Source organism: Lonchura striata, chromosome 1, assembly GCF_050655825.1.
Source record: "Lonchura striata isolate lonStrDom1 chromosome 1, ASM5065582v1, whole genome shotgun sequence".
Taxonomy (NCBI): domain Eukaryota; kingdom Metazoa; phylum Chordata; class Aves; order Passeriformes; family Estrildidae; genus Lonchura; species Lonchura striata.
The window spans coordinates 25,648,579-25,769,119 of record NC_140703.1 but is presented as its reverse complement, the minus strand read 5'-3'; the positions used below and the strand labels follow the sequence as shown (position 1 = coordinate 25,769,119).

General features: G+C 44.5%; 3 protein-coding genes across 8 annotated transcripts; 1 reads left to right on the top strand and 2 right to left on the bottom strand.

The window, feature by feature from the left end:
* Positions 1-817: 817 nt before the first annotated feature.
* On the bottom strand, positions 818-18,553 carry ILDR1 (immunoglobulin like domain containing receptor 1). Its single transcript, XM_021549086.2, has 8 exons — positions 18,414-18,553; positions 15,351-15,521; positions 13,219-13,368; positions 12,481-12,600; positions 12,189-12,335; positions 7,771-7,902; positions 5,988-6,793; positions 818-4,854 (listed from the first exon to the last, which is right to left on the bottom strand). The coding sequence occupies exons 1-8, from the start codon at positions 18,466-18,468 to the stop codon at positions 4,813-4,815; spliced, it is 1,623 nt and encodes a 540-aa protein (XP_021404761.2). The 5' UTR covers positions 18,469-18,553; the 3' UTR covers positions 818-4,812.
* A 700-nt stretch (positions 18,554-19,253) lies between these two features.
* Positions 19,254-81,719, top strand: CFAP44 (cilia and flagella associated protein 44). Of its 5 annotated transcripts, none has more exons than XM_085591079.1 (35): positions 19,254-19,339; positions 24,144-24,211; positions 25,889-26,066; positions 27,053-27,215; positions 28,215-28,317; positions 28,633-28,849; positions 30,100-30,214; positions 30,729-30,893; positions 31,981-32,136; positions 32,745-32,792; positions 33,572-33,671; positions 35,518-35,612; positions 37,264-37,470; positions 38,402-38,512; positions 40,178-40,330; positions 42,082-42,300; positions 42,757-42,899; positions 43,762-44,032; positions 45,933-45,988; positions 46,410-46,572; positions 46,898-47,028; positions 47,953-48,170; positions 48,555-48,720; positions 49,989-50,166; positions 51,235-51,720; positions 53,133-53,336; positions 53,788-53,980; positions 54,974-55,084; positions 56,544-56,674; positions 57,785-57,901; positions 59,259-59,460; positions 60,148-60,308; positions 61,065-61,199; positions 61,716-61,877; positions 76,136-81,719. In XM_085591079.1, the coding sequence occupies exons 2-34, from the start codon at positions 24,169-24,171 to the stop codon at positions 61,848-61,850; spliced, it is 5,274 nt and encodes a 1,757-aa protein (XP_085447205.1). In that variant the 5' UTR covers positions 19,254-19,339; positions 24,144-24,168; the 3' UTR covers positions 61,851-61,877; positions 76,136-81,719. The 5 variants fall into 5 exon arrangements, with proteins under 5 accessions (XP_085447205.1, XP_085447204.1, XP_085447207.1 ...); XM_085591078.1 differs by having other exon boundaries at positions 68,657-81,719; XM_085591081.1 differs by lacking the exon at positions 76,136-81,719 and having other exon boundaries at positions 53,133-53,273; positions 61,716-62,122.
* On the bottom strand, positions 58,107-117,792 carry BOC (BOC cell adhesion associated, oncogene regulated). 2 transcript variants are annotated; one of them, XM_031505622.3, is made up of 19 exons: positions 117,086-117,792; positions 86,137-86,304; positions 85,490-85,768; positions 77,661-77,807; positions 77,223-77,366; positions 76,514-76,807; positions 75,431-75,703; positions 74,578-74,879; positions 71,746-71,908; positions 71,059-71,169; positions 69,684-69,890; positions 68,682-68,863; positions 67,470-67,575; positions 67,163-67,285; positions 66,295-66,516; positions 65,681-65,907; positions 65,016-65,095; positions 64,185-64,378; positions 58,107-63,861 (listed from the first exon to the last, which is right to left on the bottom strand). In XM_031505622.3, the coding sequence occupies exons 2-19, from the start codon at positions 86,219-86,221 to the stop codon at positions 63,677-63,679; spliced, it is 3,324 nt and encodes a 1,107-aa protein (XP_031361482.2). In that variant the 5' UTR covers positions 86,222-86,304; positions 117,086-117,792; the 3' UTR covers positions 58,107-63,676. The 2 variants fall into 2 exon arrangements, with proteins under 2 accessions (XP_031361482.2, XP_085447220.1); XM_085591094.1 differs by having other exon boundaries at positions 71,746-71,905; positions 117,086-117,746.
* Positions 117,793-120,541: the final 2,749 nt, after the last annotated feature.

The following is a 120,541-nucleotide window of genomic DNA, read 5'->3' as shown; positions in this document are numbered from 1 at the left end:
ATTCCTGCCTAAGGCAAGGGCAGGCATCTCTTACAAGAGATGATCTTGTAAGGTCCCTTCCAACACAAACCATTCTTAAGATTCTCTGGTAACATCTCCCAAGGCTCCCCAGTCCCAGTCAAAAAGTGGCTGCACTGTTGCTGTGGGGAATGTTTTCCCGTAACTCATGTTCCAAGTGCCTCTTGGGTCGCCAGTACGTCCTGTCACTTGTGTTTGGCACAGGGGCAAGAGATAGAAAGGCTGCAACATTGAACTACAAAGGGCATCAGCTGGGGGAATGGGAGGACAGAAATTAAGCCCACTGTGTGAGACCCAACAGATTTCCATTCTTATGTTGAACACTTATTTATTAGGTGACTCTCACATGTGGGAAATGTGAAAAGCTCAACCAGTATCTTAATTTTATCTTTCTAGAGGACTTTTCCTCTCATGGTGCACCAAGTGCTTTAGAACCAAACAGTAAGCGCTCTCTCATTCTCTCATACAGACACGGCAGACATGGCAGCCAAGCTACAATGAGTCACATCATTGAAGAGGGCTGTGAGTGGTTCCAGACGTTTTCCCACTCTAGGTATTTATCCAAATGATCTTTTTTCTTAAAAAACAAATTTTAAAAAGTCTCCCAAAAGAAGGAAAAAAAATCCCACATACAAGCAAACCATTTTGAATTTTTGTCCAAAAAAAAATAACAACAGAAGACTCTTACTGATGTGTAAAAACATTAACTCAAGAAATAAGAACAGACACTTTTCAGTTCCACTTCTGGTGCAAACACTAAAAAGCAATTTATGTCAGAGAAAGAACACACTAGAGCAACTGGTTGAAAGTCTGCTTATATTTCAATTATACATTTTACAATCATTGAACAGAATCTACACATTTATAATCTTTTACAGCTGGATTAACATTCAGAAGACCAGCACAAAGCACATCATAGGCATTACACTTAGCAGAAACAGGAATGAACAGTCATTACTTGAAGGGGTTAATTTAAGATAACCTCATTTTATTTCTTATGTCAGGTCAACAAATGGGAAGCTCTGAGTGGGTGTTTTAAACTGATGTACTGCAGGAGGTAGTAATAGAAGGGACTTAGCTGCCCTGTGTGGTAATTCAAGCTGCTGAAGAGCTTTGCATTGTGGCTGCTACCACCCATGGCAAGTTCCCTGGCCCTGAAGTCAGCCTAACTTTAGGCAGTGCTATCACAAATACAATCCCAGAGATAGCAACTGGGTGTTTCAGCACTTTCTAGTGCCAAATGGGCACTTGCCAAGACCAGATCAATGATTGCACAGAAGCAGCCCTTGCCCCCATTCCTGGAATGGCATTCCAAAATGGCAGGGCGCTCTGCAAATAAGCAAGAAAGCCAGATATTGCAAGTATTTTCTTAATCAAAGAAAAATTACATGACTCTTTATCTCTCTTATGCATCTCTTGTCTGAGATAGAAAGCAGCTGACTGTGGCATGAGTGACCTTATCTGGCTGTGTGTGGCATGGTCACTTACTTATTACATTATTTTAAATTAGGGTAACACTGGTGGCTATGAAGGCACTTTATCTGAGACAGAAGATTCATTCTTTGGGGGTAAGGTATATTCCTTGTTCTTTCAACAGGAATGGAAGAACAAAAGTTTAGAATAGAAGTAACTCCCATATGTGAAATAGTCAACTTTTTCCATTACGAATGAGGTGACATATGAACATCAGCTCTCTGGAATGGCTAAAAAATGAACCATGAATCAATTGCAATGTAGAAAGAATGAGGCTAGGATATTTCCTACTGTTATTTCTTTCAGTGTGCTGTATTGCAGCTGCTCAGTTCTCTCTCTCTTAAAAAGTCAAAGACCCCGTGATCTTATAGAAAAGGGTCCATGTTGTATTGTGCAATGCTGCCACAATGGGTTTCATTTATAGCCAATTAAAATCATAAATAAGCATCTTAGCACCTTAGCTGATATTTCCTTCCCATTTTTCTGTCCGCTTGTAGCTGTAAAGCATGCAAAGAGAATTTCCTTTGTCGTTATTTCACAGCGCACCAACTGGTGCTTTATGAACCACAGTGGTCTGCAGACCAGTAAGCCTGGTATCATTTCTGCTTCTCTGCTGGATCACCCAATCTGCTTCAGTCACCATTTAAGAAATTACAGAATTAACACAGAGCTACAATAAATTTTCCCTGAAGAGTTTTGTTTAATGTTTCTATAAACATGAACAAAGTAACTGAAGAGGAAATTAAGTATGATATAGATAAAACCCCTCAGATTTCACAATTTGTGACCTGTGTTCACAAGCTACAATTAGTCACCCTAGCTCAATTATGGGGACTGGACGAACAAATAAAAATGGAGGGCTCCTTCATAGGTGTAGATCAGAAAGCACCACCTCTGCTGTTAGCGTGCTCTTACTCCAGCAGCTGCAGCAGCTGCTCCTGTTACAGAGAGAGTCATCTTGCTTTTCTTGCAGTGTGAGTGGCTTTTTGCTCTTGGGAAAACTTGCTGGATATGTGTTGGCTTGTACACATTTGAATGCAAACGAAAGTGAACTCCTTCCATGCAACTATCTTGGGATCTCACCACAGGCCTCTACTAGTTGATGGAGAAAGGGGCAGCCCTTTCCTGAAAACTGGACATTTGGCCTAGGAGAGGAAGTTCTCTTGCATGATGTATGAACCTATTGGAGGCACAAGGAGAGAATGAAATTCCAAGTTACCAATTCAGCCTCCAAGGGTAGAATCTGCAGGACGCTGGCTATCTGCTAAAAGTCAGCAGAGGGTAAAGCTAATGTAAACCGTTGCTAGTTTTGAAAGAAGCAGCCCCATATAATTTTCTGTCATTGCAATCATCATAAATGCCTCCTAACTAATAAAAATATCAGTCCATCATACAAAAAGGTAGTTCATAAAATCCTAAGCACACCATAAAATTAGAAAAAAATTATCCACAGATAGTGGATGATAGATTCAAGAGTGATCCTAGCTTTGCAAGTTCTGCAAACACAATTCCCTATATTTCAAATGTGACTCATGGGTCAATTCACATTGTTCAGTCTGGACCTAATGCAGACAAGTGCTACGCTAACTACAATCCTCCTTTCTTGAATTAAAATATTAGAGTTACTCTTTTAGCTCTTTTAAAATTTTTTTTGTGATATCCATCAGCTGTGGGCAAAGAGACCTTCTGTATTCAAAAAGAAGGCCTCCAGTGCTGAAACAAAGTCAACCAGAGAAGCTCTTTGGTCCTCCTGTTTTATCTCCATAGGCAGGAATTACAAATAAGCATGTTCAGCCAAGGAACTGCAGGAAGATGAGCACCCTGGGATAGCCCTGAGTTGACCACCAACTGCACTGGATATCCAACTAGGACCATTTATTCCAAGTGTGATGTTTCCCATCATTGTCCAAAGAAAAGAAAAAAAATGAGGTGGACAATGTGAAAGTCTCTCCAAATTTTCCAGGGAAAAGCATAAGCACATCAGTAATGAGGACATTAAAAACAAACAGTAGCAGGGGTCCCATGTGGCACCAGCTGGGAAATAAGCTAAACAAGATAGTAATTGGTACTGGCCAATCTCCAGTGCCTCTGGGTTACAAAATAATTCACAAGATTCTCCAAAATCTCCTTGCCAACCTGGAGTCTCTTTAACCCAAGACGTGCCTCTGGCAAGACAGTTTCCCATGGAAGCAGCCAGCATCCACAGAGCTTCTCTTTCTCCAACACATTTCAAATTAAAATAGTGGATTAATTTCACCAAGGAGAAATGACAACTTCTCCTTCACAACTGGTCTCAAAGCATAGAGAAATTCTGTATTCTAGTGTCAGGGTGAGAACTGAGGAAACCCTACAATCCAGCTGCAGATCAGATGCACCACACATGCAGGGTTGCTGTGTCAGAGTAAAGATCAAGGATAGTAGTAAAAAAGGTGACTATAAGACTTCTTCAGAGTCCTTTATCCAGCCCCATGTATATGATACATGGCATGGAGAGGAAAGGGAGAATATAAAATATATGGAAAAGAGTACATGGCTTAGGCAAGATATATTCACCAAAACCATGCTTCCTTGAGCTGAGGGAAATTCTGGTCCATAGTGTAAAGGAGAGTAGTCCTACTTTGCTCAGTCCCTGTAGGGAAGAACAAATCTTGGTAAATTTAGCCCTTTAAGTTTACAAATAAATTCAAGTCTGGATGAAAGGCTAGAACAAGTATCTTTTAAGGCACTAAGGTCTAAGCTCAAAGTAGAAAAGGTTCTTTCAGTAAGTAAAGAGCAGATAAGCTAACAATTTGCAGACATGCCCATGAGACCTTATTACACCACAAGCCTCCTTTTTGGGAGAGAGGCTTAGTGGGGACAAAAGAAAGCCACTGTCCCAGTGATGCTGAGCAGCCAGGCAGAAGCAGCAAACATTCCACATTCTGAAGCACAACAAAGGGCCTTAGAAAGATGTTGTGCCTCCCCCCACAAAGCTCCCAGGGGACTGGATCAGATGACCTCCAGTGGCCTCTTCCAATCAAAATTATTCTACTGTCTTGTGACTTTACAACTCCGTGAATATTGGAACCTGCACCAGCCTTCTACAGATTGGGCTCCTAGCAGTGTCACTGCACTTAATCAGGAGAACTGGTATCTCTCCTTAAAGACTGGGCATACACTCTTTACTTTAGAAATCCACTGTTTCTACTAGAAGGTTTTCAGTGAACCTCAGCCCAATGCTTTATTACTGTTTATCTGCTCAGTCAAAAGCAGCCATGCCAACCTAAATAATAGAAAAACTAGGAGGAGTCCAGTGGGAGTCCAGTTCTTCCAGTACTGACATTAAATGACTATGCTTCTTCCACTGTGGGAACTTCCTCTGTCCTGCAAGAGAAAATAAAAGATTCAGGAACAAGGAATGATGAAAGAAAATCCTATGTCTTCCTACCTGCTCTGAGCACCATATAAAAACCATTTATACATAAACACATTCCAGCTGGAACTAGAATTGCACTTCCTTCCACAACACACAAGAGAAAATGGTAATGTGCAACATACAACCCCTCAAAATACTCCCACCTGGTAAAATTCTGCATATGTGTGATAAGGGACACTTAACATTTTTTTATTTAAAACATTATCTTATTTTTTTTCAGGGGGAATACACTGTCCGATTTAGAGATTAGCTATTGGATATGAAGCTTATCACACTTAGGTTGCTGCCTGAAGTCTAATCCCAGTGCAAACTGTCAAGAAGATATGTGAACAGTAGCTGTTGACTGCCCACATAATGTATGTTCAGTTCTCAGGAGTCCCAACAAGGGAGTCATCCTCTTCTACCTGGCCTAGAGAGTGACAGATTTTTCATCCATGATACCTATGACCTGAAAACCTATTTCATGTAGCTTTATGGATGTTTTCCCATATGTGCCATCTTAAAAATATTATGCACATTGTAAAATAAATCAGAAGTAAACCTACACCAGAGATGGTTACAGAGGGATAGATGCTGCTGCCTAGTCTGGAAGTGCTTTCTCCCCAGTCAGTACCAGAATCGCTATTTTAACACCAATATATACACAGAATCCCAAAAGCCTCTGAATGGGGACAGTAATAAAACATGACACCCTGTAGGGGACTTAATTTCTTTCAGAATCACAGAATCATAGCATGGTTTGGGTTGGAAGGGACCTTAAAGATCACCTGGCCCAAATCCTCTACCCTGGGCAGGGACACCTTCCACTCGACCAGGTTGCTCAGGGCCCCATCCAGCTTGGCATTGAACACTTCCACGGATTTGACTTTTTATTTTGCCTCTGAGCACACTACATGCAGGCAATTCCTGTCAAAAGGCTGGTACTCAGTGGCCTTTTCATAACCATGCTGTGCAGAGCACTCCTTGCTCCTTGGCCTCTGTTTCAAAGACAATAGGCTACAGAAAGCAGAAAACTTTCCCTCTGGCTCCCTAAACCCCACCTTTTCCTTTAGATGGGAAAGCACAAAGGCAGGTGACTCACCGAGCGAGTCCCTGCGCTACCTTTGTGCTTCTTGTCCTGAGCGGGGATGATCTCTAAGGAGCGGTAACTGGGGGGTTTCTCTTCTGGCCACTCCCGGGACCTGCGGTTCCTCCGCCTGCGGTTTGACACCGGCACACGGACTTGCTCTTCTGAGGAGCTCCAGGAGCCCCTGTGAGAAGAGGGAGGGGAGTAGCTGTGCCGCCTCTGGCCAGAGTAGTTGCTCCTCCCAGCATGGTGCTCATATTCTCGCCTTCCCCCAGGCTCCTGCCTCCCACCGCGATGGTGGCTGGAGCGCTCCTTGGTCTCCTCCAGATAGAAATTGCTGCTGCCCTTGCCCCTCTCAGCTTTGCGTGGGGGTGACACATCCTGTCTGGAGTGCTGGGGCCTGCCATTGTAGCCACCTGTCCTCTGCCTCTGAGGATGATCCTCTTGCTGCCTGTCCCAGGGCTCCTGACTGTAGCTGGAATGAGAATCCCCACTGGAAGGCAAGGGCCACCTCTGGTTTTCCCTTCTGTCCTCTACTGCAGAGTCCCAGAGCCTGGGGGTGCGGGCAGCTCTTTGTGGCCGTGAGGAGTTGCTGCTCCCATGGATGGAGGAGATGTGGTCAGCAAGAGGAGGTGGCACGATGTCGGAGCCCAGCGAGGACAGCAAGCTGGGCTGCACTGCCTGCCGCTGGTGGGAGGGCGGCCGCAGCTGGGACATGTTCAGGTTTTGGATTTCAGACTCCAGATAGTCCAGAACACCATTGTTATGGGAAAGCTGGGCTTGTGGCTGCACCAGTGGAAGACTGTTCTGCAGAGATACATCTAAGGATAAAAGCACAGGAGAAAACAGAAAGTCAAGAGGAAACACTGAAGAGAAGGCCCTTCTGCACTCATGATTCTGGTGAGTTGCTTCTCTTCTGCTGCTCCACCACACTGCAAGAGCTGTACAAGTCTCAGGCACCACAACCAGTACATCCAGACCAATTGAGGTATGGTGCAAAGAGTAATAACTAATAAGCTGCAGTATGATCTAACATGTTTTAGGCAGTACAGAGGTAAGAAGTCCAGCATACCTGGAAATAGTCTGTGTATTTAGAGCACTGATACCATATTTTATTTACAAAAAATCAGAAAAAGACCATAGTGTTTCCTTTTGCACTTCATTGAACTGGAAGAAATACTGCAAAAGAAAATGAAAATAAGAACATTTTTATATGTATGCACACACACACACACATGTACAGATATAAGCAACAAATGGAGAAGAAAATTCTTCCTGGCTCATTAAAGAGTCCTTCATTTTTTGCTGCATTAGATCGGGTTAGATCTGTTGCACAGAATGCAGTTTGCCCTCAATCATTTGAAGACTAGACATTTGATAAGAATTCAAACAAATTGCACCTCACTTGTCATGTCAGTTTTGGCTATAAGGAGTTGACCGTGACCAGCACAGCAGAACAAAGAGACAGTACCCTCCTCGGCCACACAAAGCAAGATAAGCTGGGTATATTTACCCTGCAGTCACTGGGGTGTAGCACTGATACACCTTAGTTAGTGTTAAACTGCTTCACCCAGCACTGAGCCCAGCAAGACACTTAAGGTAACAGGCTATTTTTAAGTACCCAGAGAAGTCCATGGTGCGCTGCAGATGTGGCAGAGCTGTCATTCTAGGACATGCAGTCATGCTAGGAACATCTTTCTTTTCTGGTAGAGAGGCTAAAGCTTCAATGCTGAACTTCTCAAAGAAGTTACCTGTTTCTCATCCTGATTTCCCTCTGAAATGATGCCCATGGTCTCACCTTGTTGCAGCAGGGGATTCAGCTGGTAAGAGGAAAGTTTTGAGTTCCTGTCGCCAGCTCCGTAGAACATGTTGGGTGATAACCAAGGTGCAAGTGCCTGAGCCCGCTTCATGAACTGGTGCCGTTCTAGCACTGTAAAATAAAAAGAAAGCTTACAGCACCTGCCCAGAGGGCACAGCTTGCAGATCACACACCATTTTGCTTCACAGGCTGTAGCCTTTGGATACAGGAAATTCACAAAATTAAAATCTCTCTCCACCGCATGACAAAGGTAAAACAGTGCAGGGAATTCCAATGCAAAGTTGTACATATTCAAAAGAGTACATAAAACAGAAGAAAAGCTTTAGTGCCCAACATTCTGATTCCAGTCCCAGCATCTAGGAAACAACACTATGATTAAGTATGCAGCACATAGCTAAGACTTCTATTTGCCCTGTCATTATAGAGCTGCAGAGAGATGGGAAATAATGTTTTGTACATCAAGACATGCAACAGTTTTCTGTCTCTCAAAATTCTTTCAGCTTATCCTGGTCCTTCCCCTTTTGGCTTTGATTTCCCACTAAATGAGATATTTCCTTACCACCATTATGTGGGCTCTGTCCAGATCATATTTTCCACTTTATACTCCATCATTTTCTCTGTTTCACAACGAGGGCACTCAGAGGTGCACTGCCCAGCTTTTCCCTTTCTAGTCTTTTGACCACTCTTCTTGTCACTCCATAATTTACCTCAGAATTACTGCTAAAATTAAATCATTTAAGACAGTGTGGTCAAAGCAATCAAGAAACAAAATTTCCTGTTCTCAACAGCAATGTCCATGTTGCCAAAAGAGCAAAAAAGTGGAAATTTTTCTCTTTCACAGGGTTTTCACCACTGCTAACTCCAGATCCCAATTCATGGGGTCAGACTCCAAATTCCCTTCTCTTTTTTCAGCATTTCTATCTCACCTCCTCAACACAGACAAATTCACTTGCCTTCAAACCATACCTCATTGCTGCTTCTTTTGGGAGAATACCTATAACATCTTACAAAAACTTATTTCTTCTATCACAAACGATCAAAACTTAAGTTTACAAACAAGTAAATTCTGCAAGTCCCTGATCTTACAAAGCCTGGTTTGTCTGTTATTACAGGCGGAAACTTTTCAGCAACAGTGTTTTTAAAAACTTCTCTTTTGTGGCTTTCCTGGAGTTTCAAAAGTGACAGTTTTTCCTGCAGCCTCTTGTCTGGTCAGGCATGAACAAAACATTACAGTTCAAGAAACAGATAGGAACATAATTGCCTTTGAGACTTTTAACCCTCTCATCAATCTGGCTGAAACTGACTGATGAAATTAAAAGCTATTGGAGGGAAAGAGACAAGGGATACACAGACAAGTTGCTTGCATAAGATTTGCTTCTTTAAGAAACCAGGCTACAGCTAAGCTCCAGTTAATTCTGTCCCCTGGGTTCACTGCAGTAGGCAGCATTTAGACTGCACACTCTTTGGGACTAAACTCTCCACTTTAGGTAGCACTCCAGTTATTAAACATGTCCTCCTTTAGCTGTTTCACTGGATTTATCTAGAGCACCACTTGCAGCAAAAGAAGGACTGACCATGCCCCTCAACACATGCTTCCTTTTCTCCACAGTTCATGCAGCGACACTTAATTCTCCACTGCAAACTCCCTCGCTCTCTCCAGTCTGGCTTCAACCAGAGGGAACTACAAAGCTGGAAGCTACAGGGGTTTAAATCCTAATAATCTGGTATCCTCAAAGCTGTGTGGTCTTAGGTAGCAGCTTCCAAGAACTTTATGTCAAACTTAATTATTTTTTTGGTTTTTGTCCTAAGGGATATCCTTCCATTTACATTTCAAATTTAGAGGATGAGAGAAAGAATAGAAAGGATAAATAGAAGGGGAAGGCCTTATCTCTCCCTCTCTCATTCCTCCAGTTATTACCTTGAAAATGTCCTACATCCTGTTGAGTATATGTCCTGGGGTTTTGACCTTGGACTTTGCCTGAGGAGTAAGAGATCAGCACCTGTGGGCACACCTGCTTAGCATTCTCCCTCTTAAGGTAGGAAGGCTGTCACTAGGACCAAAGTCATCCTCTCCCTGTCATTTCCTAATTCCTCCCTACAGCTGAACAAATCCAGATTTAGCCCTGGTCTTCCTTCATTACCATCAGCCCTTCTTCCTTCCCCAGATACTTTGCCTTACAATTTGAATACAATGTATATTCTGATTTCCCATCTGCAAAACAGAAGTTACAGATCTTTTTAAGGTGAACGTATTTAGCTGAGGAAAGTCAGATTCACCCTAATTCCAAAACTCCTACCCTGCTTTGCCAGAAAGTGTTGCTCCCTCCACTTACTCTCTGTTGGAAAAATCTGTTCTTCACCTTTGACAGACTTTACAAGCTGCTTGGGCCAATTATAAAAATAAAATATTTTGCAACGTAGTGATACCCAGGTGCAAGTATATCCTATTTTCTCCCTGATTCATTACTGGAAGAAGTCCACTGCAGAAAAGGAGCAGATAGGAATAGAAGGAGGTCGTACGTATATTTACTCTGATGGGCTTTTCTCAGAGCTTTCCACAGTGAATGTAACTGGCTTGCTCCTGGGGCATGTCTAATATTTCTGTACATCAATCCTGAATTACTCAAACAATGCACTCCATTTATTGCTCCGTTCAAACCCATTCTCGTTAACAGCATGATTCACAGCACCCAGGATTATCCTGCCTCACTGGTACCTGTGACTTTTCAGCAGATCCACGCTGTCCTCTAGTGGCCAGCGACGGGGAAGGAAGCACCCACGCTCACCCTGTTATCCTACACAGGTGAAGATTTCTGCCTTCTCTTCAGCCATGTGGAATGTTATTCCTCAGCACTGTTTTTAAGATGTCCCCTGAATCTATCTTCTTGTGTTTTTTAAGGCCTCAGTTCATTTCTTGGAGTGGAAAAAATAGTAAGTCAGAGGCAGGAAGAAGTAAAGAGAAGCAGTTTGGCAGTATTATCAGAGAGGAGAAGCCACATGGATCCTTTGCAAAGTGGATACAAAGCGCAGGCAGCTTGGATGGAAAATACAGACAGAATCCAGCATCCAGTCAAGGAGGCTGGACTTGTCCGTACCCTGTCTCATGAACATGGAGAGGTTTAGAAAACCCTGCAAGAATTCTTCCTCTTTAACAGGAGGAAATAGAAGCAGCAGTCTGGAGTGAACTGTAACCTGCAGCACAGAAAAACAGAAAGGAGCTCACACAAGCTCTGAATCTCTTTTTTGCTGAGAACTAGGAATTCTGGAGGTGTGAGTCTCCCATCTCCATCACCTCTCTCCCCTTTCACAGAATTTTTCTGCCAGATTTCCGTAGCCTCCTCAACACTATACATTTTACATGACAACCTGTAAGACCTCCAATGTTTAGTTTTGGTTTTAGCAATAAAAGGGATGTTCTGCTAATTCTTTGCAAGAGCTAAGCGAATTAAGCTTAAATCTAAAACTCTCAAAGTTTACTAACACCCAAGCTATAATAAATAGCTGTTTTGAAGGTAAAGGTAAACCTGAAACAGAGATCCTTGTTCACAAATCCTCTCCTTGTAGCATCTGGGGAAGAACCTGGGGATTTCAATGATAAATAAACTTACTTGTTGTATTTTGTGACTGTCAGACTGTATAAGCTTCAGAGGGACTACTCTACTTGTTACTAACCAAGCTTCAGTTACAGGAATATAAAGGTTACATGAAATTAAAAGCCAAAATTCAAACAGTAGCCTTATTAAAAGAACTGGGTCAGGCTGCAGAAACTTTATTACTGATAAAAGCAAAGAAAACAAAGTTTCTTTTGACCCTCACAACTTCAGAATGAACTTGCAAGGCTGACCATCAAGAGAAACCATCTTTCTCCACTTTCTTCTCACTTCCTTCCCCAAAGAAAAACAAACCAGACCTTTTTCTAGTAGAAGGAACAGCTCTGAAAAAAACATGCAGATAAAAAATTTCCAGTTTTTATGTAATTCTTCTCAGAGCAATATACTTGAAAGTAAGACTAGTTTGGGGACTAGTACCAAGGCACTTCTTTGCCTTTCTCACATGCACAGGCATATGAACCACAAAACAGGAAGGAAAGTCCTGAGCTACTCAGACAAGGGAACTGATTGTGCTCTGGATGGTGTGAGAGAAACTGGTAACAAGGTGTGAGTGAGGAGAAACTTCTGACAGTTGGACACAGAAGAAAGAGCAGGACAGATTCCATGTATCCGAGATCCCCTTCTCTAATTTCAGATTAGCTGGTCTCAGAGGTCATATTGGCCAAAGAAATGTCTCAGTTTATATGGATGCTAAGCAAAAGGGAGAAAGTGGAGCTCAGCAAGCTCCCAGCCAAGCTTTTGTCTTGACAGAAGCCATAAATGGATGCACATTTGCTTGAACCTCACCTTTCTGATTACAGCAGCACCGTGTTGGACAGCAGCCACACTGGATGTAGCAGCAGCAATACTGGGGGCAGCACTGGCACCAGCATATCCCGATCAGCAGAAGCAGGAGGAGGCCACCAAGAATGATGAGGAGTACTGTGAGCCAGTCTGTGGGAAAAAAGGAGGGAGAAAAAGGACTTATCCTGATGCATCTGGCCATGGTAGCTTACTGAGCGCCTCTCCACTGCTGGAGATGTCTTGGGGTGAAGGAGAACAGGAGGCAATATCTTGGCAACAAAGCACAGGCACTTACGGAGAACAATCAGCTTAACCTCTTTGTCCGCATCACCTGAGGTATCTCCTGGTGCTTCCACAGTGCAGTAGTACATGCCATGGTCCCACCACATGACCTCACTGATGACAAGGTCTGCTCCTGTGGGAGAGGGACTGAGAGGTCAGTGGGCTCTTTGCGATTGACAGACACTACTTTCAGGCTCCACCTGAAAAGAGCCTTCTGCCTGCAGGAAACAGAGAGTACTGCCTCTCCCCTCTTCCCAAGCATAGCCATCACCTTCAAACAATCTCATTTGAGTCCTACAAACAGTATTCAATGCCAGCTCATGTTTTCTGTATTGCTGGAAGCCAACTCTACTGATTTTTGAATACAGATCACTGTCCCTCTTAGGTCAGCAATCCCAATGGCTCTTCTGGCAGGTGTAATATCTATTGGTCCATGGACAGCAGGGACCATACAGCACACCTGGACAATTATGCAGCACTTGGAAGAATGAACTGTCTTCTAGCCTCTGAGCTCCTCAGCTGTTGTGCTCTTCAGCAAAATGCTACGGTGTCCTCAGCTCAGCCTTAGGTTGTAGTGCCTCCAACACCCTCAGGCCAGCTGGGGACAGGACTTTTAACTGCTCTTATTCCCATTACCATGTGCAGTATATAAGCTACAGATGACATTAGCCATGTTTATGCTTCTCTTCACTTAGTAGACCCAGATATTGGATAATTCCTGAGCTGACTGCCTGCCTGGGAGGTCACTCACGGTTCTGAATGGTGATCTTTCGCTGCTGGTAGTCGATGCCCAGCACAGGGTCCTTCTGCCCATATTTCTGGATGACAATGCGCACCTTCCGCTGGCTGTCATTGCAGTCGTTAGAGGGGTCCTGGCCAAGGGCTAAACCAGCCTGGTATGCTGCAAACACACATCATCAGAGACAGCAAAAGTTATTTCAAAAGACCAATTTCTATTCTCTTGTGAGCAGTAGAGAAATTATTGAGTACATTGTGTGCAGTTGCTTTGATTTAGCAATACAAACCATGGCCTCAAACCAGTAAGTTGCTTTGGAGTACTCAAAAACAGAGGTAGAGCCACAGGAATGGCAGATTTTGAGAATGTGGGAGCTGCAGAGGAGATGCCTCCTGTACTCACAACTGAAAGAACAACAGTAGAAAGAAGCTAATGGTGGTAGGCTGGAAGGCAGTTCTTAGTATGAAGCTGAAAGCAAAAAAGTCATAAACCACCCAGAAGTACTAGAACTAAAACAAAAGTGTGTTTATCTATCAAGCAAAATCTCCAGACAAACATTAACTGTTCTATGGATTGTCTCCCTTTCCCTCGTGTATCCCATTACATGTTGTGGAGTCCATAAAGACAGAAAACAATCCATCAGCTGATTCCAGCTAAGGATTAAATGTAAAGACACACAAGAGAATTAATGGAGGACTAGAGGTAATTTCTGTACAATACCCTTCTGATAGACTCACACCATAAACCAACATTGAATTTCCAAGTATTTAGGAGCTGAGATCTGGGGAAATGACTGATTCAGTCAGCATTTTCTGTAAAGAGCTCGCAGTGAAGAGAGATGAGGGCAAAGCTTGTCAAAGGTTCAGTTCCATACCTAAAATGGAGCATGAAGTCCCTTTTGGGGACTATTAGCTTGAGCCTGGGCTAAAAGCACTCACATTCTTCTGGGAGCAGCTGAGCCAGGGACCCATCTGCTTGGGAACTAGGCTGTAGAGTGCTCAGTAACATGCCTACCCAACCCATCCAGACTGCATAAAGGAGAGTTTGGGCACAAAGTACCCACTGTGAGCTCAGTTTTAAGTTTACAGTTTTGCTATGGCTGACTACCTAAACATTCTGCAGGGTTTACAAACAATAGAGCAGAGAAGAATAGTTCAGTTGGCAGGGAAGTACAAAGGTTAGCTAGTCCAGTGTCTGATCATTTTAGGATTGACTAAAATATAAAGTAGTATACTACTGATGTAGTATTGAGCCATTCCCACACATCCTATCACTGGATACTAGGAAGAGGAGAACAGCACCTCCCTCTTCACTTCCCCTTCTCAAGAAGCTGTAGAGAGCAGTGAGGTAACCCCTCAGTCTCCTTTTTCCTGAACTAGGCAAGCCCAAAGTTCTTAGCTGCTCCTCACAGGATGTGTCTTCCAGGCCTTTTATCAGCTTTCTTGTCCTCCTCTGGATGCATTCAAGTACCTTAATATCCTCAAATCCTGGGACCCAGAATTGCATACAATACTCCAGCTGAGGCCACACCAACACGAAACATAGAGGAATCATCACCTTTTTGGACCAAGCAGTTATCCTGGGATGCAGTTTGTGTACCATATTAAATCCCCTTGAATTAAGGCTGCCTGCACCAGAATGTCTGCATAAGAATGCTCCCACCACTACTAAATGCTATTACTTAGCATGCCCTTCAAAATGCATGTGTTCCTTCTATTTCCTAAAATCACAAAATCTGATCACAGGTACTTCCATATGTGGTCACAGGTATCCACCTCCAAGCACAGGTCCCCCATGGAAATCCTAAAGCCCACTTGTTGCATGGCCCTTGCTTTCAAACATCTGAAGCATAAGATGGGGCTGCCAAGATTGACCTGTGTCAACCACAGCTGAACTGTCCTGTATTCTGAGTCGATGACAAGGAGGACAAAAGAGCTGCTTTGGATGGGATTTCTATGATCTCATAAGGCCTTGATATTTCAAAGCAAATCACAGACATGACCTGCATTTCCTTGGAGTTCAGGGAAATGCCACCACCTGGTTTTTGCATAGGAAGGGGTCAAAAGCCTGTACTACCCCAGCGACTCTACCTTCCCCTTTCTTCCCACTTGAAGGGAGATTCCTTGGAAGCTGAGCCTGACACTTACAGGCTGAGTAGTAGTCAAAGATGGGGTCCTTGCAGAAGGATTTGAAACGCCAGGTCACCACCACGTCTTGCAGCTGCGCTGAGGTGCTGTAGTCACACTTGAGGATGACAGTAGCAAATAAGGTGGTGTAACGCTCGACATCCTGCACTGTCACCAGGAGAGAGAGGCAACCTGGAAACAAGAACACAGGAAGCCGTCAGCCCACAGACTCCTAAGGCCGCCCATCACACCATCTGCACCAGAGCAATGACCCAAGGACATCTCCTTGGGCCCCATCCAGGACCTGCACCTACAGACCTCCCAGGCCCTCTGATGAAGTCATCCAGGGTTACAAGCCCTGGTTAGAACAGGAGCTACATCTTTCTCTGACAGAAGAAAGCTTTGTTGGCCCACTTTACAGACTGAATTATTTTCTCCAAAGCATGACTAGCCATTATGCAGCACATCATTCTGTGTTCTCCTTGTACATAAGGAAAACTGTCCCAGAAGCACATGGGATGGGACTCCCTTGGCTTTTAATCCTAACAAGAAAAGTTCTACTGTTACTCATGTTTGTATAAACACCAAATGAATTTTATCAAGGTCTTGTTCAGACACTCATCAAATGTTATCTATTGGTGACCAGGATTAAAACAATACAACTTTCAGGCTGTAGCACTGCAGTTAATTGTTTGTAACCACTTCAGAAGAGCACACATCAATTACCCCCTTTTTTCCTTTTAAATTAAGCTATCATTATGTATTTGTTATGTATTAATTCTAACAAACTCCACAGCACTTTCCATACAAGCAGCTGAACACACTCAAGGAGGTTTTACACAGCTTCTCATAAGCTATACTGTAGTTCAGCTATACTCCAGAAACTTCTCTATCTTATTTAAACTTTGATAGTACAGTAAGTTGTGCTTGTCATTAACAATAGCGAAGTTATCACCAGTTGCCTTTGATAAGGGAATACCAACAGTGCAGGGCAAGTGTGGGATGCCCTGTTTGGAATACAAGCCAGAGAACCAGGCAGGGATTGCAGTGCTGAACTAGTTGCTTCTTAACTGTGGAGCACAACAGCGGGATAGGCAGGAAGGAAAGTGGAATGCTTGAAGGTACCAACTGTACAGGTCTCCATGAACCAACACTCCATTTTTATCATACATTAAAAGATTTTCCCTCTAGTCCCCATTTTCAGGATGAGAGCAAGAGAACAAGTTGCTACTACTATGTAGTAACATCTGGACCACAACTGCAAACATCATTCTTTGTTGAGCATCTTTCAGTGTCTTCTTAGGCTGCCACCTCCACACTACATTCCAGGCAAATACAAGCTCACACAGTTTCCACACTGTGGAAAAGATGCTGCAGAGGTGCACGCTGCCTCAAACAGTCATTCTGTAGTAGGGTATTGTCAATGCAGTACTTGCTCAGTTTCTGGTTTGAAATGGGACTCCTCGTCAGCCAACTGAAAGCACAAGCAGAGCAAACTCATTTGCCTTAAGAATACCACATAAACACAGGGAGAGTCAGGGAAACCCCTGAATCCAAGGCTTTTCTGAAAAATAAGATATACACACACATGCTCTTAAACACAGAAAGACCAGGAGCTGTAACCTCTAGATAAACCAAGTTTTTACAATACTATAGCACAGCAAGGTCCAGACCACAGACAGGTAGTTACAGTTGCTCTTACTCAAAAGCACTGTAGTTCAACACATCTTGTTCCAGCTTTCACTGTGAAAATAGCTGACTCTGGGATCTTAATGCAGAAAATAATAAGAAACCAATTCAAACTCTCAAGATTGGCAAAACTGTGATCTCAGTGTCAATTAAATAAAAACCCTATGAATTCTGACATGGGAACAGAACATTTTCCATGACTTTCCTAAAACAGCATCTCTCTGGCAAGAATAAAACATTCAAAAACACTGTGTGCTTTTTACTAACAAAACCCGCATCTCTTTATGGAAGGGGTGCTTTCTCATGACCTCTGTTTTGCAAAACAGCCAGAATTGAAAGGTAAGTTCCTTATTTTCTAAAGAGGTTGAAAACCTAGTGTTCCTCCCTGGTGAACAGTTAGATGTTGCTGCATGTCCAATGATTCTCATAACCCTTCACCATGAAAATGAAAAAGATGCAAACTTAAAGCTGGTTCCTAAACATGTACTGCATTACTGCAGGGTGCTTTCTTATCCTGGTTGGAAAGAACAAATATGGACACCACCAATCTAGTAAGTTTCAGCTACATCTATGGCTTTGCAGTGAAGACACGAAGCTCTGGAGCCAGTGTAGCGAAATTTTGGCTACAGCATTTCCCAGGAAAACAGCTGTCAAGCAAGACAATAAGCAAGCATACCCTCTATACTTTTTTGCTCCCTTCACTGATTCTCTGTGAAAAACCGAACTTTAAAGCCATATCATCAGCCAAGACCCAGGCATCCAAGAAACGAAATGCCCGCTTTCTTCCCAAGAGGAGGTTGGAAGCTGTCAGGCAACCCACAAAGCTTGGCAGAGTGAACGCTGCTGGCTGAAGGCCGCCCCTGGGCAGGGAGGTGAGCTCCTGCTCCCCACACCAGCAGGTGCCCAGCAGACGCAGCAGCACTGCAGCTACCCCAGAAACCCCCAAGAGGCTGCGGCTGCTGATCCAGCAGCAAAAGCTCGGCTGGGCGTTTGCCAGAGGCCAAAGGGGATCCCCTCGTGTCCGTGCCCAGCGCCCAGGTCCCAGCCGCACGCCACCGATACTGGAGGCTGCCAGGAAGCGGGAGGCCACTTCCTCCTAGGAGAGAGGTCAGCCGCACCTGTGGGGAGCGAAACTCGTCTCCGCACGGCTTCGCACCGAGCCCGGGAGAGCCCCGCGGGCAGGAAAGGGCACCGCGGGGGAAGAGCGACCGGCCGGCCGGGGCCGCCCCTTCCCCTCACCGCGGGGCCGCCGCCGCTCCCCCGACCCCGCGCCACCGTAACCCCGGGCGAAACCCGAGGGCAGCTCCCGAGTCCCGGCCCCTGCGCCGCGCCGGTGTCCCGGGGCAGGGCGGGCCGCGGTTCCGGAGGGGGCCGTGAGCCCCGGGCCGCACTCACCGGCCGGCAGCCAGGCCAGCAGCAGCGCCCACCGGCAGCGCCCGCGCGGGGCCATGGCGCGCTCCTCCTCCTCCTCCTCCGCCCGGGGATGTCGCGCCCACTGTCCCTCCCCTTCCGTGGCACCTGTCCGCGGGCCGGGCGGTGCCGCCTGCTGCAGTCCACTCCCTCTGTACCTGCACCCTCCGCCGAAATGCCAGACAAAATACCGGCAGGCAGCTTCAAGAGCTGCTTTTAATAGATATATGTAAAATGAAAAATATATATTCCAAAACATGTATTTATTGTACTAAAATTAAAGATATATATATATATATACATATATATAAATGTATAACCTGAGCACACAGGTGTGTGGGAAGTCAGCCGAGCTGCGCCGCCCGGGGCAGCGCACCGCAAGCGAGGGGCGCACGGGAGCGCACGCTAAAGACTGCGGGCGGGAAGAACGTCTGGGGAATTCACGGAATCACAGAATCAGTTCGGCTGGAAAAGACCTCCGAGATCATCCAGTCCAGCCTGTGACCCATCACCACCATGTCAACTAGAACAGGGCACTGAGTGCCTCGTCCAGTCTTTCCTTAAACACCTCTGGGCACGGTGACCCCATCTCTGGGCAGTCCATTCCAATATCTAATCATCCCTTCTGTGAAGAATTTCTTCCTAATGTCCAACCTAAACCTCCCCTGGCGGAGGTCTTCTCAAGACCTGCCTATAATTTAATTTTCCCGCTGAGTTCTGAAAGGACCGCAACCGTGGCCAAAGCAGAGGTTACTTTAAAGAAAAAATACGAACAATCCAGAGTAGAACAACCACCGGCCCTTGCAATTGGCCCGATAGCACCGCCGACCCGCCCGCTGGCTCCGCTCCCCGGGCGCTGCGCCGCCGCCGCGGTTGCCTGGAGACGGGAGCGGGCGGCGGAGCGGGCCCAGGTATGGGGCTGCGGGGCGGCCGCGGCCGCTCCGGGCCCGGGTACGGGGCTGCGGGGCGGCCGCTCCGGGCCCGGGTACGGGGCTGCGGGGCGGCCGCTCCGGGCCCGGGTATGGGGCTGGGGGGCGGCCGCAGCCGCTCCGGGCCCGGGTACGGGGCTGCGGGGCGGCCGCTCCGGGCCCGGGTACGGGGCTGCGGGGCGGCCGCTCCGGGCCCGGGTACGGGGCTGCGGGGCGGCCGCGGCCGCTCGGGGCACAGCCGCCCCCGGCGGGCCCGCAGGTGCCGTGGGTTGCTCCCGGTAGCCCCGCTCCTCACGCCCCCGCAGCCCCTGTGTGCCCGCACCCTCCCCAGGGCCCCGCTGAGGCTCCCTCCCCTGCCCGCCCTGCAGAGCGCCAGGTGCCCCTTGCCTGCCCTCTGCTATCCCTGCTACGCAGGAATGATGTTCTACGGCTGGGATAGACCGTCCCGTACTTATGTGAAATGTGGGACTTGTTGGGTTTTCTTTAGTGTGTGTGAGGCAGTTAATTTTATTGCCTGTTGCATTTGTGGTACTCTTCTAATGCTCATTTTTATGATTTTTTTTTACGCTGTAAGTTAATAAGTAACTGGTGATGTCACCTGCTCTTATTTCTGCTTAGTAAAAACCTGGTAACCTTTATTCACAGGGCAGGCTTTAATAGACTTGAAACTTTTGCTTGCATGTGGCAGAGCTAGGATATGTGGATCAAACAGAGGGCTACTTTAGGTGTAAGATTGTAAATTAGATTTATTTCTCCTAGTGAAATAGGAAAATACTTTGCATGTGTGCAACATAGTAATAGCAGGGAGAACGATAATATGGCTCCAGCCCATCTCTTTTATCTCTCTGATGAGGGAGAAGGGAGACAATGGGGCTATGATAAAGAAAATGTGTCTAGATCCTGCTTTGTAGCTTTATCCTTTCTGTCTCAGTCTCTGACTAGTAAATAATTTATATACGTCACTGCTGTGAGAATTGATATTTTTGTTATTCTCCTTGCTCGCAAGTCTTCAAGCTGTTGTAAGAGCAGCCATATTCTCTAGTACTTCTTATTTTTATCTTGGGATCTTGGGTTGATTGCCTAAACTGACTTTTATTACTAATTTTCTAGTGCTGATGGATAATGATAGACAGCACTGGTTTCTATGCCTGATTTACACTTGGATATTTTTCTTTCTGTATATAAACACTATAAGATTTTATTTTTTTTTAACAAAAGTAAGTTTTGCAAGACCCTCCTGTTTGCCCATTTTGTACTCATCAGTGGCCCAGTGAATTGCTGATGTACTCTGATGTGGTCTGAAAGCAAAAAGGAGTGCTGAGAGAGATGTTTGCTGTTTTTCAAAAAGAAATGGAAGATTCAGAAAACTGTGCTGAGGAGACTGTTTGAAAGTGAGTTAAAAAAACAGGACTTGGAAGATGGGAGGAAACCAGACACTAGCAGAGCTAGACTTGAAGAAGATGCCTCACCCTGGAAGAGATGATCAGTATGGAGTTCCTCATGGCAAACACCCCTCATGAAACCCAAATGCTGCAGCTGTGTTTTAGACCAGTGCTACCCCCAGGTCAGAAAGAGCAAAGAGTGCAGCCTGGAAGGCTCACAGTGCAGTGCTAGGAGGAATCAGGATTGGAAGTCCTGGGACAAACTGAGTTCTTTCATGTGGAATGAAAACAACTAAAGGAATAATACAATTTCTCCTGAAAGAAAGACCAAGTGTTCTTTTTTAGTTTGTTTTTTTTTTCCATTATTAAGTAAAGCTTTTCTACCAAAAAATTAACACATTTTGGAATGAACCAGAAAAATAAATCCTGCAGGAGTAGCACAATGTAGAGATAATTTTTTAATCTCTTGCTTATTGCTGGTATTAATAGCACCGCAGTTTTATTCTGCAGTAATAGTTCCCTATAATTTCTACATAAACTGAATTAGTGGTCAGAACTGGTGATCACTCTTCTGTGGATGTAAAAGCTGATAGGTGATGTCAATTCAGCACACTTAAACAGTTAATAGTGGGGTAGAGACAGCTTAAAATAACTGTTCGATATGTTCTGTTTTCTAAAGTAAAACTTCAGGCTGCATTTTGATCAATATTTAATTTCCTGTATTTTATGCAGTTGAAGTGTCAGTCACAGTGTTTATGAAGGCAAGAACTGTATTTATGAGGCTTACACATTTAAACATCTTTTCTGGAAAGAAGAATAGTGTAGGATGAAATAGAAAGAAAGTGGTGTCATCTCACTGAATTTGTTTCTGTGTTAGCAAACAAACACCCATTTGATTTAATTATGCTGTATTTTGAATAAATGAGACAATTGTCTGAGATGAGAAATCACTTAATATTCAAATTTACTGAGAATTTTTGAGCGGCTTCCATATATAAAGATTCTGCGTGGCAGCAAAATTGACAAACATTTAAGTTTTAAAATAGCTGAAGTTATATAACTGAATGAACGCATTTCTCCATTCTGTGGCTTTTGAGAACATAGCTAAGAAAAAGGCAATTTGAAAGAAAGTGGAACTTGGCTGAAATTCACAGTTTGTAGCACTGTCCACTGAAACAAAGATAACCTGAATTCAGTCCTGACTTGGAAAGAGTTCCTGAGTTCTTGGAAATGATGAAACTCATGTGGATCTGGTACAGTATTTCGAGTCAATGTCTTGATTTACCAGGATTAGGAGGAAAATGTACTGCCCTGGTCAAGCATTGGCAGAAAAATTATGATTGCTGACTTTTTTTTCTCACTAGACTTGTCACACCAGTTCTACTTGTCTCTATCTCAGTTTTCAGTATCAAAAGGCTTAAATCTTTCTGATTTAGGAAATCTGTTGCAAAAAAACCTGCCAACTCCCCCCAGGAAAATAACATTCAGAGAGATGCATGCCTTTGCCATGGTGAGCCTGCACAAGAGTTTTCAGGATCAGCCAACTCATGAAACCCAGAATCTACAGCCAAAGTAGACACATTATCCCCTTGAACCTCTTCTGAGTCCTTAAATTCAGAATTTGCTTTGGCACAGTGCTTGAATGCCATCACAAAAATGTGCACAGTGGACATTGCAGTATCTTTCTTTAACTAGAACCTAGATATCAATGCAAGCGGAAATGTTCATATCCTCTTTCAGCCTAAAGCATTTTCCAGATAGGAATTAATTTATAATGAAAACTATTATAGTCTTAATTTTTAGAAGATAAATGATTGCTAATTACTTACAATAATTTGAAATTTTATAGCTCTTTTCTCTGTGGATATCAAAACACTTCACTAAGATGGGTAAGTATTATTATCTAATTTTTCACAGGAGATAACTGAGACAGCCAGAGGTGAAATGGCTGATACAAATTGAACACGTCATTACTGGGTTTGGAATTAGAATTCAGTCTCTGAACACTCCACTATCTATTTATGCAAATAGTCTATAACTATTTCTTCAACTTCAGTGATAACAGTTGTGTTACCCCATTACAAACTCATGAATTTCATTTAAATATATTGAGATATATTTCTTCCATGTTTTGTTTTATTTTCATTTGTTTTATAAATGTAAAACTTTCTGCTTGTCTATTTTCAAGTTTTTCTCAGCACTCCTAAGGGATGAAAGTTCATTTGTAATTCTTATGTGAAATTATGCAGGAAAGTCAGATTCTGGTAGATCTCAGGACTTTCGGATGAAGATTGGCTATATAACAATAAGAATGACATATCTGAAATATTTCTTTGTCCTCTTTGTTCTTCTTGTGGGTGGCATTTTGTTAGAACACTTTGCCTGTCCTGAAATATCAAAAAAGCCTGAAATTCCTCAAAATATTTTTTTCAAATGGATTCTGACCCAGAGCTGGAAACAGGAAATGAAATATTAGGGACTTCTTAGTGGTATCAAAGTAATGATTACAAATGAAGAAGGATTTGCTTGCATCCTGTCTATATTTATTCTGAGTATTCAGTTTCTTTATATACAGCTTCTGAATTCTCTGATTTTGGATGGTTTTTTCATGCTGTAATATTGATGCAAAGTTGCTCCAATGTGCATTTTAAGGTGTTTCATTTGGAAATGGAGAACACTTATGAAATCAAAAGGCAGAAAAAAGTTAGAGTGTTAGAGTAAGAGCATGCTTTTTTGCTTCTTTTTGAGGCTTTTGTAAAAATGGTCAGTGTGTTTAGTTTTTATATGAAAATTTGGACCATTCCACTTCAGAGGAAAATAGTAACAAGTAAAAATTGTAGCACTCTGAAAAAGATGATCTAAAAGATGAAAATCATAAGGGGGAGTGGTGTTATTAAGCTGTTTAATTAAAAAAAAATCGTGTTAACTTTTAAAATTTGTTTTCCATCATCATAAAATGTTTTGAAGAAAGTCCTTTTTTTCTTAAAGATTAATCTCTCTTGCTTTTCCATTTAAGACGTAGGTGATCTTAGAATGTCTATTTCCAGTTATTTTTGTGAAGTCCACCACAAAGGTGAGGGAATAGCCTTGTTATCTCAAAAGCAGATCTCATTCCAGTACATTAAAGAGAAGCTCAACACATTTAAATCATGTCAGTTCCCACCATTACACAGTATTTAGGTGAAAGTCTTGCTGTAGCAATTTGTTCAGAGCCTGGAGTCCTAAAACCTGAACCAATTAATTCACTCTGCAAAGTAGGACATATCTTTGGGTTTTCCATATTTGTGTACAGGCAGAAGACAAATAACATCTTTGGGAATCTCAAAGCATTTGAGAGGAAATGAGAATGGTCTAAATGGCAAATCAAGGCAACAATACTAAAGATTTGTCTTTACCACTGCCAGGGAGAGAGGACATCCACCTTTTCCAATGGAAGGGGAACCAGCAGAAGATGCAGAGGCAGATCTCAGTAGTGAGTATTTCCCTGTTATATTGTGACTTCAGTACTGAACCTACAGTAACTTCTGCCTTCTTCCACCACTCACCCCTTTCTTACTTCAACTCCAGTTCCTGCTCTTGGTGTTGCCAAATTTTATTTTTACTCTGGTCATGGTGAAGTTCTGGACTAAGCCCTGTGCCTGCTGTTCCTGCTGTGCCTCAGCTCTCAAAGTCCTTCCCCTGAAAATTCTGCTTAGACCTGTCTCTGTAGGTAATACTGAAATCAGACTTTACCAGACTTTTTCAGTCAGAGGCCAGTATTTTTCTTTTGAACATATTTTTCATCTTGAAATGCCTGTCCAGTGTCTATTTCAGGTGTCCTGCATGTCATCTAACACACTAGATCCAGGTAGCATGAATAACAAATCCACTTTGGAAGGATTTTTTTGATGCATTGCTGCATTACTTTTGGCATTTGTTTGATCTTACTATTATGTCTTTTTTTTTTTTTTTTTTCTTTTTTTTTTCTGTTATAAGATGTGTTTGTTTCTTTCCTTCTCTTAAGTTTTAAATTGCTGGGTTTTGGAAGTAAATTTCTTCTGACAAAATGCTAAACAGCAGGAAGTCTGTTGTTGGACAGAGGAGATTCTTTTACTACTACAGAAACATATATTTATTTACAACTCTATATTTATTTAATATGGTATGTATGAACAAATTAGTCAAAGGAATTCCTACCTAAGAGGGTGATACCAATTATACCTTGCAAAAGAAAACAAAACTAGTGTTTCAAGGGAATCACCAACTGGAAAGGAACAGGAGGAAGAAGGGGAGCAGGTGGAATCAGACATTGAGAGCATTGCTGAAAACTGGTGTTCACTGAGGAGATGTTGGCACAAACTTAAAGCCCCCAGTACTTTCATGGGTTTTAGTTATTATTAGGAACAGCCAACAACCTTAGACTGTAGTCAGTTACAGTGATTGAATATTTCTTCTCTGTTTCAGTTGGCTTAACTTTGCTCTTTGCCTGGCTGCTCTCTGACCCCTTTGCTTGTTTCTCATGGCCCACCTGGGAGAGAAAACAGTCAGGACAGCATGAAATGCTTACAAAATAGATTTAACCTGAGATAACTAACTGGAAACTACTTTTTGTGAGTGCTTATGACTAGTTGGAAGTCAAGTTGACAGTATTGTGCATTGCAATCTAGTGAGAAACTACACTGGATCACACATTAGCAGTTTGCTTTCTTGAGGACAGTGGTGTCTTCTGGTGGTCCATTATAGGAGGTTTTAATAATTGTTTTGTGTAACAATATGCATTCAATATCTACTGAAAACTTTAAAATTTGTTTGGTTTCTAAAATGGAGACCTAAATATCAAGCAAACCTCAACTGAACTGCTATAGTAAGTCTTATGGTTTAAAACCCAGTATTTTTCAAATGGTCTCAAAATTTTTCTTGTTTAAATTCTTAAGTTTTGAATATTTACAGTGAAGTTTTTAAAAGCCTGAGGAAGTATTTGTTGCAGACTGTGCCAGGATAAGTAGTTACTAAGACATGAAACCCTTGTTTTGAGCTGTGAGGTATTGATTGCTCTGTCAAAGGGGGAAAAGATTTATGACTCCTTCCCTTTTACAGTTAGGTGCAAATATCAGCAACTAACCCAAAACATATGGTGAATATAAATTTCTGTTATGTTCCCACTTGTGAGGTGGAGAAGAAAATTTGGACGATGAAGATAATAGTCAAGAACCTTCAGAACCACAAAAAAGGCCTGAGGAGGTAAAAAAGAAAATAGCTGAAACCTTCTTCTACACGTATGGAGACGTATATTCAGGACCATATGTCACTGACGACACTGAGATACCCACTGACCTTCTTATTTTTAAGTATCCTTTCTGTTGAGCTTGTGTAAATTCAAAGCTAATGGTATTTAATATACCTTCTCAAAATTGTATTGGTCAAATTTGGAGTAGCCTTTGTGGCATTAGTGGGATACCTTTGGTTGAGACACAGGTAAAAATCCTGGGTGAATTTAGTCTTAAGTGTTGTCTTGACCTCATAAACATTTCTTACTGGGCATAGTGCTTCCTATCGTAAGTACTCCTGAGAAGCTAATGTCACCAGGCAGAAGACTGGTGTAAGAATACGTCCTGCAAAGCTCTCCCTTTCTCTGTAGCAACACTGGTGTTCCCCAAGAAGCTGAGGGGAGGGCAGAAGATCTCCTGTGTGCCTCGTAAAGGAAAAGTGGGGAAGAAACCAGGTAGATTTGTGTTCTGGTGCTTAGAAGATCTAAACTAATGGAATGAAGGAGGTGGTGCCCATCAGTTAAGAGCTACAATAAACTCTTTGGTAGGTATGGTCAAGTAGGGTAGGATAAGATATGTGACTTATATATGCTGATGGTTTTCTCTGCAGACACAGTTCAGTTGCTATTGGAGACTGGATTTTCCCTTTTTTACATCTGCCTGTAAACAATTAGAAGTGAGCTTGAAAACTTGCTTGGTTTGATCTCTTGTCTGTAGAACAGCTCCTGGTAATCTGATGCACATCTTTTACATTTCATTTGAAATGAGAACATGGATAAAACATTAATTCCTTGCCGCTCCAAATGATCAGAAGCAAGAGATATACCCATAGTGGAGGTGAAAAGACGGGATATGAACTTCAGTAGGCCTTTAGTTGTGCCTTCCTTTCAGTTATTGAGTCAAGATATATTTACCTTCACTGTGTACTGAAGAAAATTATCTCCTGCCATCAGGCTTAGTCACTAGTTTCAGTACTCCCATTTCAGTTTCAGTTTAAGCATTTTATTCACTTAGTAAACTGTTTAGAAAGCCAGTGTCTAATCTTTTCCTTATTGCACTGTTCCCAGACATTCTTTTGGATATGACTGTACCAGACCTGTAAACCTGATGATAATGGACAGAGATACTGTGGGGTATATAGCAGGCAACCAGGTGGTCCTCCAGAACCTGAGAACCAAGTATCAGAAACACATCCGGAGCAGCCATGGCGGTGGCATTGGGTTTATCACAGTATGGCTTTGTTTCTTGTTTAAGAACTTCAGTTGCTTTCTAGGAAGAAAATGTTTGCATGGTTGTGGTTGCCAGATATGGGAGACTTCATGGCACATTCATATACATAGGAAGTATATTGTATTGATTAAAGGAATGTATGGATCATGCAGCATGGGCTTCTCATCCCATCAATGCAATTGGCAGAGAACAAGTATCTGCACACATTAGTCCCAGGCTCAGCTACCTAAAAGGACTGACAAGTCCAGCTGGAATTATTTTTACATTCTTATTTAAATATTTTGTCTCATAGCAATTATTTTATTTTCTTTTCCAACACTTCATCTGTCCTAATCACAACTGATACTAATATAGAGTCTTACTTGCAATTAAAATTTAGAAAATCAAGCTCCCACACAAATGAAGAGAAAAGCATCTGGTTTCACTCTAATAAACTTATCAAGAGCTTGTCGTCTCAAGTTCTGTCTCTGAATTTGAAACACCTTACCCTGTGAGAACTCTGCTATCTCTCAGTTTTATTTCACATGAGCAAGGCTTTCCAACTACCAGCCTCAGACTGTCCTGTTTTATCATAAGTAGCCTCTTCTGGAGAATCAGTGTGCATTTTTACACCTTCAGAGTTGTGTCATTCAGGCTAGCTTTTCTGCAGCTTTCTGCTGAAGTAGATGGCTTCTGACACAAATGCTGCTATGGAAAGATTAGATAGTGGGTTGAGTGAAGTAGGGATAGTAACAGGATGCATCACAAAGCAGATTGTTTCACCTATTGTTATGATTCCACAATATATGTGGGATATACCATTTTGTGCGCATAGTGGCTTCACTCTGATATTTAGCAATAGGTTGATAGTTGTTCAGAATAAACACACAGAAAAATGCAATCTAATATTTATGGCTGTATGTTTTGACTAATGAGTGAGTGAATACAATAACTCAATAACTAGCAGAATAAAGACAAAGGTGTTATTACAGCATGCAACAGGACTTTTGCTTTTTCAAGGCACACCCTAATAAGGACTACTTTGCAGTAGGAGAAAAAGGAAAGAAGCCAAATATTGTCATCTACACATATCCTTCAGTGAGGCCCTACAGAATACTGAAAGGTAGTGTAAAACATTCTATTTTCATTTTATACAGATGGACTAGTGTTTAAAGATCCCAGCAGATGGAGTAGTGGATCATTTTTAGTTTAGAATAAAATAGAATTTTCTGATCCTTCACAGCAAAAATAGAAGACATTGGTTTCAAGCTTTTTCATTATTGCATGGGAAGAAACTTCTATTTCATAGAGATAGCTAACCTAAAGCGATTACCTATTGGAAAAGAAATAATTTCAGTGAATGTTGAGCTTCTTCTGAGTAGATTTTTGTGTTGTTTCTACCTCTTTCCTGTGTATTGGGGCTTGTACATTTCTTTAGGTGGAACAGAAGTAGCCTATGTTTTTGGTGATTTCAACCGTACTGGCACTTTGCTGGCCAGTGTTGGGAGCAGCCCTGACTACATGTTGACTATCTGGGACTGGAAACAAGAGGAGACCCTGCTGAGGTCAAAAGCTTTTGCACAGGATGTTTACAAGGTCATGTTTTCTGCTGAGAATGAAGAGCATCTAACTACAGGTGGATCAGGACACATCAGGTAGGTTTGCTGATTAAGATTAATACTTAACACCTCTGCAGTCATAATACATAGGAGATGACTAACAAGCATGTATCATTATGTATCATTAGCAAACATGTACCAATGAGGAATGCTATTTTACCTGGCCCTTACAATTACAAAAATGAGGATTTTCAAATCCTCCAACAAGTCAAATAAATCTTTCAATATCTTCGCTGTCCAAATAGGATGATGCTTGATGTTAAATCCATTCTTGTAATCTCAACAAGCACTGAGAAGAAGTAATGAAAATACTTATATATACATGCCTTCTAGCTGGTAACATAAGATATTTGCCTTCTGTGCCTTCTGGGCTTTCTGTCTTTGATTTCTTGAGCTCATCTGCTCCTTGGACAGCCATTGGAGCTGGTTGCCAAGTCATGGATCAGAAACTGTGTGATCGCACCAGAAGACTACAAAAGATCTTTCCATACATTCCCTTCCCTGCTAAGTTCATGGGTCCTTTAATAAAAAAGGGCCAAACACCCATTGACTTTAAACATTCTTCTTGTGTTATATGTTTATCCATTACTTGAATGTTAACACAGCAGAATCTTATGCTATGAGTAGGATTCTCTTGTAATAAAAATGTTATCTTTAAAATGATAATGCGTCTAAAGTTTCTTTGAATTTTACTGGGGAAATCAGATCAAAATCTGATACTTGCTTTATGGTTTGATTGCAATGTGGGTCTGAAATAGCAAATGGTTTATTTAGACACAGAAAAAATGTGGCTTAGAATGCATTATTTATGGAAATCTGACAAAACAAAATCTCTTATAAACTTTCTTTTGAGCTGAAATACTACAAAAAAACACTGATATAGCTTTTATTACATGGTAAATATGAACTTTCACTCAAATGTGGATCAAATTACAATTTCTAACAGTTATCTTAAAAGTAATATCTCCTGCACACACATAAATCCTAATATTTAGGATAAAACCTTTGTGTCAATGAGATTTTATAATAATTTAGGATAAAACCTTTGTGTCAGTGAGATTTTATAATACAGTTTAATTCCACAAGAGGACTTGGATGACATTCAATGAAGTCCTCAGTCCTTTGGGTTTACAAAACTGAGCACCATACACTCCATAGCAAGGATAAAATAAGTATTCCTAGCTGTGTGTATGGGTTGTAGCTGGAAAGATGTGGATTTTACACTTCTTAATTTTAAAGAGTAGTTTAATCTTGTGTCAGAGAGGGGTGTGTTTTTCTGTACTCAGGTTCTGGAAGATGGCTCTCACATTAACTGGTCTCAAGTTACAAGGAGCTTTGGGCAGGTTTGGAAAAACAGCAGTGTCTGACATTATAGGTTTTGTGGAGCTGCCTGATGGGAAGGTAAGTGAGGAAACGTGACTAAAAAAAATATTATATACTCTTTTAGGCTTTGATAAAAAGTCTGCTTTGTAAGTTAGAGAGTTACTATTTGCTTAAAAAATGTTTTTAATCAGGCCTTTAATGCACTGTTCTGAGAAGAAAATATTGCCATTAGTTTGCCCAAAATCCCTGTCTTGCTTTGTAATAATCGGAAAATACTTAGTGTTGTAATTCACAGAAAAAAGATCTGTGTTGGCTTAAAGCTGAATGTCTTCTAACGTGAAAACATTAGTGCACAGACATACAAAGAGCCTGTTGGTCCCAATCTTCAGCAATTTCAGTGCATGTAAATTATGTCACATTGCTAAAAAGTTGAACCTCCTCACCTGTTATATCTTCTCTTGCAAATGTTTGTACTTTGCCATTGATTTAATGCTTTCATGGAAGGAAGCCACAAATGTTTACTTGGTTCTTGCCTGTGTTTCTGCATGATTACGTGCAGGTGCTTACATAGTTATTTTAATTTCCATTAAAGGTTGTCTCAGGAACTGAGTGGGGCAATTTGCTGCTTTGGGAAGGTGGCCTCATTAAAGTAGAGCTCTGTCAAGTTGGACATAAGCCCTGTCATGAGGGCCCTGTCAGCCAGTTAGTTTTTGATGAAGGAGACCTTTACTCTGTTGGAAAAGATGGTGTCATTCGGGTGAGTTTTTATTTTGCTCTGCCTTTAGGTGTGCAAATGTGTGGTCAGCAGGTAAATGTTACATATTTCCTTTACCAGGTTTTTGGAGGATATTTTGGAGTGCAGTTTCTTTCTGAAAATTATTTTGTAGAATAAAGAAAATAAGAGCACATCTCCATAGTGTATGTGTTTGAATTTGATAGCATGGCATGCAGTTTTCCTTGTTTAATAGTAATAAATAAATCAGCTTTTACTTTAGTAAATCAAAATAATCCTCACTGGTTTTCTAACAGCTTTGTTCCTGACTACATTCTAACATTTAATAATTTCCAGGCCTGTTAACATGTGGTGTTATCTAAAAGATAAAAAACAAACTACAGGAATATTTGAAATTAATTTTCTGAGTGTTTAAAAGCTCAGATTATTAATGTTAAAATAACACAGAAATTAACTAGCATCTCAGAGACACTCTCCTAAAATAGGGGAAAATTAAGAATAAAGCATCCTGAAGCTAACAAATAATTCTCTAAATTAAGGTCAAAATGTTTTCCTTATGCATAACACAACTTTCTGATGTCCTTTGTCAATGATCAGGAATTTTGCAATCTTATTACCCTGCTCTTTAAGGGAGGACATGATGTGTCTTCTGCTCATGTGTGTACCCAGATAATCAATGGTATACTGACCTATAGCCAGTGGAGGGTTTCAAACACTGCTGTGGTTGTTATTGTGTTTTAGAGGTTGGTGTTATCCCCTTAGGAAAGTTCACTTGATTATAAGTGTGCTAACTGATATGTTGTCCTTATCCTACAAAGCAGAACATCTAAGAGTCACACTTCCCATTAATTTGTGCTGCCTCAGTATGAGCCATGCTGAGTGCCCACAGATACCATTTATTCTGCATAGTTCTGAAGCTGCCATGTACAGCTCTCTTAGTGTCAGGGCTGAATTGAAGCTCCAGTCACTGTTCTAGGTTATGTTCAAAGCAGTGATTTTGCGTTCTTAAAATTTTGATTTTCCATATTTATTATGTATGAAAACAACCTGGTGTTATTAAAAAAGCTGCTTTTTTTTTTTTTTTTTTTTTAACGCTTCAAATGCCATGAAGATGTGGAACTTTGAGGTAGTAGATACTGCTGATCCTGTGGATGACACAGGGTTAGTGGAGATGGAGCCTATGAATGAACTTTGGCTTGGCAAGAATGTCAGCCTGAATTTCATTACAAAAATTCATGACCATGAACAGACCTTCTGGTTTGCTCAGGTAAGACACACTCAGGTACATAGATCCCTGTGGGAAAAAAAAATAAAATTTGGAACATGCTGGTAAATAACAGCAGGAGTCTATTACAAATCAGAGTGTTTCTTTGTAGTAGAATTCAGTCTTCTGGATATATAGAAAATAATCTTATCTACCTATCACCTACCTACCTACAGTTTTGTTGGTGTTTTTTTAACACTGAAACAGGCTTCCTAGAGAGCTGGTCATTCTAAGTCAATGTTTAAGAGGCATATATAGAGGCCTTTAATAATATACTTTAACTTTTGGTCAGGCCAGAAGTGATCAGGCAATTGGTTGAGATGATCCTTGCAGGTCCCTTCCAACTGAATTATGCTATGTTATGCTATGCTGTGTTTTTAGTGTACAGTAATGTGTGAGACTCTGGCATAAGAACAGAAGAATGCCAGAAGGTACTGTCCAAGTTCTATCACCTTAAAGTGATGAATGGGATTCATAAGACCAACATCCTTGCATTTAGTAATTTTTGTTTCACAATGATAGTCATTACGGACTTTTTAAGAAGTCACCCTGTACAATTTTATTTCCAAATTGAGTCTGAAAATATTCAATTTATGTTTTTTCTTCTTCAGGATACAAGTGGAGCAATATGGAAACTGGATTTGACTTTTTCAAATATGGTAATTTTGATTTTTCTTTCTTCTGATTTCTTCAGTTCATTTGTAATAGGAACCATATCCTGTTACATCCTATAACTATGCTGGTTCCTTCTGGAATTAAATCTGTGTTTTAGGAAGTTGCATGATAGAAAATTGTAGCATTGAAACATATATTTTATTTAATAAAAATTTTCAAATGTAATTGATTGTAATAATTGTGCAGGATGGTAAAGAGGAATTTGATTTTTGATTCCTGAAATTTCAGATGCCAAATTCATGTTACTTTAAAGGAGTTTGATTCTGTAAGCTGGTAATGAAAGTTGCAGGGATTCAGGAAATGAGATCAAGGAGTGTTGTAATTTTCTCTATAGATAGGTGTTTGAACTAATCCTTACTGTAGTCTTTAAATGACAGAAAGAATTAGAAAAAAACAAGAAGAAAATGGAACACACTTGAAGTGTTTTACCCTACTAGTAACTAGTGTAACTGCTGGAGATGTTTTTGATGGAGAAATAGATGACAGAGGTGAAAAAACAGGCATTTAATTTTTGCTCTGGAACATAATAAAGTAAGTAGGAACAATCCCTTGTGGGGAATAGAATTCTAACGTGAAAAGTAAAATAAGTTCCAAGAATTGTATGGTAAATAAAAACCACATACTATACAAACTAATGTAAAAAAAATGATAGCAAAGTCTGTAATTTCTTGGATGATGAAATTATTTCCCAGGCACTATGAGCTCAAACTGGAGAGCACAAGTGTAAAATGCAGCACAATTTCTCTTCTGTTTTGCACCGCAGACCCACGACCCAGAGTGTGTGTGTACCTTCCATTCTGGGGCAATTGAGGCCATCAGTGTCTCTCCCTTTACATACCTGATGGCCACCACGGCTCTTGACCGTAAGTGCACTGTTCCTTTCATGCCACTGCCAGGATTGGTTTTGAAGGGCAATGATGCTTGGTTTGTGTTGAAATCTGAGGTATTGATGATTTCAAGATTGCAAAAAGTCTCTGTCATTCTGCCCCGTTGCCAAAGAAGAAGCCATAATTGGTCTGTGCTGTTTTCAAGGTTGTTTATTCTTGCTTATCTCTAACATGTTCTGCTGCCCTGCCGCAGCTCTGTCCTGCAGGGCAGCGTGTGGGGCTCTGCCCTCAGTGGGATGTTATAAACATTATATACCAGAAACTACCTGTGCTGGATTTACAATAATGTGCCAAAATCTATCATCTACGTTGAACAGTATGTCCCCAGCCTAAACCAATAGAAAAATGCCAACACTACAGTGAAACTTGGAGGGCATGAAGAAGGAGAAAAAGGACAAGACACACCCAATTTCTTCCATCTTGTGCCCTCTGAATCCCTAATCTAGAGTCCTAAAATTTTACTTTTGCACCTGTGCCACACTTAATTATTACTTATATCAAACACTCAGAGCTTGTAATTCATCCTGTAAGATTGAAAACTCTTTTCCATGGACAGAGATCAGAGACAGTGTCTCTGGGGGCTCAGTATAGGGGGGTTCCTGACACCCTGCCAGGGTCCCAGGCCTTCCAGGACAGCCAGAGGAAAGCCCTGAATTCCCACAGGTTTGGAGCTACAGTGTTTTGTATTTGTGCATTTGCTCTTCCAAAGCCACTTTTGTTATTCCTGGGATCAGTTCTTTAATAGTTAAGGCAAATAATGAATGTTTTGAAACAATGCATTAAGACTGCTTCATCCTAAAAACCTAGGATTTTAGCAACAGAAGTTTTTAATGAGAAACTTTGTAAATTGTTTGTTCTGAAGGAATGGCTGAAAAGGTGAGATGTAGTTTGAGTTACAGAACTTGTATTTGGTGCTGGGGTTTAATAAGTGTTGGGATTCTTATCTTGTAAGGAATTACATACACCTCCAGCATTGTGCAAGCCATTGCAAATATTAATGTTTGTGCCTTTCTTAGAAACTGCAATAGCTATTATGCTCTCATCAACAAATAACAAGCAATTACAGACATATTCATTCAACCTGTATAAATATTGTTGTTTAGGCCTCTCAGTATTAGCTTTATCGTGCTTTGAAAGAAGAACTACTGGCCAGAACACTAATGATGTCATTTACACTGTTCGGAAAACACTACAAGGTCTTTTAATTAAATTCTTGTCAGTACAGTCTTGTAATTTGTCTGTGTTATACAATGCACATATTCTTCTAGCCTGAACACTCCTACCAGTTGAGCAAATTACATTTCATGTAAATGCCAGTTGGAATGGAATTTTATGCAATCAGTATGTGTGCCTATGAATCTGTTAATTTTCCCTCTAATGAAATTGGACATTTTGTGGACAATCTCCTATGTTTTCCTCCCTTTAAATGTTTTCCTCTCTAGGCAGTCCCAAGTAGTAGCCTATCATCTTTTCCTATCTTGTTAGTACAGATTTTCCATAGAGTATGCCACAATTTCATGCTCAATTGAAAATTACATGTAGATTGTCAGCTTGGGACTTCTTATTACAACCCTCAGCCTTGACGAATTTGGTTCTGTATAAGTTGAAGAGTGAAGGAACCATATTTTTTGTTCATGAGCACCATGCTAGCTATGGTGCTCTGTAACCATCAGTCATTTTTCATGCAGGCATTTTGTTACTCAAAATAGAAAACATACATTTAATCCAGATTTTAATTCAAATAAAAAGACATTTCTTCATAAATCCTAACATGTAAGTGACATTGCAAGAAATAAATTCTTACTGTCTCCTTTCCACCCAGGGTCAGTGCGCATCTATGATTTTGGCAGCAACAGCCAAGTGGGTGTAATGAAGTTTAAACAGGGAGGAACAGCGCTGACATGGGCACCAGCTGTTGTGAGTTTTTCCTAGCATGTTAGCCAAAATTCGTCAAGGAGCCTATGGGCCTGCCAGCATCCAGGAAGCTGCTCAGCAAACAAGACATTAGAGGTCGCTTGTTAGGCCATGGTGGAATTTACTGCAGCAGGATGTATAGATAAGTTTGTGGGGTGGTATGTTTGTATACAGTCTGGGCACAGTTTAACTTTACTATGGGTTATCAGGTATCCTACTTTGTGCCTTCCTAAGATTTTAAAATCAGATGTCCGTGTGCAGTCTGGGAAGTAGTCTGAGTTTGTAGACTAACAGCTTCTATTTAACCCACACAGAGCAAATGTCAATTAACATGAGTTAGTTAACACGTTTTGAAATGACAGCCCAGACAAATCACAAACATTTGGAGATAAATCATTAAAAACTGTTGCCAGAACTGATCATTTGTGGAGTGTGGAATCTATCACTTTTAGACATATTTGCTAATTTTAATTAAATTAGTGCCTAGTTATGTTCTTGAGAAAACATAGCAAGCCTGGTGGGTTAATTACAAGCAAATTTAGGAGGCAAATAATTACTTGAATGCTCAAAGTGAGGGTTCCACTGGAGAGTGCCTTTATTTTATAAAAATAATTATTTTATAAAAATATAATTCTGGCCACACAGGCTTTCAGAGATGCTGTTAAGTGGTTACCTGTACCTTCATGAGGTAAGCTGTCTGCCACAATAAATTGTACAGCATCACAAAACTGACTCAGTTTATGAAAGTTATTACTAAACACAATCTGAAAAACAAAGGGCAGTCTATCCAGCTGCATTTAAAATTGAATTTGATACTTGGTTACAGTTTAAAGTGTGCAAATGTATTTTAAAATCTGTACTATTAATCTAAGAAAATTTAGTCCAACATACTTTGAAGCATCTGTACACCATAATCTCCTCATAGGCAAGCTACCAGTGTCTTTGTTAGATAAGTGAGCATTGGCAAGTCAGCTTGAAATGACTTCAAGACACTACTATGTATGGCAAATATCAGCTAAATCCACAAGTCCAGCTATGTCCAGCTAAAACACAGGCCTGTTTCTGCTAACCTTTATCACAGTTCAAGCCTCTCTTAATTGTTAGCAATTGACTTACCTACAGGACTTACAGTAAAGACTCCTCCTCCTCCTTTTCATCTCAAGTGGCAGTCCCTGTTGACTGCTGTACTTTATATAGATGCAGCCAGACCCAAGCTTCTGCCCTGACCTCTTAAAAAAATCATACTTAGGTTTGGTGCCCCATATTATATTCAGGGAAGTTTAATTTTTTTTTTTTTTAGTTTCTTCTGCTTAAAAAGCTACTGATACATCTTTATGTTAGTATGAATTACCTCTTCTTCAGACATTACAACCACATTCTCATTAACATCTTCAGTTTCAGTGGCATGTTATCACTAAAAAACCAAAACACAATCCAAAACAAAAAAATAAGCCCCAGTCATCTCTCTTCCTTTGTGGTGCCATATTAGAGAGAATAAACAACATTACCCATGTGTGAAATATTCTTTGTGCTTTAGCAACACTTCCATGTAAGGTGAGTTTAAAGATAAACACCAGAGCATGTGCCATATGGATTATTCTTTGAAGCTCTCAGATGTACACTGTGGGGTTTTTTTTCTTCATTTCACTTAAAGGTAAACCCTGAGGGAGGTCTAATTGCCGTGGGGTTTGAAGATGGTGTTGTCCGCATAATTGAGGTTTATGATCCCAAACGGCTGCCTGGTCATGCAGGATGGGCCAATGAGATTGCAGAGATAAATCTGAAACAAGTTTTCAAACCTCATGCTGCTGCAGTCACAGCCCTGGCGTATAAACCAAAGGGAGACGTGTTTGCCACAGGGGTATGTATCATTTCGTTTGGTTGGGTTTATTAAGCCACAAATAGAGAGCCTTTTAAAAGAGACAAGGTAAAGTTTGTTTACTGACAACACAGTTTTACTTCTGTTGCTTCTATTGATTGCTTGTTGTAGTTCTCTGTGCTGGGAGAAGGATCTGTTTGCGCTCACATGTTTTTCTGAAGGAAGGCAACCATGCAGTTCACACAATTCATTTTGTGAATTACTGGACTGTTTAGTGTGAATTCTGTAATCCCCTTTGAAGATGGATTTGGTTCATTTTGGAATTAATTTAGTAGGATCTTGGAATTAGTAAAAGCAAGTCCATTGATACACCACATTGGCAGCAATCCAGCTGCTACCCAGCACTGCTTGGCCTTACCACAGGGTCAGTCAGTCAGTTTATCATTAAACCTGGTAGTCTTTGACATGGTTTCCAGTTAATGTGGTGTCTCTTTTTAAAATCTCATCCTTAGCCATGATCAGTGCTTTTGCAGTTACATGTTCCTGAGGCTGAATTGCCATGAATTTCATTTAATGTAGGATATAAGTTACAAGGAATCATGTTGAGTACCAGTTCTGGAACTTCTTATTTTCTGGGGAAATGAGCTTGTGCTGCATTATCTGATGAATCAGGCCTGAGCCTGAGATTTAAAGGAGCTCCTGGGGCAATGGGCAGAAAGCACATAGCAAGTGATGCCAGAGGAGGCCCATGAGAGCAATTAAGAGCTATGGGTGCAACATGTTTCTTGGAACAACATGGGCAGGGTTTTTATTTACTCCCATTAATCATTATGGAAATCCAGTCCTAAGTTCCCCTGTTTAAACACAAAAATTGAAAAGTTCCCCTGTTTAAACACAAAAAGTGCTTAATGTCTTTTGAAATTTTGGTCAGCTTTGATTCAGTCATCATGTTTGTTTGTTTGTTTTTCCTCAGAGTAAAGACAAAACCGTTTTCTTTTTTGCTATTGAGGATGAATACAAGCCTATTGGATTCATCTGTGTCCCTGGACCCGTACAGGCATTACAGTGGTCTCCACCTTCTCATGTGAGTAATGCATATTTGTTTTCTTTCCTTCCCAGCAGTGTTAACATATAATTTTAAAAAGAATTTCCAATCAAAATAGATGAAGATCCATTACTCTAGTCATGTCCTCTACAGACAATACAAATGTTTTGCTATTTTTTTTTCATGCTGCTTCAGCATGACAGATTCTAAAAGGCTCTGTGTAGCTGTATCTCTGGTTCAGTCACTATGGACATACTTTGGGTTTTGGATAATGCAGAAATGAAAAGATTTTGGTATGCTTTTTGAGCCCTTGACTTGAAGAAACAATCTTATTCCTTAAGTTTTGGAATATAAATTCTCTTTGACAAAGAGAATTTGAGTGTTACTGTCCGTGACTCTTGCCCATATTAAAACAGGCTTTTGAAAAGCTTTTTGACAACATTAAGAAATATTTTGGGCGCTTCTTGAAATTTGCATTCTGTGTTTGAAATGTGTCAGGGCATATCGAAATAGGTTTTTGCTAATATTTAAAAGTGTTCTAGGGTTATGGTAACATTTGAAATTTTATTTGGTCCAGTATCCTTATTTAGAGGAGAGACTATTCATTATATTTAGATGCTAGCAAGATATATTTTACTGGGGCATGGTGTCAAAGTGTTGGTATTTCCACTTGTTAATTTGAACTGCTAAAAACTGCCAAAAGAAGTCTTGTTGGTATGAATTCTATCGTACTGCAGAAACAATAGATCTTGATCTGACAGTTGCATTTTGAGTACCTTCCTTGAAGACAAGGTACTCCTCCTTACTAAAAAAAGCACCCGTGGTGTCTTGGATATGTTAGATTCTGCCTAAGTAATTTTCTCTACCAGTATCTGGCCTCCATTGCTAGATGAGAACACTTGCTTAACACAGTGCCAGCATCTGAGTGCCACACTACTTTTTTGTTTGTTTGTTTGTTTTACAGAAGCACTGGTGATTAAATACATTACATTTAATGAATGCATTTTTAAATTGAGATCCCTAGTTCCTGAGACATGAGAACTATATGATTCCTAGTTAGGGTTTCCATAACAACTCTAATATGCCCTCTTTGCACATTTTTAGTGATGGGTCAGATAAAATAAGCCTCTCTTTTCTCCAAATAGCTTACAAAAATTGAAACTAAATACCAATTTGTCTTTTAAAAGCTCAAAACACTGAATAATTATTACCCTCACCTCACCTATTCTTCCTTACTTCACATTTTAAAGGACTTGTCAGGTACCAACAGAAAACAAACAAACTGAAAGGTAAGTAGAATTTGGCAAGACTTTGAGCCAAGTCTTGATGATATAAATGATTATTAGTCTGGAAATATAAGAAATTATCAACCCAAAACCTACTGAGTCATGGGTCAAATCCATCTTTTAATTAAACCAAATTTCAAAAATATCATCATGCTGCTTTCAAACTAAGCAGTGTCAGAATTATAGCTGGTTTGGACACAGCAAGAATTTCTTCAATTCCTTAGCTTTGCCTAGCGTAAAAGAAGCTCACTGATTTCTGATGTCCATTTAAAAGTGTCCACAGAAATAAGAGCACAGGGAAGTGTGGCTGGAGTTTGGCTTTGTGCCTGTCCATCTGCCTAACCAACTTTTCCCCTCATTTGTCTTGATTCCATTTATACATCTGCCCTATATTTGTATTCTTGGTGTTTTTGTACAGGACAAGAGCACATTGCTCATCCTTTGTGAGAATGGCTTTGCTGTCCAGGTTCCTGCCCCTCTCCGTGGGAAGCATGATGCAGCAACCACCTATCACATAAAAAACCTGCCAACACAGTACTTCCATTTTTATAGTATTAAATCCAAACTCAAGGTAAAAAACTCTCCTGTGGCAGAATTCCATCTTCTTCATTGTGTCAAGTGATCAAACTACCCAAAAGAGTTTCTAGTCCCTGTATTTCATCACAGGGTTTTTGCTAAGCTCCTTGAAATGGAATGTCAGATAGAAGTAATTTGTGACTTGAAATTGCAAGTTGGTTTTGGTTTATTCAAACCTACATGACACTGAAAGCATGATGTGAATTTTGTTTATAACTAGAAGACAACATTAGAGAAAGGGAAGGGTTGTTAATTAGTTCTCAAATAATTTTAATTTTGGTAATTTTCAAAAAAGAATATTTATTGTGGCTGATATTCACTCTATAGCAAATTTCTTTCAACAGTTACCTTGAAGCGAATATGAAATATTATTTTTTAGCAGTATTTCTGACTTTAAAAAAATGTTTTATGTTTAAAGGTGTGCATTTAATTTCTAAATGGCACTTAGTGTTTAAAAAGAATATATGGGACCAAAGGAAAAGACTTCTATCAACTCACAGCTGTAGTTAGTTTTGTGAAACTAAAAGCAAGATGATGTTAGGCTCAGAAGGAGAACTCCAGTGGGCAGGCTCTCAGTTCCATACTCAATCTAGTTCCATACTCAATCTACTTTACATCCAACATCCTCTCTGCTTCTGTTGTTAACTTGTGATTTCTCTGCATTTTCTGGTAACTGCTCCTATATTACTGAATGTCAGACAAAGCTTCATTTTGTGTTGCAAACTTGGAGGAAGTCAGCATTCAGGAGAAAGATTTCGAGATGTTTTTTCACAGCAATATCTATAAGAATGATCACAAAGCATGCATATGAAAGGAAAGATTAAAATAATGTGTGTAGAGTTTTATTGGTTTTCTTGTTTGTTTATTTTTTGATTGGTTTTGTTTTGGCTTTTTTTGTCAAATGAGAAGAATAATGTTGAGAAACACTCTAAATCACTAAAAATAAAAAAAATGTTTCTACAGAGAGAAGGAATATGAATGACTCTTTTTACCTTGGAAATAGATAAATAATTAATAAGTTACAACAAGGATGTTTTAATGTAAGGAAAGATTTCTCACAGTAAGGGTAGTGAAACACTAAAGTAGTTTTTATAGTCTGTAGAGTCCCTAGAACAGGATATTTTTTAAAAGGTAAAACAGACAAAGATCAGCTGATAACATTTAAGGGTTTGCTCCTTTGGCTATCTAGTATCTTCGTAGGAAGCTACTGTTTTAGAGAATGTTTGATACTTGTTTATGCTACATTAGTCTTGCATGGGAGAGAATTTTAAAGGTTTGATAAATCTTTCCTTCATTTTTCAGAAGAAGTTAAATCAGTTGCAGCTTCTCTCTTTTGCTCTATACCAATGATGGACTAGAACTTGTTCGAGTTCAGCTTTCCAGTGCTTTTCTTTCTCCATGGCAGGCAGGGGACAGGACTTAGAATTTCTGCAGGAGTAAGCATAGTGGTGAAAATTTGGACTAATCTCCCTGAGGAAATATTGAAATCTGCTTGCCATTTGGAATTATTTCTGTTTTAAAGGACCAAGAGTAAATACTTCAGAGGAGGGAAATGGGGACATTTCACTAGAGAGTCCCATGAAGTCTGGTTGATCTCTACTAAGTTGACAGGAAAGAGATTACTGTAGATATTCTGTATGTGTTATGCCAGGACCACCTTGGATTACGTTTATGAGACTCCTTCAGTCAGTGATGTGTGGGTTGCCTTGGTTTCATGTCTCGGTGTTTCTCTGCTCATTGTAATAGCTGGGAGAGGAGATTGCACGGAGAGAGAAAGAAAAGCAAGAGAAGGAGAAGGCACGTCTTGAATGGATAAAGCAGCAAAAGGAGCTGGGACTTGAGGTACAAGAAACTAATGAGGAAGAACCTGAAGAAGAGCCATTGCCACCTATCTACATACCAGAGGAGCCCAGTCCCATCCTCTGTGGCTTTTATGCAGCACCAGGAAAATTTTGGCTTTCCTTGGTAAATCATGTTGATTTTTTTTTACTTCATGTTGATGGGATTGCATGATGTGACATTCTTTCCCTTTGAAACCTGTCATCCCAAGGATATTGAGCTCCTTTCATCCTTGACAGTTTCAGTGTTTTTTGTGAATTAAACCAGTAGTGTCACTCTGATTCAGATTGTTTGGTAAATATCCAGTAGGTGCCCTTCTTGGTGATGCCTGAATGAGCACAAAGACCGAGCTGTTCCCTCACAAGCAGAAGATAGAATTTTAACATAGTGGCTTTTAATGCCAGAGATCATGACACACTTCTGTCTATGGATAAATAGGATCTCTAGGTGTTTGGAAGTAGCATTTTCTAGCCATTCACAGATCCTTGAGAAAGGAAGAATTATTCTGAAATTTGCATTTTCCTGGTCATCTGTTTCAGTTTTCTTTTGTCATTGTTTCCTTATCATCCTTCTCTTCTTCAGGGTGGGTATGACTCAGGGTTTCTCTATCATTGCGAATTCTCACATGATAATAAAGAAGACCCTGAGAAGAGGAAAGATGAACCCTTTGAAGTGATTCCTATGGAGAACACTGACAACAATCCCATTCACCAAATCTCCTTCTGGTAAAACGCTGTAATGTAATAAATAGCTCTGGGATAAAGCTTGATGAAATTGAACTTGGAAGGGAGGAGTGTATGCTCCTTTGTCCTTTTCAGTTGTGGCTCAGCTCTAATATACACAAACTCTCTCTGGTTTTCCTGGCACTGAATTTCACCTAAAATTCCTAATAGACATAGCTGAGCCAGATGTCTGATACAATAATTTTAAAAGACCTTCAAAGACAAAAAAGTGGGATTTCTAAGTAAATACTGACTAGAACTCAACCACTCTAGATTATAGAACTCCAGGAGAACACTTAGAAGTCCTTGCATATACTGATCACCAGAACAGCAGTTCTTTATCATAGTGAACAAAAAGAATTAGAACATGGAACAGTCAGTCCATCCTTCTAGTGCTAAGAATATAGGCTTCTCAGAACATTCTGTGAACTGTACAGATGGAAAGTCTGGATTTTTTTCAGACTCCCAGTGTTAGGTTCTCTGTAAGAATAGGCATGTTCTGCATCAAAAGGAAGCAGGTTTAATTCAGGCTTTAATCTACTGCTGGCTGCATTCATCACCATCTATACTCAATGGGGAGCAGGGACTAAAAACTGCTTTCTAGCTTTTAACATGGTGTCTGCTACACTGCCCAGCTCAGGGCTAATACTAGTTCTAAGACACCTAGCAAGTGCTGGAATGTTTCTGAGCAGACAGTTAGCTGCAAAAACACTTCATAGTAGAATCACACATACTTTAAATACTTTACTTTCAGCTTTCAAACTTGGGAAAGTGATTTCTATTAAGCTAGATCAGCTCTTTTCATATTTTGAACTTGCTTGTTACAAGTTGCTGCTATTACTGTTTCTTGTTTTTTGTTTAACAGTAGCCACAGCCTCCTGATGTTCTGTGGGATGCAGGACGGCTCACTGCGAGCTTATCCTCTTGGTGAGAAAGGCCTCTCAGTGGGTGCCCTGAAGGACTACTGGTACCTGAATTTACATGACAATGACAATGGGCAGATCCGGGGGATCTGTTGTAGTCATGATGATGGGTGTCTGATTACCTGTGGTGGAGATGGAAACATTTTTACATTTGACCTCTGGTCAGAGGAAGAGCTTCCCAAAGAGCTAAAAGTCACAATCCCCCTTCCTAGGGTAAGTTGGTACCCTCTTTCACTGAATTAGGCCTTTTGGTATGAAACTACCCAGATGGGCAAACATGGTTCATTTATTTCTCATAAAGATCATTCACAGCAAAAGCTGAAGTTTCCTAAACTATTTAGAAGAATAGCTTTTGCAAAACGTTCCCTAAAAAACAGGCTCTGGGATTGCACTGTTCCTTCTCAGTGTTTTGTGTTTTTCTCCAAATAAATATGGTATGTGTTATTCATATGTAATATTCTTCCAGTGCTTTCCCACCCAAAGGTGTAGTCATACATATTCCTGGAATGAAAGAATTGAAAGGATTTATCTTACTTCATACCTTTCTTGGGTTTAATTCCAGTAAAGTATGATTCTGCTCTGGATGGGGATTCTAGAAATACTATTGGAGAGTAGCATATGTGTAGTTTCTCCATACACCTAGTACCATTCATGTAAAATTCACAATGGATTTTTCCATTTGCAAAATAGCACAACACAATGCTGATCCCGTTGCTCTTTCACTCTTGGGCAGCATTAGTAGTAGTGAATTTACAGGTGTTCTGTACTCACTGCAGAGCTGATCATCTCTAGCACATTTAAACAGATGACACTGGAACTCAGAAACAGTTCTACTGATATTGCACAAGAGGGATGTCAACTAAAATGTTCAAACTTTGTTGAATTTTTAAAAAGTCTTAAGAGTGTCTGAATTTAGTAACTATAACTTTAAAGAAGCAGTGAGAGCTGTTGAGTAAAGTGTCATTGTGCACAATAGGCATTCAGTAAAGTTTAAAAATCTTTAAAGTGTCAACGTAAAAAAATTAACTTTTAAATATGTTTTAGTACTGGTTAATAACTACATTTTGAAGGAAGCTTGTCAGCAGAGACAGAGGAAACTGTGACTTTGGTCATTCAGCTAAATTGTTCATGATTAGTTGGACTTCTTTACCAGTATGACAAGAATATATAGCACTGAGAATAGAGCTAGAGCTATTTTCTAAAAGTGAATGATTAGAACTTTTAATATCAGAGCCTTACGAACTCCAGTATTGGAAGAAGTTATTAATATACAATTATAAAGCATATATACAGATTTATAGTTTTAAATATGTAAGTAGCTCTATATAAAGACCTTTATGGTCAGTTCCATTGTTCAGGCTAACAGCATTGCTTAATGACCATTCTAATAGAGTTTTTCCCTTTTCAAAGTATATCTTCATTAAGTATCTATTCTAGTTTTAGGTCATGTAGAAAATTTTAAAAATTCTATCTTCATTAAACTTAATGAGATTCTTAGAAAATCAAATACAAATCATCTGAAACTAAGTTAAATTACAAATCAATTAAGTACAACTAAATTGTTGGGTGATAGTCCCCCCTCTTTTTTCAGAGCATGATTGCCTAGGGAAATGAAGCTTGTGCTACTGCAATGTCCATCCATCTGTCATTTTACACAGCTAATAATTGTGAATCCATTATGCAGTCAGCAAAAGCCAACCAGATTAATTACAGATGTAACTTAGAATTAGCCCATGACACACTGACTCTTGTTGATGTGGCAGTGAGGGGAGACAAGAGAATTGGGCTGGGGGATAGAGAACCAAAGATGTTATGGGACAGAGTGAATTTAGGACAAGCAATGATGTAATGATTTATGCCACTGGGGAGGTTATAGGGTGTTCTCTGTCCCTAATGTTTCATTAGTTCTTTTACATATAAACCAGCTTCCTTGCCTTTTCTGCTTGAAACATTACAATGCAGTATTTAAGGCTCAGATAGTAATATTGAAAATGAAGATTTCTTTTGTTTTTGTGAGAGGTGGTGAGAGCTCTGTCTTAATGCATATAAAAGCTTTATTGTCTGTTGAAAATATAACTGCTTGTTTAAAGACAAGACAATGTTTTTATTCCAGAGAGGTCTTGAGAAGGAGAAGGCTACTGAAGACATTAAGGATCCTGATGCCTACACGTAAGAGATGCTTAGATAATGATGAATAGGATTTTCAAGTGTTGGTAGCTCTTTTTCTATGTATTTCTTTTTGCCTACAAAGAGGAGGGATAAGTTGATCACCCTGAATGTAGGTCATTTATTTGTGAAACACACAGTTTTTTCAACCCTTCTCTCCATTTCATCTATTTTTATCTGGAAATAATTCAAATGTCGTACTATGAGGCAGTTAACTTCAGACTACAGAGACAGCAAAAGGTCAAAGCCCCTTGATGTTAAGAGTGTACAAATATACAGAAGGTGATTCCTTTTTAAGTTACTTTAAGAACCATTGAGTTCACTGGAAATTTAAGATTGTCAAGGAAATCTAAAAGGTCATATAAACTGTAATCTTTCCACTCTTGCATTGAGATAGCATAATTTCTGTTTTATGCATTTTCAGTATTGAGGAATACAAGCAGAAAAAGGAGCATGAACGGAAAATTAAGGAAGCTGAAGAAAAGAAAAATAAGAAAAGAGAGGAGTTAAGTGCACTGAGACAAGACTTTGTTTATCTCCTTCAAAAGAATCAGGAGTTGCCCAAGCACATGCAGTTACATAGAGAGGTACATCTGGCTTTTATTAGGGTCATTTACATTTACAGGCACCTTCTTCTAAAATGTTGCTACATATCATATTGGAGCCAAGGATGTCCAATGCTTTGGATTAAGGTAGTTTTAAAAATATATATATTGCTGGACTTCTGAATCACAGCTGATTATTTGTGCCAATTAAGAAGCACAGAAAAAAAATATGGTTCTCTGTGGAGATAGCTTCTGAAATAAAGGATAGTATTGATGTGCATGCAACTAAGGCACGTAAGTAAAAATATTAATTCTGAAGACCTAGTAGCCAAAATAATGTGATGCTGGGTTTTCCATCTTCCTGCAGGAGTTTGAGATGGACCGTAGGATCTTTGAAGAGCTGGATAGGCAGACACTACAGAGAATCCAGTTAGTGCAAAAGCAGCTGGCTTGGGAGCATGAGAAACAATTCATTGGACTGCAGAAACTACAAACACAGTAATTACCACTTTTCTTCTACTTCTCTCCCTCACCTTCCATGGGGCTTATTGCCTATGAAGTTGTACCTCCCACAAGAAAAAGGAATGTAATTAGTTTTTTCTCTCTCTCATATAATCAGTATTTAATCTGTTCCATTATGATTCTGCTCCTATTTAAGAATCTTATTTATTCTTGGAACATTTATTTTATGTGTAATGACTTCTATTGAATCTTTGGTAAAAATGCAGATAATCAAATGAAGGAAATTACTTCATTTGGATTCACTTCTGTATGAAGAATTCTGGTTGAGACTATTTTCCTGGGGTTTTGCCGTAAGTTCAATAAGAACTAAGAACTTTTACTGAAATGTTGAAAAACAACCTGTGAAATGAATGCCTGTTTTTAAGACATATTGTGTGTCTGTCAGATATTTTAATGTCATTCTAACACAGTGTTCTCTATATAATTTGAAGTTACAAAAAGACTTTCTCAAGAACACAAGTTTAAGCATGAGATGCATTTTGAGTTGGTTTTCATAGATCTAGGTAAAAGCAAAGGATGAATTAATAAAATAAATACACAATTAAAAAACCACCTTAGGCACACAGAGCATGTGACTGGGAAAAAAATAGAATGTGCATGTTTCTGATAAGTCCTTAATGGAAGATGAAATTTACTGTCATGAAGAACCTGGTATAAGTTTCAATATTGGGAAAAGTCTTCATGTGGTTATTCTTGACCATCTCCATTCCTAGATTGGATAAAAGTATATAGACAGTATCAGATGTCATCAGGCTAAGCAATTTCTTACTGACTTGTGGATTTACATTTAAGGATTGCATGTGCAATAAGTAAACTACACTCTTCATGCCCTTTCGGTCAAGGTAAAATGTATTTTGTGTCCACTGACATCAGACAGTTTTGTCTAATTTGGGATTCCAGGTTTCGGGACTCTCTGGAATTTACTCTCACTGTTCATGCCATTCAAACCAATCATCAGATTTCGACCTACAGCCTTCTAACAGTGTCTGAGAAATATGGCCAAGATAAGAAACATGAGGACAGCAAGTGGGCAGTACATAAAGAGAAGTGGACAGCACTTAAAGAGGCAGAACAAGCAGAAGAGGAGATACACAGAGAAACAAGCCCTGTGCATAGAGGTAACGATAACCATTTAAATCTTTCAGTAATATGGTTTCTGTCTTTCATCTCAGTTTGTGTTCCTGAGTCCAAGTTAAAGAAATACACATGTAAGTGCAGGTAAAGAAATATAGCTGTGATTTTTTTTAGTACCTATATGCAAAGTAAAATTCATACATAGTTATTCATGTTTAGATCAATGTCAGCAATTGTCTATCAGCCCCATGGGTAGAATGTGACTAAAAGTCAAGTCAAAGAACCTGAATACTTTCAAAACATCCACTACAATGGAACTATCCTGATTTACATCAGTTCTACAGGAGTTATCTGAGGGAGTTTCCAGCTGCTGAGACTGCACTGTGCTGTGTGGTATTACACCTTCACATAGTTATATTTTGTTTTAGGAAGTGTAGTTTTTGAGAATGACGCTGAAAGGCTGAAGACACCAGAGGTCCGAAAGCCAACCACGCGTTATATAGAAAGCAGACGTCAGAAAATCAGAAGCCTTGTTGAGAAATATGATGCACTGAAAGCCAAGATCATGAAGAGGAGGGCAGAGTGGCATGAATTGTGAGTCTTGAACTGGACTCTGTTTCCTTTTATTTCTGCTTCTTGTTTGAGATCAAGTAATGCTATTTAGCTGTAATATGGCACTATAATCTTCCTGCTTAGGTTTTTATGTTCCTAAGGGTTGTAATTAAAACAGATGAATTTTCATGTATCTCCAAGTTTCGAGAGAGCATTAGAATATATTTAGTTTCTATGGTTCCTGTAAAATATTATCAAATTTGAATTCAGCTAGGTAGCTGCATTTTCAGATAGGGGGTAAAATGTGTTTAAATGGATCACGACTGAGAGACACCATTACAGTCAGCTCTTAGTGAATCCTGCCAGCCCACATGGAGCAGCTACTGTAACAGCTGGGTTAGGTCAGCATCATGTGAGTGTTTGTGATATGCTGTCATGCTCCATGCTGGTCTTTATCTTAAGCAGCAAAAAAGGGGGACAGGATGTCTTTCACAGAATCGTAGAATATCCTGAGTTGGAAGGGATCCACAAGATCCATCAAAGTCCAACTCATGTCCTTGTACATGGGAGCCTCAAGAGTCACACAATGTACCTGAGAGCTTGTCCAAACACTCCTTGAACTCTGTCAGGCTTGGTGCTGTGACCACTTCCCTGGGGAGCCTGTTCCAGTGTCCAATCACCCTCTGAGTGAAGAACCTTTTCCAAATATCTAACCTAAGTCATATATTTGAATGACCACTTTTTCAAGGCTGTGTTAGATGGGGCTTTGAGTGACCTAGTCCAGTGGAAGGTGCCCCTGTCCATGGCAGGGGCACTGGAACGAGATGATCTTTAAGGTCCCTTATAACCCAGACCATTCTATGCTCATGGAAGTACAGAAGTTCTTCCTTAGGAGATGAATGGCAGGGAATAGGACCAATGTAGAGTCAGAGTACAAAGCTTTTAAGGTTATTTAGTGTTTAACAATGTAGAGTAGGATCAAGTATTCTGTGCTACAGGCTGTTAGATTGTTGTGTGGCTCCCTGAAATTGATAGCAACATGTATTCACTTAACCCAGAACTCAGTCTGAGTGTGAAGGTTTAAACTTTCCCATGGCAGAGCTTTGTTTTAAGAATTCTTAGAAGGAAAAAAATCTGGGATTTTCATTTAAATGTGCAAGGATGTTCTTTCCAAAATAGCCATTCTTTTCTGAGAGAGGTGTATCACTCTTTCTCCTCCCAAACTTTGCTGCTCAAGTCAGAGGGTATGAAATTACTGTTCATTTGTATGCTTTCTGTCTTGAAGTTCAGCTTTATTTTGTACCTACCAGATATAAGAGCAAACCTAGAGATAACGATGAGAATTCCAAAGATGCTGAGGAGACCAAAGAAGCACGGGAGAATATAGGATGTTACAGGCTGAAGAGTGCCACTAACTACACACTCACTGAAAATGAGCGTATAAGCACTGAAAAGAAGATGATGCAGCTTGCAATCCTGGAAGATTTGGTATGTAAAACTGTGTATATTGCCCTCTTTGTGGTAGGGGACATGAGGATAGTGTATTGATCACTGAAGAAATTTTTTGAAAGGAATTGAAAGTGAGTGTGGGAATAGGCCTTGAAGGACCGACAGCTGTTTTGAGTAAGCTTTAGTTACAAATCAGCTCTTTTCTTGTGAACTGTCTCATGCTTCAACAAACCCAAACCCAAATCATTCCAGGGTGACTCTTTATAAATGAGAAAAAGAATTTAGCTTTACTAGTATTTCAGCAGAAACACCTGTCTTTTTAAATTAGAAGTCTTATAATCTAGTAAAACACTGGCTAAATAACCCCTGCTGTGAAATACCTTTACAAAAACAGGGATGTGAGCAAGGAAAAGTGTTCCAGCATGGCCTCTCTGTATTTGCACTTTGGCAATCACTGCTCCTGAAATTGGAATCTTCCTAAGAACCAGGTTTTTTGGAGCCTCATTGCTGTAGTAGGACTCCTACAGTTACCACACATCTTTCAACCTTGAAGACACAATAAGTACAAATGCTGTGCAGTATCTTTGTTGCTTTCCCTGTGACTTCTTTCCCCCCATCCTTCTCATAGGAATGGTTTTTCATTGTATTTGGCTGGACTGCAAAAGAGTGACACTGGATAACTTTGACAGCGAGGTCTAAGCCTTACAGAAGCAATACTACAGTCTCAGAGGATTTATTGGATCATTTTAGTCTCATGCCTGGGCTTCAGCACTTCACTGTAGTGTTGATGCTACCAGATAGCCAGTGATTAACCCAACTCATTAGAACAAACAAAGGGAATACTATCATAAACTCTGGGTTTGTAATGATGAGGAATTCCACTTGCTTCAAGTGGATGGTGTGTTATTTTCTTTTATAAAGATCAGAAAGTTTCTGCCAAATATATTCATGATAGATCACATTCAATTATTACTTCATGTAAAAAGAGTCAACTAATAGCCTCTCTTTATCACAGAATGATTAGTAATCCTAATTTTATCCTTCTTGATTTGGGTAAGACCACTTCCTGTGGTAGAGAATCCTACTAAAATAGTTTTTCCTTTGCAGATTCATAAGACAAAAGTGAATATGAACAAAGAGATTGTGTCTTTGAGGGACCTCAAGGTTTCTACTATTGATGAAATCAAGAGTTTAGTGAAGGAAGTCAAATCCATACAGGCAAGATTAGATGTATCAGAACATCTCCCTATTCCCCTGATCCCTCAGTTACACCCAGATGAGGTTCCTGAAAAAATAGTTGAGCACAACAGTGATGTCCTCCTAAAGTTCAAAGAGGAGCAGGAGGCCAAGGCAAAGCTCAAGGAACCACTGGAAGGGTGTCCCTCGTCTCGCGCATTTAGGCATGTGTTCCTTCAAACTTCTCCAGTGGAAGAGGGTGCCCCCATGGCACAGGCTGGAGATGCACCAGCTGTGGTCACAGAGGAGCAGGAGGCTTTTGAGATGGAGAAAGCAGAGCCAACAGAAATGGAACTGGAAATTTTAAAGAGGGAGAAGATAAAAAATCTATACTTGCAGGAGACCTTGATTAAAAAGGTAGGAAATTGAAAGTTATTTTTGTCAGATTAAAAAAATCCCATTGGTTCATCAATGAAACAAAAACCCCTTCTGTCTCAGGATTGCAGCTAGTCATGCCTTTCTGCAGTCCTGGAAAATGCTAACTGTTGCAAATTAACAGTGGAAATCAGTATAAATCCATAACTATAACCTGTGTTGTGACTATTATCACTTGAAAGATATCTTAGATTTCTTATTGAGTGTGCCATGAAGCTATGATCATAGTGGCCAAAAAATATAAGACAAGTAAAATGTTAGACATAACTTGAAAAATTACAGAGTTAAAAAAGCAGCATCACTGCAACTTTGTAGATTCATGTTCTCAGCTCTTCAATAACTGTAGTTTTAACTTTTTGGTCCAAAAATTACTTTGTAGGATTAGAAAAGGTACAAAAGAGAGTAACCAAAATGCTTAGTCATAGAAAAGATTCTTTAAAAGATACATCTAAGTGGATAAAGTATCTCTGACCTGTGAAAAGGGCAACTGATATGGTTTTAGAGATGTGATAAAATTCTGAATAACATAGAAAAGGAGGGTGGGAATCATCTCTTAAAAGAAGGAGGTATATCAAATGAAATGGTCACACAGAAAGGTTGAAGCATGCAAATTAAAATAGTTTTCCTATCCAATAATAAGCTAAGCTTTGGAACTCAGTGCTAGGATGTGGGGGAAGCTGTAATTTGATAGTGTGGGAAAAAAAATCCATTCAAAGCTGTTGAACAAAGTATACTGCTTCAAACTCAGGATGTCCCTAAGTCAAAGTTTAGGAGGGTACAGAGAGCAGTATACCAGAGGTGTGCCACTGTTCACTTGTTTGCTCCATTTCTTAGCACCTCTCTAATTTCTGCTGCTGGGAGTTGATTCTTTGGTCTGCCTCAACACAGACACCCTTGTGTTTATGTGTATGAAGGTTTTGAGGGAATACCCAAATTCTACTGTGAACATCACACACCTGTAAATTAATGTTAGCAGCTGGTAGTACTTATTTAGCTGTAAATGTCTAAGGGAAGAGCTGGTAGCTATTTAAAAAGACGTCTGTCAAGGCAGAAGAGTTATTTATTTATGGATCTGGGATTGTTGTATAAACTGCTGTAAACTATGGACTACTCAAAAACATTCTCTGAAGAGTAAAATACTTCAGGGATGGAGGGGATGCAGTGAAAGATTCCTGTGACACCCTGGTGATTCTTTTACTATTATGCTGAGAAGAAAGACAAAGATTTGGGATTAACTTTGTCTTTCAAAGTGCATCAGTACTCTCTAGGAAATAGCATATCTGTGTTGTTGATTCGGCAGACAGAATTTTTCCCTTCTGCTCCTTTCTCTAGCTTTGCATATTTAACTGCACTGATAATACTTTTCCTGTTCCTGATTTCCTCCTTTGCTCCAGATCAACACACTGGTGGTCAACTTCGATGCTGAACTTCGCCTTTTGCGGCACAAGAAGCTGAAGATGGATGTGCAGATGAAAAGTGCTGATCTGTGCTGCATCACATGCTGTGAAGAGCTGCTTATCCTGAAGAAACTTGAGGTACATGAGGACCTTCTTGAGGAGCAAATCTGTACCCTCATCAATGAACAGGAGGACATACATGTAAGCAGACCACATGCACCATTAATTTAAATTTAACAGTTAATTGAAAATTGACTAATTAATTTTAACTATTAATGCATGGCTTGAAACAAAGGTAAACTGTCAAGTAAATGGTGGCATCCTTTGGCTTTCTTTTAGCATTGATCCAGTGACTAGTGCTACATTTTGAAAAACAAGAAACTCTTGATGATCAGCCTAATAGGATGGTCACTTCTAACTTCCAATACTTAATTTTTTAATAATCTTAAAATTTGTACTTTAATAGATCCTTCATTATATGGCCAAAGTGACTAATCACATACTTTAAGAACATATTCCTAATTGATGCTTGATTGAACCACGGGTTTTATCAAGAAAGACAAGTTTAGCATTTCCAGATCTTCACAGATACATCCTATATATATACACATGGGTTCTACCTTTTAACTGAAGTAGTTTTTTGTTTGTTTAGTCAAAATTGAAGAGCTACCTTGCACAAATAGAGGACAGAAAGTGTGAGATTGTAATGCTTGAGGAACGTAAGAAAGCTCTTTATGCCAGCTTTGAAGCATCCATTGGAGAAAACAATGAATTTGCTGATTTTCTGACCGACATTTTAAAGAAGGAAGTTGAGTATATGGAAAAAGAAATAGGAAGAGGAGCAGGTTGGAGATTTTGTTCTTTTTGCTCTATGGATTTGTTAAACATATTTCCATGTGGTCAAGTATATGTCTCTCATTCTATCTGGAGCCCTAAGTACATACAACATCCAGTCAGTTCAAAAATCTGTAGGTCAGACCTACCCAGATTTGCTTATAGACTGACAATGTGTTCTGTGGCTGTCATCTTGAATGATAACAATGATGTAATCCAGTTTCTAACGTGACTGCAGTTGGTTTGATAACAGTTCCTGCAATTTACATCCTGTAAGTCAATACTGAGGACTGATAATTGGTAAGAGGAAGAGGCACAGCTTTAAATAGGTGTTTCCTGTGCTGTACTAATGGGAGCTATGGATAAGTGATTAGTCTGTCACATTTGTGACATTCTGCTCTAATCTGTCCATTGACTAATGAGAGATCATAAACCTAATCTGCAATCATCTATTAGTCACAGGACTAAACATATTACAAAAGGATTTCATTCATCTTAGTGACTCAGTTTTAAGCTGTTAAAGCAAGTCAGTCTTACTGAGCTAAAATACTTCTGCTTTCTCTGACTTGGCTTTTGATTTCAAGTGAGACATGATTAGCAAAAAGTGCAGACAATGGTGATGCTTTATGACAGAGTTGTGCTTCTATATTCTGCTTGGTTGATTAATCTCTGTGGTAGAATGGTAAACCCACACTGTTTAAGTTCCTAACATATATAAAGAGAAGAAATATGTTGAAGTTAAGTCCCAAAAACATGGGCTGCACCTGTGCCTGTTCTACTACTAGGTGATATCTCTCTCTCTCTCTCTCTTTTCCCCTTTTGCTCTTTTTTCTTTTCTGTGGAAACATTGCATCAAATCAATGCAATAGGCACAAGGTGCCTGGATTCACATATCACCAGAATGATCTTTCATGATTTACTGGGCTTGTGTTCACCAGAACGCTGGCATAATGCATAGCTGGTGGGTCTGGAGCATTTTGCAAGCCAATGCCTGTTTCTTTCAGGTGAAGAAAATGAGAATGAAGAGGAAGATGATGAAAAGCCTGACTTAAAGACTGATAAAGAAAATGGTGGATCTAAAAGCATAGTCTTTGATGACTCTGTTTGCCCAGAAGGTACCTAAGCTGTTAGTTCCTTGTGTTAACTAGTTGTTTAGCTTTAGGGGCAACATCATGTGTTTGAAAAGAAAACACAGATTTTTAAAAAAATTATTCACTGTCATGAAGGGCTGGAATGTGTGCAACCCTCCTGTGTGCAGTATTTTTCCCCAGGAAACTTCAGCCAAGACAATAAAACTGCTGATAGTGTAGACTACCCTAATTAAAAAAGATTGGAAAATAAGAATTAGCTAAGCCTAAGAATAAATTATTTTTTGTAAAGAAGCATTCACCATTTCACGGCTGTTACCTGGAGAGAAAAGGCTCTCCTCTTGAGTGGAGCAGCGGCAGGGCTGTAGCTGCTCTCTGGAAACAGCTGCCTGGCTGGATCCCTCCCTGTTCAGGGAAGTTCTGAGGGGGAATCCTCATGCTGTTAATTGAAGCTCTTTGTTACCACCTCGTGGATTTATGCAGCAATTGCCTGTTGCTAGGCTGTTCTGAAAAGTTAGGAGCTTTACTTTGCAAAGTCCTCTTCATTTGTGCAATCAAAAAGGCAGGCAACTCTGTCCCTCCTTTTCTTTTGTAGGAGCTTAGCTAATTTAGGATGTTGTTTTTTTAAAAAAAATCTTTGAGTGCTGTGTTAGTGACACAGCACTGCTTCATTTTTAAGTTCTAACTTACCAACAATTCACCACCTTCCCCTTTTTAAAAATTGGATTTTAAAATCATTTCCACAAATTGAATTTTTATTAACTCCTTGTCCATCTAATTTTTCAATGGAATGTTAGGAAGAAATAAAGATTTTTATTCTTACTTAAAATGTTCAAATTGCTAATTTAATAGGGTAATTGCATGTTGCATTAGCATCTTCATATTTGTCTCTTTATGTAGAATTTTTTTTTTGCCTTTATTGAGCTCTCTTTTTTATTATTATGCCTGCTGATTTGGGCAGAATTATGTACTTGCTAAGCATTACTGAAATCACAGTATTGATAGAAATACACAGATCTTCCTTACCATGACACAGATTCTATGAAATACAGCTATGTTTACAAGTAGAGCTATAAATGATCCCTACAGCAAGTTCATAATTTATAATGAAGGGTGCTATGGAGAAACAACTATGTGTTCACATAATTGAAGATTTTACTGCAACACATATTAACTACTGGGACTGCATTGCTTGCAAAAGCTAATTTTTGAGCCCTTGCTTTTAATGCTGGCTTTGATGCATTTAATCTGAGTTCTGGAAAAAAACTATCTTGACTGTAAAGATGAAAAAGATCCAGCCAAGACATTCACCCAGTCATGGAGGCACGTGGCCCATGGGTTTAAGGAAGATCTAGGGAACCAAACCCATGGTGTTATTAAGGGGAATGCTGGGAATGTGCACAGCAGGAGAAGGTACCAGCTCTACCCAGTAACTCCAGAGCAGTCACAGTGAAAGTAAGCTCTTCTTTGACCCTTTCCCTTTCAGGCTGCAGTGAGGATCTCTTCCTGAACACCATCCAGCTCCGGCAGCAGAGGATAGGCATTGAGAAAGCTCTAGAAGAGGAGAAGAAAGTTGCTGGTGACCTCAAAAAGGAATATAATGCCTTGGCCAAAAAGGTATTGTAGTGTTTTCTCAGAAAGCATCACTGTGTTCAATGTAGTGCTAGTGTTAGTGCTGGTCTAAGATTTAAAACCAGAATCCTAACCCTCTGAGAGGCCTCTATTTGGGAAGAGATATCTATGGTGGCACAGAAGCAGGAGGCAGCTGGATATAGTCACCTGTTCTCCTGGAAAGGGTAAACAAGTTGGTCTAACCTTAGCTTTCATGGGGCTGGATCCAGGTCAGTTCCCTCCCAGATGTCTAGCCTCATGCAGCAGCAGGAACTGGATTCTCTGGTTCAGATGAAACACATGGTGTGGTCTAGCCTATCCTCTGTGTGTTTGTATGAGAACAGAGATTGAAGAATACTTACCCTAACACAAATCCACGTTAAAATAAATGCAAAAAAGAAAAATCTATTCTTCCATCTATTTCTTTTGCTTTTAGTTATTTTCCATTGCTCTTTGTCACAGGTAATCACTGAATAAACTTTTGGTACAAATTTTCCATTTTGCTTTTTTGAACTCCTGCATTCATTAAGAAATTTGATTTGTACTAATTAAAAATATCTTATTTTAAATGGTTATCTGGAAGAGAGAGGGTGCTACCAAAAGAACATTATGCAAGCCTTGTGCTTTTTCTGTCTCAAAAATGTTCCATCAAGCATGCTTAACATCAACATGCTTAGCGTTTTTTAGTTTTTAAAGGCTTTTCTAAGTGCCAGCTGCCACATATTCACCCTGGAGCATGACATTTGAGTCTGAATTGTTTCTTTCTCATGCAGAATCAATAAGCATTTCCAGGCATAACACAATAAAAATTATCTTGCAGGCTCTGTAGATCTGCAAGTGTTTTAGATGCTAAACAAAGCAGCTGTCTCTTGATACATACAGGGCAGCTCTAAGGAGACAGTCACAAGTGTACATGTGTGCAGAGGTATTCTTGCTTGAATATATGTAGATGATCCTTGGGTTTGCCTATGACACTCACCTATCATATGTAGTTGAAAAAAAGCACATTTTTATAAATTTCTTTCCCTTTGGCTCATGAACTCTGGAAGAACCTTGTTGCCTTACATATTCTAAGTATCACAGGATTTTGTTTGTCCACAATTTGTCCTTCTGCAGGCAAAAGAAATAGAAACCAGTCTGGACACAACAAACAGGGAACTGGAGGCCTTTCAGTGGGAAAAGCTGCACAGACTAAATGAGCTGGATGTAGTTGTGCCTTTGAGACTCCATCAGGTAATTCAAGATGTTGTGCATCTGCATGTGCAGAATGGCCTGTGTACATCTAAACAATGGTGTTACTGTTCTTTGGGGCTGTCTTGGTTAGACAAGACAGGAGTCTGTGAAAGAGGGCAAAGCCTCCTGTGCAATGGAGAACGGCAAACCCCCCTCCCTCTGAATTACGAGGATCTTTAAATTAAAAGGCTCTCAGGCAAAGATATGGGAGTGGGAGTAACAATTCTTTACTAGGAGAAAACTAGACAACAATTTAAAAAGGAAAATGCAATCGGTACAAACAAAACTAGTGAAAGAAAAAGTCTAGAACCTGAGGAATGCCAGTATCAGGTTTTGCTGGGACAATTGCTTTCCCTTGCAATAGTTGATGAGTTGCAGCTGCAGTGGTGATCTTTAGAAGGGTATAATTTTCCTCTGAAGATCTGGTGGCAGTGGGGGCCGGTCTTCCTCTGCGCCGGGGTTGCCTCTGAGCTCCGCTGCCGTCGCCTCTGCGCGCGCCGGCTGCTTCGCTGCGAGTGCCGCCGAAGAGAGAGAGAGCGAGAGCTGCTTTTCTGGGAATCCCGCGCAGAGAGAGAGAGAGAGAGCTGCTTCTCTCGGAGTCCCGCGAAGAAGAGGGAGAGCTGCTTCTCTCGGAGTCCCGCGAAAAAGAGGGAGAGAGCTGCTTCTCTCGGAGTCCCGCGAAGAAGAGGGAGAGAGCTGCTTCCCCCCTCTGGGTGGGACCCCTCACGGCGTTACATTTTTTCAGCCTTTCATTGAATCAGTCAAAGGTGTATACACAAACCATTGTCTCTGAGAGAGATAACAAAAAACCTGTCCAACCGGTTCGCCTTCGACAGATGGCAAATGGAATACAAGCTTATCTTACAACCCAGGACAGGGGCCCTTAGTTCTGATTCACTATGGTCACCTGGGAGGGAAGTGCTGTTAACTGAACTTCATGCTGCTATTTCCTCTAGAATTACCTTTTTCCCCCCTTCTCCTTTATTGACATAAACAAGGTAAGGACAGGCAGGCTGGCCCATTTCTGAAATGTGTATGGTCTTCTTCAAGTGCTGTATAGGTTTGGCATGGCACTCTTTCAGGTCCATACCTACTGATATTCTCCTGGGAAAAAAAAAAAAAAAGAAACACCACCCCAGGAAAACAAATAAAAAAATCCCAGAAAAGTATTGAAACTAATGGGAATTCTGCCCAATTCAATAATGCCAGATTGAATACAGTGAATTCAGTCACACAATTCTCTGGCCTGAAAAAAGAGATGTGCCCACACCTACCTCACTCACTAGTTCTCTATTGCTCACACATTTTATATAAAGAGACATCTCCATCACCTTCTTGTTTCTGGCTGCCTTTGTAGGTGCAGTGCTTGGTTGATGGGGAGATGCCTCGTGACTTCTCCCAGACTTTAGTATTTACCAACCAGTCCTTGCAGTACCTGCAGAAGAGAATTGTGGACCTACGTAATGAAAAGATAATGCAAAGAGAGATCCATAAGAAGGCCAAGGAACAACATAAGCAGCTTCTCCAGGAGAAAAAGGAGATGGAGATGGAGATTCAAGGTGAGTAACAGAGACACTGAACAACACAGCATTGCTAATGTTCCTTCTGTCCCTCCCACTGGCTTTGCGTAACTCACCATGGCTCTATTCTTGCACAGATGTCACAGAGGATAACTACAGAAAATAGATCAAGTAGACTGTTGTGATGGAGTTGCAGTTCTCCGGCATTGCAGTCATCAGGCTGTGCAAAATAATTTGAGAACCTAGTATAAATAGAGCTTACTGAGATGAGACACTGGAAGTCTGGACACACGTTTGCTATTTCTCTTTGTAAACCAGAACTCCTAGGATAAAAGTAGTTTCTCCAAAGATACATAAGCTTTTTCTGGTAATTTCTTCCCCTTTGGAACATTTAGAGAAGGAAACGAGCCCTATTCAAAACACTTTTCCAAGAGCCAAACCCAAAGGTGTGTCTAGCACCACCAGACCTGCAGAGGCCCTATACAGCCTGTGCTATGAGAGTGGCTTACTAGGACCGGCTTAGAGTGTGGCTTAGTGACCACACAGGCATGATCATGGGCAAGGACAAGTGACATGACTCAGCTGTGAGCTCTGTGTGGTTTTGTGTGAATTATTTCTTGCAGAGCAAATACCAAAGAGCTCAGACAAAAAACTGGGGTAAAGCAGAAATTCTTGTAAACCAATGCCTGACAGTTCTGCCATTTTGTGCCAATGTCCCTCTGTTAGAACTGGAGGAAAGGTGCAATAATCTGATGATGGAGAAGTTTGGTCGGCTGGTTGATTTTGAAGCAGTTCAGGTCCACTCTGTTAATATACCCATGGAGCAGATGAAAGTGAGAATAATGGAGAAGGAGTACGAGCATTTCGTGGAGCTCAAAGAATGGGAGGTAAGCAGCAGGAAGAGGAGGAAGACACGTGTTGTGATGATCTGTTAAGGCTTGTTTTCCTGGGGACTGAAAAGTTACACTAAAATCTTTTGTCAGCTTGCTCATGTTTGATTTTTTTTCACTTGTCCTTAATAGACCATAGTGTTCAACTCCAATTTCCCATCATCATTGCTACCTCTGCTCCAGTTGCTGGTGCACATCCTGTTTTTCAGGGAGGTAGTTGATGTCTCTGTTTTGCTTTCCTCAGACACATTATCCTATTTCATTCCCTACATTAAGTTCTTGCAGAGTGCTTTTCTCTGGTTCTCAGGTGGCATTCAGCATCTCCTTCCTTCTCTCAGTGCCTTTGGTGACAGACTTAGAGTACAGGGCAGGCTCTAGTTCATGCCTGGGGTGCCTATCTGAAAAGTTCATGTCTCCATTTGGTGGAGCTTAAGGCTCAGCTGCTGTGGTGCAAGCAGGCAGCACGCTTATGCTGCTCTTACAGAAGAGCACAGGAGGGTACAGAAATTCTATGTACCTAATGGCTTTTTTTTCTCACACATTTGCTGAACTGCTTTACTTACTTAGGCATTTGTAATTTAGATATATTTTAAACAAGAAGATGACATTGCACTTAAGGTACTGTGGGATCAGATGGTGTGGCAGGATCAGTCTGTTGTTTACCTGTGACATTTACATTGTACCTAGCATTTCTTCCCCACTCAACACTTGTTGTCCTTTCTCATCCCAGATCAACTTTTTACATCTTTTTAGGAAAGAATTGTAGTCCTGCAGTATCAGCTAACAAAGCTGACAAGGGAAAACACCAGCAAGCTGCACCAGCTGAACAGGTTTTGCTATGAAAAGCATCAGCTTGAAACTGAGCTGGAATCACTGACAACTGGTCAGGTGAGCCTTGTAGCCACTGCAGTGCTTGCAGGTTTGGGACTGTTCTGAAATGGGTAAGGGATCATCTGGCCCTCCCCAGCCCCTGGTCCCACATGCTGCTCTGCAGTCAGCAGTTTAAGCTAGGAGTGGGACAGGCTGAATGGCTGCTCCATACGTTACCATCTCTGTTATTTCTTACTTAGCTGCTTTCTAAGACTGAAACAGACTATGTCTAATTAAAATATGCCTTGCCTTGAAGGAATTAAAAGAATATTCCTTTGTTCATGGAAACAGTCATATCACAGTTCTGTAGCAGCATTATGATGAGAAGTGGATTTATTGCTCTGTACCAGGGAGTAAGTCTACGGTAGTGAACCTTCACTCTTTCACATAGTTCTGACTAAGGTGTGGGAAAGTCATGGGTATGTCCTAGTTCTTGGAAAGCTTCACTTTCCCTCCTTGAAATAAATTTCCACTGTTCATTGTCCATATTTTATAGGTATCATTTTTTTTCCTCTCCATTTTTTTCCTCTACAGGGGGGAGAATTTGAGGGCACCCTAAGTGCTGACCTCAAAGAGACAACCAGGCTGGAGTCACGGCTCATGCACATGACTTCTAAGGTGGCCCTTCTGAGAGAGAAAATCAGCCAGGGTGGAGTAGATGAGATGTAAAAAAACTCACTTTGCTTAGCAGAAAAGGTGAGTGCCTGTTTCTACAAGCTTTACCACAGGACTCCAACTCCCTGTTCAGAAATAGTATCTAACAATCCAAGTCACCCTTAAAATTAACTGTGGCAGCAGTAATGCCTGGAAGTGCAAAATTAATTGTTTTGGCTATCCAGGGGTTTAGTTGAAAAGGGTTGTATTTGGTTTTTCTAGCAAAATATGACTGTAACAACATATTTGGAATAAAAAATAGCAAATAAAACTATTAAATACTGTTATCAGTCCATTGCAGAGGGTTGCACTGAATAAGGTGCCCATGTGTGAGCATTATGTCTGTGTCTACTCTTCAAAACAAATGGCTGTGGAAACCTGGCTTGAAGTTTTGAATATTTGAAGGGGCAAATATTGGCTTGGTACCTTGTTCTCAAAAATTATAAAAGAAGTCTGCCTCAAGCAAGCATTTGTTCCTGCTGAGCACCAGTGGCCCTGGTCTGCTAACTGAGCTAGTCAAGAGTCCAGGGACATACTACTAGCCAGGAGAAAGCAAAGGGGCTTTTGCATTCTCCTTTGCATGGCCTTTGCCATGGCATTTACTGGCAAGGAGGAGGGTGTGACAATGCAAAGTCAGCCTGCAATTCCACTGGCTTGCACCTGCCTAATCAGTCAGAGGTCCAAGCTCTGTGTGTTTTCAGGTGTTGCTCTTTTTTGCCTCTCTTATTTGGTGTGGTGGCAGAATGTGATCATTTACAGCACTTACCCTTCCTGTGAAACCTTCCTTCATCCCCAGGGTGGAGGGGTTGTGTTCTTGCCATGCTAATTTTTAATGGAATAAATTAAACAACCTCCAGCTGCTCTAGCTCTTCCTCCCCACTTCCCACCTCTTGCCACAGGTCTTTGTGTCTGTCTGGTGTACACTCAGCAGGGCTCCAGCACAAGAACTTCCTGCTGGTCCCAGCACAAGCATGTGAATGGTCCTTGTGCAGCCTGCCTTTACAGAGGGTCCCTGCTGAGGAACACACCTGGTGCTGGGAGCTCTTGTGCAGCTGCAGGTTGTGCCCTGGGAGGTAGGAAATGGCAGGAGCCCCAGGCACGGGGCTGTCTGGCACCAATCCTTTGCCTAACAAAGGGCAAGGACATACTGGGTAACCACACACCCAGAGACTCAGCTGGAGACAGGGAAAGGGAAGACCCCAGACTAAGCATCACCAGTGCCTATTTGGAAAACTCTAACTGCAGGAAAACATCACCTTTCCCCAGGTGTCCTGCTTGCTGTATGTCTGCAAGTGAAAAAGAAAAGGCTCATCTGTGTGAGGAATCAGCTTAGAACCAGGCACAGCAAAGACTAAAGCCTTTATTTTAGATGTTAAAGCATGGATTTGTCTTTACAGATAGGCAGCTGCAGATGGCATGTATGTGAAAGGTTGTTTAAGTTGATTAGGCAGAGTGCATAACACCAGTCTATTCACAGGAACATGTTCCTGGAACAAACTTTCCTGTGGGGGAGAGGAAAAGACCTTTTGGGCAGCATTATTTGTTGTGAAACCCTTGCTGCAAGAGGGTGCTGGCAGCTCTGTTTGGACCTATGTCCTGCAGTGTCTCTTGTCCAGCTGTTTCCATCGTGTGCTCTGATGGTGCCACTGGGAGCTGCTGCCTTGTTTCCTGGGTCCTCCTGTGACCTTGCTGAGGATGCCTTCTGTCTCCACAGCATTATAAAAGGCACATATACATCTATATACAAGTGCATAAATATATAAATAGGGGCGTTATACAAAAATAAATACCCTTTCTCTTTTTATCTTTAGAATAAGTCTTTTGCAAAAGGCAGGTGGGCCCTAGGTGGTGGGAGGATGAGTCTCTAAGGGTCTCAGTGGTGGAGGGCTGCTGTTCAGATGTCTTGGTAGGTCCTGACCCAAAGATGTGATCACCGGATTCTGGGCATGGAGATCTCCTCTGGACTGGCAGCAGTCTAGTCTTTCTACCTCTTCAACTGGCACTAGGCCTAAGCAGCAAGGGCTTCCTGAGGGGAAAAGGAGCAAGAAATTATTACAATGCACACTGGAAAGACAGATGCAGTTGGAGGTTTCAACTCAACAGTTCACTTTATGAGGAGGGGTACTCTGATCAAAGAGGAACATCAGCATTCTGAAAGTCTGTGTGGAAATTTGATGATGCCATGATCACACAAAACAAGTTTGATCTGCACTACAGGGGTGGATCAATGGATTAGGTCCTAGAGAGACAGATTCACATCACTTGACCATGAGCCATCAGAAAGGCTCTGCAGTGAGATTTCCCTTCAACAACAGCTGAAGAAGGCATGGAGTTTTCCAAACCACTGACCTTGGTGGAGGAGGGTATCTCGTTGAGCATCCAGGCTAGGGCCTCTCACTTTGCTTCCCATCACAGGATGATGGAGGCCAACAAAGTGCTCTTGAAGATGAGGACAATCATCTTGTGGCTGAAGAAGCTGGTGAGTGGAGTCATCTGGGAGACTGTAGAGGAAAGAGCTGTCTTCTGTTCTGGAGCTGGGCAATCTGGGGAAGCAGGCAGAGATGTTTAGTGCTGTTTACAGATCTTTCCTCCTTGAAAAATACAACTCATGTCATGTGTCAGCCAGTCCATCAATGCTGTGACACAGAACATTCCTAAATGAGGGGAAGAGCAGAAATTGGGATGTACTTGTGGGATAGGAATGAAGGGATGCGAGACCCGATATCCATGATCCAACAGGTGGTGAATGCCACTGGAGCTGGGAGGAATAATCGCTCACAGGGAACATAGTAATGAAGGATGTCTGAACAGTGAGACAGAAAGCACTCACAGCTGGACACTGGGAAGATTCTGGGGTAGCTGTTTAGCAACATTAATCACAGATGTTTGCTTCTCTCATCCTGCTTTTCAGTCTCCCACTCAGGAACGGGAGGAGGAAAAGGAGACAGAGGGGAGTAGGTCTTGGCCACCTCTACAATTATATTATTCCTTCCTGAAATCCTAAGAGGAATGAGTTCTGCAAAGATAATTTAGACCAAGGTGTCCTAGTACTGGAGCACAGATTTGTTTGTCAAGAGTTGGGACAGACAGGAGTGTATTGAGGGCAGGCTTTTGTGAGCAAGTAGTCTTGTGTGTCCCAGTGGATTGTACCACCCTCCCTCTCCACAGGCCAGGACTAACCTGGAGGGCTGGTAGTCTTGCTGGGCACTCGCATTCTGCAGCACTCTTGCCTGCAGCAAGGCGTTGCTCTCTTGGTGTGACTGGAAGGAGAGAGAAGATTCTTAGCAGAGCAATGACACACAGCAGCATTAAGAAGTAGGTACTGATCTGTGAGTCAGAGCCCTGGGGCAGATTGCTGAAGTTCTTACAGCAGAAGGCAGAAAAAGCTGAAACTGTTTCTTTTGCTACTGAAGGCAGTGAAACTGAGCACTGAAAAACTCACTTTACACTTACTGCTGAATGAGTGGAGTATAAGCAATTTATAGACTCAGCTCTGGCACTGCCTGTTACCCCTCTACAGAGAGAGTCCTCAACACTGTCAGTCCCTGTGAGCTTTGCTCCGGGGACATAGGAACTGTTCCCGTAAGAGTCACCTTTTCTCACTGCCTCCTCCATACTTAAGAGGCACTGGCCCAAGAAACCACCCCTTCACCAGCGTTTTGGAGACCTTCCTGTTCCCCCATGTCTCAGACTTCACTATGAAGGGGAAATGTCTTTTGGGAAGCCAGCCTTGCCAATTCTACATGCTGCAAAGTGTGCCAGCCACGCCTGGAGAAGCCCTCTCACTGGCAAGTGTGGCATCCAGCTCATGACAAACCAGCTCTTGATCCCAGGTGTGGACTAACCTGTGGCATTTCATCAGGGCTGTAATCTCGGGGCTTGGTGCTTGCATACCCCACTCCTGCAGAGCTGCAGATGCCATTCAGATGTGCCCTGCTGGCATAGGGCTGCCCATTAACAAAGGGATGTCCATTGGCACGAGGAGCAGAGATGCCTCTCAGAGGTACCATGGTGTACTGGCAGGATGACACTAGCAGCCCAGCTCCTGGAAAGCTCATGTCAATGGTTTGCTCTGCAGAGGGAAGGAAAAGAAAGTCTGAGGCAAAAATGAGAGGTAAAGTCAAGCTTGTTGAAGCTTAGCATGTATAGGGTTAGGCTGTCCTACCAGGCAGCTATTTTTGCACCCAAAGCACTCTTGGAAATAAATGGTGAAAAGGGGCCCTTTGCCTCTAGTGCCAGAGGCTCCTTTACTACAAGGCAAGCAGGACAAGGGACAAAACAGTGGCCTTTGTCTTTATGGGGCTCCACAGGACATCTGAGACTTGCTCTCTGCCCACGCCTTCCCTGCTTCCCAGAATTCCCTCACATTTTGGGTGTTCGCTGCAACTACACCGAGGGTCAGATTTAATCCAGAGGCAAACCATGCTCTGTAAATCAACCCCCAAGAAACAACCCTTACTCTGCTTGGACCAAGCTCTCCAAAGGCAAAAGGGAATGAAGGCCACGATGAGGAGTACAATGGATCCCAGCACAACGCCTACAATCAAGTACGGCAAGTCGCTGGAACGGGCCACCATGGCTCCTGTCCCCAGGCCACTGTGCCCACCACTGAGTGGGGGATGCTGCTGAGGGGGCACTTTGGAGGGTGGAAGACGACCTGGCAGACCAAGAGACTTCCGAGCTGTGGAAGGAAGAGAAAGAGAATGTTAGACACATGGCAGATGGCACAGCAGTCCAGGGATGTTAATGTTGCTGTGAAGTGGCCAGACTTCTATGGTGGCTTGAAAGAAGCACTCCTGGATGACAGGATTCCTAGGCTGATTCATATGGCAGTACAGACAAGGCCTCTGTGCTTGGCTCATAGCTCAGCCAGATCTGCTTGTGGACTGCTCAAGCAAAAGCAAATCCAAAATAGCTTCTCCAGTGTGCGCACTTGGACTTAATGCTGTTCCAGTCAAGACAGTGCAGCTGCTTTGAAGACAAAATGGGGCCTGCTTCTAATGCAACATGGAGTTCAGCACAGCAAGGGAAAGTTAGCCCTTCTGTTTCCAATCACCACCTATGTGATAGTCAGGAAAACAAAAGCCAACTGCTGCTTTGAGGGACAGCAATGGACTCTGTACAAAAGGTGAGCACAGACTGGGCACACTGATCAACACCATGGACAGCCCTGTGTCTCTCTTCTCTCTAGTGCTGCCTCCCCCACTTGGCTGAAGCTTGGGTAACGCACTGTCAGGCAGGGATGGTTCCTGCCCTGCTGTGCTCTGACAGCTGCAGGCAGGGGAGGCAGCAGCCATGCTCCCAGAGCTGCCCTGGGAATCCCTTACCTTTGGTTTCACAGATCATCACGTTGCTGAACTCGCTTTCACCTCCCTCGTTGAAGCACTGCATCTTAATGTCATATGAGGTCTCTGGCTGCAGGTGGCTGATGGAGTGCCAGTACCGATCTCCTGAGGAGGAAACAAACACATGGAGCTCTTAACCTCCTCAGGGAACAGGCAGCTGGCCCAGCTCTGCAGCAGTGCCGGGTAAAGCAGCCTGGATAGCCACTGTCTTTTGTGCACTGGGCTCCTTTTGGCTGTGCTGTCTTCCAGCAGGGACTAGGGGTGGGACCAGTCTCTCTATTTTTCCTACCTTCCACCACATCCTTCTTGTAGTCACTGTCATTGTCACTGTCAGTGGGGCGGTAGTAGATGTAAAATCCATGGATGGGGGTGTTGTTATTGCTGGCTGGGATGTACTGCAGAGAATGGAAGGGAGAGCAGAAATTAGCAGAGATGTCCATGCTTGTATTGTACTATTTGAGCAGCAGCTAGGATAAGTGGGATGGGAGAGGAAGATAACCTAGCAGAGGGGCCTTCCTTCTGTTGCCATTGATTTGCACAATGAAGGCTTCCCTACAAAAGCTCAATGCTACTTTCTACTCTCAAGCTTTGCTTCTCTCAGGTAACAGACAAGCTGTGGATCTGGGCCTGTCACTTCATGCATCCAGTACTCTGTGCCCTCTCAGCAGCTACAGCCAGTGATTCAAGAGTAAAAATTCCTGAACAACAGTGACTCAGCTGGGTGTGAGCAAGCACACCATCATCTTGCCTTCAGCAGGCTCATGGCTTGCCATGAACTGGTCAATGCATGAGCTTTGTTTTTCTGAAGACAGGTCTCTTCCTCCCTGTCACCCAGGGCAGTATTGTCCCAGCTCCATGTGTTCTTGCTGTCTTTCACCCAGTATTTTATCAGCTACTGTTTGAGTTTAAAAGAACAGCAGTGCCCATCCTCCATTGTGGCAATTTCAGGTTATAAGCAGCTAGGAGAGGAGAGCAGTGCATCCCTCTGAAAAAGCTCTAAGCTGTTGAAAACACTTGGATCTGGCCTTGTGATCCAAAAGATCCTACCCACTCCTAAAAATCCTCTGGAGTGGACTGCAGTAAATTATTATCAGCATTTAGGATTGTTACCTAACAAATGAGAGTACAAGACGTATCAACTGGAAAATACTAGAAGAGAGGGAGGTGCTAATGGAGCAAACAGCCACCCCATGCATTGTTCAGCTGTGCTTATTGAACAAAATGGTCGAGACCCCATGGTTATCCACTGAAATCTTCCTGTATGCAATGTTGGATTCAGATGGAAAGGGTTTCCTAGGCTCTCTGACTTCCCACCCTTCTATGTGTCCCAAGCCCAGTCCTCCTTTGGTGGAGGGCAGCTACTGGATCCCAGATCCAATAGTTGCAGATGTGCTGGTGATGGGCTGCAGGGTGGGAACCTGGAGGAGATGTAAGCTGGGCAAGGAGCACCCTCACACCTGGTTCTTGCCCCTGCAGCGCTCTCCACCCCCACAAGCCTCACCATCCATTTGAGCATGATGGTGGTTTCGTTGATGGCGTCCGTGAAGGTGATGTAGGGCCCGGCCACGGGGCGCTCGTAGACACGGCTGCTGTACCCCGACACCACGTACGGCCGGGACGCCGCGCTGGGCTCGCTCTCTCCCAGGATGTTCAGCGCCCGCACACGGAATTTATAGGATGTGCCTATGGGGAAAATGAGAAATGAAATGGTTGCAGCATTTGGAGTTTTCCAAGATTTCTACTGTCAGCATGGCCCTGACTGTGATGAGGGGCAATGTCTCCAGAAGGCAGAGAGCTTACAACAAGTTTGTTGCGGAAGTACAAACACTGTATGGCCACATTTCAGCCATGTCCTAGATGGAGCCTGCTTTTATTTACCTTCCCCAATTCTTGTCTGGATGGTCCAAAGGTCAGACAGCAGTTTTGGAAGATGTGCAGGAGGTTAAGAAATGCCTGAAAGCATATCCTGACCTGAAAGCATGGAAATGGTATGGAAATGTGTTCTTCCTCTACTCCACGGGAATTCAATACATAAACATCAGTTCAAAGCTATGTAATTTTTACCCAAACTTCATTTTATTGGTCTTTAGTTTGAGGTAGTTATGTTTCCCTTTTAAGCTGTCCAGCTCAGTGATGAAATCTTTTCTCATGTGAAGTGCAATGGGATTTGTGAGCCCATCTGTCTTGCCTGTGACTAAGGAAAGTTCTGTCCTGTCTTGTAAAAGACAAAACCAAATGTCATTAGTAACTGTATCCTGTAATACAGAAAAGCATGCCTAAGCCTCCCTGAGGGAGGTCAAACCTATGCTGGTCTCTGCAGCTGGAGAAATTGGAGAAGCATCTGCAGCTTTTTCCCCATGCACCTAGGGCAGGAGTCAGGAAAGTTTTGTTTTGCTCACGCATGCCAGGGCTGAGCAGGATGTGACAGATGGTTAACCATCCTACAGGGACCCTGCAGCTTTCCTACAGGCCTCCAGGAAGAAGGGGGAGAGCACCTGCCTACCTTTCTCCAGGCCTGGGATTTCCACAGAGAGGCGAGAGGGAGGAATATCACTGGTGGCCAGGACCCAGTCTCCCAACTTCTTCAATTTCTTATACTCCACGCGGAAAGACTGGATGGGGAACCCACCATTCCCACGGGGGATCCAGGTCACGTACACAGATGTCTCTGAGGCCATGGAGATGGTTGGACGGTCCGGTGCCTCTGGAGCTGCAAGGGACCCAGAAGGACATCAGGACATAAAACATATTCCTCTCACCCTGTCTGGAGGATCCTGTGGCTCCACAGTATGTGGGTGAAGGACTGCCTGCACTGCACCCAGCCACATGCTCTGCAACTCCTGAATGCTCTTCATTAGAGCTGGCACCCCCAAATCCTAATGCCTTTCAGTTTGTGCCCACAAGCACCTTTTATTCCTGCTTGCATCTTGCTCCTTTTCCACTCCCAGCTCAAGCAGGATGACACAAGGTTTGAGGTGTGATCACCCATCACGGGAGGGAAAGCAGTGAGAGGGGTGGATGCAGGGCTGGAGATGGAGCAAAAAGCCTGGGTGATGTGAAAGGAGTGAGCAGGGGGAGACTGATGCTAGGGAAAACCAAGTGTAGGAGATGGGAACAGGAGAGATTGAGAAGAAACAACTGAGAAGGAAATAAGGAAAAATTCTGAACTGTGGAAATACAATTTGACAGGAAAACAATCAAAAGATGGGAGGAAAAGAGATGAATGGAGCTATGGATATGAAAATAAAGACAACAAATGAGTACGGAAGAGACTGAAGGATGGGATCTTACAAGATTAGGATTGAAGGAGAGAATTTCACAGAAATGATAAAGGCAATAGTAATGATAGAGACAGGGTGGGAAACAACAAATTAAGATTGCTCAGTAAGGATCTGATGTTTATCCAGTGCAGCAAGATACCCAAATGGAGCACTCTGCACCCCTAGAATGGAAACTAATTGCCCGTAGCCAGGACATGCAGGTACTTGGTCCGCATTCCTCCCTGACACTCCATCAGCACCCATTGGTGCAGTGCAGTTTATTCTTCCTATGCTACACACATTCACAGATTCCAAGACAGGGCTTTCTGAACTCTTCACGTGGAATTCAGCAAGAGACCGAGAGTTGCTGAGATGTCCTTGCATTAAAGGTGGAGCCAGGCAGTGGGATTTGCCTGCTCTCCAGGAGTGACTGTCTGCCAAGAGCAGTAGTAGGGGTATCCAAGAAGGACCTCTCCTTGTCAGAAGCTAGAAAACACCCATCCAGCACTGCAGTCTTGATTTACTCAGCAGGGATTTAAACCCCAGCATGGCCTGGCCACTACCACCCACAAGAGCCCCAGCACCCCTCACCCTCCCAGGGTTCAGGGAGGGCCTTACGGGACAGACGGCTGTTGTCGGCCTGGTTACTGCTCTGAGTGCTCGTGCCTGGGTCATCCCTCTGGATCTGCTGCTCTTTGCTGGCAACTATCTCTGGCTTTGGGCGCCGCCCTGTGCAGAAGGGAGAGGTGGCATCAGTAACAGAGAGATGCACTCAGAATTAACTTTCACTGTGATGAGGAAAGCAAATACACCCAGACAGGATGCAGAGGTAAGTACCTCCTGGACTCTGACAGCTCTAGGGGCTCAAAGCACTCAGCCTGCTGGCAGGAACAAAAGCTAAAGCGGCAGATTTGTTAATAGATGTCCCTCATATTTAATTTTCTACAACTTTTAATTGTTTTTCTTTGAATGTTGCTAGATTTCTGTCTCCAAGAGATTAAACAACCTCTTGAGATTTATGCTAGACCCATTTTCTACTGTTCTGCAGGTGTTCAACTGAGACACCAAGTGAATAAGGGATTTTTACCAAGCCACACAGATGATGGGTTGGAATTTTCCCCATCCTACACTCCACTTTCCCTTCTGACAGTTGCTCTAAGCTGAGGGCAGATGGGTTTCCAGAGCAGAAACACTCCCATTGTCTAAAGGCTGGTGCCTTGTGCCTCAGGGCTGGGACAGGATGTTTCAGAGGGGTCCTCCCCTGACTCAGAGCAAAGGGGAACCCGGGGAAAGGCCTGCCCTTACCGGTGCGGAAGGTCACCATGGCTGTCTGTCCCTCGCCAGCACAGTTGTGAGCAGCCATCTCCACCTCGTAGAGGCTCCCGGGGTCCAGCCTGGTGAGGGTCAGGCGGTGCTGCGAGGCTGGGACATCCCTCACAGCCCAGCTGTCTGAGGTGTTGGTGACCTGCTGAGAGACCAATGCAGGTGTTGCAGAGCTTGGGGTAGGCTGGGCTTCTTGCAGGCACCCAGCTCAGAAACTTTATTAGTAAGTTGTGTACCAACCACATCTACCTTCCCTTGCCTCTCTGCAAAGGAAAGAGATGGTGCCAGCCTGATTTTGCAAAGGAATTCAGGTATAAGCAGGACAACTCACCCAAGCCCCACAGTGTTTTCTTGACCCCAGGGTTCAGTCAGTCCTGTTCTGTCTTCTAGTTCCCTTTGATACTACCACCCCTTGATGTGTGTAAATCTCCAGAACAGGTGTGGCCCCCAAAATGCAGCATTAGCCACAGGACTGAGCTGCTTTAGGAGCCAAATCTTTCCTGCAGCCCAGCTGCTGACCTGCTCATTTAGATACTGGCCATTTTCAAGGGATGAGGTACCCAGACACACTTAGTTTTACTGAGTTTTATCCAGCCTCAGCCCTGGCACTTTGGGGCTCAAATAAAGAGCCATAATGCTGGAGCAAAGGTTTCTGCAGGGAAGAGACTGTGTATGGCCATAGCCCTCAGAGAAGCTTGGAAACACAGGGGGTTTTTTTGTGATACCCTGATGCCCTATGCAGAGGGGGAGGGAAGGTGGAACCTTCCTCCTTCTCCCTGGCTGCAAAGATAATATTTTTGCAGGCAAATAGGCAGGACACTGAAGTGACCCAGTGCCAAAAGGAGAATTAGTAATGCAGGCAACGCAACAGAACGGAAATGCCAAGACTCTGCTGTATCATTCATCTTTTCTCCAAGCGTTTGACACTGACTGATTAATGCCTGCCTCATTTTATTTTTATTCCTGAGCCTGCAAAGTTCTGAGGCCAGGAAGGGGAGCCCTAAAGGCTGCTAATATGCAGGAAAGGGAAAGAGAAATTCTTAAGAAACAAAAGTAAGGGCTGCATGGCATCTGACTGCTTGCAGGCTGCTGAGAGTTTGGGGCAGTGTAGGAACACAGTAAAAAGAGACATTCACAGATATTTTCTAGAGAAGAAGCACAACCTCGCCCAGTACAAATGTAGGTCTCCTGTCAGTAGGTTTAACTTTCTATACAGCCATCTTCTACACAAAGAGCCTTTTCTTTTGTGGCTGAATTGATTCCTTCCCTCTCCACACACATGGTTTTCCAGTCAGAAATGTCAAAACCAGATCATTATATAACTTGATCCTAAGGATCTTGGATAGAAAGAGACTCTTTCTAAACAAGTTTAAGGGTTATTGGGACTAATTCCTTTCCACACAATCCTTAAGCATCCCAAGAAAGAGTCTCCAGCTGAGAATTTGGACTACACTGAAAACACATTACTGCAAACTGCAGTGACCCATGGTGACCTTCACTGCCCCACAGCCCCTTCCAGGTGAAGTGCTGAAAAACAAATCAAATATGGACAAACTCCAAGGCTGCAAGTTAAGATTGCAAGCAGAATTGGTAGTTACATGATACACCACTGGGGAATAAATCTCCTCTTGGCAGACAACCAGAGCCAACAGTCTGAGGATGCTTTTGGCATCTTTGTTTTTTTATTTAAGCTTGCTCTATTGTGTTCCTGTGTTGGCATCTTCTGCCTTTGTTTTAAAGGACTCTTAAAAAAGATGGTTAGCTGAAATCCTCATCTTAATTTTTTTTTGAAAGAAATCAAGGATTGTAAAAGTTTTCTATTACACTGTATTTTCACAAAAGCACACAATTCCAGGAAAATAGATACATATATTCACATGTATGTGAAAATGGTGCCTTGCAGTGGGTGGGAGTCCCCAAACATGTGATTTGGCATGTTTTTGGAATACACTCAAACCCTCTGGGGGGTTTGAGGCAAAACCTGCCTCTCTACTGCAACTCCTTGCCTACCCAAAGGGAAGAAAAGCAGCAGAAAAATAAATCCAAGCCCCTTTTTTCCACTTATCTCCAGCAAAATGGAAAGAGATACTTTGCACCTCAGAAGAAGAAATTTTCCCTCAACAATGCTTCAGCATTTAAAAAAACTGCTGGGCTACAGCTGTGCCTGCACTGTGCCCATGGTGCCATGAAAAACCCCAGAGGGAGGAGCCCTTGGGCTCCAGCAGGACTTGGCCATGCACCATGTGCTCACACTGTGCCACCTGCAATTGATGTACTCCACAGTGCACTGCCTTCCAACTTCCAGAATAAAACTGGGGGATAAGGACCTTCCAGAGGATGGTTATGACAGCTCTCTGCTGGCTCCTCACACTCACTGAACATGGGCACTTCGGTGCTGCTGGGCAGGGCAGGCACATGCAGAAGAGAGGATGATGCTCTGTGTCACGCAGTCCGTTCTGTGTCCCTGTGGCTTGTGCCAAGACAAAATTATTCCAGAGCAAGTCATTGTGCAACCTGCCCTCAGGGCTTCCTACCTGTGCAAGCACACATCTGGGACTGGATGTGGAAGCTACTGGCGAAGTGTGTGCATGTGCCTTCTGCATACTTAGGCAGACAGGCAGTGCCACTGGGCTCTTCCTGGACAGCTCAGCAAACCTCCTGTCACAGCCTGTATCCATCAGGCTGAGGCTGCAGCTCAGGAGGTCCCACTATCCAATGCCACCAGTGAGCAATGGGTGAAATGTGTGGTGAGGCCACCAGCTCACCCATGGAATGGCGCAGAGGAAAGATGGGAGCAGGGCAAAACAGCAATACCTTGCGATGCTTCACCACGTAATAGAGGATGGGGGCTCTGCTGTCAGGCCGGGGTCTCCACACCAGGTCGTAGCTGTCTGTCTTGGATGTCCGTGGAGAACTGAGGATGATGGGGGCTTCAGCTGGAGGCACCAGCTCCTTGTTGGCTGCACACTGTGAAGATGCTGCTAGAAGAGGGGTTGTACCAGGCTTGGGCAGTCCAGCTTTATCCAAGGGCAGCTTTAAGGTGCTGTCCCTGGAAGGTGGTGTTGGAGATTGAGACGAGTGTAGCTGGGCATCTCGCCCGGGGTTGAGTGGAGCTCCTGGAATACAAAGTGTCACAGCAGGATAAACGTCCATCCTAGTCTGTGGTTAAGGCAGAGCTGTGAGCCCCCTGTGCGGTACTGCCTGCAGTGCCACTCAAAAAGGTATTGGCAACAATCCCTCCTTCCCCTGCTATAAACGACAAGGTTCTCTGTCTCTCTGAAGTCCCTCTTACCCTGTGTAAGTTCAACAGTGTCCAAGGAATCATGTGGTACCTCTCCTACCCCAGGTAAATCCAGTTTTTAAGCTCTTGCTCAGTGCAAGTTCAGAGGCAGAGCTAAGCCATGGGGTAAAGCACTACAGCCAGATGTCTTGTGTCTCCTGTGTAGAGATCACCCAAATGTGCACAAATGGCCCTGCCCTTTGAAGCAAAACTGGTGTCATGTGTTCCCAGAGGGAGATACAGAGACCTCAGGCAGAACAGCACTTGCAGCATAGGTTAAATAGGAAGTAAGGGCAACACCCCAACTTTCTTCCTGTGCTTCCCCCGACCTTGTCCTGTGTGTTAGGCTGTGATTGAATGGCCATGACTTTAGAGAGAGGGGCTTACCCGGGCGGGCTGTCCTCAGCTGCACCAAGGCTTGGGCGCTGCCCACCTCGTTCTCGGCCATGCACTGGTAGATGCCCTCGTCCTCGGGCCCCACGCTGAGCAGCCGCAGCACCCGGCGTGACAGCCGCAGCCGCCGGCTGCCCGACAGCGGCACCGCGTTGTGCAGCCACATCACCGAGGGCTGCGGGTTCCCGCGCACCTTGCACGTGAACTTGGCGCTCTGGCCCCAGGGAATGATCTGCTGGGACAGCTCCATGGTGACCTCCGGGGGTTCTGTGTGAGGAACAAACAGACTGCTGAGTGCCGCTTGGCTGGGAGCACAGCGCAATCATGGCTTTGCACCTTCCTCTCTGGCAGGGATGAGAGCAGACTGATGGATCCTTTCCTACTCTAAGTCCCACTCTCTTTGTGAGGGCCCACATGGGTCTGCTTCAATGCCCCTCCCCTTCAGCATCCACATAAACTGCAAAGGAAGGTGGCCCAAAGCCATCTGCCCTCTCACATGACATCAGACATCTAGTCCCATTTTTCAGAGCTGAAATGCTACTCTGCAAATATTGTGCTTGTGCCACAACAACACATCAGCACCTGATGAAATGCAATTTGTGAAACACGGGCTTAATCTCCCTAAAAATTGTGAGAATGGAAAGTATGTGTGGTAGAAATATCTGAGGTGTAGTATCCCTAACATTTTCTACTCCACAGAGAGCTTCCCTACAAAACAGAACAAAACCAAGACACTCCAATGTCTTCCTTATGCCAATGTCAAATATGTCTAAAAAGCAACCAGCTTCCACTAGAAAGTATTGGAAAAAAAGCAATGCCACAAATGACAAGAGAAGAGCTTCTGCAGAGGAAAGGAGGATCCATCATCTCCAGCCCATGATGGGAGCCAAGAAGGAGGAACTACTACCCTCAAGAAAGAATTAGTCTGTCTCCTGGAAACTGGAACCACAAGCAGGGGTTTGCATTACATTGTGGTTTGTCCAGGGAGGGGAAGAATGCTTCCATGCTAGTATCTTCCCCTAAAAGATGATGAGATGTCCAAGCCCTCCCTGAAACAATGGCTCCAGCAGCACTCACCAAACACCTGCACGTTGTAGAAGATGAAGGCAGCCCCGGCCTCCCCAACGCCATTGTCAGCCGTGCAGCTGTAGGTGCCCGAGTCCTCCTCACTCGTGGGGTCGATCAGGAGGTTGCTGAGCAGGAAGCGTGTCTTGTTGTAGGCGGAGACGCTGGAGCCATCCTTGGCCCAGGTGACCCGCGGCGGGGGGATCCCGCTGGCCACGCACTCCAGGATGAGGCTCTGGCCCTTGGTGACGATGATGGTCTGAGCCTCAGGAGGGTAGATTATCCGGGCTGCCTCCGCTGTGGAGCCTGGGAAGAGACGTGGAGGAAGGAGGTGCATGGGAAGGAAGGTGGATGGTGGGAGAGCACCCACTGCAGTGGGTAGGTAGGGATAACAGTACGGCACACTGTTTTCCTGTGCTGGGGAAGGTTAATGTCAATGCAGGACCAGAGAGACATTCTGTAAGGGTTCTGTGCACACAACAAAGCCACCTTGCCAACAGGCTAAAGGCCTTTGCCTGCCCACCACCAACAACAAATGCTAAGGAAGCATGGCAATCCCAGGGCTGCATACACATACTCCAGGAGCAGACCTTGGGGCCTTCTGCTGCTGGAATGGAGTTTTCTCAGCAACTGATGATTCACACAGAAAACCAGCTGCACCAGATAGCACTGATCAGTGTCCCCAGAGCTGGAGATGTGTGGTGAAGGGAGAATGGCTTACGTCTCACACGGAGCCTCTCACTGGAGACTGAAGTTTTCACCTCCTGTGTCACAGGGTTGTAGGCAGCACATTTGTAAGTCCCCTCATCCTCCTGGCTGGCATTAACAATCTGAAGGTTTCCAGATGGCATAATAAGATAATTGTCTGTAGAGAGAAAAGAGAAAGTGGCACATGGTCACAAGATATGCTCCTGTCCAGCCTCCTAGAAGATATGCAGTGTCCTGAAGAAAAGGTGGGCAAGGGGGAAAGAAAAAAACATGATGTCCCAGGCAGCATGGACATCAGGGAGACCATGCCAGGGATTCTGAAGTAACTTGTGCTGAGACAGGTGGCAAAGGGACAAAGAGGCAGCAGGTAGAGACAGCTATGGCTGGTAAGGAAGGGCGAAACCAAGGGTCCTGTGGCGGAACCTGTTGGGACAGACCCCCGGGCACTCACCTCGGGAAGCCTCCAGCCACTCCTGCTTCACACTGTAGCGGACTTGAGCCTTGGGGTGACTTTCGGGCAGGTCGCAGGCAATCACGGCTGTGTTCCCTTCATCCACCTCGATCACATGCTGGCCGTCAAACTTGAAATCTTTGAGATCTGCAAAGAGAGTAGAAGACAAGGCACCTCAGTGGCTGGCTACACATCTCAGTGTCAGCTCATCCTCTCCCCACGGGCTGGGGGCTGTTTCCTCATGGTGCCGGCAGAGGACTGTTCTGACCCCAGCTGCTAGGGAAACTGGCTTGCTTTCAGGTTTCCCTGTGCCGCCCCCCCCCCCACCCCCCGCCCCCCCATTTTTTTCCTACAAAATGAGTAACTTAAAACACAGCTTCTGGAGAAACTGCCTGCTCTAGGGCTAGGAAACTGGGCGTGAAAAATCCTGGCCTGAGAGTAAAAAATAAGCCAACTTACTGCAGTACTGAAGGGCAGCCAAAAATGGTCCTTCTGCTGCCTGCTATTCCACACATGGCTGCTGTTCTGCTACTGAGAAGCTGACTTTGTAGTTGTAACTCAGGGAGCCCAGCCTGCTTCAAGGGTACAGATGCCAGGTGGGAGGAAGTGTGTGCAACCCCCTGAGCTCCTCCCACACCTGAGAAATCAGCATCTCTGCTCCAGGCACTCTTGCTCCCATCAAATATCTCACAGCTGAAAGCTGGTTAACCACAAAACCTCACATATGCCCAAGCTCCAGTTAAAAGAACAGGAACTTGCAAGGAAAACCAGCTCCTCCTCTATGTGGCACAGCCGCTCCTTCCCTAAAGCAGCTGTGAAAACCCTGTCACACCATGTCCCTCTGTCCATGCTGTGATGGGAGTTCCCACCCTGGCCAGGCTGATGTGGGCAGCATGACTGGAAGCATAGGAACTAAGAGGAAGGGGTACCTAACTTTTTGTTTTCTTTTCCCTGTTTTTTTAAAGCAGGAAGAGAGGAGGGCAGCAAAACCCCACAGATCTGTCAGGGCAGGGAGTATGCCAACCTGGCCCCACCAAACTTTCCAGAGGCAAAACTTGTTCCCATCCTCTCTGGGAGTGACGGCAAATCTTGCCGAGGCACTGCAAGCTTGAAGTTTGTCTCAGACAGCATGTGCTGTGAGGGAAGAGGTTTTGTGCCAGGAAAAAAGTCCCTCGTGTGCATTTTTACAATGCTGTACACCAGCCTGGGTGTCCACTAGCAAAAGCGGCACATCCCACAGTTGGTTGTTCTCACAGGTGACATGTCACACCGTCACATCAAGGCTCAGGTTGATGGGTTAGTGGGTTAGTGGGTTGGTGCTTCTTCCCAGGACACAGGGCTAACATCTCCTGAATGGCATGCCACTAATTCTGGATGAGACTACACTTCCTTTGCAAAACCCCACTCTAAGGCAGTGTTGCATCTGCAGCCATGGCACGGCCACGTGCTGTCAACAGCTCCCTTGCCCCAAGAAACACATCCCAGGACATGGCACCTGTGACCTCCAGCAGTTTGGGGCCTGGGGGGCAGCATGAGAGCTGGTGGCAGGCAGCCTCCCTTGGCAGCCCCAGCCAGCAGAAAGATGTGGGGTTTGTTCTCTGGAAAATGCAGCAGCGCTCCAAGAGCGAAAGACACTCTGGCTCCAAGCTTCTCCCACCCACAGTCATGGAAAAGTTACACGAAATTTCTCAAGCAGACTTTCTGATTAAAGCAAGATCTTTTATAGAGTTTAAATAAAAACCAGCTCTCTTGGCAAGGCATCGAGAAAGCCTCCCCAAGTGCAGTGCGGAGGGGCTGTCGGGCGGCTGCTGGGGGAGCCAGCGGTCCCAGGCCCAGATCTGAGGGAAGGGGAGGAGGTTGAAAAGAAAAGGGGAGGTTTTGCAATGTCATAAAGATTTGCAATGAACATGCTTAATACTTCTGGAATTTCTTGGCATTGTTCAATTAAGAAAAATAATAAAAAGAAGGAATACGGGTGAACTTCAGAACTGTGATTAATCCTTTAAGACAAGCTGAGGAGGGGAGCCATGTTTCCACTGCATATTAAAGCCAGATGAAAGTTAACTCTTAACTTGTGAAAAGCTGGCAGTGCCTCACGCTCCTCCTCCAACGAAAGTTACTGCTGGGGCAGGGAAGGATGATGGATATTTTCTCCTCTGCTTTTTATGTTTGATCAGGAATAAAATAGTGAGAGCCACAGAAATGGAAAGAGGTGGAGAAGTGGCAAAAGCCCAGTGTGTGCCTGCCCACATTGCGCATGTTTCTCCGATCAACAAAATATAAACGAGCATCAGGAAAATTAATGTGCGCCTTGGTGGTCTGGATTCATCACAGTTGAATTAAGATTTTGGAGCCAAGGCATAGGCTCCAGCAATGCTGGCAGGGATCTGCACATACACACTTACATGAGCACGTGTACATGCACACACACCCTGAAGAGGAGAAGGGGCCCAAGAGCCTGGAAAAAGATCAGGACCTGGCATAGCAGAGCCATCTTGAAGATGGAAAATTATGACCCTGTGCCAGGACACCCCCTGGGATGACTGTGGGCTGGACAGACATGGGGACCTCTCACAGGCAGCCTCCCCAGATGGTGACTCAGCCCACATCTCTCAGCTGTGGGTGCTGCAGCCCCACAGTAGGGAGCTGCAGCTCTTCCTGGCTTCCCCTCAGCCCAGAAGTGAGGGACAAGGGGTGAAACTGTGGAAGAGGAGAGAGGGAAATTGTGGAAGAGGGGGAAAGAACAGAGCAAAGGAAGGGATCCTGGGGTGGCTGGAGGAGCATGAACCAGGTGCCTTTGGAGAAGCAGAGTGAAACTGGCAGGAGAGAGGGGAAAAATAGCAGAACTGTGACAAACTACTTTTTCATATGCCAAGTGTACAAGCTTCCTGCCAAACTACTCTCCTAAATTCCTGCTTCCCCACAGAGAACAAGGCTGGTTTATCTGCCAGTGGATCTTGGCCACGGGCGATCTCAACTGCCCTGCTCACCACTGGTATGGGCATGTAGAGCCATCCTTTAGCACTGATGGGTCAGCCAAAGCTGGTGAGGGGTGGTCTGGGTCATCCCTGTCCCCCTCTGGGCATGGGACAAGCTCCCCCACACACATCCTGTTGTATTTGGCCCCAGCACAGCCAAACAGAGGACACTGTGCCAAGCTGAGACAACCAGCTTCATCCTGGGGGGTTCAAACAAGCTGCCCCTGAGTTGTGGGGGGACCATGCATGTCCCCCCAGCAGGAAGGGCTGGAGGACAGGATCCATGCCAGGGGGATATGCAGCACTTGCCCCTTCAGCTGCGCAGCCAGCAGCAGCCAGGCCCCACATCTAACATGCAATTTGCACCAGAGTCCAACAACCACTGCAGCTGGGAGTAACCACATCCCCTCTCACTGGCTGGGTTTTCCTTCTCATATGGCAGCATCCAGCATGCCAGCCCATGTTCTTGTCCTTAAAAGACACGCCTGACCACAGTGAAGCAAGTCCTCATCTACCAACCATTGTCCAGGAGGTGCTGCGGACAGACAGACTGAGCACTGCTGACTTCAGCCATGCTGGGACAAGAGGGCTTTTTTTTCCCCCCTTTTTGTGTTTAGGAGGGAGTGCAACCAAAGGCCATTGCTTATGTCCATCTGCAGCCAGCTCCGAGGCGCGATGGGGTGAACCAGGGTGCAGGCCTGCAGCCAACTGTGCTGCTGTCACTGGGGAGGGAAACCAGCTGAGTCCCAGGGCTGGGGGCCAAGCAACGAGGCAGGCGAGACAGAGCCGATTAAATGAATGGGAAACCATAAATAACTTTGGATAAGAAGCAATAGTAAATGAAATTATGGCCCCAAGATAAAAGTTCTCCCTGCCATAGGGAAGAGTGAAAGAAGAAAGGAAGAGAAGGGGAATAGGCAGGAATAGGGTCCTCCAGCCTGGGGGCAGGCACCCTCCACTACTCTCCCCTCAGCTGTGAGAGCAGCCTAGGGCTATGGCTTTCACTCTCCATCCAGCCTGGGCACTGGTGCCGTCACCACCAGATTCCTCCTACCCTGCTGAGACAGGCACCTACTCACAACCCCCCCACACATCTCCCCCACCCTGGGCCCATCTCACAGTCCTCATGCCACATCTCTGCTGCCTCACAAAACACCACCTGTGCTTTCCTTCTTTCCACTCCTCATACCACCTCTGCCCCTGGGGCCAGAGCCCCCATGCCTGCTCTGCCTATGCTTTTCCAACAGGCAGCCATCCCCTTTCTTCCTTCCTTCCCTCCCTCTCTCTTGCCATTGCCTCTGGGGAGTATCAGTGGGGAGGCCCTGGCAAAGGAAAATGAATGGGGCTGTCTTCAGAAAGCAGCTGCAAATTCCTGGGGGATGCCCAGCCCGACCCCGTGCAGGGTCACTGCCCACAAGCTCCACACGCTGAGGCCCAGCTTCCCACACATGCTGCCACAAGGCTGAGGACTGACCTCACCCGTGGCACCAATGGATGCAACAGGGCACTGAGCCGCCCTTGCCCACTGCATTCCTGGCACACAGGTACCACAATCCCACACCCCCGGCCACAGGGAACTCTGGAACAGTGGAGTTTTTTTGCTGCACCCCTCATCTATTCTTCTGTTTTGGTTTTAAGTATCATGTCTATCCAGGTCAGACTTGCTGCTGTGTTTGCTGCCCTGATTTTCTATGCATACAGATGAGTGCTGGGAGTTATACAACCCTCGCTACCTCTGCTCACCAGTCTTGCTCCAGCCCTGCATTTCAGTTGCCCCTGTGAGCTCCCAACCTTCCAAACCTCTGTTTGGCTGTTACTGAACCAGCCCTCAGCAACGTGTATAAGTCTCTGGTGGAATCACTTGGTCCCACCAGAGCCTATTGCAGCCATGCCTTTTACATACAGCAGCCCTATCTAGAAGGGCTGGGGCAGGGCTTTCTGGCAAGATGACAACTTTGCTACCTAGAATCAGGCACAGAAAGCATCTCTCTCTTCTTTGCAGCTGTCATTCATATGAAGGCTTAAAGCCTGGCTTGAAAAACCAGGGATACTCCTGTTCTATCCATACAAGTTGTCCCAGACTGCAGTGCTGCCCTGGGGCCTGCAGGGTTAATCTTGTGCACCACAGTCAGGCCAGCAGTGATCAGCACGTGTGACCTGCAGTGACTTGCACTGATATGCCATGGGCAGCCAAGATCGTATGGAGCACCAGCTAAGCTCTAACTGGACTCAAAGGTGCCCAAGTAATGCCTGAAGTGCTGCTCCCTTTGCCACTTCATGAAATCTTTCCCTTCTGCAAATCCCTCCACCTCTTGGATATACAACAGCTATTTTATCTCTGCTGGAGAAATTAAATGCAAGTTTCAACCAGCTCTCTGAGCCAGGGGGAAGAGAGATGGCCTCTGCATCACTGTGCTGCAGATGAGAGAAGGAGGTGTGAGACCCAGGGCTATGCCTGGCTGCCAGCACTGCAATGATGCTTATCTGCTTGCTGACTCTCAGCAGGCCCCAGGGCAAGGGCACACAGAGCCTGGGGCATTCCAGAGTGCTTCCTTCAAAGAAGGGCCAAAGAAAGGAGAAGAAATAGCCTAAAAGTTGGCCAGACAATTTTACCTACACTCCTCAAAACCTAGCGAGTCACTTCTCCCAATGACTCCAGGTCTTCTTCCAAAATAAACCTAAGCCTCAAAAATATTTCCATAACTCTCCTTCCCCCCACTGCTTTCATCCACACATTCCAGTTTCACTTTTCCCCTGCCATTCCAAAATAATTTTTGGATGGAACTAAGACTTTCAGAGGGTTTTCTTTCAGCCCTGAAGGTTATCTGGAGGAGATTTATCAACTGCAATGCTGACCTGCCATGGGCTTTCCTCTCACCATGGTCATCACTGAATCAGTTTTGAGCAAGGTCTGGTAAAGAAGGTCTGGAGCAGGAGAGGGAGCCCAGGGCACACCTGCTACCACAGCTTTCAAGTCTCACCACCAAGTGGTACTCCCTGCTCTTTCAGAATAACACCACTGTTACAAGCAGACTCCAGCTCATGAACATGAGACTGGTTATTTGAGCCCCTCCAGAAGGTTCTCCTCCCACACCTTCAGTCCCACACCTTCACTGGGATGCCCTATCTTTCTCTTCACTTATTGACTGCTAGATCTTCCTCACCTGGGTGCTCTCTATCACCTGAGGCTATCCAGGTGTGTGGAATACAGCCTCTGCCATCCCCAGCTACCCCTGAGGATGAGGGACCCATGCAGCACAGGGGTTTTCCACAATGGATTAGCTGCTTGATCATGCAACCTCTGGCTCCAGTTTTGTGAGCTCCACTGAGTGGTGCTCCTGACTTCCTCTCAGAATTGTGTTTGCCATGACCGGGACCACAGCAATGGCCAAGTCCTTCTCTTGCACACACATCCCCAGTTGCAATCCCCAGTAGGCAAAGATGATTTGGCTCTTGGAGAGGGCTGATGCACTACTCAGAGGCTTTGATTTTCCTGAAGGGCATGGTGGGGCCTTCTGGTGCCTTAGGACCTGTCCCCAGTTCTCCACTAAAGCAGTCAGATAGGTCAGAGATACTTTTCCCAGGAGACAGAGCTGTTGGTAATGGGCTGGGGTGCGAGTGAAAAAAGAAAAGGAGCGCTACTAAGCAGGAGCTGATCAGGCTGAGGAGCTGTGCACACCCTACTCTCCTAAATTCAAACCATGCCCTTGGTAATCCCATCCACCTCTCCCCTCCTCTCCTCCTTCTCTCTATCAGGCCACCAGCACACACAGCCCCCTTTCTGCTCTGGAATCTGTTCTCCAAAACTTAATCTCAGCATGGGGCTCAGGCCAAATCCCCCAACAGATTCAGCCCCGTGACAACCCCCTCCCACCCTGCCTCAGAGTTCAGCAATTCTCTCCTTGCTTTCCCTGGCCTCCTCCTCCTCTCACCCAGCCTGGCCTAAACATTTCACTCCTGATTAATGTATCAGTGGCAAGGCAATAGTTCTTGGCTTTACAGCAAAGCCAGGCCCCACTTTGCACAAACATCTTCCCATCTTCATTTTCATAAGACTTAGCCCCAAACTCCTTTTTGCTTGGAAAGATGAAGCCTTTTCTATGCTCAGGGACTGTCACTGTAAGGTAATGGCAGCTTCCTCTGCATATACTTGCTCCACCAAACACTCACTGTGGATTTCTCAGAAGGTGGGGCTCTCTACTGCTCTTTCTCACATGCATCCAAATACAGTGCCCTCTGGCCAAATACACACAACATCTGGCCAAAACCAGGTGCTTGTAAGAAAAATTGCCCAGCTAAGACACCTCAGGCCACACACACATTTCTCAATGCCAGAGGGCAGCAGTGAGGAGCATGTAAGCTCAGGGATAGGAGCAAAGTCCCTTGCTCAGAGCTGTGTCTCAGGAAGGCAGTAAAACTTAGCACACACTGACCCTGTGCTGACAGCAGTCCTGCAGCAGCCTCAGCAGCAGTCCTGCAGCAGCCTCAGCAGCAGTTGGACCATCAGCACCAGCAGGTTCTATTCATAAACTCCATCAATAAGTCAGGAACCAGAGGAGGCAGCCTGACTGTCAGGAAACCAGCCACATACACAAACCCCACAGCTCAGGTATTCCCTGGGCTTGCAAAGAAGGACAGATCTGCAGCCTACCACGTAGAAGGAAGACAGCTTGGGTCAGACTGGGCCACACCACATCAGCCAGTCCACAATCAAAAATGCTACAAAGGGCCTAAGCCAAAGCAGTCATTCCTTGATGCCAGCATGAGCAAACAAGAATGGATGAGCCTCTCAAGATGTGTGAGCAATGGCCCAAGCAAAGCAGGGGCTGTCAGAGAACTAAAGCTACTCACTAGCTAGGGTGACCACTGCAGGGACACTGGCAATGACTCCTTCAGGCACACGAGCGATGCACTGGTAGCGCCCCACGGTGTGGTTGTTGAGAGCTGTGATGATGAGCTTCCCTCGCTCCACATGGATGCCCAGCACCTCGTCTGATCCAGCCAGCTCCTTCCCGTTCAGTCTCCAGGTGAGGTTCACTTGGGGGGGGTCCACCACACAGCCCAGGCTGACTGGGCCTCCAAGTTTTTGGACAACAGAAGCAGGTTGCACTGTGACCTGCAGTGATTCACCTGCACGGAGGGGAAAAAATGGGAATAAGAAAGCTCTGTGAGACTCAGAAATAGAATGGACAGAGGAAAAAGCTGCAGTACTGTACATTCTGCATTCCCAATGGCCTCTCCTTGTGTTGCACCATCCCCTTGACTCCTCACACACCCACCCTAAGTTTTAGAGATGTACACCAGCCCCATTTCTTCCTGGCACCACCTGAGAGAATGTTCCACTCCAAATGCATCCTCCTCTGGAAGAGGGTTTAAAGCCAGACTCTTGGTCAAGGCTACTCAGGGAAGAGCAGACAGAGGAAAGCTCTTTGTCCCTGAGGCATGGCTATGCTAAACAGCATTGAGGCAAACCAGAATGGGTAAAAAAAGACACTCACTCAGTTTGGCAAAACAGCTGGCAGCCGCAAGCACGAGGCAAGGGATGGGGGACATGGGCCTCTTCCTTCCACGTGTCATTGCCATCCCATGCGGTGTGACCTGGGGTGCCCAGGGAAGGGTCCCATAAGCTGCCTCAGGGGATGCAGTGGATTTGTGGCAGTGGATTCCTGTGGATGACAAGAGACATGATGGATGAAACCCTCAGGCTTCCCTCTGCTTTCCAGCCCTGGCTTCTCTACCAACATCCCTAACCACCAGATTCACCAAGCCAGTGGCCTGAGGAGACTAAAAATTGACATGCAAGCATTTCTCTTCTCCAGCCTCTCCCCCAGGCATGGTTGGGAGTCTCCCAAGACATCCCATCCTCAGTACACATGCACACACAGACACACACTCCCCCATTTCATACTTGGCATGGATGACAGTGATGCACTCCAGGCAATCTTCAGGGGCAAAACACAAACATTTCCAACAAAGTGTCACTGAAGATATCCACTGAGTGTTGCTGCCACTTCTTGGCTATGTCTGGGACATACTCTATTTTGAACACTAAAGTAAATGAGCAGTGTTAAGTCCATTCTACCTAAGAGACTCAACCTATGAAAATACTTCAGATTAACTGTTCTGCCTGAAACACAACACCTATTTTAAGTCAACACAAACTACCAGGTTCATACTTAAAAGCATCAACTAGCCCCAAAAAATAAGAAATGTAAGGCCACCTGTCACAACCCAGGTTGCTGTGAATAGCTGTACACTGCAGCAGCTGCTTTGGAGACTCATGAACAAACACTAAAGCAGACAAGTCAAGTCAGGGGGATTAAAGACCTCAGTAGCTGCCCCAAGAGACACCTCAGATGTCAGATTGAGTTCATCTTTAATCAAAGGCAACAGCCTGAAGTCAAGAGGAGATTTCTCTCTACTGGCATTGTAATGTAGTAGAGGGAAATTTGAGGATTTTGAGCTCTCTTCAGCTGCAGCACCAAGGCAACTTGCAAGCCTTAAGGCACTGCAGAATTGCTCCTGGGGGAAGTCTACAGGGAAGCTGCTCAAGACCAAACACAAAGCAGCCATGGCAGCCAGCCCAAACAGCAGTTATACTGCCTGCTCCCCCTGCAGCAACCAGCTCATTAGCCACAATCACCATCCTCAGCAGCACTTGACTGCAGGGTGGTATTTCCTATTTCAACCATGGTCATTGCTTGAGCCATCACCTGGCTTGAGCATGTGCTTTCCACACTCATCTCAGTCAAGAAGAGGGCCCAAGTCCCTTCAAGCATAGCTCCCAAAATTAAACCTCCTAACTCCTGAAGTTAGAATTGACACATACTCCGAAGACACTTGGTGAGTTGTTCAAGGCAAGGCTGATTACTGCTAGCAAGGAAACCACACCATTTGGGGAAATATCACCAAACTACTCTCAAATGACTTTGCTTGGCTTTTGGTGACAGCAAAGGTGCAGAAGTGCAGCACAGGGTAATGACCATGGCCAGCCATGCTGAGGTCCACATCATAACAGCAAGAATCCAGCAGGCTGGCTTGCATGCCTGCTTGCATGCCTCTCTGCAGATTGGGCTGTCCCGCTGACAGCCTCACAAGCTGTCCCTTTTCCCCCCAACATCCCAGAGCTCTGCCTGAAGGAGAAGTCATGGAAGACACATATAAAATACATATAAAGTTGAGAAGAGAAAAGCCCCCTCTGAGCTGGTGATTTCCAAAAGAAGAAACACCAAGTAAAGAGACATGCTGCTGGACTTTTGGAAAGGCCACAAAGAGCATCTTTTCGTGGCTCTTTGCAGGCCAGTGTGAATTTAGTGCATTGGCTGGCCCAGCAGGCTCTACACAAGTCAGCTCTTCACAGGAGTTACACAATCATGGATAGAGTGGCTGTGAGGCCATGACACGCCCTGCTGAGAGGCAGAGTAAATTAAGTCAATCAGTGTGGCTTCCAGGCATCCCGAAGCATGGACAGAGCTCAGACACTGGTCATATCCTGAAGGCATTCAGAGAGAACAGCTAGGCCATATTCCAGCTACTGCAGGCCATGGCCCCGTTACATGTGGAAATCCCTGTGGGTAACCTCCAGTGCCAAAGAGAGAAGATAGCAACTTCCCTCCCACACACCTCATCCTTCTTGGTGTTCCTTCTCCTCGCCTGAGAAAAGTCTCAAGATTTCCCCCAATAACCAGCATACAGTGTTGTACAAGATACTTTAGCAATTGACTTTGAAACCATCTGAGTTGCTCAAGTTTATTTCTCCACAGAAGACAGCCACCAAAGCACCCTTCATTATGCCACAGCCACCACTGATGATGGCTGTAAAAGTGCTCTGGGTTCATCCATACCAGAACATGCAGTGTTGACACTACTGCTGATGCACAAGTTAAGGTCCCACTAATTACACTCATATGGAAAAGACTTTGAGGTAGTTCAGGCTTAAAAATACCTCACACTGTAAGTTTTACTGGAGATTGAAAGACTTTCACTGATGTAGGACTTACTGTCTGGTCCCTCAGCGTTGGAAGCCTACAGAGCAAAGCTGACTCATTCCCTCTATCTGGATGGGTTTGGCAGCAGGATGGAAAAATGTTGGATGGAAAAGAGTTGCTCCCTCCCTGGAGCCCAGGCTGAGGGAAGGGGTAGGCAAAGACTTTCCCAACCAGACCTCCCTGCACCTCTGTGTTGCACAGAGCCTCTGGCCAGGAGGGCAAAGCCAAAGGCGCAGAACTGTGCATGAGACCCCTCGTGAGCCAGGACCACCCAGGCACATTGATGTAAGGACTGAACTGGCTGCCCCCAGGTCTGTGAAAAGACGAGGAGCAATAGGTGGGGAGGAAAAAAAGGGGAGCTCAAAAAATTTGGCCACAGCACTGGGCAGATTGAACAGTATTGAGCAGAGAATGAGAAGGTGTGTTGCAACAAGTGTATGTATGTATGGTACCACCCAAAACCTCCAGGCAAGAGTATAAGCTCTAAATAGGGACATGTGGCCATTTCTTTCACAGCTGAGTGAAGTACAAAAAGTAAATAGCCAGCATAAAAATAATGAGGAAAATGAATGAAAACATCAATTCCAAAAGAACTATTAGGATCCAGGGCCAGATTTTGAAATTCTCAGCTTTTACAATTGAAGCCAGATTTTCAAAAGCATTCAATTCTTGACATGCTGAGCTCTCCTGAATAGGCAACCAACTTATTTTGATGCCTAAATGGGAGCTGACCTCTTTTGAAAATGCTGTCCTTAAGCAGCCTGCAATAGTGCAAAGCAAGGAACTTTATTAATCAGGCAGCTTTCGATCTGCCTTGTGTCCTGCCAGCAGCATCAGGGTGGACTGCAGTGGGAGAGGAGGCAGAGGTGAGTGAAGGAGACCCCAGGCACTCCAGTTGACTTCCCAGAGGTGGTGGGAAGGCTTCCCAGGTGCTTCCCAGGGGCTGCAGGTCTGTTGCATGACAGGGTCCTGCTCTGCTGCCTCCTCTCCCAAAGGCAGGTACCTTGGGAGGTGCCCCTGGCTGCTGGCACTTTCTGCAGCCACCAATAACACCACCCTTGACAGCTCCTGATTAATTGCTATCTAGGAAAAGAAAGAGTTAAAGTAATTCAAAGAACTTCAAGAGAGAGGGGAAAAAATTATTTGTTTATTTATTTAAAATTCTTTCCTGCCAGGTTAAAATAACAATTTCCTGTCGGTGGAGCTCTAAGTCCCTTTTGGACAGCCCAGTAAATCAAAAGAGGGGCCATTAAGAGAACCAAATTAACGAGAGCTTAATCAGTTAAGGAGGGGTGGTGGGGGTGTAAAATCTGTCGGCTCGGCTTCCCACCACACACCTAAGCCCAGCGAGGCCCCTGCCTGCAGCCCCAGCTGTGCCATGGCAATGGAGGGCACTGCAAAGGCAGCGGAGCGAGAAAGGAAAACCAGAGGTGAAGATATAAAAGGGAAGAAAGGCCCGCACTTGCACGGGGGGGGAGTTGGGGGGGGGAGGGGGTGACAAATCTCGAAAGGAAAAAGGGATTTGAATTAAGCACAGGCCTCAGAAGAGGTGTTTGCTGATTAGAAACTGAAGGTTTTACTGAGGAAATGCAGCTCACAGCCTGAAGCCCCCTCCTGATTAACAAGGGCCAGCCAACAGCCCTTGTTACTGCCACATTGCCTGCCATTTACAAGGCTCCCAGATGGGAAGCAAGCTGTGGCCCAGCTGCGGGCAGCATCCCACTCACACATCTCAGCCCCGCCGGCAGGCTGCGGGAATGGCCGGGAGCTGAGCAGGCACCGACGCACAGGGCAGCGCTCCGGGCTGTGTCAGGCAGATGGACCTCGGGAACTTCCTTCTGCAAGGGATCAACAGTGGAAAGGGGTAAGGACTGCTCTGCACCGAGAAAGGCTGCAGCAACTGCAGTCTAGCTACCAGCTGGGGACACCCTGGGTGACTCTGGAGAATTCACTGCAGCTGCTCTCTGTTTCCAGCAGGTCAAGTAGGGACAGTGATACTCCCAGCTCTCTGTTTCATACATTGAGACCTCAGCTTTTCAGAAAAAGCAATGTCTTATACAGTATTATGAGCCAATTGTACTTGTAATCATTACTTTTTAATACAAGACAGTATTGTTTTCTCCCGCCTAAAGCAAAAACCACTGAAAAAGAAAATGTGAAAAAGAGTGACAGCACCCCTTTGTTTTACAAATCGAGGAATCTGAGGGCTAGAAGAGGAAGCCAACCTGGCCCAAGGTTATCCAGTAAAGCAGTGGCAGGCAGGGCTGGAAATCAAAAGCTCTCTGACTGGAACCTCCATCTCATCAAGCAAGCTGTTCTTGGATCCTAAATCTTTTCCATCCCCTCTGAAAAATCCCACTGTACAACTGTATAATCCTCTAGATGCAAAAATACTGTCCAGGTGACATCTTTTGGCAGATCACCTGCAAAGTCCCTGCATGATTCCTGGGCATGGACAGCAATCTAGACAGCCCTGACTGCTCCTCCCTAACCCATCAAACAGTAACATCCCACAGGGCAAAATTATCCTCTGCCAAACCCCCATCCCCTATGCTCATTTTCTCTGAAAGGGTTTGGGAAAAGGACAGGTTGGTGCAGGACAGAAGCTCCCCCTCCCACAGAACATCATGGGCAGCTGATGGGGATGGGTGTGCAGGTGCCACAGGGAGTGACAGGATCCCAAATGGGAAAAGCCTGGTATCAGAAGTGGGCAGAAGGCAGAAACCAATATTATACCACTATATTTGAAGTCAAGGAGGTAGCACAGTCTTTGTGGAAATAGGGATGAAAGCTTGCCTGTTTTCCCCTCTGTAGCACTGAGAGCCGCTGATTTCAGACTGCATTATCTCTTATAACATAGCCCTTGACTAACTGTATGAGGGGGTCCCCTCCTCCCTTTTTTAAAGTCATTAAACAAAAAAGGCTCTCTTGGTGGCTGCTTGTGAGCTCAGAGAGTCCATCAAAAAGCCACAACAGAGAAAGCCTGGGATAAATTCATGCTCGTAGTCAGAAGGAAAATATCCAGAATAAAACCTGGCACAGCACAACCACCACAGATCAGTGAGTTTTCCTACAAACTGCAACTGGGTGACCCTAAAAGAACCACAGTTTTAATTCAAGCAAGTCCTGAGCAATAGACACCTCTTTAAAAAATAAACCAAACTTGCAGGGAAAACATCTCTTTTTCTTGAACAGAACTGCTCATGCAAACCAAACCATCAACAAACGAAACATCTTTGTAACTTTTTGTCTTCCTCAAGATGAAGCTACTTCCCTGAGCAGTTCCTTTCCACAACAGCCTGCAGCATCACCAGGGAGAGGAGTGGGCATGCTGGCTTTGAATTAGCAACAGGATGCAAAGCCTTCTCATAGACTGTCTGACTTTCGCTCATATCCCTGAGGACCCAATGCCTGCAGTTTCTGGCACCTCTCCATCCAACAGCTCCTCTGAACTGAGCGCCACTTTCCAGCTGGCATTGATCAGGCTGACTTTGCTGAGACTCACAAAGACCTTCACGTTGGCATTTCGTCAGCCAGCGAGTGTTGAGGCTGCTTGAAGAACGAAATGCCACCCTCATACCTGCCACGGGCTCCACAGTGTCCCCAACGGCAGTGGCACCGCAGCGAGCGTGGCTTAGCTTGGGCGCTGCCTGTGGCATGGTGGTCCCAGGGTGGTTGGACCTGCCAGCTGGGGCAGCTCTAGTGCAGGCAGGCCACAGATGCAAGGATGGCCTTGCCCCACAGGATACACGTGCTTTTATTCACAGTTATCAGGAGAGGAGCCCTGTGTTAAAACAGAGTATACACACTGGCTTTTGCTGCCCCTTGGTGTGCCCTGAAAGCAGCTCCAGTCCCTGGAAAGGCAAGGCTAAAGTGTAAGAAAAAAAGAAAACCCACCTACTTTCTTCAATATCATGCTCCCCCCAAGCCCTAGACACTTAATTTCCCTCCTTCCCCCCCCTCGGCTTCCCCCCCATTCTGAGTAAATTCAATTTGACAACCCTGCTAATTGGATAAACGCTGCTCCCTACACTCCTTTAAGGCTGCCCGCTTTTCTCTCCTAGTTTTTGGAGGGCAATTGTGGCTGTTCTTTAACATGAATTCCATCTGCTTTATTTCTCCTCTGCCCATTCAAGACCCCTCCTGAATATGTATGAGGGGCTGCCCCCCCCACCTCCTTTCTCCTCCATCCCCCCTCCCTCCCTCATCACCCCCCCACCCGTCTCCCTGCCCTCTCCCATTGCCCGGGACAATAACCCCCCAAATGCCCCCTTCTCCCACCCGGGCCCTTTTTGCTTTAGATAAACACAGGCAGTGTCAAGTGTGAGGAGGGGGGAAAGGATGGGGTTCAACTGCCAGTCAAGCCTCGGGCCCTCAATGAAGCCCGGAGGCCTACCCTAATCTGCTGCATGCTTGCCATATGGGAGCTGTGTTGCCCTGGGAAACACTAACAGGCAGAACGGAGCTTAATAGAGTCCATATTCATTGTAATGCAGTGAAATGGCTCGAGGGACTATTGCCCCTTGGGTCTGTTTTCATTCTTCTGTTCCCCCTCTTTCTTTTCTCTCTCTCTTTTTTTTTTTTTTTTAATAAAATTTTTTCCTCCCCTCCTTCTCCCCCTCCCCCTTTTTTTTTTTTTTTTTTTTTTCTGTTTTGGTGGGGTTTTTTTCCCTCCTTCTTTCTTCCTTTGAAAAGGACGAAGTCCCTGGAGAGCTCTAATCTGGAGAGGCTGGGGGCTCCCCGAAGGGCTGGCCAGCCGATGGAGCAGGAGCGGGAAGGGGGAAGGGAGAGGGTGGAAGTGCTTGGGGAGGCGAAGGAGAGGTGGAGGGCAAGAGGAAAGTAGGAACTAATAAGCATGCGGCCGGCCAGCTGTCAAGATGCTGACAATACTGCTGCGGGTGCAAAGAGCCCGACAGCCAGCGCTGGCACGGAGCTGGCGCAGGGTCCTCCCGGGAAGCGCCTGCCTCCCCTCAGAGCCGCCCAAACGGCAAAGAGGAAAAAAAGAAAAAAAAAAAAAAAAAAAAAAAAAAAAAAAAGGCACAGATGGAGCATGCTGCACAATCTCTTCAGAAACAAAGTGCACCTAGGAAACAGATGTTGTTGCTGCAACAAGCCTGGAACTACTGGCTGCTCTCTGGCTCCTTCTCCCAAGTGTGTGCCGGGAGAAAGGGGCCCTGGAGCAGCTTCCAGCACTGCCCCCGTGGATGGGACAGGCTGCCTCTCCAATCAAAACTTTTCCGTCCAGAATCACTCCCGAACTGGGAGAGCTGCCACAGCTTTTCCTCTGCACTCTTCATCCTTCTCATTCTTGATCCACCTGTAGACTCTCCTGCCTCGCAGCCAAGATCCCAGTTTAGGGAGCTGAGGAATCCTGAAAGGGGTGTGCATCTGCAGCACTTGTGGAAGGGTGCAGGCCCTGCATTCAGGGGCTTGATCTTCAAATGTCAGAGAACAGCAGAATTGCTGCTATCAAGTTCATGTGAAATCAAGGTCCCACAGAGGTGCAGCTCAACCTCCTCTCTTGCCAAGGCTGGTGTCAGGAAGAAAGGGTCAGGATCCCATTGAAAACCACATCAATGTAGTCACACGTGTGATGAGGTATTTGCTCTGGAGTGTTTTCAGTTTTCTTCACACTTGGATAAACTCAGTTGATGTGCAGCAATGAAGTCTTGCTTTTTTGAGGCTTTGCTATGGGACAACACTGAATCTTCATTATAAGAAATATTTCAGAGGAGGCAGCAGGAAAGGGGTCACCCACTGATACCAGTATGATGTGAAAACACACCTTCAGTCACAGTATACTCTCACTGTATTACTCTCACAGTAATACAGTGAGAGTATTACTTGCCTGTAGCATTCTCACTTGACATATGAAAGCAACACTTGCTTTATCATTCCCATCACAACTAAGGCTGGAGATCAGTGTCAATGCAGTCAGATGCTGTACTAAACACCACAGAAGAACAATCCCACGTCCTCTAGACTTCACGCCATTGGGTGGAAGAGTTAGTTATTTTAGGATACTTGATACAAGCTCTAAAAATATTTACCCGTCCCTACGTTTTTGCTCTTTAGACAAAGAAGAAAAGCATGTAACAGAGAGCTAAGTGAGAGTGTACATCTGGGCAAGAAAAGCCCAGGGAATGGCTCTGCTGGCAACTGATGCAGTGGGACCCATAGGATGGGTGGCAAGTGCCAGCTGATGCAGCTGGCTCTGGTCTGGGTTCCACCACGCTGAATCCTACATCGACATGAGCCAGGCCTCAGGTTGCTCCCTCGCTGTCAGCAGCTGCAGTGGAGGAGAGTGCAGGGAGCGATGGGCAGCTCCCACCGGGAGCTGTCATCACACAGGCACAGATGTGCCTGTGGGTAGTTTACATTACTCAGGGCACTGCTTTTGTTTTTCCCTTCTCATCCTTTGCAAACAAAAAAACCCCAAGCATTGAAATCTGATGTTGAGAGTCTAATTGCCTCTTGGGTTACGGAGAGGTCAGAGAGAAGGCAGGCCTAGCAGACACCAAGGGAAGTGATGCTGGACAAAAGCCCTCAGAGATACTAAAGGGAAGTGTGGAATAAAGGTGACAGAAAAAAAAAAGCAGGAAAATTAAATTTAAATGAGAGGGTCAAGACAGAAGAAATAGAGGAGTTGGGATTTTGGCAGATTTCTTTATGTTGCATTTGTCCCCACTGCTTCAGGGCAAGGACAGGGCAATGCCATAGTTCACCTGCCACATGTGTATCCAGGCTCAAGTCTTTGTCCCGTTTTTCTCTGAGCAGGAGCTGTCACCTCACACCATCACCTCTCAAGCAATTCTCTCTCCCCAGCTGACACTTCTTCACTTAATTTAAATGTAACCTGCTTAGAATAGCAAGAAAACCACTCCTGCTCTCCACCAGCAACTCCTTGTTACTCTAAGACAAAAGCATAATTAAAAGATACACTTCTGTAGCATGCCCTGGTCCCAGTGAAATGGCATTTTTTCCATGGGGATACCAAACAGGATGCTCTTATCCAAAGCTGTTTTCACTCTGCATCACTTCCCTAGGAGCTCTTGGGGAACACACACAGCCAACTCTCACTCCCTGACTACAGGACATCAAGTTGTTGACCAGAACAACTATTTTGCCACTGATGTTGCAGCTAAAAACCCCAAATCCTAGGCTACCTAATATCACCCTACGGCCTCTCCGCAGCCAGAGCAGTGGTCAAGAATGAGAAGGAAGACCACAAATCATGGCAAAGGTGTGACATGGAGCTGCCCTGAAAAGACCCATCTCCATTTTATTGTTTCTGTCATGTGATGGGGTCAAGCTTGCAAACAGGACAGACAATAAATATCCCAGCATCCATTCATGCTGGTAACCACCAGCTGAAACACTCCTCTCTCTGAACCAAAGCACAGAGGAGTGGTGGACAAACCCCACCAGTCAGCATCTGCATGGAGCACAGCAGGACTGCTCAGGGAGAAAGCACATTTCAGCGTCTGTCAGCTCTGGCAACCTTCAAAATGAGACTCAGAAGCTCTTGTTCACAGAGTAGATCACAAGCCAGACACAGTAGCTACAGATGCTTTTTAAGAGCAGCCCACATAAGCCTACCTTTAAGTACCAAACTAAGAAAAAAAAAAAAATCAGATAATCTTTGTCTAGGAACAATAGAAAAATCTTGTCCATGTCCAATTAGAAACAGTAATAGAGTGAAACAAATACACTAATAAAAAACCCCAAACCACAAACCAGAAAAGTCCACAGAAGCTGCCAGTGACACTGTTAAGCCTTCCTTGGGGGAAGCTGCTATGGGGAAATTTTCCTGTGGGCAGAGCAAAGACATGGGTAGCTTTCCTATGCTCTTAACCTTCTTCCAGTGTGTACTTGAAGAGCAAGGGTGCCTACAACTGCTGCAGTAAAAAACTGACCAAGCTTATCATAAACCTAAGCCAGTGGTACAGGAGAAATACCTGCTAAAACAACACATCCTCTGGATTATAACAGACTACTTGATTCTACTGCCACCAAAATCAGCCTGATCTTTGCCATGACTTCAACGGGAACAGGCCCAGAAACTGCATTAACAAGCACAAGGCTAGTTTAACACAGTTGACATCAAAATCCAGAAGAATACACAAAAGAGACAGGACAAAGTACTTGCCAGTAACGTCAATACAGAGTTTAATCCCCAGATGGCTGGCTTTAGAGACATCCCCATCACCACCATAAAGAGAAACTGCCTTCTAGTTTGCACTCCTTTCAGCAACGACTTGTTGCTGGAATGCAAGAGTACAAGCCCGTTTTTCTTGTCCTTTGAAGACGGTATTTAAAAATTGGGGATTTTATTCCTTTCAAAAATTTGAGAATAAATGGGAGTTTTTACTCTGCATAGCTGTCACTAAATTGCTTTTCACTAACAATAGTAATTTTCATTATGGGAGCAGGTCAAAAGTCTCTAGAACTCTGCTGGGACAAATTTCCCCTGGAAGACATGTCACTACTCCAAAAAACACAAGAGGAAGCTCAAGGCTAGGAAAACAAAGGGACAGAAATTACTGTCCATAGAAAATGCTCTGGCTTGTGCCAAATGCCTAAGGTGGGGTGTGGGGACTAGTGCCGAGTGCCAGAACCCAGATGGGCTGAGCCAGAGCCCTACTGTGTGCCATGACCAGCAGCTGCCACGCTGCTCCAAAACCCCATGGGGCCCGAGGTGAAAAATCATGGGGAACACTCTCACAGAGGGATCTCAGGATGACAGATTTCCCCTCTTCCCAGAGATGAAGAGGAGAGGGTTGCCATTGTTTAGGCTTTTTAAAAGGTTGTGTTTGCATGTGATTTGCCCCATTTATCATCGTAACAATAAACACGCCTTTCCAAAACCGATGGCCCCGTTGAGGACAGTGAGCCAAACATGGTAGGAGATGAAGCAAGCCCTCAAGTTGCCTTGCACAGACAGATGGGCAGGGGTAGCATAAGGTTTCTCTCTGTCGACAAGGGGATGCTTTGTAATGAAAGGATGGCAACATGCTGCTACCTCAGAGCCTGGGAAGGGCGACTCACCTGCCTGTGCCCCAGCCAGCTCCTAGGACGCGCTGGCAAGTGGCACAGCCAGGCTGGTCGAGCAGCAGCAGCAGTGCCCAGCAGAGCGAGGGCTGGGCACAGCACAGACCTGCTGCAGGCTCCTCGCCCGTCACTCCCGCCGTTCACACTCGAACCCATGCCAGAAGCACGAGCTCAGAGCCCTCCCAGGCCTTTCGCACAACAGGCATCAGCACCAACTCCAGCTGTAAAGTTTGCTTTGCTTGACACGCAGTTTACTTTCTCCATTCCCCCACATCCCACCCCTGCCACTTACCCCTCACTCCAAAAAGGCTCTCTCAAACAGGCTTAAGCTTTAAACAAATAAGGGCTTGGCAAGCAGCAGCCTGCTCCCGTTCTCCTCGCCACCAGCCCTGATCTCCCACCCCCCCCCCCCCCGCTGCCTCCACCTCTGAGCAAGCGGAGCTGGCGAGCGCCGTGCAGGCACAGAAAACAAACACGTGGAGCAGAGCCAGCTGTGAAGTTGGATTTGGCATACGCTGCTTGCAGAATGAATAAAAGCACATGAGAGAAGAGGGAACGGGAGAAGGGGGACAGACTGGGGAGCCAGGGGTGCCCTGGGCTCAAGGGGAGAGCATGACTCCCTTACAAAGCCCTGGCACATGCCGGCTGGAGGGTCTCGCGCCCTGGGTGGAAGCGGAGGGATGGACAGTCCTACAGCCATATTTGCTGAGCTATTTGGCATCACAATTTCCCACCCCTTTCCTAGCAAGCTGGACTCTTTTTGCATGTGCTTGCCTTCTGTCATGGGCAAAAATTAGTGTGTTCTGATGCAACACGTGAAAAAGAAATGCACTTTTATCCCCCCAGGGCATGCAATTCTCCCCCTTTCTTTCTTTCTTAGGGTTTCTATTTCCCATGTACATTATGCTCCAGGGCCCCACAGCACAGGAAACCCTGACCCATTGCCCCATCACCTCGGCTGAGATTACATATGTTGAAGGTCCACATTTACATTAATCCCCCTCCCAACTGTCCCTTTCTGGAAGGGTTTCAGACAAAATAGCCCTCCTCTTAAACCCAAGCTCCCAGGAGATGTTAACTTGGGTATTTATTATTCTGCCTTCATCCGTCTGGTCTAGCCATGGGAATGGCACTGGAAGGCTTTAGGAAAAGATCACCTATGGCCTTACATCAACACTGGATCCATGCAGGTTTTCCTCCCTCTTCCAGTCACCTCCAAGCAAAATGAAAATGAAATGTATGCACTCTGCCTGGTTTAGGGCAGAATCCAGCAAATTGACGTGGTTTGCTTGTGGTTTCCACCCAAAACCATAAACCAGCCCAGGTTTGCTTGGAAGGTCCTCAGCTGTGTTTGGAGGCTGTAAGAAAAGCAGCAGTGTCCTACCTGGTCTTGGACCCTGTCCAAAACAGGCCAGCAGCTGGATGGATTAACAGCCTGGCCTGACCACCCAGACACCTGCAGACGTGTTTTCACAAGTCTCATTACCACCCCTGAAACACAGTAAGGACTTCACCCTCGCCGGGCCAGCCATGAACACTTGTCCTTCAGCATTGCTCCAAACCACCAAACTGATGACAAGAGACAGTATTTGGATAGTTTTCTTCCTGAGAACTACATTATGATCACAGGCAAGGAAGGTAACTACCTTGGAGAAATATTGCAATTGCTTTTTTGTTTTTGGGTGGAATTTACTGAGACTGCAAATAAAGCATTGCTCAAAACCAACCATCCCACTCCAATCTCTTTCCCTTTTGGAGGCAAATTAGCAAGACAGAGAGGGATAGAAACTCATAGTCTTGGAGGTTATGACACATTTTTGGAATCTCCTCCTCTATTGGACAAAATATACCCCTACCCTGTGTCTCAGCTTTCCAATCTGCAAAAACAGGAACAGCAAACTCCAGCTGGTACAAGCAGTAACGAGATGAACATGAGTCAGACAATTTCAGATTCTCATATGAAAGGTGCTAGAGAGGTATGCAGTGTTATTATCTGAACTGCTTCCCAGCAGCCCCAGGATTTTTGGATTAGTAAAATACAGATGTCAGCATCTTGGGGATACTGCCTGGGTAACTGAACCAAACAGGGAGGGGCATGCTGATTGCAACAAGGGGAAAATATGATTTTGCACCGCACACAAAATATTGTGGTTAAGGGAGACAGAGAGATACCATTGACAACAGAGAACAGAATAATTCATTGGGGCTTGTCAGACTAAACTTTCTGTAATCAGAGACTTCAGGGAAAGTGTTTGTCAAGCAAACATTCAAACATCCAGCTGCCAAGAACTAAGTAAACAGAGAAGTAGCAGAGCCAATGTGGCACCATTTGCAAATAACCAATGATCAGCAGTCACAGGGCAACTGAGCCCATCAGCAGGCACTAGTAAAGCCAAGGGGATGAACTACTGCAGGAAGACCCACCACCAGGATGGACAAACAATGAGCAATTCACACCTTCAAAATGTTTTCATCTAGAATAGGATTTGCAGAACTGGGCAGGTAGGAGTACAGCAGTCTTGTGTGGTTCAGTGGACACCTTCCTGCACCACAGACATGCAGCCACCTGGGCACATGAAATAAAGCCCAAGGCCAGGCTGAAAGTGGTCCTCCAAGATAGTGAGCAATACCCAGCAGCTCTGGTACCATGCATTTTAGTCCCACTTTACCTAAGAGCTTGCAGTGGTATTTACTGTGCTTATGAGGAGCCAGAGACCAGGGCCAAAGATCTGAGGGCAAACCAGCTGATCCTAGCTCTGAAGCCAAGGGTGTCTAGTGGCACTGAGCAAGTGAAGGGAAACACTGGCCTCTGCTTCACACCTAAGTGCCTATCCATCAGTCAAGGCCTCCCTCCCATGGTTCACAAGACTGCTGGAAAGGATACCTGGATGACTTAAGGGATCCAAGAAGATGGATGAAAAATATGCAAGTTTAGACAGGCTGTGCCGTAAGGTGTGCACATGCAATTTCCAACCAGGTCTGCTGACCTCCCTGGGAAAGCATTCAAGATTGAACTTGTCAAAAATAAAGCTGAAACCCATCACAGGCAATACCACACAAGCATCTTTTGTCTACATGCCCCTGTTCTTCTGCACCTCATCCCAACAATGGCACCAGAGTGGCATTATACTAATTTCCTATAGATCAGACCTCTCCTGGCTGTCTGAAAGACATGTAAGAGACGCAGGGCAGCTTTCAAGGCCAGCTCCAGATGCATTGCTTCTCTGTTAGTCACTAGCCATGGATGCACCCACAGCAGTGTTGGTAAATCATTCCTTGGCATGCTTGTGGCCAGCTGAATTCTGCACAATGCTGCAAAGAGGAAGTCTGTGGTTTCTGCAGCTCAAAATTACTGACACCTTGGTACCTAGACTGTGTTTATGTTCAGGAGGTTCACAGGGGGGTTAGGAAAGCTGTCATACTCCTAGCTAGAGAAGGACTAGAGAGATCAAAGGGCCCAGAGAGGCTGCTGGACCTAAAGAAATAGAACCTTGCAGGTTTAGTTGTGGTGAATAGTGACTGTCTGACTTGACACAAAGAGATTTGATGCATTTTATGCATACAGCATTGGTTCACTCCAACTCTGAGGGAAGAGGATGGCCTTCCACGGGAGAACCCCATCCAGATTTAAGAGGCTGAACCTCCATACTAAGAAACGGTCCAGTACCACAGACAAAAACCTTAGAGGTACTTTTCATCAGGAGATAAATGACCTCCTCTAGCGTCCTGACATAAGTGCTCCAAGTATTTATAACCTGGAAGAGATATTAATGAAGAGGCAGAGTTGCTTTAACTTTCCCTTCTCTGCTCCCCTCCTGTATCCTCACCCTCAATTTCCTACTGTGCAACAGCCCTTGGGCTCTTAAATCAGCAGCCTACACACATGATACAATGTTTAAGGCCCAAGGAACTATAAATATGGCAGTAAATTAATGCATATAGAGGTTTTCTGCCTCCCATACCCTCCATACTTGCAATTTTCTCACATGGGAGGCTGGCTCAAAGCAAACAGGAAGAACCAGTGCTATGACCAGCCAGTGGTCCCCAGCACAGCCATAAGCTACCTGGGGCTTGCTGCTGCTGCGGTCCCAGCAGTGCAGGGCTCCTTTGGTCACAGGACATGGTGTTTCCCAAGCATCACAAGGCAAAACTATTCCCTGCCATGCAATGGGAACACCTGAAGCAGAGTTAAGTACCATCCCAAATCTGATGGTGCTTCTGGCAGGGCAGGAGATAGCACAGCAGTACTAACCCCTATAAGGAACATGCTGATCTTGTTTTTCCAACCACAGTCACACTGGTGTTGGACCCTCACTCATACACAAGTGCAGACTGCTCATCCACTCCTTAGGGTTTCCAACAGGAAAACAAACACCTCAGACCACTGACAGAGTTTAGTCACAACAGCAGACTTTGGCTTGAGACCATTCACATCACCTGTGCCACATAACATGACACTATACCACTTTTGGTCCAGGCCTTTGCTGTCTCCTGGATGGCAGAAGTGGGTGAACAAAGGGTTAAACCTGGTATAGCCTCAAAAATCACTCGTTGCTTTCTGAAGCAAGAACATCTTTGGCTGGTCCCCATCTGGGAAATGACATCCTGCCCCCCTCTTGCGTCCCCCTGAATGCAGAACAAAGCACTGCACTGCCCAACATGCTTCTCCACTGTTTTCATCTCAGTCCAAATGCTTCTTGCGTTTCAACTTCTGCCAAAAAGAAATGCATAAAAAAATAAAAAAAAGGCATGTGTGGGGCAGGGGGAGAGGAAACAGAGAGAGTAGAGGGAAGTCATTAAAACCAAATCTTGATTAGCTACCAGTGGTGGAAAAAGGAAACAGGGGAGAGGAGATTTTTCTGTTGTGATATGCATCTTGAAGCTGAAACCAGTAGGCACAGAGGAGCCAAGACTTCTCCACACAGTCCTCCACCTGGGACCAAAATTAACATGCTTTGCTTTTCCAGTCTATTATGGTGCCACACCATTATCATCATCATCAGAGGAGGAGGCATCTGCTTCCTCAGAACAATTTCTACCAATCACCACACATGTTTTACCTCTCTCACAGCTGTAGCTCTCACAGAGTTCCTGCACCCAGCACTGTGCCCTGCTAGCACAAGACTGGAGAATACAGCACAGCTGGCCTTCCCTTTCCACCTTGATATCAAACACAAAGGTTTGGCCATTGCAAAACCATAAGGAATCCTAAAGGAAATGAGCCTGGAGAAAATGGCTTGTGCATGCTTTGTGGATAGGCTGGATGGGCCAAATGGAGAGTCCCAGACTGGCTCTGTCTCCCAAAAAGACAGACAGAAAAAACAATTTTAAAAAGCCATTGGCTAAAGCATTTAAAAGCAAAATAAAAAACCCAGTCTGGTTTGTAGTCTATAACAGCTGAACCCAGGGACATGCAAAGCATGTTTTTTGTTCCTTCAGTACAAAAGCCCTTGGTTTCCCTTCCTCCTCATTCCAGCATTTCCCCATCGGGGGTGTCAGAGACAGTTCAAGGCCTCCCAGTACTTCAGACAAAACTGGGCCTTGCTGCCCTGAGAACAAGTGGCTGTGACCTAAGAGAACTGGGAAGATTTGGGGAGCTGAAGAGCTGCAAAGGCTAAACCTGCTGCCCCTGGAGGATGGCCAAATGGTCACCATCCCCATGACCTGCCACAGGCCAGTGCTTCCCTCCAGGGTTTGGCTTCCCAAGGTGTGACTTTGGCTTGAAGGCTGCATGGCTAGGCCACTTGGATTGCCCAGGGCTTGCCTGTGCTACAGCTGGTGCTCTGCAGCATGTCTTTGACATGTCTTTGAGAGGGAGAGATTAACTCCTTTTTTAAGTATCTCATTACTGCTATATTTTTAAACACAGCTGGTTGAAAATTTTTCAGCAGAGCCATAAATAAATAAATACTTTGAGGAAATTTCCTGCGATCTGAAAACTTTACTAACTGGTCTAGCCTTTATCAGATTATGTTCTCTCTCCAGTATGCGTAAACTCCACTTGCTTCTGCTTTCTCTCCTGTAAGGACCAAATCCATTGAAACATCAATGGAAATATCAAGATTTCACTGCCTGTACTGTTTGATATTCTAGCAATCACCCTCCCGATCAGCACAGCAGTCACATATTCATTGTTGTCCCACCTGGTGATTTTTATTTTTCCTTGCAATCAGAGGCGTCACCTGCCAAGGCACAGAGATCCAGACATTAAACCCTAACCCTGTCTGCAAAACACTTAATTTCCTGCTCTTCAGAAGAGAGATGACAGAACACAATCAGCTGGGAATATGGTATCTCTGATAGGTTTTCCTCCTTCATAGACCATCTTGCTACAATGCTTCCATCATAGCTAGCTTGTTTTAGAAAGCAGTTTCTACAGCTGAGCACAACAGTCAAAATCACCATATGTCATTAAACCCTAGGTAAAATAAATAAGAAAGACAACACCACCCACTACCTCCTATTAGCAGACTGTTAAGGAAAGCAAACAATCACCCACTTCTGAAGAAGCCCGAGACAGGAGGAGCATTTCTCTTCCAATCGGTCCCTTGCCTGACTGTGGCAGACAAAGCCTGTTTAGTAGTGTCTGTGCAAGAAGCTGCTATTACATAAATAGCAAATAAAGTTCAGCTGTGAAAAGGTGCCCCAAGCATGAGGCTCTGCACATGGAGCAATGGAAATGCTTGCTCCAGAAAGGCTGCCTTTCTACAGTGCTTCTCATTTTAACAGGATAGTTCCTATTTAAACTCTCTTCAACCCTGAAAGAGATGGCTTGGAGCTCCCAGCCTCCTTACCCAGATGCTAACCCACTCCTTGTAGCCCAAAAAAGGAAATAAATTCATGAACAAATCATTTCCAGTACTTCTTTTCTAGGCTATTGTTATGTGACTGCATTTGGAAGTAAGAGAGAAAAAAAACAAATACATGACTGTGGTCAGAGTCTGGCCTAGAATAAGGGAAGGAAAAGAAAAGAAACCTCAAACCCCAAATCCAATCCTTGTTTTATATGTTTAGTCATTTTTGGAGAAAACTGTAAGCAGTAAAAAGACCAGGAATAAACAGTGACACCAGCTCCTGGGCTTTGGGGGTGACAACAGGAGATTCTAATCTACTCTTCCATCTATTAATGTATTCTGCTCAGCCTAAGACATTTTTAGAACCTATATAATCTAACTGAAGAAGCCTGACTTGTCTTCTGTTGCAAAGGACTAAGAAGCTTTTGTGTTGTGTTTTGCTTTATCATTTTAGAATTTCTTTTCAATGCATAAATCACATTTGCTTGAGAGGTTTTAGCAAGCATTTCACAGAAAAGATCAGATGGCCTTTTCCAAAGACTCACCCAGCAGTGTTCTGGGAGGACACAGTAAACCCTTGACATTTGCTTGTCTACCAGGAAATATAAATCTAGAACTCTCTGGATTTTCCAAAAATCCTTATATTACTGTCCAGTAAAGGAACATCAGGGGTATTAGATTCCTTTATTGTACAGAGACTGCTTTAAGAACTCAGATGCTTTGCAAAAGCCATCCTCTGCCTCAAGGACACTTAACTCTAATTGCTTACAGAGACTGTCAATGCTTTCTTTGAGAAGGGAAATCTGTGACTGTCCCATACCACTAAACAGCCCCAGAAAAACCTTCCACTGTTTGGTGCAAAGTCATCTGTAGATCAGCTCAGGCAGTACCTACCCTCCAAATTACATTAAATACTATCACTTCCTACAGACCACAAGTGCAGCATTATAAGTGGGAAGGAATAAGATCTTTCCCCTCCCTCTAGCAACTGTGAAAACTCATCTATCTAAGGGAAATACAATCTCAGAATTACCATTAGGAAAATTATTCACCATTTCTTAACTTAGAAAATATAATAAACTCTTTCAGGAAGAAAAGCACTCAGTTTTGTGAAAGTGCTGCTCCATGACTTTAGATCCAGTTGTGCAGCTGGCAGACTCTGCCCTGGGATGGGTAAAACAAACTGCTCTCATGTAGTCACATGTACAACATGCTGCAGGATGTAATAGTTCTTCATGAAAGAGATAAGCTATATAAACACAAAATGTTAAAATGGGACAGAAAGCAGCTTCAAGAATCCTCTTTGCAGGCACAAAAGGGAAAACAATTATAATTTCCCTCTGCATTTCTTGCCAGCTGAAGTTTTTCTGTTTCTCTGCTTTACTTTGCTGATAGCAAACATCTGTTGGGAGCATCCTGCCCTGTGCAAGAGAGGAACACATCTATTGCAGCCTTCAGGGCTCTATACTCAAGCAAAGCTGCTGGAGATTCTCCTCTGTAACAGCCACAAATAAACCTCTGCTGGTCTTACCTATCAACTACAAAATTCTTCCATGGAAAATTAGTCCTTTTTTTGCAGCCCACAAGTAGTTCAAGTACTTAAGGAGACCTTCAGAAAAAACAAGATGAGCCTCTAGCAGAGATGATCTCTTGAGGGCCCCCATGTATGTCTAAGGATCTTTATTTTAGGGTCTTCCTTTCCAGCTCTTGCCTGCTACCAGCTTTTACTCACATATTTCTTCAGCAGAAAGCACTAGAAGCCCAAATCACCAGGCTCCAAGATAAAGCTGACCATCTGTGGCTCATTAATAGCTTTTGATCCTTTTTAGCCTGGTTCCTACCTGCCCCTTGCAGATGCTGGCACCTCAGCACATGCAATGTCTGCTGCTTCCCTGATTGCCTGTAAGGAGACAGGTCAGCATAAAACCCTCCTAGCCTGCAAAATGCTGTGAGATCACAAATGCTGGTTGGGACTTCAAAATGTTGCCTTTGAAGCCTTGAGCCCCAGTCCACCAGCTGAGGAGAAAGAAGGGAAGGAGAGGCACAGCTCTCACTTCGAGGATGGCGTTTCTCCAAAATAACCTGTGGGGAGGCAGCAGCCCTGCCTCTGTCTGCAGGCAGCCACCGTGCCCGGGCAAGGGCTCCCAGACCCGCTCTGACACGCAGCGCCCTGCGCTTGCCTTGGCTCAGCGAGGCTGGGAGCATCTCTGCAGCAGTGGGCTGGTGCCTGGGGAGGCACCCCCAGTTGTTCCTTATCAGCCTTCCCCAAAACAAGTAAGGGCAGGGGCACCCAGGATATGGCCCAACAAGCCTTTCTCAGCCCCAGCAACTGCTGCTGGCAGCATTGGGACCTCAGGCAGAGAAGGGGAAATTAAAGACAGAAAAGAGGGAGAAAAGGGGTCCAGAAAAGGACCTGGCAGAGGCACCCACGTCCTTTGGGAGGCAGCATGCACACAGGGAACAGGGCCACACTAGAATCCTCAGCTGCAATCCTGTTCTCCCTTCTCATTGCGAGGTCTGAGGCTGTGTGCTGGGAGAGAGAAAGAGATTATTCACAGTAAGCATGAGGAGGGATGGGTGGCACAAACCCATTTTTAATGCCTTTTCCATCCCATGCCCTGTCTAATTCAGCTGGACAACAGTGAAAGCAGCAGCTATGTTAAGGCCTCTTCAGTCTTTCATGCACCGGGAGTGACCTGGGATCAACAGAGAAGAAAAAAACATAACTGTGCAGGTATCTGACATCTCCTACCACTCTTCCACTCCCAAGGCACTGACTGCAAGGACACAAACACCTCATCTGAGATCTCTTCTGTAATTCAATTATTTAGCTTGCAGAGAGCATATCAAAACACTTGCCAAATGGAGGAGTCCTACTCTTCCTGCAGAGTAAGAGTCATCCCTTTACTGAGACACAAAGAGCCCCTGGAAACACAGTGCTATTAAAAACAGTATGTTTCAAAGCATTCCTCTGAGCAAAAAGCCTCTTGACTGCAGTTCAGGCTGTTACTCAGACAGCAGTAGGGCATGGCCGTAAGCAGCCCCCCAAGACAGTTTGCCTGCAGCTTTTTGCAAATAGATACCAGAAGAGGATGCATCTGAATCCCCACCTGCTCCCTCAAACAGTGCTGTAAGTCAGACAAGAAAGGAGCGGGGAAAGAACCTGTCCAGGTTTCACTGAAGCAGTCCTATCCTCCTTGAGAGGTAGTTCCCAATTAATGCATCAAGCCAAGTTTTGCTCATGTCCTACCATTGGTGTCCACACAGCTGCTCCCTACTGGGCTGCCTGTGCCTGCAGGGGTCAGATTAGCACTCAGGTACCCCTGCATGTCCCCAGACACGGGCTCAATGTGCTCAGGAAGAGCAGCCCTTTGTAACCCTGCTGTACCTCCCTGCTGTTCCTGTACCTCCTTACAGTGTAAGGTACCTCTTTGCTGACCTGAACATCTCTTGCACCCGGGCACAATACAAGCCATGGACTTGGCCTTAGCAGCACCTGTTAGAGCTTATTCTTGGCTTGTGTACTGCAAGGCAATGCCTCCAGAGCAGGAGAAGCGCAGTCCCAGACCCCCTGTGGAAAGAAGGCACACAGTATTTATGTAATTGTACAGTTTAACTTGAGATTGCATGCTGCAAGCAAAACACTGTTATTACACTGGCACTCTCCTCTTCCAGCTACCTTTCAAAGCACAATGCCGCAACTGAAAACTGGCTGACAGGAGAGAATTAAAGACATAACTGGCTCCTTTCCTTTCCCTACAGCCACAAGCTCTTGCTCTCCACCTGCAGCTCCCCAGCTCCGCAAGACCTGCCCCAGTGGAAGGCATGCACAGCAGCAGGATGTACCAACACCACCTGCAGTGCCAAGTGCCCCTTTGGTAAAGCATTAACTGGAGCACATGTAGCCACTGATGTGTGCTGGAGGCTAAGGAAGATGAAACTCTGCTATGGACAACTCACAGCTTCAAGGCGGACAACTTTCAATCAAGCTTTACTGACACTCAACTTTGACCTCTTCTGAGCAGGACACAGGGGAAGATGGAACATGGAATGTGAGACTGACTATCAGTCTGTACTTAGCTGCAGTCCTGACCTGCCAAGACACTCCAAGGCACACATGTCCTTTTCATGCTCTATTTTTATCTCCTCTTTCACATTTGCCTCACTGTTTTGAATGGGAATGTAGGAACAGTCTCCCACTACAAGTTAACATGGTATCTGTCACAGCTGTATCCCAACCTTGGTTAAAACTTGTAGGCACAACTGTAACACAAATAGTAATTTAGGTTTTGGAATATGATGATGGGGGAAGATGGCATAGCAGGACTTTCTCAGGCTTTCATCCAGAGAGTCAAGAAACCTGTACTTATCTTCAGTGCTAAAACTATGCTAAAACTGGGTTATACTCACATTTTTGTGGCTGATGAAATTTGCACTTGTTTGCTTGGTCACTAGTTTGGGAAATTTTTTTAAAGGTGGTTCTTTCAAGTGGCTCAGAGGTTAGGGATGTCCAAAGCTAACCCCAGGGAGATTACAGGGTCAGGCATCAATGATAAACACAGCCTGCCACTTACTCTTGATGCTGGTCTCTTTGTGCTCCTATTCCCTTCTCCCCAAACCTGCAGCCGAGGCAACTGTGAGTAAAACAGGACAACTGTATATTTAGCAACTATGTTCCTGCCTAAATTGCTCCATGATACAAGTAGCAGACCCTTCCTTCCAGAAAAGACCACAGGCTTCAGGATGCCATTAGCAGGATCCCACAGCCCCTGCTGCACATTTCCCACCAGGCAAGCACAGCAAACTTTAGTGGGAGCTGGAGTAGACTGGTGCCTGTCCTGTGAGACACAGGGCTGGCTTGTCTTGCTGTAGCCTTGTAAACCTGATCACTCTTCCCTAAGGCTTCCTGAAACTGGCTCTATACGTCCCTACCAAGAGGTGAGTAGGGCCAGCAAACACACCCAGGCTCCAGCAGCTCCAGCTCTGTACCTTTGTATGGACCTCCCTTTCTCAGCATCCATCACCAAACTAATGGGCTGCATGGTCATCTGGCATAGTTGATCATGAGCCCAAGACTTTCCTCCTCTCTGCTGCCTGGGCAGCCACCTCTGACAGGATCTGCAGCTGGGGTGACAATAGCAGAACTACTCTTGCAACATTTACAGTACCTTAGGCACCCAGAGCAGCAAGGTCCTCAAAGGCAAACAGTCCTGGTGTAGCCCTGGACTCTTCCTCTACAGCATTACAGAAGTGTTCAGGCACAAGCTGGCAAGGAACCAGGAGCTCAGCTCCTCATCTGCTGGAAAACAAACATCTTTTCCCTTCAGGCCAGTCCCAGACACCCCAAGGGTAAAGTCAGAATGACTACAGGTGATGATGGACACATCTAAAGCAGCTGGCGTGCCTCCCTGAGGAGCTCTTCATGCATCAGCTTCTCACAGCCTTGTCTCACTCTACATGCCTCCAGCTGCAGAAATGCCTGACAGCTACAAGCCTGACATGCTGCTTGGCCAGCTGAGGGGTACAGAAGTCCCCAGAGAGACTCAAGAGCTAGTAGATACCAAGCCCTCCTCCTGCAAGGGTCCCACAGCTCTGCTGTGGTCTGGCTAGACATGCCCAGAAGAACTTAGTAATGGGGTGTTCCAAACCCCATTGCAACTGGATAACTGGGGCCATCTTGCTCTCTTTCTTCCCAGATGACTCTGGTTTAGAAGCTGCATTGCAAGTGCTTGCAAGCCAGGATATGCCTGAATAGCCACTTAGGAAACAGGGTCCACTTCCATGCAGGAGAAGATGGTCAGGACTAATCTGGGCAGCTGTTACACTGGTGACAGCAGGACCGTTCCATAAACTCATCAAGCATGACCCTGTACTGAAAAGTGAAGAGCGGGAGCTGGTCTCAATGCACAAGTCTCACTGACTCCCTACTGCATCATCAAAGTCTGCCCAGGTATTTTTGAAATATCCCACCCAGCATGTTTCTGAAAGTATCTCAACACTGGAACTCAAACCCAACTCTTCAATCTGACAGTACTTGGGTTTGTTAAACAAGCGTCTTTCTTCTGGAGAAATAAAACACAAAAATCATATGCCCATCACCATTCAGGGGTCCCAAAGAAATCTCTCACTGACAGGAGCAGGCTCTAAAGAAGCTGGACTAGACAGTCCTTTTTACCACCCATGGCCAACAAATAGTAGGAATCTTCCTGCTCCAGAGGGGACTGACATCCAGAGAAATGCTGGAGCAATGAAATTGCTCTCCACATCAGCTACAGCTCAGGGAGCAATTTGGGACAGAAGGCACTAGATTAAATTTCTTCAGCATCCAGAACTCTACTGGCTTCCAAATAATTGTCTATTTGCGTGCGTGCATGCACAAGAATCCTCGTTCCATGGTCTGTCTTTGTGCCAGCATACTCCCAGTGCTGCGACTCTCTAGGGACAAGGCCCATACTTGTATTCAATCTTGGCTTTGGCTCCCAAACACTAAGGTTTCAGATTATGTTTTAAAAAACATTTTCTCTGGCAACTGGGCGGTTAATGGATGTGATGTTTTTGCTCTCGCCTCCTCCCCACCTTTAAAAGCTTGGCACTAAAGGGCTTCTTTGAAGATAAGGCCAAATTTTCAATTTAAGGGGAGGAACTTCATAAAGTAGATTTGAAGGGATGGAGAGGAGGAGGGGGAAAATAAGAAAAACAACCAACCCTGGAGCCACTTAGCCTGTTGAGATGTACAGTGTGCAGCACATAGGATTACAATGGCCTCTCTGTACCACCACTGCCTGGAGCCAGAAGTTCGCTGCAGCTGCACTGCTGCTACCTATGCGAGGCTCCCAGGGGTCACACTCAGAGAGGGCCTTTGCTGTAGCTGCACACCAACCTGTCCCCCAAACCAAAAGCATCCTGCAGCCCCTACAGAACCCACATCCACCCAAGCAGGGACACACGTCCCCAGAGGCAGCCACAGGAGCTGCCCACTGGGCTGTCAGTGCCACAGGAGGCACTCTGCTGAAACCAGCTGTGGTCCTCATTCAAGGGGTTTTTGAGGGCCAGCAAATCTCTGGTCTCTCTTGACCTCTAGCAGATCTATCCTCAACACCACAAGGAGGCAGGGAAGTATCATTTAGTTTTGCAGGTGGAGAGGTGAGGCAAAGAGCAACTTGCCCCAACTTGGGGGGAAATCTGTGGTGTAGAGAATTGAAGGCAGCTGCCCTCACATCCCAGACTTGCACCCTAAAACACTAGCATCACTAAGTAAGGTGGCTGCTCTCCCTTAAAGTACCAAGAAAAAATACAGTGGCATTATCGGAATAAGCTGAATTTTGCAACTAAATGCTGTATTCCAGGTCAATGTATCCATATTTGAGGTGTAATTCTCAAAGACTACCTCAGTATGTTTGTATTACCACAGGCTTTCTAAGCCACACTAAACTCAACACATTAATTCTCAGGGCTCTGTCTAACCAGTCCTTCTGTCAACTAAAAAGAACATAAAAAGTATCCTCATTCTGGTATTTGAAAGCTGACAACACAGTTCTGGCAGGGATCTTTACACCCTTTCCCCCTGCACTCATGATTTAAAGAACTGCAGCAGGATATATATCTGAATACAGACCTGATGCACAGTCTTCAGATATACAAGCTTGTTCAGACTCGCTGACATTACAACCAGTGAATGCATCCCAGCATTTGGCAGGGGTGGCTGTGCATGAAAGTACAACCTGCTAGCTAATCCCTCTGCCAGGGTGGACCTGAGAGAGCTAAAATGGCATTGCTGCTGCAGGGCTCAGGGTGAAAGATTTACTGTCTTTGCCAGGTACAGAAGTTAATGAAAAATGATTGCTTTCCAAAACACCATATGGCTTTCATACACACATCTAGAGACACCACAGCCCAAAACCTCTGCAAACTTGACAATGGTGGGTTTCCATAGGGGCAACACGCTGTGGTGTGGACTTTGCCCAGCAAGCCTCCAAAACTCTGCACAGCCACAAAGCATAGTCGCCATCTTCACATTTAATGGCTGCTCAGCGAAGATGACTGGACACAGGGCAGCAACCTCTCAAAAGCAGCTGAGCAGAAAGCAAGGATAAGGTCTGGCTCTCACCTCTGTGCTGGCACACTGCCCACAAGAAGGGCAAAGAAGCTTGAGCACGTCCCACACGCTCCCTGATGCACATTTCTCTCCATCAGTGCCACCAGAGCCAAAATAAATTGGCACTGCTTCTTACTCAAGAGCTCCTACAACACACAAAGGCAGCCCTCAGAGCCCCTCACAGGCACCCAGTCTAGGTGCTCTGCTACCAACCCCATCAGGCTCCCATTCCCACAGCTGAGCCTCCCATCCCATTTGTCTTTTTGCAGGGAAGAGAGGCCATTTTAATAAAAGGAGCATGTAACACTGTCGGGGCAGGGATCTGTTGCTCCCTGTTTAAGCAGAAAGCTCTGCACCAACAGCAGCAGCTCTGGGACTGAGTAAGCACCAAGTGGTTTCTTTTCCCTGCAATAAATATCTTTCTGAGCTTTTCAGCCAACTTGCTTCCACTGCATGCATACTCCTTTTGTCTCAGCTTCTCATGGACACTCAGACAGCTGTGTTGCTGGAGCACACACTCCTGTGGAGAGATTTTAGAAGACTTATGCACAAATATGCATACAAAGCAAATTTTGAAAGCTTCCCTTTCTGCAAGCATTCCTTCCAGAGAAGAGGCTCCAAGCACTGTGTTCAGCCAATGAAGCAGCAGATACGATGTCGTATGATTCGGAGCCAAGAGGAACTAAAGCCAGCATCAGGAAACAGAAAAAGATGCATGTGATACCTTACGTTGAACAATTACCCAAAGTACATTTAGAAACCTGAAAGATGATATTTACCCCCATTCCACTTAAAGACCTGCAATTCATTTAGTCATTATTTGCCTTAAATTGTTCTTGTGGCCTAGAAACTGGGATACATAACAACCTCTTAAACTGAGACTGACCACAGGAGCACCAGAACCTACAGCAGCAGGTTTTTTCCCTCAGGATGTTTTCAGTCTAACCAGAAACAGGAAGTCTCTGAAGATTTTGCAAGAGAACTTTTTCCTTGTGGGATATCCCATCCTAACTGCAAAAGTCACACTGCAAATTTTTAGCCCGGGAGGTAACAGTTTAAACCAAGAGATTTGCAAGCCTTGGTCTGTAACACACCAGCAGTAATATATCAAAGTCACCTCTGCACATTAAAGAGGTCCAAGGGAATTGTGCCTCATGTCTCTGAGGCACTTGGCATCAGATATTAAAAACAACAACCCACCATTATTTACTGCCAAAAGAACTTTTGTTAACCTGGAGTTACCCTGGCCTACTGCTGTTGCAACACCTTGCAGGCTGAGTGACTAAACTGGGCCCAGCTGAGCTCAAGTCTCTGAAAACCCACCTGCAGGCCAACCTGGGCTAAAACAACCAGTGTGGTCCCCAGCACACTTTTCCCTGTCATTGCTCCCCTGCTTCAGGAGGCACACAAGTCAGGGTGCTGGGAGACAGCCTGCCTTTGCCTGGGAAGAGAGTGATTTTGGAGGCACAGAGGTGCCTCTCCAGTCCTTGGCAGTCTTCAGGAGGCTCAGCACAACAGAGAGGGTTCTCCCGAGTGCACCTGAGTTCTGCTCTGAGAGACACAAGGGTACAGGTCAGCTGGCAAGACACAACATAGACAGTAATATTTGCCCCCCGTCCTAGCACTCAACCCATCAGCACAGGGTCCAGTTCCATTTTCTGCATGGGAACTGTAAGGCACAGGGCTGTGGAGAAAATTCAAGCTCACAGTAGGGCATGTGCATGAAGACGCCCAAACACCTCCACTTCTCAACACATGCTTTCAACTGAAGTGCCTTTCCTGTCCTGTCACCCCTGGTCCCTCCCACAGCCCAGGTAGAAGAAGCAAGAGTTGGTTTTTTTCCCTATGCTTGTTACCAGATTGCAAGGTTTCTGTGCTCCTAAGGGCATGTGGTTCAGGAATAGTCCAGGAAACACTGGCAGGTAGATCTGGTGGTGTTTCAGTCAAGTGTTTCACTAACAATGACAAGAAACTATAAAAATTCAGGTCTGCCCTAAATGAGTAACTTTTCTTAACTCAGGAAAGGCAGTTTCTCCTCTGCAGCACTGGGAGTACCAGGACAAAGCAGGCTGCTTGCTTCATAGTCCCGCCCATGATGCTTCTTGCTCAGCAGGAGGCTCCAGCTGGCTCCCAAAGAGTCAATTCCGCTGGCCCTAGTAAACCAGGAAGAGCTGTACCAGCATCATGAAGGTATTGCAGGGCTGCCAGTTTGGTACTGAAGATTTGGAGGGATCTGTCTGCTGTTATTTTTGAGGACACAACAGAATTTCAAGCATTGAAGTGGCTGAGCAATGATTCACCTGTCCTATGGAGCAAAAATCCAAGCCAGGAGTCTCACACTCTGAGAGCTGAAAAGACCTCTGCAAACACCAGACACCGGCTTTTACTTTGCAATCCCAAAGAATGTCTGGCTCTGTGCTTCTGTATCGTGTCAGTAGAAGGCACAGAAAAGCTGCATTCTCCTGCAGGGATTACATACAACTCTTCAGGGATACACAGAACTCATACAGCATGTTAGTTAGTTTGGAGCACACACATACAGAATCATGCAGCTCCAATGCTTCTTCATTGTGCCAAGCAGAGAAGAAATGTGTGAATTCAGCTACTTTTACTGGGATTTCTCTCAAATAAAGGTCCTGTGGACATGTGGGTATGAGTGGGAGAAAACTGACCTTGCCTTTCCCAGCTGCACTGAACCTCTGTGCACTGTTCAGATGAACCTGCCTCACTTTCCCCAGCAGGAAGCAGGGAGGACTGCACTGTATCTGACTTCAACCCTCACTGCAAACACCTATTGGAACCTCTTCTGCTTGGTATATGCAGGATGAGTCCCTGTACCTGAAGGGGAGAATTAAGGAAAAGACACTGAACAAAACTCCATTTACCTCTTGTAAGATAATATCATGCATCCAGCAGTGAGCTCACAGCTCTTCCTAATTGTCCTATTTACTTCAGAAGATCCCCACATGACTCCTAGCAGCATGGGAATTTATTTCACACCATAAATTTGTTTCTTTAGGTCACTTAAATAAAACAGAACAAATCTTCACTGCAAACCCATGATGTGTTTCTGCTGAAATCCTTCCCCAAGACATGAACCTCAATATTCAACCCATTAATTGAAGCGTCTGCCATATAAGTACATAGCCTTAAATCTAGAGGAAACCTCCTCTTAATCATAGGCACACAAAGTCAGTTCATTTCAAAAGAAAACTAAGATAAAATTCTACTTACAAAACGCCCACATTCTTCTAATATTTTCCATGGCAGTTTTTTAGCCCATGGAAAAAGAAATTTTAATGGCAGACTGCAAGTGGACATATCAAAAAGACACTATGGTAGCAATGTAGAAATTAAGAGAATTGGGCACCAAGAAAAACATTTAAGACATGCAGGGAATTACATGCGGGTGCTGCGTGTGTGTATAGATTCCTGCTATCCCACTCATAATGCTGCAGAGAGGTCAAGAGAGTTTCTTTAAAACGAGCAAGGACAAAAAAGACCAACTTTAATAGATGTGAACCGCCTTTCACACAATGCCAGTGAAGTAACACTTGGGGTACCAGAATCAGACAGGGAAATGCCCAAAGATAGATTTGTCTTAAGTACCTTCTGCCAGCCAGGGGTATTGGTTAAAGTCTATTATTTTCCAAAGGAAGTGCACTTCAGAGTCTTCAGAGCACTTGAAAAAGCCTTATTTGGACAGGGCTACAGATTCAGCATCCCACTTTCTCCCCAACACATTTTCTATTTAGTCACCATCCAGACTATCTGCCACAGTTGCAGTCCAAGCAGGGAAGCATGTGTGCACAAATCCTACAACTTCCCCTGACCCAAATCACTCCTCATTCTTGCACCAGGGTTAAAAACCTCTACGGTCACAGAAGAGAACAAAAATTCTACAAACAGACAGACTACCACTTCCACTTCTCTTTGCTGCAGCAGCCACCCCTTCACAGAGCACACACCGAAATGCCGTCACATCTGCCAGAGACAGCTCTTGCCTGTAAACTCCCAGCAGCTTTTGACAAGAGTTGGAGCAATGGAGGATGGATCTGCGGCTTACTTTGCACAGCTTCTTCTCCTCCCTTACTGCTCACCGTGCCTCCTCGCCCAGCCGGCAGTGAGGACCGGGGCAAGGTCGTGGGCCAGGCTGCTGGGGAAGTTCCAGGCGAGGCCAGGAGCACCGCGGAGCGTGTGCATGCCCTGGGCCCTCCATTAGTTCTGGCCAAGCCGCCGAGGAGGAAGAGCTGGAGGGAAACGTCCGAGCCCCCATATCTCACCTGCCTGCGCCAAAACAAGCCCGTCCCTGTGGGGACCAGCGGGTCTCCACTACTGCCTTGTCACCAAGGTCCCTAGGCAGACCCCCTTCCTCACATCCCCACACCAACTTTCCGAACTCTGCCGCTGCCTGAGGATGGATGGGGCGACAGCCCTGCGCCCCACCGCCCGGCACCACCGTGCGTCCTCCCAGCCCTCGCAGGGCCACCAGGCCCGGGCCCCCTCCTCTTTCACTCACCGCGGTCTCCAGTGGAGCAGGCGGGGGAAACACAAAGATGCCCCAAACGAAGGGAAGCAACAAAGAGGTTTAACTCCAGGAGCTGGGAACTTCCAGGCCGGATCTGCGGGGAATTCACTACACACACACACACACACACACAGAGAGAGAGAGAGGAAAAAAAAAAAAAGAGAGGAAAAGAAGGGGGAAAGTCTGTTTTTTGGGGAAGGGGAAAGTGAGAGGGCCCTTGCTTTGGGTGTGATGGTTGTGCTTTTTCTGCGGGTTGGAGCTGGGGATGGGGGGCTGCGCTGAGCTCAGGCACGGCGGGAGGAGGAGGAGGAGGAGGAGGAGGAGGAGAAGGAGGAGAAGGAGGAGGAGGGGAGAATAGCCGCCGGGATGCGGGAAGCCAGACCCTCCATACGGGAGACGGCTTTTGGATGACTGAACTCCCAAACAATTCCCTGCTCCGGCTACTCCTGCCACAAGAGCCTCCCTCCTTCCCCTCCCCCTGAGGAGGAGGGAAGAAGAGGAGGAGCCAGAGAAGGGAGAAAACTCCAAGTAAAACTCTTCCCGAAGCCGGGCAGCGGCTGACCCCGTGCTCCGCCCGCCCCGTCCGAGTTCCCCCGGCCCCGCCAAGCGGAGCCGCGGGCCGTCAGAGCCGCTCCCGCCGCCCCACGCTCCCGTGCCGGCGGAAGCGGCGAAGCCGGGAGGAAAAGTTTGTTGTGGGCGGGGAGGCGGCCCCGCCGGCCCGGGGTGCGGGGCGAGGGCTGCGGGGGCCCGGGCGCGGGGGTCCCGGGCTGGCACCGCAGGCTGGAGCGGCACCAGCGGCTCACCGACCCCCCTGGCGCCCCTCTGCGCCCAATCCTCGGCGGTCACCAGTTGTAATAAATATCGAAAGGATGAAAAGGTCTTTTCTTAAAGCCACCCCTTCCTAGCAGGTGCTTGCTCTCACGGAAAGTGTCTCGGATACAAATGTTCAGGAAAAGCAGTGACACCACTCCCTGAGATTAAACCCCATCGCTTCCTTCTCACTGCGTCTCCCTGCACCAAATTCATGCTCCAAAACATAAATTTACCCACTGGTGAAGGAAAATCTTTGGTCTTTCAAGGCCCTTCAGAAGAGATTATCTTGAAACAAATCTGTCACTGAAAGATCAGGATAGGTTTCTCACATTTTTGTCGTGTACAGAAGAGCATAGATGACAAACAAGATCTGTAGTTTCCAAATGTGAAGTGCTTCAGTCTTCAAAGAAGAAGGTGAAAGAGTTGATGTTTTTCATCATGTCATCCTTGGGTTTCAGAGTTATTCCTTCTTAGTGGTACTTTAGGAGGGTTCTGATCTCCCGGTTTACTCATTTCTCATAAGGATGATGCAAAGGATTTAGTGGGTTTTTTTTCCATTTGGTTTATTACATGGGTACTGAAAAGATTAAACCTGATTTTTCTGTAGGTTTTTTTGAGTTCAAAGGGAGTGTGTGAAGATGGCTTCTTCAACTTTCATTTCAATGGGTAAGCTTATCAGTTTTTAACACAAAGCTTAAGCTTTGAACACAAAGACTTATCAGGTTGAACACAAACTTTCTTCCCCTGAAATATTAACTTTGCTTTCTAATTATCTTTTAAATAATTGTTTCCAAGGTTCCAAGTTTTTTCCTTATATTGCTCAGTAACACACTCTCAGGTGCTAAATCCATATGTAGACACCTCACTAAGTGGCCTAATTTTTACAAGTGCAAAGACCTCTAGCACCTGCCTTGTCTGAAAAATGCTTTTTTCCTAATTTGAAGCAGTCATAAACTCTCCTAAATTAAAGCAGGAATTGAATTAGCCCTGACTAGTTTTAGGCTTACAGAGGTGGGAAGAAAAAGGCAACAGAACAGAATTAGAGCTACCTTGTGCAAAGAAATGCCCCAGGGCTTGTTAAACAGTATGAAAGGAAAGACTGCAGCCCTGCAGGATTACATTGCCTGCTTATCCATGGGGCTGAGGGAATAGATGGATGCAGCAGTGCCCTTCATGCTGTGCTTCTCACCTGCGTCCCAAAAGAAATGCGTTGGGACAAAGCAGGGTGCTGGTTTGTGCAGCCATGTCCCCTTGGCAACCCCGGACAAGCCAGTGGCAGTCCTACTCTCGGGAAGCTCTGTTGTTGCTCTGCTGGGGATGCCTGCTCTAGGCTGGCATGCATTTGTTTCAAAGTCCCTGCCAGCACCGACTTCTGGATGCCCCTGGCCTGTCTGAAGCTTGAAGTAGTGTGAAAGGCAAAACCCCCTCATTAACCCCAGTTCCTCAGGCATAAGGAAACTTTTACTCTGAGCATTGACCAAGCACAGCCCGTGGCTGGAGGGTGGGGGTGTCCCATCTCCTGGAGATGTCAGGGCCCCCTGGTCCTTGGCTACCAATTTGCACGTATTGGCCCTGTCCCTCTCTGATCCCAGACAAAATTCCCACTGCTGCTGCTGTCAGATGCAAAGGCTTCTCCTTGGGCCGCTGAAACTCCAGCTGTTTGATATTGTGAGGAGCAAGGCAGGGGGCACAGAGGGACTCCGCTTGAAAGGGCGAGCTCAAAGGAAACTGGACCCTGGCATGTCGGCACGATACTCAGTGGGTAACAGGCTCAGTTAAATTTGCTCATTCAGCCAGCTAAGAGGGAGAGTTTTCTCATCTGTCTTGCTATGTTTAATTCATCCACACATGCCTCCCAATTACGGCAGGAGTAATAAACAGAAAGGGATGTTGGGGGTGGGGGGAAACCAGTCCCCAGGCACCAAACTTAAGCCTCCTGAAAAAATGTGAGCTGCACACTGCTGACATTTGCTGTCCTGGGAGCTGGTCTTCAGCAGCTCTGTCTCTGAGTCCTTAGGAATTTTAGCCCAGATTCATACCTGAGTTTTGTTGTTTTCTCTATTTTTCTCCAGAAATGTACATTGCAGGAGATGTGTTGCAGAGTGCTGCTTTAGGTGTACCGTGTCTGCCGCCTGAGTTAGGCCAATCTCCCAATAAAAATCACCGTGGTATGCCTGCCTCCACAGAGGCTCCCAGGCTCACCACAGGGTTCCTCTACCTCTTCATTTTTGCAAAAATGAAAACTTGATGGGGGGAATTGAGCTGTGAGGCAAAGACAAGATGGATAAAATGTTCCATCACAGAGTGAGTTCAAAGCTGTCTGGCCATGTTTTTGTAAATTCAGGATAAGTTTGTGGAAGGATGGATGAAGAATTGATGACTAGCTCAGGTCCAGGAGTGGCCCATGGTCCAAAGTGACCAGAAAGTCATCTTGTGTACTGTGTAGAGGAGAGAGGAAAGACTCACATTATGAAGGTACGTGAATGGGAAGGAAGGCCCCAGTTCAAAGGAGTTTCAGCATGAGTTTTACTTTGTTTACCCTCTTGTAAAGCTATTTGTTACTTTGATAATCCATAGGAAATGGGATCATTTCTCTCCAGCATGTCAAATTAAATAAACAAATAAAACCTTGTT

Excerpts from the sequence above, each read along its gene's own strand:
- ILDR1 (XM_021549086.2), bottom strand. The coding sequence starts at position 18,468 with ATGGCCCCGCGCGGGCGCTGCCGGTGGGCGCTGCTGCTGGCCTGGCTG. Across the intron at positions 7,903-12,188 it reads GTGCTGCTGTAATCAGAAAG|TGCTAGAACGGCACCAGTTC; the intron begins GTGAGGTTCAAG and ends TTTATTTTACAG. Across the intron at positions 6,794-7,770 it reads GAATCCCCTGCTGCAACAAG|ATGTATCTCTGCAGAACAGT; the intron begins GTGAGACCATGG and ends TTTTATCCTTAG.
- CFAP44 (XM_085591079.1), top strand. The coding sequence starts at position 24,169 with ATGGAAGGGGAACCAGCAGAAGATGCAGAGGCAGATCTCAGTA. Across the intron at positions 44,033-45,932 it reads TCACAATCCCCCTTCCTAGG|AGAGGTCTTGAGAAGGAGAA; the intron begins GTAAGTTGGTAC and ends TTTTTATTCCAG. Across the intron at positions 50,167-51,234 it reads TTGCAATCCTGGAAGATTTG|ATTCATAAGACAAAAGTGAA; the intron begins GTATGTAAAACT and ends TTTCCTTTGCAG.
- BOC (XM_031505622.3), bottom strand. The coding sequence starts at position 86,221 with ATGGCAATGACACGTGGAAGGAAGAGGCCCATGTCCCCCATCCCTTGC. Across the intron at positions 77,367-77,660 it reads GTGGCTGGAGGCTTCCCGAG|ACAATTATCTTATTATGCCA; the intron begins GTGAGTGCCCGG and ends TTCTCTCTACAG. Across the intron at positions 67,286-67,469 it reads CAAGAAGGATGTGGTGGAAG|GAGATCGGTACTGGCACTCC; the intron begins GTAGGAAAAATA and ends TTTCCTCCTCAG.